This window comes from Ochotona princeps, chromosome 14, assembly GCF_030435755.1.
Source record: "Ochotona princeps isolate mOchPri1 chromosome 14, mOchPri1.hap1, whole genome shotgun sequence".
NCBI classification, from domain to species: domain Eukaryota; kingdom Metazoa; phylum Chordata; class Mammalia; order Lagomorpha; family Ochotonidae; genus Ochotona; species Ochotona princeps.
This window is the reverse complement of record NC_080845.1, coordinates 57,455,380-57,568,436: the sequence shown is the minus strand read 5'-3', so window position 1 is coordinate 57,568,436 and position 113,057 is coordinate 57,455,380. Positions and strand designations below refer to the sequence as shown.

General features: G+C 42.5%; 2 protein-coding genes across 4 annotated transcripts in view; both read right to left on the bottom strand.

The window, feature by feature from the left end:
• Positions 1–18,765: 18,765 nt before the first annotated feature.
• KIF27 (kinesin family member 27) lies at positions 18,766–101,125 on the bottom strand. Of its 3 annotated transcripts, none has more exons than XM_058672617.1 (18): positions 100,987–101,125; positions 91,092–91,476; positions 83,740–83,940; positions 78,424–79,379; positions 73,756–73,899; positions 70,791–70,997; positions 62,638–62,807; positions 62,069–62,172; positions 59,933–60,088; positions 57,837–58,042; positions 55,530–55,727; positions 46,625–46,735; positions 44,742–44,918; positions 36,036–36,251; positions 31,067–31,273; positions 28,260–28,458; positions 26,071–26,235; positions 18,766–19,336 (listed from the first exon to the last, which is right to left on the bottom strand). In XM_058672617.1, exons 2-18 carry the CDS (start codon positions 91,387–91,389, stop codon positions 18,852–18,854), a joined length of 4,200 nt encoding a protein of 1,399 aa, XP_058528600.1. In that variant the 5' UTR covers positions 91,390–91,476; positions 100,987–101,125; the 3' UTR covers positions 18,766–18,851. The 3 variants fall into 3 exon arrangements, with proteins under 3 accessions (XP_058528600.1, XP_058528599.1, XP_058528601.1); XM_058672616.1 differs by having other exon boundaries at positions 100,959–101,115; XM_058672618.1 differs by lacking the exon at positions 73,756–73,899 and having other exon boundaries at positions 100,959–101,115.
• A 7,685-nt stretch (positions 101,126–108,810) lies between these two features.
• QNG1 (Q-nucleotide N-glycosylase 1) overlaps positions 108,811–113,057 on the bottom strand; it is a 10,333-nt gene continuing 6,086 nt past the window's right edge. The window contains exon 4 of the mRNA XM_004581129.2: positions 108,811–109,045. Within this exon, the coding sequence (XP_004581186.2) occupies positions 108,813–109,045 (233 nt within the window). The 3' untranslated portion in view covers positions 108,811–108,812. The remainder of the gene's footprint in view (positions 109,046–113,057) is intronic.

The following is a 113,057-nucleotide window of genomic DNA, read 5'->3' as shown; positions in this document are numbered from 1 at the left end:
GCAACAGCCGAAGCTGAACCAACCCAAAGCCAGGAGCTTATTCCGGTTCTCCCACATGGGTGCAGGGTCCCAGGGCTTTGTGCTGTCCTCTACTGCTTTCCCAGGGCACAGGCAGAGAGCTGGATGGGAAGTGGAGCAGCTGGGACACTAACTGGCACCCATATGGGATCCCAGCGCATGCAAGGCGAGGACTTTAGCCACTAGGCTACTGTGCCAGGCCCCTATAATGTGCATTTTTAACGAATAACATAAGACCTAATGGTTAAATTTAAATGTGATGCATTGAGCACATTTTCCTCCATTTACTCCAGACACCTTAGTAAAATGAATAAAGAAAAGAAAAATCCCTAAAGACAAAAAGGGAAAGAGAGCCCTGTTGAAGGAGAATGTCAGTGAAACTTAAGGATGTGGAAGGCACATAGCTGAGTGGAAATTTGTCTGTCAGTGCTTAGAAAGTTAGTATTACCTTGCATGAACAGAATCTAAAATGAATCCAAATGAAAGGGAAAATGATGCAGGGAAATAAGTATTCTTTTCAAAATAAGAAACTCAGCATCTCTCTTAACTCTTGGGGTGGGCACTTGGCCCTTGGTTAGGATGCTTGGGATACCTGCCTGCCATTCACAGCGCCTAGGTTCCAGTCCTACCTTTGCATTCAGTTGCAGCTTCCTGCTCATGCAGTCCTTGGAAAGGTAGCAAGATGCTCAAATAGTTGGGCACCTGCCACCCATGCGAGAGATCTGAATTGAGTTCTGGGCTTCTAGCTTAAGCCTGGCCTAGGTCTGGCTGGTCTGGGCATTTGCAGAATAAACCAACAGATGGGAGATTCCCCAATATCCCTCTCCCCATTCTCCCTTCCTTCCCTGTGTGTTTCTGTCTCTGTGAGTCTCAAATAAAAAAAGAATTAATCGATTAGCTCCCAACTATACTTCTTAGGTAACTATTAGAGGGAGATACTATACTCAAATAAAATCATAAATCAAGAAGCAGAAAAAAGAATATGTTGGCTAGTACATAGGAGTTCCAATAAAAGAATGATAGGACCTTCTATGTGAAGGAGAAATAGTTCTTGGGATAGTGGTATAGGGCAGGCCTGTCCATTTTGATATGAGGTGGTGGAGGGTTGTAGAAGGAATGTCTCTCAGGGGGAAGAATGGAAATGATGGCTTATCTAATGCATTTGAACCTTATAAACAAAATTTCACAACTCTGCAGGACATTGTTGAGATGAAATGGTGAATTGGTATAGAGAAAACCAAGCAAGAAAGAATTGTAGGTCCCAGCACGGTAGCCTAATGGCTAAAGTCCTTGCCTCGAGTGTGCCAGGTTCTAATCCTGGCAGCCCTGCTTCCCATCCAACTCCCTGCTTGTGGCCTGGGAAAGCAGCAGAGGACGGCCCAAAGCCTTGGACACTGCACCCACATGGGAAACCCGGAAGAAGCTCCTGGCTCCTGGTTCCTGGCTTCAGATTGGTGCAGCTCCAGCCATTGCGGTAACTTGGAATGTGAATCATCAGACAGAAGATCTTCCTCTCTGTATATCTGACTTTCCAATAAAAAAAAAAATCTTTAAAAAAAGAGAGAAAGAATAATAAAAGCCATTGAAATCAAAATGCCTGTGGTAGAATAATTGATTAAGAATAGTTGTTGTCCATCCAGGAAAACAAAGATTATCCTCCCCCCCCCCCACTGATATCATACTTGGCATTGTGAATTACATTGGCCAATGAAATTGTAGCAGAGCTCAGTATGTCACCTGTGGGAAGAAGCCCTAAGGGCCAGCTCAGGGTTGCTGATCACTGCTGTTCAGACGGAGGCTGTTGTGGCGTCTGACGATTGAATCAAGACAAGGCGGTGAAGAAACACAGCTGACCTGCCATAGGATGTGGGGCAGGACAAAGAAGTCAACCCTTAATTAAGCCAAAACAGCAAGAAAGGGGCTGGAAGATAGCTGTGATCACTTGTTAATGTGGCATGATAAACTCTGACAGTAGTATTGTAAAATACTGTGGACACGGGGGCCAGTGTGTGAGTGTGTGACCTACTAGTTAAGATACCTGCATCCCATAAAGGAGTGCCAAGGTTTGAGTCCCGCCTTCACTGGTGATTCTACCTTCTGGCCAGTGCAAGTCCTGGGAAGCAGCCATGATGTCTGAAATAACTGGAGTCCTGTCAATCGTTTGGATCCCTGCACTAAGGGAGTTCAAGCCTCCTGGTTTTAGGTCCTTGTCCAGTCCAGCCATTGCAAGCATTTGGGAGGTAAAACAGCAGATGAAAATGCTCTCTGCCTCTCCAATGTATATATGTATCTACATATATAATGCATTAATGAATAATACATAACAATAAATACTGAACAATGTGCTGTTAAAAACACTGAAAAATTAATAGACAATGTAAAATGGTTTAAACTACAAAACTAAGGCCTGGTAGCGTTAAGCCATTTAGAATTGTGGATTGGCAGAATCCCTGTCTGAGAAGCAGATTTCAGAGCGACATCAAGAAAAACAGGGTCTCTTATTATTGCTATGAACTTGGCATTTGTTTGACTTTTAAGCCATATGTATTAATTCACTTTTGTGAAAGTAAAAATTACATTTATTTTAAGAAGATGAATAGGGATGGGTGTTTGATGAAGTGCTTGCATCCCGTGTCGGAAGGAATAGCTGAGTTGTAGTCACAGCCCCTCCCGATTCCAGCTTCCTGCTAATGTGGGGCCCAGGAAGCAGTGCTGGTGGCTGTAGTGTCGGTGCCACACGTGTGGGAGACCTGGACTGAGTTCCTGGCTCTTGGCTCCGCAGGGCCATCGTGGCCATTTGAGGAGTGAACCACTATAGAGGAGAGCTACCTGTCTGTCTCTCACTGTATTAGCCTCTCAAGGAAAAATAGTGATTTAGTAAGTAAAAAGAAAAATGAGAAAAAAAATCTTATTTTAAATTAAGCCAGTGTATAAAATAGTTATCTGACATTAATAATAAGATTGTAAGTAGGGGAAATTCTTGATTAGCACTTTCTACATAGCTTTCTAAAGAAAATTGAATAACTCGAGGCAAAAAAAATTGAATTTCTAAATTCTATACTTCACGATACAACAGAAGCTTGAATGTTGCTTTCCTAGTGTTTTCACTTAGCTGCCTCCTTCCCTTGCCCTCTCTACGGTGTCACTTATACTGTACTCTTTAAAAACTTTTTTAAGATTTATTTATTTTTATTGGAAAGTCAGATTTACAGAGAGAAGGCTAGACAGAAAGATTTTCTGTCTCCTGATTCACTCCCCAAGTGGCTGCAAAGGCTGGAGCTGAGCCAATCCAAAGCCAGGAACCAGGAGCTTCTTCTGGTTCTCCCACATGGGTGTAGGGTCCCAAGGCTTTGAGCCATCCTCGACTGCTTTCCCAGGTCATAGGCAAAGAGCTGGATGGGAAGTGAAAACAGCTGGGATACAAACCAGCACCCGTATGAGATCCTCATGTGTGCAAGGTGAGGACGTTAGCCACTAGGCTACCATGCTGGGCCCACTTATACTGTACTCTTAATATGAAGATAAATATTACAAGCTTGAATTTCAAAATGGCCCATATTATGAAATAATTGTTTGAGAACATATTTTCTGACATTAGATCAAAAAGAAGTGTTTTCTGCAGGAGCCTGGCATGATTAAAATGAATTTGTTATGTTGTGGGAATCATCTGTAATTTGTAACTAATTCGTTACACTTAGTGTCTTTTAAGGTTTATTTGCCTGAGAGAGACTGAGCTCTTCCATCCACAGGTTAATTCATCAGATGGCTGCAACAGACAGGTCTGGGCCCTGGTGAAATCAGGAACCAGGAATTCCACTGTGGGTCTCCCACCACAGGTGGCAGATACTCTGGGATCTGAGTCGTCATCTGCTGCCTCACAGACACATCAGCAGGGAACTGGGTAGGAAGTAGAGTAACAGGGCCTTCACCTGGTCATCTGCTACTGCATGCCCACATCCCACAGCGACCTAACGTGCTGTTTCACAATGCCCATCCCTCTTAAGGGTTTTTAACTTTCTTCTGGTGTTTCTGAGATCAGATACACTACTCGTGAGGAAAAAAGATTTGGGGCAATAAAAGTTCACGAGTCTAGTCACTGTATGACATGTAAGCTGGGAAAGCAGCCAGGTTCTCTATTCATAACCTTGGGATTTCTTAGTGTGGTCAAACTTCCCATCCTCCCATGTAACGCCCTTACATCTAGCATTAATTGTTTTAGTCATTCAGCACGTGGTTATGCCAAGCCTCCAAGGCACAAGGCCTGGTTAATGGTTTGCATTTCTGTGATAATACAATGATATGTCCCAATTCTTAGGATTTTTAATGGATTATTCGGTACTACGCCTTCTAGGGTCACATTATCTGTTAAGACAAGGGGAAGGGTTTACCCCTAAACGTTACATGCCCTTCCTCCAGACTCCCATGGCACCTTCTGCTTTTCCTAAAGCCATCATGTTTCTCTTCAGACATGAGCCTCATTAAAAACAGGAGCCTGGTTTGTTCTACCCATTAGTATATCCCTGTAAGTGCCATTGTCGCTGTTTGAATTCCAACGGTTGTTGAGTGAATGAACCCAAAAGTAACTGTGTTGTTGTTTGCCTTTGCTCTGCAAGCTGTATTCTCCTCTGTGGGTAGATCTATGGTTTATTAAACCTTGCCCACAGGCTGCACCTGGCAAAATAGCCTAGCAGGGAGAGGTTTGTTGTATAACTGTCTTTGTCACCACCGTTCATCTTCATGTTATGTAACACTGAAGAAGAATATACTCACATACAGAACCAGTGAGTGGAAATTGTCTCTACATTTTGAGATTGATTGATTTATTTGAAATTCAGGATTATATAAAGGAAGAGAGAGGGAAAGAGAGAGAGAGAGAGAGAAAATCTTTTGTCTGCTGGTTCACTTTGCAAAATGGCTACAATGGTTGGTGTTGGATCAGATGGAAGTCAGGAGCCAGAACTTTCATCTAAGTCTCCCATGTGGAAAGCAGGGACCCGGTACCTGGACCATCTGCTGCTGATTTCCATGAAGTGTTAGCAGGGAGCTGGATTGGAAATGAAGCATCCAGGACTCAAACCAAAGCCTGTTTGGAAAGTAAACCAGCAAATGGAAGATATCTTTCTCTGTTTCCCTCCCTTAGACTTATACCATGTATTAAAGTTAATTCAAATGGACCCAAATGTAAGAATTTGCATTATAAAATGGGGGAAGTCATTTGGCCTAGCGATTAAGGCACTTGTGTCCCACATTCTGTGTTCTTGGGCTTTATCCCTGCTCTGGCTCCTGAGTCCAACTCCCTGCTAACGCACACTGGGGCGGCTGTGATGGCTCAGTAACTGGGAACCTACTGCCCAGCCCTGGCCCAGCAGTAGCTGTCGGGGGTTTTTGATTCAGAGTGAACCAGTGGATAAGAGTTTGCCCTTTGTCTCTCTACCGCTCAAACCAAAATTTAAAAGTGAACCACAAACAAAACAATAAATACAAAAAAAGGAAAAAAAAGCGAACCACAAATCTTTTAGAAGAAAACATAGATGTAAATCTGCATTATTGTGGATTAGGCAGTGGTTTCTTAGATATGAAAAACTTGGACAACCAAAGAAGACTGATAAATTGGACATCCTCAAAATTAAAAATTGGACTCAGAGAGTGTTGCAACAGTGCAGGCTGGGATATGTGCGTCCCGTATTACAGTCCCTGGTGTGCAGGCTCTGCTCCTAAACACCCTGCAAGACAGACAGTGATGGCCAGATTGCTTGTGTCCCTGGTATCCACGTGGGAGACTCAGGTCTTGTTATTTATTCTCCTAGCCTTAGGCTGGTCAAGCACCAGCTGTTGTGGGCATCTGGGAAATGAACTGGTAGATGGAATATCTCTTTCTCTCCCATTTCTCTGTCTTTCAAATAAAATGAAAACAAAAAAAGAGATGATTTTTAAAAAATTTTATTATGGGCCCAGCAGCGTGGCCTAGCGAATAAAGTCCTCACCTTGAACGCATCGGGATCCCATACGGGCGCCGGTTCTAATCCCAGCAGCTCCACTTCCCATCCAGCTCCCTGCTTGTGGCCTGGGAAAGCAGTTGAGGACGGCCCAATGCATTGGGACCCTGCACCCGTGTGGGAGACCTGGAAGAGGTTCCTGGTTCCCAGCTTCGGATCGACGCAGCACCGGCCGTTGCAGTCACTTGGGGAGTGAATCATCAGATGGAAGATCTTCCTCTCTGTCTCTCCTCCTCTCTGTATATCTGACTTTGTAATAAAATAATAAAATCTTTAAAAAAATTTTTTTTATTATAAAGGCAGAGTGAAAGTGAGAGAGAGAAAATCTTCCAGCTGTTGATTTACTCCCCAGATGGTCACAGCTGAGTCAGGCAGAAACCAGAAGTTAGGAGCTTCTTCTGTATCTCCCACATGGATGCAGGGGCCCAAGTACTTGGGCAATCCTCTGCTGTTTTCTTATGTAGCAGGAAGCTACATCAGAAGTGGAACATCTGGGACTACAACTGTACCCACATAGGATGCTGGTGCTGCAGGCAATGACTTAACGTGCCATGGCACGATGCCAACCCTGAAAACAGGTAATTTTTAAAACAACTATAGGGGCTGTCATTTGTAGTATGATGGGTAAAGTCATAGCCTACGGGATGCCAGCATCCCATATGGGAGCTGGTTCACATCCCAGCTGTTCCACATCTGATACAGGACCCTGTTCATGGTCTGAGAAAGGCAGAATATGGTCAAGGATTTGGGTCCCTGCTACTCATATAGGAAACCTGGTTGAAACTCCTGGCTTGGGCCTGGCCCGGTGCTGACTTGGGGGCCATCTGGGGGAGTGAATGAACAGATGTAAGACTCTTTCTCTCCCTCTGAAACTGACTTTTAACGTAAATACGTATTTTTTAAAACTATAAAAATATATGCTAAGTGATGAAATTGGACACGTTTATTTTCCATTTTCCTTGATAGACCTCTCAGGGTGTGATCAGCAGGACACTGGATGGAAGGGACAGAGTCAGGCTCAAGTCAGCCAGATGTACTGTGGCCATCACAACTAGTGGCAACCTCTGCACAAAGTACCTGCCCAAGGAAGTATATATTTTTCTTAAATCTTAATTTTTAAGAAATAAAAGCTTCCATAATATAAACAGCACTATCAAGAAAGTAAAAAGACAAACCAGAGAATGGGAGAAATATTTGCAAATCATGTATCTGATAAGAAATGTATATCTAGAATATGTGAAGAACTGTTAAAATTATGATAGGGACCTACTGGGATAGCCTAGTGATTGAATGCATCCTTGCATCCAGCAGGATCCCCTTCCCACCCCCTGCTTGTGGCCTGGGAAAGTAGTTGAGAACGGCCCAAAGCCTTGGGACCCTGCACCCACATGGGAGACCCAGAAGAGGCCCCTGGGCCCCTGGCTCCTGACTTCTAGCTTCAGATTGGCTCAGTTCTGGCTGTTGTGGACACTTGGGGAGTGAACCAGCAGATGGAACATCTTTTTTTCTGTCTCTCCTTTCTCTGTAGATCTTACTTTCCAATAAAAAAAAAAAAAAAAAAGCCTAGGAAAGGACAAAATGGACAGAAGGGTCAGGCTGTTGGTCTAAACGTGAAAACATTCACATCCCCAATTGGAGTGTCGGGGGTGAGTCCCAGTTCTACTTCTCATTCCCCCTTCCTGTGAATGTCCATCCTGGGAGGCAGCAGGTGAGCTCACGTGGTTTAGTCCTTGCCATCCACATGGGAGACGCAGATTGCATTCCTGGCTGCTAGCTTCAACCTGGCCCAGCTGGAATTTGGGGAGTAAACCAGTGGATGGGCACTCTCTCTCCAATAAATAGTAAGTTTTTAAAATGGCAAAGTACTTGGGAAAAGTCTTCTCCAAAGAAGATACAGAGGCAGCAGCCAAAATCACATAAAAAAAAGCACTCCACGGCATTAGATACTGTGAAAAAGTCATTCAAAACCGTAATAAGATGCTACTTCACATCTACTAGAATGACCAAAATGAAGGACAGGACCCAGTGTGGTAGCCTAGCGGCTAAAGTCCTCGCCTTGCCAGGATCCCATATGGCCGCCGGTTCTAGTCCCGGCAGCCCCACTTCTCATCCAGCTCCCTGCTTGTGGCCTGGGAAAGCAGTGGAGGATGGCACAAAGCCTTGGCACCTTGCACTCACGTGGGAGATCCCAAGGAGGCTCCGGGCTCCTGGCTTCAGATGGGCTCAGCTCCTGCTGTTGCACCCACGTGGGAGACATGGAAGAGGCTCTTGGCTCCTGGCTTCAGATCAGCACAGCTTCGGCCATTGCAGCCGCTTGAGGAGTGGATCAACGGACAGAAGATATTTCTCTCTGTCTCTCCTCCTCTCCATATATCTGACTTTCTAATAAAAATAAATCATACAAAAGGAAAGGGGAGGACAATAACAAATTCTGATAAAGATCTGGGAAGACTGGAACCCTCATGTGCTTCACCTAGGGATATGACAATGGTGCAGCTGCAGTGGGAAAGATTGGCATTCCCTCCAAAAATCAAGAGTATAATTATTTTATGACCTAGAAATTCTACTAGACACATAACTATGTTCACAGAAAAATTTGTTTACAATGCTCATGGCATTTTATAGCACAATTATTCATAATGGCCAGAAAGTGAAAACGCCCATGAATTCATGAGTGTAAATGGTGAGGCCTTTGAATTTTTCCAAATACAAGTTTCTGTTTTAAATGAATCCCATCAGCTTAACAATTTTAAGAATTAAGTGTGCTTCTAAACTTAGAATAAATCATAAGCAATTGTATATGATCTTAAAGCAGTAGTTCTAGTGCAGTATCCTGTTTGCAAAAGGGGGCAAAATAGTCACTGCTCATCCCAACCCATCAAAACTGGGTGGATGTGATTTCAGTGTTTAGATAAAATTTTTGATATTTCCCCCATTTAAATTGACCTTATTTATTTATTTGAGAGAAGAGAGATTCCCATTGTCCAGCTCACTTCCCAAATACAGGCAGCAATCCAGGCTGGATCAGGCCAAAGCCGGAGCCTAGAACTCCGTTTGGGTCCCATGTGGTGGCAGGGACCAAGTAAGTGAACCATCACCTTCCTCCCAGGGTGCCCGATAGCAGGAAGTTGCAATTAAGGGCAGAGACAGGGCTTGAACCCAGGTACTCTGAGATGGAAGCATCCCAGGTGAGAGCAAAGCTGGGGCGCAGGCACCTGCCCTGGTATTTGCCCCTTTGAGCACAGGAACGTCAACTGAAAAGCATTCTCATTAGTGAGTTTGTGCCTAGTTTTTAACAGTTGTATGCATGTTTAACCTCAGAAACCTTTCCTTCTGAAAAAGCACCCCTAAGTTCCCCATTGCTTTGCTCTGTTCTCTCCCTAATACTTGTCAATGGAAGGAAGTGCTTTGAGGAATGAAGTTTTCCGTTCTATCTGAAAAAAAATTTTTTTTTGACAGAAAGCAAGAAATATGCTTAAACACTAAAAATCATAGAAATGTGATTTTGTTATTTTTTCCACAAAATAAATAACTTCGGCTGCTGGCTTCTTTTTGAAGTTCAGTATTCTTTCCATGTGAGAACTAAGCCCCGATGGTCCTGGTCCTGAAGGGTGTTTTAGTTTTCTGTGACCTAGCCAATTAAAATTGCACCAGAAGTCAGGACCTTACATCTAGTTTCCTTTCCTGTGAGAGATAATAATGTTTGAACCTCATCTTAGAAAGAGTACCTCAGTCCCATGAATGTAGCAGTTTCAGGGAAAGTGTTAGTATACTTGCTTCTTTCTGATTGGTTCACAGTCCTAAAGAACACTTCCAAGTGCAGAGTCCATGACCCTAAAGTCCTAGCTTTCTCTTTGATAATTTGGCTATTCAGGTCTTGCATGCTTTCATCTATATATAGGCCAATATCTGTTAACACTGGCAGATATTGCCCACTAATGGGTTGGGCTTCCCTCTGAATGGGTATGCGGGCAAACCCATCATGGTAATGTCAAATTGAATTTCAGTATATTACTTGACTAAGAGTATCAAATGCCAGATGAAGACTAACTTTGCTGTTATACATGTGAAAATAATTTTTAAAATCTTTGTTTCACAGTGTCCTTGGTGCAGTTAAGTTTAAAATACTTGTGATTAACAAGTGGGAACAGTTCATAGTTTTAAGCGTTGATTTTCTAGCCAGGGTTCAGTAACTCAAATGTAATTGTTTCTAATCAAAGAAAAAATAGCCAAAAGAGGTGACAGAACTACTTGTCAAAACATATTCTTCCACTCATAAACCAAAGAAACAGTTCTTATGCCTATAAAAATAGATTCAGCAAGTGTTTAAAACATTTTCTTAAAAATAGGATCCATATATAACTTCTCAGAGAATACTTATTTATATTGTTGATAACAGATATGACTAAAGCTTCAAGAATCATATTGCTTAGAAAAATTTTTCTTTTTTTTAAAGATTTATTTTATTTTTATTACAAAGTCAGATATACAGAGAGGAGGAGAGACAGAGAGGAAGATCTTCCATCCGATGATTCACTCCCCAAGTGAGCCAGAACGGCCGGTGCGCGCCGATCCGAAGCCAGGAACCAGGAACCAGGAACCTCTTCTGGGTCTCCCATGTGGTGCAGAGTCCCAAGGCTTTGGGCCGTCCTCCTCTGTTTTCCCAGGCCACAAGCAGGGAGCTGGATGGGAAGTGGAGCCGCCGGGATTAGAACCGGCACCCATATGGGATCCTGGTGCGTTCAAGGTGAGGACTTGAGCGGCTAGGCCACGCTGCTGGGCCCTAGAAAATGTTTTTCTATAATAAGCAACCACAGATGCACCAAAGGAGTTACCCAATATTGACAGCCAACCTTGTTGAAATCTTTCAAATTCTAAAGTACTTTCAGTTTTTTTTTGATATAACAACACTATTACCACATGAAAAAAGTAACAATTTCTCATGTAATTTTCTCAAATTATCTCTTTGAATTGCATATTGTTTTGAAAGATTAAGTTTTAATGAAGATTTTTAAAGATTTATTTTTATTGGAAAGGTAGATTTATGCAGACAAGGAGAGATACAGAGAAACATCTTCTAGCCACTGGTTTACTACCCAAATGGCCACAATGGCTGGAGCTGAGCTAATTAGAACCCAGGAGCTATGAGCTTCCTCCAGGTCTCCCACATGGGCACAGGATCTCAAGGCCTTGGGCTGCCCTTGACTGCTTTTCCAGGCTACAAGCAGGAGCTGGATGGGAAGTGGAGCAGCTGGGATTAGAACTGGCACCCATATGGGATCCTGACTCATGCAAGGCGAGGATTTAGCTACGATGCTACCACAAAGGCCCTATTTGTTTTTTAAAGGAAAATCTTGCATGATGATTTGATGTATTGTATTAGTAAGATTATAACTTGGGCCATTCATGTCTTAACAACTGGTAAAACACCTAAAGCTCCCTGGAAATTATCCAGTGAAACAGACAGGTCCAGTCCTTAACGGGAACAATTCAGTTGCTGTCCAACACTACCCTTCCGTCAAGCAGGCCAGGGCTTTTCAAAAGGAGATTGACCATTCAGTATAGAAATGCTTTGCCCTGATTCCAACCTTACAATCCAGGAAAAAAAAAAAAAAAAGGTCATGCCAAAACGTAATGACAAAGCTTTGACATTTTTAAAATTTATTTATTTTTATTGGAAAGGCAGATAGACAAAGAGGAAGATCTTCTGTCCAATGGTTCACTTCCCAAGCAGCCACAATGGCTAGAGCTGAGCAAATCCAAAGCCAGGAGCCAGGAGCCAGGAGCCTCTTCTGGGTCTCCCATGTGGGTGTAGGGTCCCATCCTCAACTGCCTTCCCAGGCCACAAGCAGGGAGCTGGAAGGGAAGTAGGGCCGCTGGGATTAGAACCAATGCCCATATGGGATCTTGGCACGTGCAAGGCAAGGACTTTAGTCGCTATGCTATTACACTGGGCCCAAAGCTTTGACAACTTTAATACCCATAAATCAAGAAAAGTATAAACTAATCAAATCCAGACAACTCCTCACTCCTTTTCCTATCTATAGGGAAGGGCAGTTATGTGTCACTGAAGGCGACAGAACAAAGGCGGGGCAGTAACTACTGGTTTGTAATCATCCACAGAGTCTTGTATCCACAGACTCTTCAGCAGAAAGACTTAAAACAGTATCTAACAGAGAAAAAAATTAAGTTAACATGTTTGAGATGGTATTATTTTAGGAAAGATTAAATCCTGTTATTTTTGCCTGGGATCACGTTTGTTTTTGCACACTGTTCCTAGTGTCTCAATGCTAAGTCCCTAACCCTAACAGCCTGCTGTGGTTGCTGTTGGAGTTGACCCAAGCTCCCAGTCTGCATTCCAGTCTAGCCAGGATGGGTTCTTTTCTTGTAGGTAGTCCAAGGAAAAGGTATCAGTATGAAAACCAGGATTTCTCTTTTCAAATGGCAAATTCAGTACTATGTGGGGTTAGGGATGAGCGAAGATGAAATGAAAATTTCAGTCCTATTACCAGAGGAATAAATTATTTGATACAGGTTCTTTGAAAATATTTTAATTCTATGTTCATCTGTGGAGCACTTTCAAATAAAACTCTCTCTCCTGTTACCTCACTCTTCCACCTCGCAGTCATCTGTCTCCAGGCAGTTTGATTACTAACTCACTGTGGAAGGTGAAGAGCAGGCAAGCATATTTCTGTATTTGTTGTTGAGAATGTGTATGTGTGTGTGTAGGAAGTGTTCAAGAAGTGATTCTTTTTGATACTTAAGACTGAATAAATTCTGCCAATATTTCTTATTTTGAACTTCAAAATTATGCTGTTTTGTTTATACCATAATAAGCTTTACACCATAATAAGCTTGAAGACACAATGACATACAACTAGCTTACGAATATCTTACGGCATCAAAATGTGACAGACTGGATTAAAGCTGCTGCTTGTGATGCTGGCATCCCACACTGAAGTGGTGATTTGAGCCCCAGCCGCTCCACTTCCCATTCAGCTCCTTGCTAATGCATGTAGAAGGGCAGTGCATGGAGCCCTGCCACCCAATGGGGAGGCTGGGCTGGAGTCTGGCTGTTGTGGCCCTTTGCGGAGTGAACCAGCTGACAGATCTGTCTCTCTGTCCTTCCCTGTCACTCTGCCTTTCAGATAAATAAATACAGCTTTTAAAATAAAACTGTTTCTTTTGTTACACTTCAATTATGCCTATATTAACTGGCAAATGGAATTCTGAATTTCAAACAATCATTAAGTATGTATTTATATGTTGTAGTTTTGTCTTTGGGCATATAAGAATCTTTCAAATTATGATAAAGTTCATGAGGTTGTTCTACTTTTCAAGCACAAAGACAACTCAATGGAACTGTATGTTGCAATTACCCAGTAGGAGGTACCACAAAGTTTCATCTGTTTCATAATGAAATATCCTGACATCTCAGAACTATCAACACCACTCAGGTAACACCCTCTGAACACACTTCCCCACATCCGGGTCTCTGAGGCATCGTCAAAGGACTGTCCCCACCCTCCGGTGCTGATGCAGTTTGGCAGCAAGGAAAACCCCTTCCCCTTCCCCCATCGAGGACACAGGAGGAAAAAAATTGAAATATTTGTCCTACCCACCTTCATGCCTAGATCCTCCCCACCCTAATCAGGGACTCACGTGTGTACATCCACCTCAACTACGTAAACAATATTAAAAATGAAGTTCCAATGAAATGGAGAGGACTGTAGCCATGAGTGACTTTCTACTTAAACCTTCAGATATTGGTAAGATTATGTTTTAAAGTCTCATATTAGCCCAAAGAAATTACTTAAACTTCAAACCATGCTATATTTAATGTTCAGAAACTCATGTTGACCAAAGAACTGAACCGCACTAAAAGCTTTGATATTATAATTGATCCTAGGTCTTGGTGTAAGATTTTTTTTCCATTTAAGTCACCTATTCTCCAATAATGCTCTCATTATTTTATTGGCCTAGACTAATATAAATAAGGCAATAAGTAATGGCATTATTGTCCATGTTGCTGAAAATTCTATGTATTTTGCTGGTTTCTTGGATGTTAAGTTCATTTAAAAAGAACTGGAAAAAAAAAAGTAAACAACTGAGGGACCAAAACAAAACAAAAATTAAAGTACAAAAGCACTTGTGGTCTCACCACCCATGGTTCCCAAATGTTAACAGATTTCTCCAGCTCTGTTATCTGGAACATTCTGGAGTTGAGGTCAGAACGAATAAGTGGCAGACGCAAATAGTTTTTTCTCTTTAATACTCTGTTGTAAATGGAAGAAAAAAGAACACGATGAACAGAAAAGTGACAATGTATTTTAATATACATGCAAAAAGGCAAACAATCACAAAAAGGTCTAGACTAAGGAAAGTGTGTGAAAAGTATTAGTATATAGAAAATAATTACCCAATTTTTCCTTTCCTTTATGAGTACACTGACTTGATTGGAATGAGCATAAATTCACTTCCAGAATTATTATTTAGAACATTGTTTACTTATGTATTTGCATGTATGAATAAAATATATAACAGCATATAAAAGATGCATGTCTTTTTGTCAAAGATTATTTGGCTGTATCTGTGTGGGTTTCCTGCTGGCGTTTCTATTCTGCTCCATTGGTCTTCCTCTCTATCTTTGTGCCAGTACCACGCTGTTTTGATAACCACTGCCCTATAGTATGTCCAGAGGTCCGGAACTGTGATTCCCCCTGCTAACTTCCTGTTCTTCAGGATGGTTCTAGCTATCCGTGGTTTTTTGTGCTTCCAGATGAACTTTTGGATCATTGTTTCCAGTTCCATGAAGAATGTTTTGGGCAATTTGATTGGGATTGCGTTGAATGTATATATTGCTTTTGGCAGTATAGACATTTTAATGATATTGATTTTACCTATCCAGGAGCATGGGATGTTACTCCATCTTTTGAGGTCTTGTTCAATGTCTTTTTTAAGTAGTTTGTAGTTTTCTTCGAATAAGTCTCCTACATTTTTGGTTAGATTTATTCCCAGATATTTCATACTTTTCTCTGTTATTTTGAATGGTATCTTGCTGGTTAAGTCTTTTTCCATCTTGGGGCTGTTTGCATACACTATGGCTGTTGATTTTTGTTCATTAATTTTGTACCCTGCCACTCTACCAAACTCTCGTACAAGTTCTAGCAGTCTCTGTATTGAGTCTCTTGAACGACAATCCAGGCAAATGGGAAGGTCTGTTCAATAAATGCTGTTGGGACAACTGGTTAATAGCCTGCAGAAACAAAAAAATAGATCCACATCTCTCACCATACACTAAGATCAGATCTAAATGGATAACAGATCTAAACCTACATCCAGAAACCTTCAAACTTTTGGAAGAAAATGTTGGAAACACACTGGAACACTTAGGGGTAGGCCCTCACTTCCTAAAAAAGACTCCAAATGCAGTAGAAATCGAGACCAAAATAAACAATTGGGACCTCATCAAACTAAGAAGTTTCTGTACAGCTAGAGAAACAATCAACAAAGTAAAAAGGCAACCCACAGAATGGGAGAAGATCTTTGCACACGACATAGGTGATAGAGGGCTGATCTCCAGAATATACAAAGAGCTACAAAACAACCAAAATGTCAAAACAAACAAGCCACTCAAGAAATGGGCATGGGAAATGGGCAAACACTTCACAAAGGAACAAACCCAAATGGCAAATAAACATATGAAAAAATGCTCAAGTTCCCTGGCAATAAGGGAAATCCAAATTAAAACATCAATGAGGTACCACCTAACGCCAGTAAGACTGGCCCACATGAATAAAAGCACCAACAACACTTGTTGGCGAGGTTGCGGGGAAAAGGGATCCCTACTCCACTGCTGGTGGGGCTGCAGGCTGGTACAGCCTCTATGGAAATCAGTATGGAGAATATTCAAACAACTCAAATTCAACATACCGTATGATCCAGCAATAGCACTCCTAGGAATATATCCAGAACAATTGTTTTATGAGAAACCAACATGCACTCCTATGCTCATAGCAGCACAATCAGTAATTGCAAAAACATGGAAACAACCAAAATGCCCATCAACAGAGGATTGGATAAGAAAGCTATGGTTCATCTACTCCATGGAATACTACTCAGCTATTAAAAAAAACAAAATGCAGTTCTTTGTGGCCAAATGGGCCAAACTGGAAACCATAATGCTAAGGGAAATGAGCCAATCCCAAAAGGTTAAATACCACATGTTTGCCTTAATTTAAGATGATATGATGTTATGTATAACATGTTATGTTTTGAATGTTATATGTTGTGTATAAACTAAGATTGAAGTATAGGTGAGGTGGTCACAGAAGGTGGCTGGGAACTCGCATTTACTTTTAACATGTTGGTTACTCATTACTATGTCAATTAATTCCATAATGATGTAAATTTTTGCTGATGGTATGATGGAGCTTTCAATTGACTGGGATAATACTCTGCTGGCTCTGTCTTCAGACCAGAGAGGGTATACCTAAGAAGACGTTGAACTTGACTGGACAATAAGATGCTGGACTCTATGTTTGGTATACGCTTGCAATGGGGGAATCTCAACTGAACTTGAGCTGTGGTTATGCAACAAGGTGGAGGAATCCACCATGGTGGGAGGGTTTGGGCAGGGGTGGGAGAACCCAAGTACCTATGTAACTGTGTCACATAATACAATGTAATTACTGAAGTTAAATAATAAAAACAAAACAAAACAAAACAAAAAACAAACAAACAAAAAAAAGATGCATGTTTAACCAAAGGAAAAGACATGCCTTTGTTACTTAAAAAAATTAACTCACATATGCATAATAAAATCAAATCACTTTTGGTTTGATATAAATAATAAGTGGTATACTTTTTTGTTAGCCTTTTACCATGATATATACCCACATATCTCTGTGTATACGTTAGTAAATTAGAATGTGTACAAAGCAAAGGCAAAAATAAGGAAGACTAGCTGAAAACTACAGTCTGACTTTAAGTAGTCATTGCTGAACAGAAAATTTCCAAGTAAGTTTGTAAATTAGTTGTTTGAAACTTACGAAGCAGTTACTGATTGGGCTTAAATTATGAACTGCTCATTTCTTGGTAAATCACAGAATACTTAATCCAAGATTTAAATGAACTTTAGTGCCATGCTTAAGAGGTAAGCTAACCACCTGTTCAGAAGTTCTTGTTTTAATTTCTTTTCCTAGAGGAACTGCTTTTAAATGGGACCAAGGAACTCCAAGGAGCTGTAAGGGCTAGTCACTAGGTAAAGGAAGCCGTAAGCCTACACACAGGATGCCAGTTTGGGACTTAGGTGGGATGGTCAGGATTAACAGCAGCAGGACAAGTCTACGGCAGCATCAGGTAAGAGCAAATCCTATCAGCCAGGCAGTGGGTGCCTCTAAGTCACAGGGCAACCATAGGTCAGAGTGGCTGTCCTACTGCCCCAACTAAAGCAACAATTCATTTGAAGATAAAAATTCTGATTTGCAGGTGAAAATTTGGAAATACAAAAATAATAAAAATAATACCTCAAATTATTATAATGGCATGTTTGCCATGACTGAAAAATATGATAAAGTACAAACTACATTTGGCAGTACAACTGTTTAGTTCTGAATTCTAAATATTACATAGTAGTAAGATTTTGATAAAACAAATTTGAAGGAATATTTTAGCAAGAATATCATTTATTATAGCCAGGCCTACCTACCTATCTGCAAAACCTGACGAAGCAGGCTGCAGAAAAAACATCTCAGACTCAAGTGCGTTAGATTCCTAGGCTGGACCTTCACCCTGGCACGTGCACTCTATGTGACCAGACACGTCACAGCCTGTGCTCCTGCCCCTGCCCAGTCGGACTGCTTTAGTGTTCTGTCAGGATTTCCCTGATCCACAGAGCTGCAGCCAGTTCTCTCACGAGCAGCACCATAGCTTGTGAGCCATGCTCAAAACAAATGCAGTGGGTAACTTTCCTTCTGATACAAACAATATTATTTAGCTGGGTTTGAAAAACACAAACAGTATATTTCCTTTCTGCCTTGTGGCAAACGATTTTGGTTGCCAGGTTAGAGCTGGCAGTCAGACCTGTTTGGAGGAAACAGGAATGAGAATCACCTTGCTTTGCAGATGCGTAAGGCAGAGGGATCACATGTCCCGGCTGAGTCTCCGACTTGATTCTCAATCTGGTCACAGGCTGTCATGTTCTTACAGCGCTTTTCTCTACTCATTCTACGCTGTGCAAGTTTTCATTTAGCAATTACCAGTAGTTAATGGGATTTTAAATGAGCTGCTGTTAACAAATGGTAAATGAATATAATGCTTCTGTTTGTGCTAGCTGAAGGTTAGTGCTAATAAACTTCAGTTTTTTATTTTTTAAAAATTACAGTATATATTAGGATAATAATATAATTAGATATTATAAAATGTGAATGTTTTGTATATAAAATATTTTAATATTGTATTAAATATTGTATTTAATATTATAATATTGTATATAAAATAACATTTTATAATATACATTTGGTGGATCTTTTAGCCTGTTATTAGTTTTGTTCTTTAAATATACCTGGAAGTAATTTTAGACGTATTTATAAGTGGAAGTATTTAAAGGTTACCGAGTGTTGAGAAACATGTATTTGGTTATTATGAAAATGCAAATTAAAACTTCCCAAATATACTATAGAAAAAATACATATCTATAGTACAGAAAAGGAACAAAAACGCCTTCCTCCCCTTTTTTTAAATCCTGAGGTAAGAGCTAGTAAGCTTGAACTTTAATTTTAGCAGGTTAGAACAAGGAATCTTTTAGCATATCTAAAAATTAAAAGGGTTAAATGCCTAAGTTTTTAAGTCACTGGATTTCCTGGCCACTTCAATGGAGTCCGCCGTCATCGACCTGACCCCAACTGCAAGAGCAGAGCGCCGTAGGGACAGTTCCAGTGCTGAAATCTGACGTAATTCTTTGCGACACAGTTTTATGGGTGTGACACCATGTAGCTGTCCTGTGTTTCCTACTGGTTGAATCTGGGAGCACTGTCGACTGTGAGGTTTTGTAAAGTGATTTTCATCCATTTCTGTCTTATGCTCCTCACTCCCTTGCCCACTTGGAGGTGCTAGAGAGCTACACATGGGAAGTAACTCCCGGCCTTCTTCCTCAACTTTCTGAGGAGTTGGTGGTGGTCTCAGGCTGCTTGCAGAGCTGTCTGCTTGTCTCTCTCTCCCACTACAGGTCATCTTCTCAGTTCTGGATGCCCACTTTAATTCCTCTGAAACCATGCTCACTGCTGCTTCGGGATTCTCAGCTCTGTCTCCAGCGTTGTAATCTAAAATCCCCAAACCAGACAATTAGAGATTAGTTCCTCAGAATCAGTAATTTTAACCATAACATCCTAAAATAACTTCATTGTTATCACTTAACAGAATGTTTTTCAGGTTTGTTTTGCTAAATGATTTATTTCAGGCAAATATGTGACTATGAATTATTTCACATGTAGGCATTATGTAACTCAGGACTTTAATTATGGAATAAGTCTTATAGGAATTTTGATGCTTCCTGAAGACACAGGAATGCTGTGGGTGTCTGGTGCTTTCCCACACCCGCGCCCTACTGGGCTTGCTGTTGGTGAAGTCCAAACCCTGGCCAGATGCAGCTAGCCCTGGAGAACCCTGCCTGGACACCACCTCTCCTGAGGAACCCACGGCAATTGGCATCATGTGCATGAACACGTGGTATTGTTGGGCACTACCAAAATGGCAGGGTCCTGCTGTCCAGGTGGATGCTGGGTGGGCACTGCCACTTGTGCAATCAACTTGGAGGTGAGAGCATACTGCCTCCGTGGGGGAGCCCAGCTGGAATGAGTGATTTGAGGAAGAGATCAAGGCCTGAGATTCTGAAATCGTAGATTATCTGATGGCTTTTAGGAAATCCATGACTGAATGACAAATGAAGCCCAGTTTAACATATGTTGCTATATGTTTAGTGCACTTCCAGTCTTGTGAGGACAGTTTAAAACAGATTGTACATCGGAAGCTGCCAAGCCAAATGTGACCCATCATAGTAACAGCAGCTGGGGCAGAGCTGCCACTGCTCATTTAGCTTCCCTGGATCCAGTAGGCATTCTGGTTTGTACCTCTTGGTTTAAAACATGTGGATTTTATAGTTTTAAAAAAAAATCCTATGGGCCTGGTGCGATAACCTAGTGGCTAAATCCTTGCCTTACATGCCCAGGATCCCATATGGGTGTCAGTTTGTGTCCTATCTGCCCCACTTCCCATCCAGCTCCCTGCTTGTGGCCTGGGAAAGCAGTGGAGGACAGACCAAAGCCTTGGGACCCTGTACCTGCATGGGAGACCTGGAAGAAGCTCCTGGCTCCTGGTTTCCGATTGCAGCCACTTGAGTAATAAAGCAGAGGACCAAAGATTTTTCTCTCTCTCTCTTTGTGTATTTGCCTTTCCAATAAAAACAAATAAATCTTTAAAAAAATTCTCCATGAAGCAAAACACCTGAACCAGCAAAGGACATAGCTCCTCATGTGGAACTAAAGGGAATACAAAGTTGGCCACAGACTGTTGCAATTATTAGTCATCAGAAGGCTTGTGAAATTCCTGCTGTCCATGTCTGGAGAAGAAAGCAGACATCTTTTTTGGTGGGTTTTTTTTTTTTTTTTTGAAGATTTACTTTTACTGGAAAGTCAAATTTACAGAGAGAAGGAGATGCAGAAAGGTCTTCCATCTGCTGGTTCACTTCCCAAGTGGCCACAAAGGCTAGAGCTGAGCTGATTTAAAACCAGCCAGGAGCTTCTTCTGGGTCTCCCATGTGGATGCAGGGTCCCAAGGCTTTAGGCCATCCTCCACTGCACTCCCAGACCATAAGCAGGGAGCCAGATGGAAGTAGAGCAGCAGGGACATGAACCGGGGGGGGGAGCCCATCTGAGATCCCTGCAGTGAGGATCTAGCCACTAGGGAGGTTATTACGCCAAGCCCCAACACCTTACTTTTTTTTTTTTAATTATTTATTATTTAACTTCAGTAATTACATTGTATTATGTGACACAATTACATAGGTACTTGGGTTCTCCCCACCCCTCCCCAAACCCTCCCACCATGGTGGATTCCTCCACCTTGTTGCATAACCACAGCTCAAGTTCAGTTGAGATTCCCCCATTGCAAGCGTATACCAAACCTAGAGTCCAGCATCTTATTGTCCAGTCAAGTTCAACGTCTTCTTAGGTATACCCTCTCTGGTGTGAAGACAGAGCCAGCAGAGTATCATCCCCGTCAATTCCAACATCTTACTTTAACCACCCTAGAGGTCGCCACATGGAGATCCCCAGTGGACATCACAATATTCACCAAAACCCCCTGATTCTTCACAACAGAAAGTTTCTCTCTTCTGGAATTTTATTTGAATAAAGTAAATAAATTAGAAAAAGATTAGTTTGTTCAAAGTTTCATAGTTTTACAAAAAGAAACAGTTGAGTTTTACCCCAGATCTTCTGAACCCAGTATCCTCACATAGTTTTGTAGTAAGTTTTGTGTAAGTGGACACAAGGAAAATTTTGAATATTTGAGTGAGCAAATAGAGACTGTCTATTTAAGCGGAGTTAAAATTTACTTATTTGAGAGACAGAGCCCCTTCTCCATTTTCTAGTACACACTCTACACGTCAGCAATGGCCACCACCGGGTCAGTTTAAAGCCAGGAGCTAAGAGCTCACTCCAGATTTTCCATGTGGCAGCAGGGACCAGATTACTTGAGCCATCATCCGATGCCTTTTACGGACTACACTGGTATGAGGCAGGGTTCACGTGGAGCCTGGTACTAAACCTAGAATTCTAACATGCAAGCAATGCAGATGTCCTCCTTGTTCTTTTAACTGCTGGGCGATGACTGTCTTCCTAAACTCATTTTATTCTTTATGAAGTAGTTTATAAAGTACCCTTTGAAGTATAGTGAAAATATGAAAGGAACTAGGTAAAAATCTAAGAAAGGTTATTGGGGATGTTTTTCCTGTATTTAAGAGTTTCTATAATGACTGTAAGGATTTTCAAAATGTCCATAGAAATGAATATTATGAAAAGACCATAGTCAATATTTTTGCACCAAAATAAACCAACCTTTTTATAAAAAAAAAAGTGTATTTATTAGAAAGTAGAGCAACACGAGATAGGGAGACTCACTACCCAAATGGCCACAAGTCAGGTCTGATGCAGGGGTCAGTAATTTCATCTGGGTCTCCCACATGGGTGTTAGGGACCCAGTTACACAGGCTATCCTCTGGTGCTCTCTCAGGACCATTAGTAGGGAACTGCATCAGAAGCAGAGTAGTTGATACTCTTAATTCTGGGGTGCAGGCATTACAGGTGGTAGCCCAACCCACTGTACCACACTAACCCTTTAACTTATCATTCACTTGTTGTTGCTTCATTCCTTTTAGCTAAGATCAAGTGTAATGCAATTTTCCCATAAACTTTATGAAGTATCCTTGTAAATTCCTTCTTACATCCAATTTTTGAAAGTATTTAAAATGTTTCTAAGTAAAACAGCAAGTTAACTGAAGTAATATATATATATTTTTTGGCAGGAAAGGCACTTTTATTTACTCATCAGATTTTTTTTTAATAATCTTACTTAACTGATTAGGGTACAAAGGGTCAAGGGCTACAGGGTGAAAGTGGGTAAGACCATTTTCAACACTGTAATCAACACTAGACTTCCTAGAAAAATTGGTCAGATAGGTATGATCCTCGTATTATTTTAATAATCCTCCAAGATCTTTCCCATCCAGCTCCCTGCTTGTGGCCTGGGAGGGTAGTCAAGGACAGCTTGAAGCCTTGGAACCCTGCACCCAAGTGGGAAACCCAGAAGAGGCTCAGTGCTCCTGGCTTCGGATCAGCTCAGCTCCAGCCGTTGCGACCACTTGTGAATCGTCAGATGGAAGATCTTCCTCTCTGTCTCTCCTCCTCACTGTATATCTGACTTTGCAATAAAAATAAAGCTTTAAAAAAAATGAGACAGTTGCAAATTCCTATCTGCTGGTTTACCCGCCAGATGCCTAGAATGGCTGGGGCTGGACTAGGCCGGAACCAGAACTGGGAACTCAACCCAGGTTTTCCATTTGGTGCATGGAGAAAACCAATTCCTTGAGCCACCACCAGTGCTTCTGAAGGATCTACATTAGTATTAAGCTAGAACCAGGCATCAAAAATCCAGGTATTTTGATGTGGGTGTCTTTTTTTTTTTTTTTAAAGATTTATTTATTTTATTACAGTCAGATACACAGAGAGGAGGAGAGACAGAGAGGAAGATCTTCCATCCGATGATTCACTCCCCAAGTGAGCCGCAACGGCCGGTGCGTGCCGATCCGAAGCTGGGAACCAGGAACCTCTTCTGGGTCTCCCACATGGGTGCAGGGTCCCAATGCATTGGGCCGTCCTCGACTGCTTTCCCAGGCCACAAGCAGGGAGCTGGATGGGAAGTGGAGCTGCCGGGATTAGAACCGGTGCCCATATGGGATCCCGATGCATTTAAGGCGAGGACTTTAGCCACTAGGCCACGCTGCTGGGCCCTGATGTGGGTGTCTTAACTGTAAGATGAAATTCCTGCTCCTTGGGGCCAGTGCTGTGGCTTGACACGCTAATCCTCTCCCTGCTAGCACCAGCATTCCCATATGGGCACCGGTTCATGTCCCAGTTATCCTACTTCACATCTACCTTCCTGAACTCCGCACCCACATGGCAGACCAGGAAGAAACTTCTGGCTCTTGGCTACTGACTCCTGCTTCAGACTGACTTAATTTGGCCATTGCAGCTATCTGAGGAGTGAACCAGTGGATGGAAGATGATCTTTTTCAGTCTCTCCTTCTCTCTATAAATGTTTCTAAATAAATGAATTAAATACATCTTTAAAAAATCCCTACTCCTTGAAAGTGGATTTTTTTTTAGGTTTATTTGTTTAAAAGAGTGACAGAGAGGGAGAGACAGAGATCTTTAATCCAACAGATGGAGAGTGAACCAACAGATGGAAGATCTTTCTCTGTCCCCACTTCTCTCGATAAATCAGTCTTTCCAGTAAAATAAATCATTTTTTAAAGCTAAAATAGTCTTAAGTATATTGATCTTTATTTTTTTCAAGTGCTATTTCAAGTAGAAGTTTTAGCTGTATATTTCAGGCAAATTTCATATAAATGTTTGAGTTGTATTAGTAACGCTTTATGCATTACTATAATGGAAATTATTAAAGATTTACAAAAAGAAGGCAAATTTTTATCTGCTGGTTTACTCCCCAAATGGCTCCAATGGCTGGAGGGTGGAATCCTGAGCTTCTCCTGTCTCCCACCTGGGTGCTGGGGCCTAATGACTTGGCCATCCTTCACTTTTCCCCCTTAAGCAGCCATAAGCAGGAAGCTGGATCATAAGTGCAGCAGCAAGACTCAAACCATGTGGGATGTTGGCACCGCAGGCTGAGGCCTAACCTGCTTAACACCATGTGCAGGTCCTCACACTGAGAACTGCTGTTAGGTTTCTTTGGTAAGAGATGTAAGTTTATGTTGTGCCTCCATCATGAGATAACTTTGACACTTGAATGCTGGACCAGGAATCAGAAGAGGAAAGACTTTTAGAATGTGTTCTATTTAGTGTTCTGTTCATGAGAGGCTAGGCCTTCCTGCACCATATGGCTTCATCTATAAATAAAGTTAGCAGTGTGGGCATTTAGGGGCTGCAGTGATGACATCACACGCCACACTGCGGTGCCTGGCTTTCAGCCTTACTGTCACTTCCTCCAGCTTCCTGCTACTGCACACAGGGAAGCAGCACATACTGGCTCAAGTGACTGGATCCCTGCCAGCTACACAGGAGACCTGGACAGAGGCTCCAGCCCAGCCCAGCCCTAGCTGTCATGGGTATTCCAATGGATGGAAGATCACTCAATTAAACAAAAATAAAATAGGAATCAAAAATAAGGTTAGCAGACACCAGTCTACCCTGAGTTTGAGGGCTTAGTATCTGTGAAAATACCTATAATTGATAAATACAATGTAGCATTAGAATTGCTTTTTTAAAGCATTATTGTATTTTAAATTTTTTAAAAGTGTTAATTCTCCTAATCATACTCAGCATATGTCAATTATACAATTGGCATACAATTAAAAATTTTTAAATTATATTTAAATTAAAATTTTAAGATAATATTTAAAATATCTAATATATTAAATATATCTTGTATAATATATCAGACATTAAATATCACATATTATATAACATTACATATTATATTAATGTTTAAAATATTTAATATATATTAAATATTATATATTGTTATATATTATATATTCATATTTAATATATGGTCTCTTTATATATTATGTCTCCAATTTTAAGCAGTTTCCTTCAGAGGTACAAAATGGATGTTTATAGAAGTTTTTAAAGCCAGCTTTTCATAAACTATACTTCTCTAAAGGAAGATTACTTCCTTTATATAAACTATATTATTTTAGAAATGCTAATTTTTAATTAGTTTTCCTAAAGAGGGTAAATTTTAATAATAGAAAAATACTACCTTTATGGCACTTCTAACTTTTGCGAAGTTTTTGACATGTTTTATTTCATTTAGGAATGTGCCAATTCTATGTACCTAAAACAAATAATTCAGGAGAACATCTTTATCTCAACAATGAACATTATTATTTATTACTTTCCAGAGATAATGATATGAAGAGACCTTAGAAATATATATACTTTGATCTTTACTGTACATCTTTTTAATAATAAAAAGTTTAGTTTATCATAAAACTGGAAACCGTCAGCTATGTTACATTATAGAATTTAAAAATTAAGCAGTTATGAACTGCAAAGGCTCCTGGAACAGGACAGATAATAAGACTATTTCCTTGGCATATATACATTTATTATTCATTTACTTATGTGGTTTTGTCTTAAGAGAAAAAAAAGGAAAAATGTCGAAGTCAGTCAACCAAAAATATTACACTACTAATCAGCAATGATTTCACCAAAAGCTAGACAACCAGTGTGTGTGACAAGTGAACTCAAAGTCTTACTTTCCAGTGGTGCCAGCTGCCGTCGAACTGCTTCTCCTACCAGTTCTTTCAGTTTCTTCTTAAGATCTCTGCTAGTTTTCTTATAGAAATAGAGATCTTTTTCCAACTGCTGGATTTTATCCTCGTATGTTTTTAAAGTTTCCATAATGCCTTCTCCACCTTGCTCTATAAAATAGAAACTTACATGTAAAATCAACAGAGGATTCAAAATTATGGCTTAACAGGTAAAAGGGTCAGAAATATGTCCTTTGCATCTGTTACCCGAGTGCAATGGTTTTCAGCTACAATTTGGAATCTTCTACCTGTGCTATCTTTCAAAGCAATGAGTCCTTAGCCACCTTTTCTATCCTGCCCCCTACCGACCACCAGCTTTGCATGATGCCCAGGCCTTTCTGCTAGACTTCAAGTTCTGATGCTTGGGGCTCTATCCATCTGCTGCATTATACCTGATTTAATTTATAACAGTAGCTGGACTACGTGGAAATTCATAAGCCTAGCATTTAAAGGTACAAGAAATATATAGTCCAAAACCCCACAAAAACAAAATCTTTAGACTAGAAAAACTAAGTCACAAAGGAAAGCACCATGGATAAAAAGGAGGAATCAGAACTGGTAAAGCTCTAGTTTAGGCCACAATACAACAGCTTCCAATTAATATTTACAGATGTCTAATACTGTCCCCACTTGGTTATGTTTTAGAACCAATAACTGAAAAAGATGTGGCTCCCAAACTCACACTGGACTTAGATCCCTAAGTCCTGAGTGTTCAGGAGGCAGGCCCACTGGGAGGTCCTCACGGGGGACATGCTCTCAGAAGGATGTTGTTGTTAAGGGCTGGGCCTGTGTGATCCTCCCTCTGCATGTGCTACACCATGGCATCCTCGGACCTCACCAGAAGGTGGCCAGCTCATGAGGCCACCTGATCTCGGACTCTGAACCTGCAAAACAGCCAAAATAAGCATCCTTCCTTCATGAGTAGCTTGTTTAGTGACAAAAATCTCACTAATAACACTGACCTTCAGAAAATACTTCATACTTAACCTTCTACTAGCATCGCTATAAAATGGTCCTACTATGGGCCCAGCAGCGTGGCCTAGCAGCTAAAGTCCTCGCCTTGAGAACCCCGGGATCCCGTGTGGCCGCTGGTTCTGATCCCGGCGGCTCCGCTTCCCATCCAGCTCCCTGCTTGTGGCCTGGGGGGCGGTTGAGGACGGCCCAAAGCCTTGGGACACTGCGCCTGCGTGGGAGACCCGGAAGAGGTTCCAGATTCCCAGCATCGGATCGGCGCGCACCGGCCGTTGCGGCTCAATTGGGGAGTGAATCATCGGATGGAAGATCTTCCTCTCTGTCTCTCCTCCTCTCTGTATATCTGACTTTCCAATAAAAAATAAATAAATCTTTAAAAAAAAATATGTGAATACCCTAATAGTAAAGACAGCTCTCCCAGTATATGGTAACCAAAACATGTAAAGAAACTCTCTCTCTATTACACACACACACACACACACACACACACACAAAGCCTGAATAAATATTTATGGAAAATGGTTAATAAAGTATATTTATCTTGGAGCAAAATTTTTGAAAATCCATGCATATTAGGGATCTTCAAAAAGTTCACAGAAAATGCATATCAGGAAAAAACTATGCACGGATTCAAGAAACTTTTTGAATGTTTATGATCAGCTGCTTGAAAGAGCACCAGAGAAAGAGGGAGTGAAAGAGAAAGAGACAGAGGAAGACCTCTGATCTGCTGGTTTACTACCCAAATGTCCACAACAAACAGGGCTGGGCCAGGCTGAAGCCAGGAACATGAAACTCCAACTGGGTCTCCAACATGGGTGGCAGGGATCCAAGGACGTCAGTCACCATGTGCTCCTTCCTGGTGCTGCATTAGCAGGAAAGTGGATTGGAAATAAAGGAGCTGGTATTCAAACTGACACTCCACTATGGGGTGCAGGCATTCCAAACAGCCGCTTAAATTATTGGACCATATCAAACTTTACTGCACACTCAAAAAGAATTTTTTTTTTGCACCCAGGCAAACATTTTTAAATTCCGTTTTGCCGTGAACTTGCTGAAGTACCCTTGTACATCTTAGGCTTTTACATGATCAGATCCTCTCCTGTCCCTTCCACAATCCCCTACCTACGCAGTACCTTTGCTTAACTGATTAAAAGGGCAGTTACCTTTGAAGTGATGTAACAACAGCTGCATCTTTTGCTCATGTTCTTTTTGTTGTAGGGTTAATCTCCGATCACATTGCAATTTTAGGTATTCCAGTGCAGACTCCAACTCACGAACCATATTATCCCGTTCCAGAACCTTCATTTTAATCTCTTCATTCTCTAACTGTTGTTTTCGCTCAGCTTCTCGCAAACTAACCACCTACAAATACAAATTTTTGACCTTTTAAGTGTGTCTAGTAACCTAAAATAATACATTGATTTACTTAGGCTATGTACAAATGATTTTTCTTACTTTCTCAAATAGGTGGGTATTTCAGAATGTTCATGGAAAATGGAATTAATAGATTTTTAATTAATTTTTGGAATTAACAGATTTTTTGAATCAAAAAAGTTTTGAGTCTAAAACTTTGAGACCCATACATAATTCTGTAAAACTATGCATTTCATGAACCTTTTGAAGAACCCTCATATAGATGGAATAAAATTTTCTTACACAAAATTTTTCAGGTTTTTTGTTTTGTTTTGTTTTTAAAAACTGTATGAGAAAGTCAGAGACAGACACAGATCGTCTGTCCACTGCCTCACTCCCCAGGGCTCCCAACAGCCAAATCTGGGTGGGCCAAAACAGGAGCCTGGAATATGATCCATCCTGTAATGAGACCAGGGCCCAAGAACTTCAGTTGTCACCTGCTATATCTCAGGGTGTGCATTAGAAGGGCCAGGACACCAACACAGGCATTCTCAAAGGGGATGCATAAATTTATCTTTTAATTTCACTTTTGCCAAATGTTCTGAAGTGCTCTTGTCTAAGTGATTCCTGCAAGGTATTGGATCCAAAGGCAATGCTTAGGACCTATTCACATAATAACCTCATAGCCATTTGAATTTGTTGTGATTCAGATTTTCTTTCTTTTTTTTTTTTTTTCATATAAATGGCAGGGACTTGAATACTTGGGCCATCATTCACTATCATTTAGGGTCCACTAACAGAAATCTGGCAGAGTATTAGCACAGACTTGAAAATGAGTGTCCCAAGCAGCTGCTTAACCCACTGCAGCACACATTGCCCAGCAACACTTTCCTTTCCCATACAATGTTGTTCAATAAGCAGTCCTCCATGATTTCTTAGATGTGTTTGTTGTAGTTTACATTTTATATTGCTATAACTCTATTTCTCTATACTAACTGGATTTTGAGCTGCTAACAACTCTTTGTAACATCTAGATAATTCTCAGTTTCAGCTCCAAAATGGGTATTAGAAGTGACACTTTAAAAACTATAAGCATAGTTCAGTTTCAAATCATGTATATTAATCTAATAATATTCTTTACAGAAAACAACTAACTTCCAAAGAATTCTCAGGGACAAAGGATTCACCAGTCTTGCCAAGGCATCTTGTGGTAAGAGCCCTTGCTTTAAAGGTACCACAGGAGTCATCCAAGGCAGGGGCAATACTTCTCCATTTTCCTTTCCTGCAGATACCTGCAACAGGATACACTGTCACCAGCTTATTGCTGATAGCGGTCAACCAAGAGGTGACTGCTGGAAATATTTTCATCTATGTTTTATAGGTTTAGAAAATTTATTTAAGGTATCAAAGGTCTTGAAAAATGTCAGGAAAATATGTATTATGAAAAATCTTCATGAATTTCAAAATTTGTCCCATCAAAATAAATGATCTTTTAATTCAACTTTTCCACAAACTTTCTGTAGTACCCTCATATCCTATAAGGAAAAGACATTTGATAGTAAACAAGTTAAGTGAACCAAGTTTTAGAGAAAAGATGAGTTATCAGTAAATATCACTGTTATGAAACAGGTGTCAAATTCATATAAAATTTTAATCAGCTTAAACACATTCAGGTTAGAAAAATCTCTTGTTGTCTTTCCCATTGATGTGCCATTTCACCTGCTCAGCTCACCATGATGATGACCATGTAGTATTCCTAAATTCTAACACAAATGAAGGCAGGGAATCAGAACTTAAACAGCCCTTGATTTGTCATGAATACTGCCTGCATGGCAACATCCAAAACTAGAAACATCCAGGAAGTAATAAGGAATCTAATTTAAATTCCTTGGTGCGTAAAATTATATTCAAAGGTCTTCTATTGCAAGGCCCTCCAACTTTTTATAAAAGTTCATTTGAACAGCAGCATGACAGACAGAATGATCCATCTGCTAGTTCTCTCTCCAAAATATTGATTACAGCTGGAGCCTATACAAGGCCAAAGCCAGTCACTAGGAGCTCAGTTCAGGACCTCAGTGTGGTTGACAGGCACCCACACATTGAGCAGTTCATCTGCCTCTGAGGGTGCACATCAGACAGAAGTGAAGTGAGGACTGAACTTCTAGCTGCTGGTAAGTGAAGGTTTCCCGGGTGGCAGTTTAACATGTTGTGCCAACCACAACAACCACATCCTATGGCCCTCCACCTTAAAGTCAGGCCCACATATTTGCATAATCACAAAACTTTCGTAAGATTACATTAGTATTACAAAGAGACAAGCTGCTTAAATTGTAGCTACATAATCACTCCTTTAGCCTTTTGACTTATTAAAAAATAAATATAGGCAATACAGTAGTTCTCATGGTAAAATGGAATTTAGAAGTTTATTTTGGCACAAAAAAACCCCTGAAATCCACAAACAGCTTTTTTTTTCCATGAACTTTTTGGAGGCCCCTTGTAGGCACAGATTTCTAAAACCTTGTGGCAAAGTAAACTTATCTTTAAATTCTATTTCCCATGAACTATTTGAAGTTTCCTTGTATAAGCATCTTGATTACTCTAAATAAGGAAAACAAACCTTATTGAAATATCTGAAAAGAATAGCTCTAGTTTCAGCAGGATTCAAGCAAACTAGCCTTTCCAAGACATTCGCTTCACTGTGGGAGAGGTTTCGGATTGATGCTCTGAGTGAGTTCTGTCGACTCTGGATACTTTCATTCTTGTATTCAATTGCAGCTTCCAAAGCTTCAATCTCTTCTTCAAGTTGGAAAAGAAAATGTTCTTCCTAGATACAATTCAAAAGAAACCACTCATTTTAAATGAAACAGTAAAAGTTGAAATTTGTCATATACTCAGATTATACTTAATGGTATTTCAGTCTAAAGGACACTGCTATTTGATCAAATTTTAGGAAAATAATGTTTGAGTGCTTGCTGTACTATATAAACACATATGATCACTGAATCCTCCCAACAAAAATAAAATGAAAGCAGTAGACATTTGGTGAGGTTCTGTAATGTTCTAAGGACATACAGCAGGTGTTCATCACTGAATCTGAGGAATATACTCCAAGCCTCAGCCAGGCCTCAGCTCCTGGGGTAGCAGTGCTGTCAGCCTGCTTTCCTCCTGACACCCTGGAGTGCGTATTCCAGGTCAGTAACACAACTCCTGAGATCCAGGGGTCCCCTGCTGTCCCCTGCAAAGATCTGTGAGACAAACTGGAAAATGTTCATTATATAAAAAAAATGTATATGTGGATTCCAAAATTGTCTGAAAAGAAATTGTACCAAAATAAATTTCTCTTTTAATCCAATTTTCCATGAACTTTTGAACCATGCTTATATATTGCTAACAGGAATAGAAGGAAAATTTTACTAAATTATTAAGAACCAGTCACCCAGGGGCAGTGTTGTGGTACAGCCTGTTTTAGATGCCCCATGGGATGCCTACATCCGCATCAGGGTGCTGGTTCAAGTCCCTATTCCACTTGTGACTCAGTTTCCTGCTAACTCACCTGGAAGGCAACAGATGATGGTCCCTGCCATTCAAGCTGGAGAAGTGCTTGGAGTTCTGGCCCTGGCTTTACTATGATCCAATCCTAGCTCTTGTGGGTATCTGGGGAATGAATACTGCAATGGAAGATCTATCTTCCCTGTTACTCTGACTTTCCAATAAATTAAAAATCTCTTAAAAGAAGTGTTATTCACAAAAAAAGAGAAAGAAACAGTAATCTGAGGAGTCTCCAGAGAAAGCCACAGTATGACAGCAAAAAAAAAAAAAAAAAAAAAAAGCAATGAGGCTCAAGAACATCAAATATTTCATAAGATTCCTATGAAATGTTAGTAGGAAAAGACATTAAAAATGGTGGAAGCATTTTTTTTTCATATAATAGAGATTTCCTTTATAAGAAAAAACAAAAACAAAAACAAAAAAACAACCCTGAATCCCTGCTCGAAAACCTGTCAGTTTTTTCAACTACCCTAATTTAGGTTGTTTACGGGATCCAAATCTAAAAGGAATGACTTCAGACTGGTGAGGTCTGGATATACGTTTCTGTACACCTATGCCAGCTGTGGAGCTTGCCTAAATTTATGGTTCCTCAAACTGTCTTCCAATCCTGTTTTTCTGTTACTGACCACAGAACCTGTCATATAGCTTGCACCCAGTGTCTTTTGAGCAAGTTAATGAAGGAAGAGGTGAAAAAATAAAAGTATGATCAAAAAAGTTTATGGGAACATTCAATTATAGATAAGCTTATTTTAGTGTAAAAACTTCTTGAAATTTATGTAGTTTTTTATCATAATAGATTATTTCCATGAACTTCCTAATGACACTTTGTTTTTTCATATATTGTTGGTAATGTGAGTGCATTTCTTTGCACTCTTCCTCCCCAGGCATCTGAAATGAAAATAATGAGAATAACGAATTTACATTTAATCTAAGGAATAAAGTGACTTCCAGAGCTCAGGGAACTGGTATGTAATGTAATAACGTATTCTAGTGAGAGAACACATAAACTTATTTTTATAAATCACTATGAAATCTTAAAGAGCCATCTTGAAAAATGCTCAACCGTTTTATTTCTCTGTGTAATTACTGTCAGGAATCTGAGGATTTGATAATTGTTCCAAAGGGGACAAAATGACATTCATTTTTTTAAAGGAAAAAAAGCCTTAAGTACTGAAAGGTACTGAGGTGGATAACTGAAAGGAACCACAAAATAAAAGTGAATTATCAAAAAAATACTTAACCTTTGAATTTATATGATTATTCTATTTTACCAAAACTAGTGTGAAAAGCTTTACTGCCAACTGTTCAGTGTAAATTTAGTGTCCACAGTCATGGAAGTACTGAGATGTGACTTCCTAACATCTCACCTGCTGCAGCGAAGCTACCACATTTAACAGTATGTGGTTGGTTACCTGACATCTTAGTAACAGGTGTAAGCTGACAGAAGACATGGTCATGGGAAACTTTCCAGGATGAAAAATTTGCCCAAGCACAAACCACAGATGATCAAGAATTGGCTATGCTTTATCAAGGAGTCCTGGTTTTCAAAGTACTGTGTACAAAGGAGCTTGATAAAATTTAAATTTTGATTGAATGGGCCTAGGTGAGACCTAAAAATATCTGCATTTCTCATGTGATGTTTGTAGAAAATTGTTGGGTAATCCTTTCTTAGTGTAAAATCTTTTTATCACCTCCCATAAACCAATATTATTAGGGAAAATATGATTTATTGCGAAAGAGAAATATAATTCTAAAATGAATATCAAAATAACCAATCCACCCAGTTTTTACTGCTGTCCTGTGTCACTTCAGAATCCCACGTCTCTGATCTGTTGCTACTGACTCATCTCCTGGGGTATATTAATCTGGACTTTCAGACAGTCGGATGCTCAGAGGCTGCTTAACAACACTGAGACCAACCAACCACGTGGACAGGTACACAGAAGATCATGTGACTGAATGGAACCCCAAGAGGTGCAGGAGGGCCATCATTCTCTCCAACAATCCACTGTAGCTGCTAAATAAGTGTATCATATGCTGTCTTACAGTTGCCACCAATCCATACATAGTGGGTTTTTTTTCTTAAATGTTTTTCATTCTTTTTATCGTTTTTGTTCTTATTTTTTTTTTACTTTTCATGATTCATTCCCATAGGCTCAGGGATTTCCCCTTCCACCCTCTTGCTCCCCTTTCCCTCCCCCACTCCTGGTTTTCTCCTATATTATTACAATAGTGTAGTCCTTCAAGAACAGAAGTCCGTCATTCTGCTATTTAAGTGTATCATGACATTGTAGGTATAGATAAAAAAAAGTCCACTATTCTACTGTCAAGATACATTTAACGGTCTCACTGGGAGTCTGAAGAAGAGGAAGACATGAGGGGGGAAGTTACAGATATACATTAATTCAATCCTCAAATTCCCATTACAGTAGGGATCAGGCTAGGCAGAAGCTGGGAACTGAGAATTCAAGCCAGGTCTCCTCCATGAATGGTAGGGACACAACGACTCGGTCACCACCTGCTGCCTACCAGAAGCCACATTAGCAGGAAGCTTGAGCCCAGCTGAGTTCAGGAACTCCCACATAGGGCACTAGCATCCTAACTAGTGCCTTAACTGTTAGGCCAGATGTCCACAATCAACCCCACCACAATGTTCATGAAATATAATCCTAAATGTTTCTTGACAATAATGTTTCCTATCTTTCTGGAATCATACTTTGCTCATTCCTGTCTCCACACCTTATTCAACAGTATTCTACCTAAAATGACCTTCTTGTTTTTGTAATCTAGCTCAAGGTTCCACTTCACCTCAGCTGCATTGATGAACTGTCCTCCAATCACTGTGCTGCTTTGCATAAATAATGTGATACGATAGCTTTATTACATTATGTATAACTTACTTTTTTATACTTTTAGGATTTAGAGTTTACTAGCTTTCTTTTCTCAGCTTGTGAATATCCCAAGGGAAGGATAATACAATACTTTTAAAATTTCTTCTATAGGGCTTACCAGCAGTCCTGAAAAGGAAGAGTACCTCCAGTACCTAAAGTTTCATGTACATGGGCTCTTCTGCCTTACCATCTACAAGCCTGGGGCTCCAATTTCTGAGAGCAGCCTGACTTTATGATCTTCAGCACCAACCACCCTATCCGAGTTACATTACAGAGCAGAGTGGGAAAGGTATATAATGTCCTTCAATGCCACTATCCTTTCTCCTATTCTCAACTAACCCCCGAATGTCCTCTGACTTGATCCAATATAAAACATTACAAGAGTCAGCAAGGTGAGTGATTTTTAGCTATTTATCTTCTTTCAGCTATTTTCCCTTTCTTTGGGAAGGGCTGGGAAATAAACAATAAATATTTGCAGAGAAAATTCAGGCTCAAAAGATTCAAAAGGTACAGGTCCCATTAACAACTGAGCTTAAAAAAGACAAAGTCTGGGACAATCTGAGCGCCAACAAACGAATCATTTTTTACACATGGTTAAAAAAAAACACTGAGAAGAGGAGCCATATGTTTTCCTAAATGAAAACTGTAGCTGAGAAGTATTTTACAAAAATTTGAATTTTGTGCCTTTTACTTGGCTGCAGTGTGGAACATGATCTCAAACGATGAGTCTTTCTCAATCAAGGTTTCATGGAAAGAATGAACCCTTCATGCCCTGGGAGTCACTGTCTGTAACAGACTGCTAAGGCAGGTGGTGCCCTCCTGGAAGAGCTGAGAACTCGACATCATTCTGTGCTCTGTGATTTCAGTCGAGCGACCCCAGCCAGGTTCAGCTAACTCCTCCCAATACCTTGCAAGGCTCAAAGAGGCCATGACCAAGGACCACCATGTGAGCATGTCTCAGTCCTTGGTCAGATCAGGTTTATGGTGCTAAAGAGGTGCCAAGTGAACTCATTACATCTGACAAAGTCTCAAGGAAACGAAGTTGAGCAGATTTATCACTTTATGGTTATGTGACAGAGACCGAGGACATCACCCAAGAGAATCATCGTCGTACAGCACCTCCAGTTCCAAGGAGTACTGACTTACTTCGGGTGATAACGTGCGACCGCTTTGAAGTTTTTCATCCACACTGTCTCTTCGTTTCTGGAGCTGATCTTTTTCTTTCTGCAGGGCTTGCACTTGTTCTAAAATCTTTACTTTGTCTTCAGCTGTGCTGCCCTGGAGCTGTATACTCTTTTCAGATAACTCTTCATCCAGCAAGTCTAGGCGAGTTGATATTTTCAAACTATCTGTGTTTAAGGCCTATGGAGACAAAACCCACCAGAGAACCCAAAACAGTTACTAGAAAACCAGACTGCACATAAACTGGAGAAAACTGCATGGATATGTTTTTAGTTTCATATTAATGTTTTCTCTTATGAGTTTTTTTAGGGAGGAGAGGATTTTTACTTTCAAAAAGGTTTAATGGTATTTTTCTAAAAAGTGGATTCAAACTTTGAATTTACTACCAAGAATTGGTTTTGGTAGTTTTGGAAAGCAGAATTTTTGGTTTTTATATTTTCTAAACTGAATTTTAAAATTTGTTACACTATAGAATTATATTACAATTTCCTAGAGGTTGAAATTTGTTGGGTTTAAACATGTAAGTAGTTTGTTTAAACATTCAATTTTTTACTTTAATTTTGGTTAGAAAACACGGCAAGATTAATGGAAACACTCATTATGGCCTAACTTAAGAAAAATTATACTACATTTTTGTGACTTCAATTATAGACAGCCATAATAGAAATGTACAGAGTGACATAAGGTTTGTGGTTTTTAGAAGAGCACTCTGTGTCCCAGCTGTTCATCTCAGGCCCCGTCCCAGAAACAGCCTCCTGTCTTGCTGTTTCTTTTTGATGTTATGATACATGTTTGAAAATAACACTATCAATTTTAGATACCATCCATTAAATGGGTGAGATAGGGCCCGGTGGCATGGCCCAGTGGCTAAAGTCCTCGCTTTGAACGCGCCAGGATCCCATATGGGCGCCGGTTCTAATCCTAGCAGCTCCACTTCCCATCCAGCTCCCTGCTTGTGGCCTGGGAAAGCAGTCAAGGGCAGCCCAAAGCATTGGGACACTGCACCCGCATGGGAGACCTGGTTCTCGGCTTCGGATCGGCACAGCACCGGCCGTTGCAGCTCACTTGGGGAGTGAATCATTGGACGGAAGATCTTCCTCTCTGTCTCTCCTCCTCTCTGTATATCTGACTTTGTAATAAAAATAAATAAATCTTAAAAAAAAAATGGGTGAGATAAGGATTCAGCCCTCTTGTATCTTCTCTACTTCATTCTTGCAGTATGTTCATTACAGTTTTTAGTTAAATCAGTGTGCATTTATATTACCATCATTTTATAGTGACTTTGTGACTCCTCCAAGCTCAACTGTAGCCCCAGGTTCCATATTCTGTGGATTCAACCAACTGCAGATTGAAAATATTCATACAAAAATACTGTAGCTTTGCTCATCATTCCCCAAATAATACCACATAACTATTTCTATAGCATTTACACTAAGTTAGGTATTTAAAGTAATCTAATTTATGTGGGAGGGTTGTGTATGTTACATGAAAATAGTGTCATTTAATTTACAGGACTTGCACATCCATAGAATATGGTATCCTTGTGTTCCTGGAGCTAATCAACTGTGGCTACAGAGGGACCAATCTGTTGTGCATTTATCTGAAACCCCTTTTTTTGTATGTTTTTATAAACTCTCCAGAAGCACAAAATTCCTCTCAACATTTTTCCCACTTATTAATCCCTTATTTTGGGAAACATTCATCTGGCTTAATCTGCCTGCTCTAAATTGGTTGTCCAGGAATTTCTTTTTGGTATTTCCTGGGAATTTCCAGGTTGGGTCATGTTTTCAGCATCATCTGTCTTTTTATAATTTATGCCCTTATGAAGCGCACCTTCTTACAATAGTTTTTTAAAGTCAGCCTTGACTGAATATAATTTTTCAAACCTTAAAATGTCCTAATTTCTACTTTCAAATCTGATTGTTTGGCTAAGAATGGAATTACTGCTTGGAAGCCACTTTCCTCATGAGTTTGAAGATTGCTGCAGGTCTTTTAACTAGCTCATTCCCCCAAATGTGTCTAACAGGTAGGGCTGGACCAGACTGAAGCCAGGAGCCTGGAACTTAGCCTCCCAAGTTGAGGACAGAAATGCAAGTACTTGAACCATTACCTGCTGTCTCCTAGGGCGTGCATTAGCAGGAAGGCAGCTCAGGTACCCCAAGAAGCATCCAAACTCAGGCGCCAAACAGTTGCTCCAAGTTCTTTTATACTTTTTTTTTTATATATATTTATTATTTAACTTCAGTAATTACATTGTATTATGTGACACAATTACATAGATACTTGGGTTCTCCCCACCCCTCCCCAAACCCTCCCACCATGGTGGATTCCTCCACCTTGTTGCATAACCACAGCTCAAGTTCAGTTGAGATTCCCCCATTGCAAGCGTATACCAAACCTAGAGTCCAGCATCTTATTGTCCAGTCAAGTCCAACGGCTTCTTAGGTATACCCTCTCTGGTCTGAAGACAGAGCCAGCAGAGCATCATCCCAGTCAATTTTTTAATGCTTATTTGAAAGGCAGAACTACAGACAGATGGGAAGACAAACAGAAATCTTCCATCTGTTAGTTCACTTCCCATATAGCTGCATCAGTCAGAGTAGGGCCTGGCTAAGGAGCCAGGAACTCCATATGGAACTCCCAAATACATAAAAGGATGCAAGCACTTGGGCCATCCTGTGCTACCTGCTGCCCTTCCAGACACATTTGCAGGGAACTAAGCTGGAAGTAGAGTAGCCAAGATTTGAACCATCACCCGCATGGGATGCTGCCAATGCAGTCAGTGGCTTACCTTACTATTTTGCAATGCTGGCCCCAAGTCTTTTAACTTTTAATAAAAAAAATTAAGACGTTCAATTCCATTTTGATTCTTTAGACTGACAAGTGACTAGTGTTTTTCTGTCTAAAAGTTTTCAAGGTCTTCATTTTTTTTTTTTCCTTCAGTGACTTAACTTTCATAACATGCTTTGAGATACTCATTCCACTGGCTTCTCGGTGGGACCACTTCAATCTCGTATCATCAGGTTAAGCAAAAGTTTTCTATGATGTCCCAGATAATCTCCTGTCTTTTCTTTTTGCTTATCTTTCTTCAATTCCTATTACTTGTTAGCTGGGCTTCCTGGATTTATATGCCAATTAAAAATTCTTGGCTACTTTCATTAACTTTTACTGAGTCTGGAAGATTTAACATTATCATCTAAACCTTTTCATTTCCATAGGTTTCTTCATATACTTAACAACCTATATTTCTTTTTTTTTTTTAAAGATTTATTTTTATTACAGTCAGATATACAGAGAGGAGGAGAGACAGAGAGGAAGATCTTCTGTCCGATGATTCACTCCCCAAGTGAGCGCAATGGCCGGTGCGTGCCGATCCGATGCCGGGAACCTGGAACCTCTTCCGGGTCTACCACGCGGGTGGCAGGGTCCCAATGCATTGGGCCGTCCTCAACTGCTTTCCCAGGCCACAAGCAGGGAGCTGGATGGGAAGTGGAGCTGCCGGGATTAGAACCGGCGCCCATATGGGATCCCGGGGTGTTCAAGGCGAGGACTTTAGCTCCTAGGCCACGCCGCCGGGCCCTATATTTCTTGTTTTATGGGTAGATATTATCTTTTACTATCATGAACTAAATAAATTTTTAGGTTTTTTTTTTAATGTTTTTTTCATCATGTTGCTCTTCCTCTTCTTTCTCAGGTTCTTTCTTCCATTTGTTTTTAGTCATTACCACTGATGGTCTCTGTCTTTAAGAGAGGTGCATTCCTGAAATGTCCATCATATGTTATTCGGGAACTTAAAAGCTGATAAACTGTCATTGGATACCTGCAGAATCCCAACTATATATTTTTGTTTTTTTTTTTTCAGGGACTGTTTCAGCAAATCAAAAAGCCACCTACCACTAGGAAATATAAATCTGAATGACAGTATTTTGAGATCTAAGCAGGGGTTAGGAAATGGATGTCTCAATTCATACAGAGATGTTTGTTGCTGGTTAGTATCTGGACTCACTCCAACCCTCTGCCACACTGAATTCAATCTACAAAAAAGAAATGATCTCTTACCAGAGTGAGAAAATGAGAACTTCCTGACTATGCCCTATTTCCATTCTCATACCTCACTTCTGCCTTCTGGAAAATCTTGATACTTACATCTGAATATTTTGATGTTTTAGGTAAATTATACCTTACTATAACTGTTTTTAAAAGATATATTGGGCCTGGCATGGCAGCCTAGTGGCTAGGGTCCTCACCTTGCATGTGCTGAGATCCCATATGGATGCTGGTTCATATCCCAGCTGCTCCACTTCCCTGCTTATGGTGGTCTGGGAAAGCAGTCAAGGATGGCCCAAACCTTTGGGACACTGCACTTGTGTGGGAGACCCGGGATTGCTTCAGCACCAGCCACTGCAGCCACTTGGGGAGTGAACTAGTGGATGGATCTTTCTGTCTCTCCTTCTCTCTGTAAATCTGATTTTCCAATAAAAAATACATAGGTATATATATATATGTGTACTTACTTGAAAAGCATCTACAGGGAGAGGGCAAGACACAGAGATCTTCCATCTGCAGATTCACTCCCTAAATGGCAGAAATGATGCTGGCTGAGTCAGGCTGAAGCCAGGAGCCAAGGGCTTCTTCAGGGTCTCTCATGTGTGTTCAGGGGCCCAAGTGCTTGGACTGTCCTCTGCTGTATTTCCAGGCACATTAACAGAGAGCTAGATTGGAAGTGGAACAGCTGGGTCTCGAACCAGCACCCACCTGAGGTGCCAGAATGGCAGTGGCAGTTTAATCTACTACACTGAAGTGCGGCCCCTAAAGCTGTTATTTTTAAAAATAGGAAAGAAGCTAAAAATGTGACTCTCATTTGTGTGTCTGTCATTTGGACTGCAGCTTCTGTTCTGATTAGTAACCTCTCATCTACTTCATATCCTTGCTAGAAAAAAAGCTAGTAAAAAAACCCATTTTGCTTTGTTTTGATTTTAGTTGTAGTTTTCTGAAAGGCAGAGAGATGCACACAGACAGAGAGAGAGCTCCTATGTGCTGGGTCACTCCCCAGATGCCCACCATGGTTGGGGTTTGGGCTGGGCCAGCCTGAAGCCAGGAGCTGGGAACCCAAACCAGGTCTCCTGTGTGGATGGTAGAAACCCAAATATGTGAGCCATCATTTGTTGATCCAAGAGTTCACATTAGCAGGATACTGGATCTGAAGTGGAGCTGAGACTCAAAACTCAGGTGCTCTAACGTGGCATGTGGATACCCCACCTGGAGCTGAACTGCCAGAACAAACATCCACTCCACAGAAGATGTAGGTAGTCTTGTCTTTTGTTATTTCCTCTGCCGTATTTTTCCTTTTTGAGAGCTTATAACTTAAAAAAGAACTTAGATGAGATATAATTTGTATCTCATACAACTCACCTATTTAAAGTACATAATTCAGAGGCTTATTTTAATGTATTCATAGTTATGCAACCATCACCATAGTCAATTTTAGGACATTTTCATCACTTCTCAAAAAGAAGGTCTAATTAGCAGTCATTTCATTTCTTCCCCAAGCCTCCACCAGCTCTATTCTACTTTATGTCTACAGAAGTGTGCATTACGCACATCTCATGGAAATGCTCTTCTACAATGGTGACCTACTGTGACTGGCTTCTTTCACTTAATGTATGTTCTTAAAGTTTATCCATGTTGTAACATCAGTCAGTGCTTCATTTCTTGCTGTTGCCAAACAATATTCTTTTGTATAGCTAGACCAGAGTTTTATCCGTTCAAATAAGTTGATACACACTTTGTTGTTTACATTGTTTAGCTGTGGTTAAGAATATTTGTATTCAGTTTTTTGTGTAGGAACTGCTGAGTTACATAGTCTCTCCATGGATAGCGTTTTGAGGAACTGCAAGATGGTTATCCAGAACAACTGCTCCATTTTGTATAAAGGTTCCAATTTCCCCACCCACTCATCCATACTACGACTTATTTGTTTTTCCAATTGTAGACACTGGAAAAGGTATCAAGTTTTACTTTATATATGTTCTTCTTTAAAAGATTTATTTTTATTGGAAAGGCGGGTATACAGAGAGGAGAGACAGAGAGAAAGATCTTCCCTCCAATGATTCACTCCCCAAGTGAGCACAACGGCCGGTACTCGCCGATCCAGAGCCAGGAGCCAGGAACTTACTTCCAGGTCTCCCACACGGGTACAGGGTCCCAAGGCTTTGGGCCATCCTCAACTGCTTTCCCAGGCCACAAGCGGGGAGCTGGATGGGAAGCAGGGCTGCTGGGATTAGAACCAGCACCCATATGGGATCCCGGCGCGTTCAAGGTGAGGACTTTAACCACTATGCTATCGCGCTGGGCCCCTTTTATACGTTTTAATTTGCATTTCCCTGATGGTTAACGTTGTTGAGCATTTTTTGGCAAGGTCATTACTGCTTATCGTACAAGTTCATTGATGAGATCTCTTCTCAGGTCCTATGCCCATTTTAAAATTGAGTTGTGTTTTATTATTGAGTTGTACAAATTTTTATATAATCTAGATACAATTTTCTTTACCCAATACATGATTTGCAAATATCTCTGCCATTCTATGAGTTGTCTTCCCTTTCTTGATGGTGTCTTTTTCATGATAAATGTTTTAACGGATCGTTTGTTTGCTTTGCTATTTGTGCTTTAGTTTAAAAAATCAAGGAACTCACTATTCAGTCTAACATCACACAAGAGTTTAATCTATGTATTCTTCTGAAAGTTGCACAGTCTCAGCTCCTCCATACAGGCCCAAGTTCCAGTTTCAGTTAAATGTGTGTATGGTGTGAAAATAAGAGTATTTCTTAATTGTAATTTTAGCAGGATAATTTGCATGTGTTCAGCCCATCATGTTTCTTATCTAAAATGTATTTCATCAAGGCTTACATTTTTGATACACGGAAAAGATGGAATATTTTTATGCCTTTTATTTAGCAAAGAACTCAGCAGGATAATAGCCACTCTTATGTGTTTTATTAAAATAATTTCGAAGAATCATTTTTGTTTTGACCTACTGTGGTTTTCATTTATTTGTACCCCTGCTTATCTCAGCATGTTCTATTACATCTCACCATAAACAGAAAATTACTTTTTTCATTTATTTTTCTTTATCATGAAAAACATTTCAGGGGAAAGATTTTCCTGTCATTTTTTTGTATGTCCCCTTTTTCCCTTTCTTTTCTTCGTATGGAACACAGCATTAAGGTCTAAGTAGTTTAAATTTCTTAATCTCCTTTCTTGTCATTTACTTATTTTGAAAAACAGCTCTCACAACTTGACCCTGATGGCCACTTGTAGCAGTATAGCCACAAGGCCTGCTGGAAAGACCACCCCTCACAGTGTGTCCCCTGGACTGGTGGGAAATGATGCTTGGGGATGGCCTGGGACACAAGGACAGAGCTAAGTGTAAGGTCCTCAGTCCCGCCTGTGTCACTGATGTGGACACATTGTAACACATCACCAGAAACCAAGATGCTGCAAGTGCAGATGCTGCCTGAAAGGCAGGTTTCAGCTAGCAGGAGGTCACGGATCCTTTGCCTGTCCCATCACTGACCTCAAGACCCAAGGCCAGCTGCCCCATCTTCCTCAAGTCTGGGGCAAGCCAGCTTCACTGTGAGGATACTGTAGGTGAAAATAAGTACATAGAGGCAAACAAAAAAATCCCAGCCGTTTGAGTCCCTCCATAATCATTTCTTGTAAAATGAAAGCAAACTCCTTCATAAAACTGCTTCTTCAACTAGTTTGTAAATGTCAAAACTTAGAGAGGTCCAGTGTTTTGTGATAAGAAGCCTCTGTCCCATGTAAGGGGACCTGGATTTGATTCCTGGCCCTGGCTCCTAAATCTGGCATTTGTGCTCATGGAAATCCTGGGCGGTGGCAGCAATGGCCCAGTCAGGTTCTTTCTATTCATGGAGAGACCTAGATTACAATCTAAACTCTTGGCTACAGTTCTGGCCTAGGCCCAACTGTTACAGGCATTTGGGGGAACAAACTCTCTTACTCTCATCTTGCTGCCTCTCACATTAAAAAAAAATAATAAATTGAAATTCTCCAAGAAAAACTTTTGTTAAGTTTCCCAAGTCTTTATAATTTAAAAATGAAGCAAATCTTCACTGCACAAAAATTTTTATAGGATCACTGCAAACTCTGAATTTTGGGCAACAGTTGGATAGATTTCAAGTATATTTTTCCAACTTACCAGTGTTTACTATAAAGCATCAGATGGTAGAATTTATTTAAATATATACCAAAGTGATTAACAGTGGTTGAGAAGAAGAAAAATGGGCAGTTATTGCTTAGTGGTTACAATTTTTTTGTTTGCAGTAATAAAGATTTGGAAATATGCAGAATTATACAGTGGTGATACTGTGAAACACTGTAAATACAATTAATGCCAGTGAATTGTGTATTTAAAAAAAGGTCAAAAGGCAAAATTTTATGATCTATGTATTTTATAAAATATACTTAACAGAACATTATAAGCATTTTACTTCTAAATTGCTATAGATTTTAGTGATAGACTTAATAATAGCTATAATATGCAAAATACTGTGAAAGTAAAGTTTTCTTTTGGTTTCTAACTTGATATCTTGATTTCCCTCCCAGGCAAAAATGCTTGAACCCAAACAAAGCGCATAGTAAACAGAATACCTGGCTAGATCGTAACTTCTTACTCTCCAGGTGGCTTTTCTCCTGCAACAGGGCCTCCTTCTTGGAAACGATGGCCTCCCTCTTGTTTAAATCTTCTTCCAGTTCCTCCAGTTCTTGCCGTTGGTGTAGAACTTTCTCTACTTCTTCATCTAACCACTTCTTTTGCTCATCCAATTTCTACATTAAAATTGCAAAGAGATGGTATCACTTATCTTCAGTCATAAAACTTACATGTGGCAATATAATTTAAGGTTGGCTGAAAACCCATAATGAACATTCCAAAACTATCAGTGAGAGTAACTCCCATACCTGTCTGAAACCCCAGGAAGTAGTTTCTGGTTACTGTGCTGCTGTTTATAAAGGATTCAAATTTGTTCTCCAATTTGGTTAAAGAATCTGGGGTCTTTTAAGCTATCAAAGAATGGCAATTTCCTTATGCTGGAAATCACAGCTCCTTCCTCTGTGTGGAAGTGCTTACATCCATCCACAGTGGTACTTGTCACAGTACCAGTCACTGTTCCACTCGTCCATTTCTTCAACTGCAGCTCCCTGACTGACTGCAGGCCTGTACTTTACCTCTCTAGCTACAGTGCCTGGCATACTGCCTGACCCACAGATGTCACTGAATAAAATGTTAAGTAAATGAATGCCCAGTGCAGGTAACTAGCAAAGTGACTATATGACAAAGCATAGTGAAAGACATGGATGATGGAGCATGGGAAGAAACCCAATCTGTACTGCACTATCTTATCAATTTCAATTAATTGTAGACTACCCAGATCTAGAAAATTCCCAACACAGGCATCTTAGTACTCTGTTGAATTATGGATACTTAGAAAAGTACAAATATGAACAGCAGTGGTATCCATCCAAGAAGCACTCATTGAAGTGGACAATTTATGAAGCAATGACACCAAGACAAATGGAAAACAAATCAACATTTTCCAGGACTTCACAGATAAAAATAGTTCCTAGAATCTATGTAAAGACAATGAGACAGCAAATATGTGTGAGAAAAAAAGAGCGCAGGCAAAGAAGGTGAGAGATATTTCTGTCCAGACAGGGAGAGTCTGATCCCACAAGTGCTGTTACATCCAACTAACAGTGACAGGAAGAGCAACAATTGATGCAGTCTTGTTACATCTGTAGAACACCAACAGGAAGCCCTACGAAGTGTAGTAATGGACTCAATGAATTCAAATGTGTACCACAAACTTCCTCACATGTCACTGGGACTGGACAGATAAATGAGAGCTTTTGTAAGCTCCACTGCAACAGCAGAACCCCCATAGCTGTGATTACTGAAGACACTTCCAGACTGAAAGCATAAATGGGGGAAATACTTCCATGTCCTCAATGTCAGCTTATTAAAATTTACTATATAATATTTAGGGGGGAATTTTTCAAGATGCATGCTTTTGATTTTAGTGTGATTTTAAGTGCAGCATTTTTCTCACAATTTTAAATTTCATTAAATTTGAAATTAGCTTATGGATCATAAATGTTAATTTTTAAAAGTTGGCTCTTTAATATATACAGTGCCTAGCCAATTTGGTTCTGTTTGAATGTAGAGCTCTGGTTTACAGAAATACAACTCTGTGAGACTAATCCAGTATGTATGTGCGATAGATGTCAGCGAGGGAACACGAAAATATTCTACCACATACACATACCTCTACTTGTACTGAAACAATAATATGGAAAATTTCTAGAAGAAACAATTTTAATGAAATTTTCAGAAGAAATATTAGAAAGTTTACACTTAAGTGACAAAAAAAAATCTGATTTCAAGGATTCCTACACAATCAACTACTGCTTTTACTTCTCTTTCAACAATCAGCAAATTGAAGAGAAGCCAGAAACACTACACGGGATGGACAAACCTGGAGCTGCTCTACACTTCCACACGAGCCTTGGATCCTTTGCGGGTTATATGCATCAGGGTCTTCAGTTTTCAGTGTTAGATCCTCCTGTTCAGCTCTGAACTGAAGTTCCTATGGAAAGAGAGATTGAAAACATCTCCTCACTTCACTACCCTCTATCACTGCATATGCAGGCAGGCATTTTTCTTAATTGCAACAAGAGAAAATTAGTAGCTGAAGGTTGGGACTAATAATGCTAGCTCCCACTGAGGCAAGACAAGCTAACTGCAACAAAATGAGGTTTCACTGATAAAACTAAGCATTTTATTCTCATTCTTTCTTGTGTTAAAAATTATCTTGACAGAGATAATGGTCTGTAATTTACAAACGTGCTTTTTCTCTTCTGCTCTTTTTAGCTCGTTACCTTCATAGTTAAGCCTACCCAACACACCCATCTACTATGGATATGTTAGAAATTACAATAGAAATGCAAAAAGAAAAGTAATTGAGGACTAAATTACAACCATGAACTAGAGATTCGGAAGCATGAGGAATTAATGGTTAGCACATATAATGAAGCCCACATTTACACATAATATAACTGAGATGGGTGTAGAAAGTTTATTTATTCTATAGTACACCAGTCTTCCTTACTAGTGCTCAAAAATGGGAGTTCTAGCCAAGTAAGAGATCGTGGTCCTGTTGGAGAGTCTCTTCAAATTCTGCAGTTTCCATCAATGTCTTGTGACTCAAAGAGGCCCGACGCCCATGGCACTCCCTGGGAGTCCAGAGGATCGGCTGCGGTCTACACCAAAGCTTGGCAAGAGCCAGGAACCCGAGCAGGCCACCTGCATGGTAATTATGCCATGATGAAGAAGTACAGAAATCCAGTGTTTAAATACCTCATAATAAACTTGATTTTGCTTTTTTGTTTCGTCTTTTTACTAATTCATGTTTTACAAAATTATTGGGCTGTGACCAATTTTTTCTAATAAAATAATCCATTTCAGGATATTTCAGAAGCACCAATAAATAAAGTAAAAGGATGGGTCCGGTGCAGTGGCCTAACAGCTAAAGTCCTCCCCTTTAATGCCCCAGGATCCCATATGGGTGGCGGTTCTAATCCCAGCAGCTCCACTTCCCATCCAGCTCCCTGCTTGTGGCCTGGGAAAGCAGTCAAGGACGATCCAAAGCCTTGGGACCCTGCACGCATGTGGGAGACCCGGAAGAGGTTCCTGGCTCCTGGCTTCGGATCAGCACAGTACTGGCTGTTGCGCTCACAGTGAGTCATCTGACGGAAGATCTTCCTCTCTGTCTCTCCTCCTCTCTGTATATCTGACTTTGTAATAAAAATTAAAATAATAAAAAATATTTTTTTTTAAAAAAAAGAAAAGTAAAAGGAAAGCCTAGCACTTTCCAACCTTGGGAATAGCAGAAAGAAACAACTCTGCATCCTGGTTGTTCTCCCTCTGCGATGGGTAAAGCAACCAGGGCACAGCGGGTCCTAACCCAATCAGCAGAGAGCAAAGGCCCTACACCACAGTGGGATTTCCTGACGCACTGGTATCAAAGAGATCTGCTTAGGACACAAAGACAAACTGGATTCCTCGGTCTGCTGCTGCGGCGATCCTCACTTGAGAGCTCAATACTAGCTGTAGGGAACAGAACCCCATAATTGAGGGGAAGGACAGCGCTCTAGGCTAACAAGCTAGAGAAAAGACCTGGTAGCCTCAACAGGGACACGGAAAGCCAGTGGGAGATGAAGCCAGAATGCCTCTATCCTCTAAGCTGGAAGCAAAACCAACCTGGGAGCTATTCCAGCCATGGGTTTCAATATCAAGAACCAAGAGTCCAGGCAGTATGTGGTGGGCAAGGGACAGCAGGTTCCAGCCAGCTCATAGCTCAACTCCCTGGGTTGGAATAAAGGAAAGTTATGCACTCAGCCACTGCATACACTGGCTGCCACTTTGGGGAGGCAAGCTCAAGAAAGAAGGTGCTAAGAGTATGGGCAGTCTTACTAAGAGACATGAGAAGCAGGAAATGGAAATGTTTACTCAAGAAATATTGAGGGCCCGGCTCAATAGCGTAGTGGTTAAAGGTCCTCGCCTTGTACACGTCAGGATCCCATATGGGCGCCGATTCTAGTCCTGGCTGCTCCACTTCCCATCCAGCACCCTGCTCGTGGCCTGGGAAAGCAGTCGAGGACAGCCCAAAGCTTTGGGACCCTGCACCCGCGTGGGAGACCTGGAAGAAGCTCCTGGTTCCTGGCTCTGGATTAGCTCAGCTCTGGCTGTTGCGGCCACTTGGGGAGTGAATCATCGGATGGAAGATCTTCCTCTCTGTATATTTGCCTTTCCAATAAAAATAAATAATCTTCTTAAAAAAAGAAAAACAGAAAGGAGCTTTAGCTAGCTTCCACCATACATATTTCCAACATGGACAGTGGTGAAAAGGGCCTCTCACGAGGCAGACTGGTGTGCTACAGAATACAATTTGTTTTTTTTTAAAGATTTATTTATTTGTATTACAAAGTCAGATATACAGAGAGGAGGAGAGACAGAGAGGAAGATCTTCCGTCTAATGATTCACTCCCCAAGTGAGCACAACGGCCAGTGCTGTGCCGATCCAAAACTGGGAACCAGCAATCTCTTCCGGGTCTCCCATGCGGGTGCAGGGTCCCAAAGCTTTGGGCCGTCCTTGACTGCTTTCCCAGGCCACAAGCAGGAGCTGGATGGGAAGTGGAGTTGCCGGGATTAGAACCGGCACCCATATGAGATCCCGGCGCGTTCAAGGAGAGGACTTTAGCTGCTAGGCCACGCTGCCGGACCCAGAATAAAATTTCTACACCCATCTTAGCCATATTATGAGTAAATTTGGACTTCATTATATCTGCCAACCATTAATTCTTCATGTTTCCACAGCTTTAGTTCATGGTTGTAATTTAGTGTCCAGCAACTTCAGAATGCTGAGATAAAGCCACTTTGAAGGAACCTTACACTTGGAGCTGACTCGTTGTCCTCATATACAGTAAGTCTAATTCCCCCTTTCACATGTTGCTTCAGAAATGACTGCCTTCTTATTATATTGTAATCCCCATTATAAGATTAAAATAACTATACTTCACTACCTAATTTAACCTTCATAATAATACCATGAGACAAGATTATTATGGACTCCATGTGTAGGTAAGGAAATGCATGCTCTAGGAAGAAAGGCCAAGATCACCACCACCACCCCAAATTTTGGAAGTTCCCAGGCTTTTCTTTAAAATGTTCTCATGTGGGCCTGGTGCGATGGCTCAGTGGCTAAATCCTCTCCATGTATGTGCTGAGAACCCATATGGTGCCAGTTTGTGTCCCAGCTGCTCCTCTTCCCATCTGGCTCCCTGCCGTGGCCTGGGAAAGCAGTAGAAAATGACCCAAAGCCTTGGGACCTTGCGCCTGTGTGGGAGATCCAGAAGAGGCTCCTGGCTCCTCACATCAGCTCAGTTCAGCTCTGGCCTTTGTAGCCACTTGGGGAGTGATCCAGTGAACAGAAGATCTTTGTCTCTCCTTCTCTGTAAAAATGTACTGTTCCAAAAAAATTAAATCTTTAAAAAATTTTATAATACACCTCAGTCAAGAACTGCTGCTTGAAAAAAAAAAAAAGGAAGAATTGCTGTTGAAAGACAATGTATACAGAAATCATAGAGTTCTCTGGAACTGGTGTAGTCAAATAGAAAATGGACAAATAGGACCCAGCATAGTGGCCTAGTGGCTAAAGTCTTCGCCTTGAATGCACTGGGATCCTATGTGGGAGCCAGTTCTAATCCCGGCAGCTCCACTTCCCATCCAGCTCCCTGCTTGTGGCCTGGGAAAGCAGTCGAGGACGGCCCAAAGCCTTGGGCCCTGCACCCGCGTGGGAGACCTGGAGGAAGCTCCTGGCTCCTGGCTTCGGATCGGCGCAGCATCGGCTATTGTGGCCACCTGAGGAGTGAGTCATCGGACGGAAGATCATCCTTTCTGTTCTCCTCCTCTCTCTGTATATCTGACTGTGATAAAAATAAATCTTTAAAAAGAAAAGAAAGAAAATGGACAAATAGGAATGTTAGAAAGCTAGCTCCAAAACAAGGACATGATATCCTTTAGGACTGCGACCAACATTATCTGTTTTTATATGTGGTAGAAACATCAGTATATTTAGGAGGTAGTCTGTTTCTTTTCCTGGAAAACCTGCTATCCCATAAATGGATCATTTCACTAGAATTGGAGATGTGCTTTAAAGAAACCAAATACCTTGGAGTAGAATGGAAAAAATCTATATTACACCGTTGCATTTCAGCAGGAAATGCTCTCTGCATTTTTGTTTTTTTTTCCATCAGCATGAATTTAGAATGCTATGTCTTGGTTTAAGTCATGGCCTAGGAGACATGAGGAGCTGGAACCCAAAGACCCCAAAACAGACAAGCCAGCCCTCTCCTCACGTCTGTGAAAGGACTGGAACAGACTATGTTATTCATGTAAATGGAAATTAGGCAAATTCAAGATTTCTGGAAGGGGATGGGAACTATGGTGCAGCCGGTTAAGCTGCCCCTTATGATGCTGGCATCCCATACTGGAGTGCCAGCGGTCTGCTCTGCTTCGCATGCAGTTCTGCCGATGTGCCTGGAAAGCAGGGGAGACCAAGATGGCTTTCCAGGCTCCTGCCTTTGGCCTGGCCTAGCCCAGCCCATTGTGGATGTTTGGAGCACGAACTGTAATAGAAGATCTCTTCCTCGCTTTGTTACTCTTTCAAATACAATAAATAAATGGTACATTGATGAGTTCATTGGATGTAAGTGATGTGAGAGAGGACAGAGTCAATCAAGAATCCTAAATGTCTAGCTTTCCTAACTGAAAGTGGTTGATTTGTAAGGCGCGTTGGTGAGTGGCATTTTCTCTCCCAAGAAGGCAGCACTGATGGAGATGAAGTAAAAAAGATCAGAGTTCATTTATAATACTTTATGAATCTGCTGATGCTTGGAAATATGAACCTGAAGTTCAAAAGACAGATCTGGGATTAAAGATTAAATTTTGAGTTATCAGAGTTTAACTGCATTCATGAAAAAGATGAGGTCCTCTAGGACAGAGTGTAGAAGACGCCTTAGTCAGAGCCATGAGGAAGTCCCACATTTAAAGGACTGATGCACAGTAGGATGACTAGCAAACGCAAGCACTGAGCAAGGAGCGGGCAGCCAGCCTAACAGTTAACATGCCTGCATTCCACACTAGAGTGCCCGGGCTCCTGGGCAGTTTCTGCGTCCTCAAGGCTCAGTGGTGATGGCTTTAGCAGCTGGGTTCCAGCCATCCATATGGGGGACCTGCATTGTACACCCAGCCCACAGTTTTAGCTGCAGCCCAGCCCCAGCTGTACGAACATCTGGGAGTAAACCAGCAGATGGGGCATTTTTTTTCTGTCTGCCTAATAAACAAATAAATACATAAAATGGTTTTTAAAAAGGAAAAAATAATGAGTGTATAATATCACAAAGGCAAAGGGGAATATCAAAATACATGGAGTGGTGAACCGTGCTGGGTCCAGCCAAGTGTTGTCATAGGGACTTTAGTGACCTAGAAGGACACCAGTCTCCTGGTTTGGACCTGAGCCCACAGCAGGCTGACTCAAGCATTTGAAAAGTAAACCAGATAACGGAGGACTTCTCTCTTTCTCTCCTCCTCCCTCCTCTTGCTGGTACTCTTAAATAGATCTTAAAAGTGGACAAAGGATTGGAACAGTCATTTCTCCAGAGAAGATACACAGACAGTTCAAAAGCACTTGAAAAGATGTTCAACATCAGAACGACTCAATTGGCCAACTGGATAATCCTCCCCATGCAAGTGCTGGGGTCCCATATGGGCTACTCCGTTTCCCATCCAGCTTTCTGCAGGCGGCCTGGGAAAGTAGTGGAAAATCACCCGGGACCCTGAACCTACATGGGAGATCTGAAAGAGGCTCCTGGATCCCAGCTTCAAATCAGCTCAGCTCCAGCCACCACACCAATTTGGAAGTAAACCAACAGATGGAAGAGCTTTCTGTCTGTCTCCCTCTCTGCAGATCTGCCTTTCCAATAAAAATAAATAAATCTTTTAAAAAAACAAAAGATGCAGGCCCAGCACCATGGCCTAGAGGCTAAAGTCCTCACCTTGAATGCCCCGGGATCCCATGTGGGCGCCGGTTCTAATCCTGGCTGCCCCACTTCCCATCCAGCTCCCTGCCTGTGGCCTGGGAAAGCAGTCAAGGATGGCCCAAGGCCCTGGGACTTTGCACCTGTATGGGAGATCTGGAAAAGACTCCTGGCTCCTGGTTTTGGATTGGTGCTACTCCAGATGTTGCAGCCATTGGTGAGTGAATCAGTGGATGGAAGATCTTCCTTTCTGCCTCTCCTCCTCTCTGTATATCTTGACTTTGCAATAAAAATAAATAAATCGTTAAAAACAAAACAAAACAAAAAAACAACAAAAGATGCTTAACATCAATATTCATTAGGGAAATACAAATCAAAATCACAGCATCACTTCATGCCTCCTTGGCTGGCTATAATAAAAAAATAACAAATGTTGATTAAAAAAATAGGGAGAAATGAGATTTGTACATTGTGAGTAGGAATGTAAAATGCAGGTGCGATGGAAAACAGCCAGCAGGTCCTTAAGAAGCTAAACAAAGAGTTACTGTAGGATCCAAAAATCCCACTCCTAGGTATGCATTGAAGGGAACTGAAAACGGGACTTCTACAATTATTGATATGCCAGTGTTCATTTAGTATTATTCACAATAACCAAAAGGTTAGAAATAACCCAAACATCCCCTGGCAGGTATAACAATCCATAAAATATGGTCTAGCTATACAAGAGAAAATTATTTGGCTATAAGATGGGATGGAGTTCTGATACAAGTTATATAACATGGATGAACCATAGAAACATAAATGAAATGTCATGCACAGTACAAACCTACATGAAATATCCAGAAAATATATCTAGGAAATTCAGAGAGCTAAAAGGCAGATTAGAAGTTATTAGAAACTGAAGGAAGGAAAGAATGGAGAGTTATGGTTTAATAATTACACAGTTCTGTTCGGAATGATAAAAAGTGTTTTCGAAATAGTGGCAATGGTTGCATAACATTCTAAATGTAATTAATAGCAGTGAACTATACACTTTTTACATTTTTTTTTAAGATTTATTTATTTTTATCACAAAGTCAGATATACAGAGAGGAGGAGAGACAGAGAGGAAGATCTTCCGTCCGATGTTTCACTCCCCAAGTGAGCGCAACGGCCGGTGCTGCGCCGATTCGAAGCCGGGAACCAGGAACCTCTTCCGGGTCTCCCACACGGGTGCAGAGTCCCAGTGCCCTAAAGAATTATTTTTTAAAAATTGTTGCATTTTGTGTACCATGTATACAACTCACCCACATAAATTGTATAATTCCATAGGGCTTGCTGTAGTACATTTTTCTAAATTATAGTTATATATATAACATTAAACATCATTTTAGCTATTTAAAGTGCATAGTTCGGGTCCGGCGGCATGGCCAAGTGGCTAAAGTCCTTGCCTTGAATGCCCCGGGATCCCATATGGGCGCCGGTTCTAATCCTGGCAGCTCCACCTCCCATCCAGCTCCCTGCTTGTGGCCTGGGAAAGCAGTTGAGGACGGCCCAAAGCTTTGGGACGCTGCACCCGCGTGGGAGACCTGCAAGAGGTTGCTGGCTCCCGGCTTCGGATTGGCGCAGCACCGGCCTTTGCGCTCACTTGGGGAGTGAATCATCGGACGGAAGATCTTCCTCTCTGTCTCTCCTCCTCTCTGTATATCTGAGTTTGTGATGAAAATAAATAAATCTTTAAAAAAATTCCTTAAGTTTCCTTCCATCAGTACATTCTGTGATTTTTTTTATAAAGGTCTGAAAATAAGTTATACATACAATGTTAAAAATCTAGCAAATCTGGGCAGGGCTGATAATGAAGCTGGCAAAGTATGTGTGGGGTCTGTGGCAGACCATAATTCTGTACCCACCTCTTAATTTTGCTGTGAACCCAAAACAGCTCTAAAAAAATAGCATTCACTTTAATGAAAAAAAACCTACGAAATTTCAAATTATATTCCAAGCCTTGGGTTGTGTTTAACATTTCAATGAAATAGAACCTGATACATGGTATCAGACAAGTGGGCATTATTCTCTTCTTTTTCAAAGAAGCCTCGTAAGACAGGTATGATTAAAATAGACATGAGACAGCTGAATAGTAATCTACAGCCATTTTAAGGTGTATAGAACCCGTTTGTATATAAACTAATAATTGAAATGTCAATGTAGAAGTCACAGGATGTGGTTCCGAACTTGCATTCTTTTTTTTTCTCTTTTAACATTTTGATCAAGACCATTTTAAATAATGGAATCAGAGAAGGCAAGTGATTTCCTCAGTCAATCTCTCAGCAGAAACTGAGAACTAGCGTTTAGACTTAGCTCCTCTAGAGTGTAATCAGCTCTGTGGAACTACTGGACTGAAATGGTAGCATTTCACCTGCTATCGCTCTCCCTGTAGCCACATGGACAATGCACATCAAAGCACTTTGAAAACTTGAAACCCTATTCCAGTAAGGGAAATTATTTAGGAATGCAGCTTTATAAATTGTTTTTGACAGCCCCAACTAAAGCTAAGATACTACTAAGAGAGATTTCATCATTGCACCTTCTTTTATGAAGTCAGAGCCTTCAACACACTACTCAGAATTCAGTAAATGGGTTTTACTATGGAGATGCATGGAGCTTTAAAGGTGAGTTAGGAAAGCAGTGAAGGGCAGGTCAAGGACAGACACTTCACAAGCCAGCTGAATCACGCCCTTGGCTTCATTAGCTGTGAGCTGTTTAACACATTGCATTATATTTAGCAGGAATGTATGACAGTATTACTTTGATTTTTTGTTGATCCCGCTTAATTTCTGCATCCAGTTGCTTCCTTTTTTCACTTTCTTCTCGAAGTGTTTTCTGCAGTTGTACCTTCTGATATTTCATGTGATCTATATTCTGCTCTAGTTCATTAGCACGTTTTGCAGTCTGGAGCGACAGTGATGCCAGTTTCTTACTGTCCTGATGCTTCTTCTGTAAGACCTGAGAGCACAGGGAATGGTTCAAAATGAAGAACTGCATCTCTCATGTTCTGAGCTAAACAAAATAAATCTTTCTGTCCAGTGGAATATATTTTTGACAGGTTCCAAAGAACTATTTGCTTTTCTATATTTCTAATTTTACAGTTGGGGAAACCATCATAATTTTCAGCACACGCGGGATCGCATCCTCCTGATATGTAGCCTGGAAGGCAGCGGGAGACTGTCAAGTGCATGAGTCCCTGCACTTACAGGAAAGGCCTGACTGAATTCCCGGCTACCTGCTTCAGGAGAGGAGTGAGCCAATGGGTAGGAGCTTTCTCTTTCTCTCTCTCAAAAAAAAAAAAAAAGTTTTTAAATTAAAAAATTTATAGATACACATGATTTTAAAAAATGAGTAAAAATCTGAAATTGTATATGAAGGGATTTTTCTCTAAGACCCCTAACTTCCTTGTCCTTCTTTTGAAAAGAAAATTACCAATTTATTAAATTTTTCAGGAATAACTTATACATATGCATTCAAATAGCCCTGGATATATTTTATATAAACTAGCCTTCCCTTTTTTTCTGCTTATTTAACAAGTCTTTCCAAATCAATTTGTTCTGTGTGACTGCATAATAACAATACAGTATGTTCTGGTTCCCAATCTCTAAGTTAAAATTGTCACAATTGACTATCATTTTCCTTGAGAGTGACCAACTGTTAAAATGATTACTTTAACACACAAAATTATATACATAATTAAAACCTGTCAGTATTTTCAAATACTAATACAGAGTAAACATTGATATTATTGAAATAATAGAACAATTCCCTCTCAATAAATACTCTGAATAAATTAACCACAATTCAACTCTACCTACAATCTGAAACAATACATCTTCACAAAGTGAAAGCAGTAGATTACGAGATAAAAAGAACTAGAGAAAGCATTCTAAAAATTCATTTTGTAGGCTGGCTTTGTGGCACAGCACTGCCTACGACACCAGCTTTGCACATAGGTGTCGGTTTGTGTTCCAGCTACTCTACTCTGATCCAGCTCTCTGCTAACAGCCTGGGAAAAGCAGCAGAAGATGGCCAAAGTGCTTGGGCCTCTGACAGCCAGGAGAGACCCACATGAAACTTCTGGCTTCAGCTTGGCTTAGCCCCGGACATTGTTGCCAACTGGAAAGTGAATCACTGGATGCAAGATCTGTCTCTCTTCCTCTTCCTCTATAACTTTGGCTTTCAGTAAAACAATTTTTTCTTAAAGAAAATGACTAACCAAACACTGTTACTGATCCCCAAAGCAGCTGGATATGGATTCCTCGAGTATTTCTGATAAAAATAGAATCTTAACTGTGGCTATTTACTTCTGAAGTTATAAACAAATGCCGGTATTAGAAACTGAAGAATTAGCATGTTATTTGAATCCAGTCAGTAAAGTTTCAGAAAACTGTCTGAAATAGTTGCCAATTGTTGAGTGTCTAGAAAGCGGTAATATTACTTAACGGTTCTGTCCTGCAGAAAAGAACCCTATTTCTTGTAGTTGTCTTTATCTCTTACCATGTAGTTTTTAATACTAAGATTAAAATAATATACTTCTTGAATGAAGAGCTATACTGTCCCGATTGGAAAATACATATGTAAAGGGCCCAGTGCGGTAGTCTAGAGGCTCAAGTCTTCACCTTGAACGTGCTGGGATCCTAGATGGGCACTAGTTCATGTCATGGCTGCCCCGCTTCCCATCCAGCTCCCTGCTTGTGGCCTGGGAAAGCAGTCAAGGGCGGCCCAAATCCTTGGGACCCTGCACCTGCATGGGAGACCTGGAAAAGACTCCTGGCTCCTGGTTTTAGATTGGTGCAGCTCTGGATGTTGTGGCTGCTCGGGGAGTGAATCATTGGAGGGAAGATCTTCCTTTCTGCCTCTCCTCCTCTCTGTATATCTTGATTTTGCAATAAAAAAAAAATCTTTAAAAAAAAGAGAAGAAAATGCATATATAAACCAATCAGCACACTGGAAGATTTACCATCCAGAATCCCTTGCTGGTAAAAGCTGAATCCTTGTTTCCTAGCTCAGTAGGAGCATCCTCAAAAGCCAAGATTCTTAAATTCTCCATTACATTAAATTTACCCGGACTCTCAGCTTGGCAGCATCCATCTTCTTGCGGAATTCTTTCTGTAATTTCACCTTCAAAGCAATATCAGACAGATCTTTGCTTTCCAGCTCCTGTAGCTGCTTTTCTGTTTCAGTCAGTTCCACTTTAGCCTGTTCAGCTTCATGCTCTAGTTCTGTTACTTTCAGAGAATACTGTTTGCTTACAGACTTGGCATCATTTCCTTCAGCATAATAATAATAAAATAGAAAAATTATAAATTAAGTTTAAAAAATTAAAATGTCAAAATATAAAACTGCTCTATTCTAAGAATCTAAATACTGTAACGCAAGCATTTAAGACACATGACTAAAACCTGGGTGCCAAAGAGGAAGGGAAAGCAGCATGGAGAAAATATCATGTTCTTAGAACTATATCTAAAAAAACAATCATATTTAAAACTCATGGGCCTGGCATGGAAGCCCAGTGAGTAAAGTCCTAGTCTTGCATGTGTCCGGATCCTATATGGGTGCCAGTTTGTGTCCTGGCGCTCCACTTCCCATCCAGCTCCCTGCTTGTGGCCTGGGAAAACAGTCAAGCATGGCCCAAAGCCTTGGGACTCTGCACCTGCATGGGAGACCTGGAAGAGGTTCCTGGCTCAGCCTTGCCCAATGCTGGCTGTTGTAGCCATCTAGGGAGTGAACCAATCTCTTGTATCTCCTTCTCTAACTCTGTTTTATATATATAAAAATACATAAACATGATATGTATATATGTTACATATATTCATATCCACATAAATAACATATTATATACTCATATATATTATATATATTATTTTTAAGAAAAAAAAAGACTAACACAAAACACCTGAATTGTCCCCAAACACAGCATGCCATCCACTGTCTCCATGACTGGTCCTCTCTGGTACCAGTCAGTCTTCTCATCTTTGATGTTTCGTGAGGCATTTCTGAACTTCTGCAGCTGCAGCTAGGTTTTACTGGTATCAATTCCAGTTTAGAAGGACACTGAGAATGTCCTCTTTCCCAGCACATGGTTTCCTGCCACTCATAATCTGTCTCCTGAAATCCTGTTTATGTATTATGAAAGTGTTCAAGATAACCAAAAAAATTAGTAACATCACCCTCATCACACAGGTTCAAGAATCAAGATTTTGTTTACTCTGGTTAAATATCATGAAGTAATTCCAGCTCTCTTGTCATCTCAGTGTGCATACTTCAACAAGCGTCAGTGTAAAACAGGAACATAACCAAAAAGGCATTAGTGCAACTCTCTCCCAAACTCAACTCTCAAATTCAAAATGAAGTATCTGAGTTCACTGCTGCTAAGATGACATACAACATCCATGTCACTAGGAATGAATGAAAGGCTGGGACGGGCAGCTCAGGACACCAAGAGTGCAGGACAGAGAGAGGCAGCTGGACCGTGATTACAGCCTTGAGCTTCAGGAAGAAACAGTCTTTCCTTCAGTTTTCCCAGAATGAGACCACGGAGTGTTTCTTTTTTGTTTTTATAGGAATTGGGGAAATGAAGTGCAGTATTTGTTTTTCCCTCAGTTCTTTACTGATTTTCTAATCCTCTGAATACATTTGGAGGAAAACCAGGAAAATCTGAGCTGCCTTTTTGGCCATCCCAGTGTAAACTGAGGATGCAGCGAGGTGGCATGTCGCACATGGGACACACACACGATGAAGGAGAGCTCAGAGCATGCGCCACCTGAACCGCTCATGAACAAACCCTGAACATCTGTGGAGAGATCAAATTATCTGCATCTAAAATACAAAGGTTAGAATTAATGTTCAATATGAACTACGACAGAGATATCATAATTGAAATAGGAAAACGAGTTAGAAAAAGTACACATAGTAGTTGTTTTAAAATGCCCCCCCCCAAATTAAGCATCATAGTTTCAACACAACACACAGTTCACCTTGGTTAGAACAATTCATACGTAGAATTTCAGCATAAATGATGTTAATAACCAATCTCTACCTACTGGCCTCACAGTATCCCTTGTTACACCTAACACAAAGCATTGTCCCAAGTTACCACATCCAAAGCAACTTTAGATGCCTTTTTCCTCGTACAGGCGTGGCTCAAAGCACACAATTACCTGTTTTTATTAATTCCTTAATCAGATCTTCCTTCATCTTGATGTTAATTGTAAGTTCTCTCATTTTTTGCTTGGCTTCATTAAGTATAAGTTCTGAATTCTTTAATTTTTGCATATTTGATTCTTGACTCTCCTGGAGACATTCAATCTTTAAATCTTTAAGATAAAAGGAACAAAACTATCTGCTCATAAAATAGTCTAAAATTGTAGAGTCAAAACAGAAAAGCAGACACAAAAGCAATTTAAAATTACAGGAAAACGCTAAACTAGGAGGACAAGAAAATACAGAAACAAACACACAGCAGTCGGGATTTTATCTTTAATCCTTACAAAGAGAGTTAATTTTTTGCTAAATATTATAAGATTAGGCTCTTAAAGAGATACTATTTTCTTTTTTAAAAAAGGTTTATTTTTATTGGAAAGGCAGATTTACAAAGAGAAAAAGATACAGAGAAAAAGGACTTCCACCCACTGGTTCACTCCCCAAGCAGCTGCAATGGCCAGGACTGAGCCAATCTGAAGCCAGGAGCCAGGAGTTTGTTCTGGGTCTCCCATGTGGGTGCAGGGTTCCAAAGCCTTGGGCCGTCCTTCTCTGCTTTCCCAGGCCACAGGCAGGGCCCTGTTCTCTATTTTCTCTATTTATCTTCATAGTGTAATTTATATTGTCTATACTCTTTACCTTTTATGGGATCACCACTCATACCTAGAGAGATGAATTAAAATCTTGCACTACAGGGCCTGGTGCTGTGGCCTTGTGGCTGAATCCTTGCCTCACACCCACCAGGATCCCATATGGGCACTGGCTTGTGTCTGGCCCCTCAACTTCCCTTCTAGCTCCCTGCTTGTGACTTGGGAAAGCAGTGAAGGATGGCCCAAAGCCATGGGATTCTGCACCCACATGGGAGACACAGAAGAAACTGCTGGCTCCTGGCTCCGGATCAGCTCAGTTCTAGCTGTTGATGCCACTTGGGGAGTAAACCAGCAGACAGAAGAAAATCCTTCTCTCTCTATTGCCTTCTGTAAATCTGTTTTTCACAGAAATGAATCTAGAAAAAAATTCTTGTATTACACAATAATTTTTCAATGTAATATACACGTGTGCGTATGTACGTGTGTGTGTGTGTGTGTGTGTAAACTTACGAGTCAAAGAGACAGACTAAGAGGTCCCATCTGCTGGCTTACTCTCCAAATGCCAGTGAAAGCCATGGTTGGGCTGGCCAGGAACTCAATCAGGTGTTATACTTGGGTGGCACAAACACAATCAAGACTCAGTATTGGCATGAAGCCAGACTCAGCAGCCAGCTGCGACATCATTGGGGTGGAGGCATCTTAATCAACAGGATCAGAGCCAGCATGGCAGTTCAACAAGCTAAACCTCTAAGTCCCCAACATCCCATACAGGAGCCAATTCGTGTCCCAGCTGCTCCACTTCCCACCCAGCTTCCTGCTTGTGGCCTGGGAAACAGCAGTAAATGGCTTACGTGCCCGGGACCCTCATTTGTGTGGGAGACCTGGGAGAGACTCCTGGCTTTAGATCAGCTCAGCTCTAGTCGATGTGGCCATTTGGGTAGTGAACCAGCAGGTGGAAGATCTCTCTCCCTGTCTCTCCTTCTCTCTGTAAATATGCCTTTCACGTAAAAATAAGTAATTAAAAAAAATCATTAGGCTCCATATAAATGTTTTTGATACACAAATTGACACATAAAACTTCCTATCAACTGTATACTAACATGTCCCAGACACTAATAGAGTAACTGGGCTTTATTGCTAAACACACCATGATCAGTAGTCAGGTGTGCCAGTGAACTAGCGGACACTTTATAAATTGCTTATGAGGCATTTTTAAATAATCCAGAATATAAAGCCACTCAGGGCTGAATATAAAAATCTCTGTTAGAAGAAAATTAGCCTTTATCTCTATCTCCCACTGTTGACTGGTACAAAAACTCCTTTATTAAGGAGTGAAAAAGATGAAAAATGGGAGGAAGGACAGGAAACCGAGAGGAAGTAATACCCGTCTGGGAGCTATTCCTAACAAGTCGTAGTCTTTAACTATTAGATGCTTTGCAAAGATCACGAGGAAGGTGGCAAGTGTCCTACAATCAATAGCTCTAAGTTATCTGAGAGTCTACATACCTTTATCTTCCAAATTTGATTTTTGTGTTTCATTCTGAGTATCATTCAGTTCAACAAGAGAGCAAAGAGAGCCTGTTTTTTTAATCCATGTGCGACTTCTGCATCTAAAAAAAAAAGATCAAGATCAAAGATTACTTGTCTGTTAGCATTTCTAATGTGTAATTCAATCAGGGTCACAAAAACTGATAGTATTGTTTAAAAATTACCAATTATGTTAAATGGAATTTTACCAATATTTTTCAAAAAAAAAAAGCTGCCCCACCCAATAGTGACTCCAGTACAAAATTTAGTATGTTTACTGCCACCATGAAAACAGAATCCGGAAATCCTAAAACTTCCCTCTCCTTGTATAATGTAGTAACTGTGAAAGTTCCAAAAGCAAAATTATTTTTCAACCTTAAGATTGGTGACCTTTAGCTCAAACACTATTTTCATAACACATTAGTTGACTACCTAAGAGCAAAACCTACCTACTCTGAAAATGGACTAACAATACTTGAGTGAAAACCTACATCGTCTCTATTTACGGTATCATATAATTGTTTATTAAATTAGTCTGTTTTACACACCTAATTCCAGATTTCTCTTGGCCTTCTGATTCTTCATCATCACTGTTATCAGAAAATTGGCAATGGAGCACTTCATCTTGTTCTTCTATGTGTCCCAACAGTATCTGACTTCGTGTTCGAAATCCAGCGAATACTCGATCCAGAGAGTCCGCAGGAGGACTTGTGTAGATCTTGTAGGTGATTCCCCAAACCAACAATAAAAAAAGTGATTTTAAAAATGTCCACCTTTATCTTATTACTCGATTAACAAAACAGAGAGCTCACATCTACCAGTCTATTCCTCCTCAAAGTCCTCAATGCTTCTGGACTGAGGGTTGAAATTGGGAACTGCAGAGTCTTCCTAGTCTCTCACAGGGGCAGCAGGGGCCCAGTTAGTCCCAGCATCGCCGTTACTACCCAACATCTTCATTAGCAGGAAGTTCAAGTCAGGAGCAGGAGCAAGGGATCAACTCCAGACACTCCAACATGGGCCACAGGCATCTTAACTTCTAGGCTCTCCCCCCCGACCAAATATTTTTTTAAATTTTTTTATTATTTATCATATTTTATTTTTTATTAATTACATTGCATTATGTGGCACATTTTTATATGCACTGGGATTCCCCCCACCCCTCCCCAAGCCCTCCCCCCACGGTGGATTGCTCTACCTTATTGCATTTCCACAGTTCAAATTCAGTTGAGATACTTTCATTAGAGGTATTTACCAAGCATACAGTCCAACATCCTATTGTCCTGGTAAGTTCAATGGTTTCTTGTGAGACCATCTCTGGTCTGAAGGTAGAGCTGGCAGAGTATCAACCCAATCAATTAAAAGCCCCAACATAATATTTACAACCAATTACAACATTATGGCATTAATTGACATGGTATTGATTAACCAATATGTTAATAGGAAAATGCAGGTTCTCAACCACAACCTGTGACCTCTTCATAGACATTTCCATTTTGCCGACCAAATATTTTTAAAAGGTTATCAGATGGGTATTCTTTTTTTTTTAAAGATTTATTCATTTTATTACAGCCAGATATACACAGAGGAGGAGAGACAGAGAGGAAGATCTTCCGTCCAATGATTCACTCCCCAAGTGATTCACTCCCCAAGTGAGCCGCAACGGGCCGGTGCGCTCCGATCCGATGCCAGGAACCTGGAACTTCTTCTGGGTCTTCCACACGGGTGCAGTGTCCCACTGCATTGGGCCGACCTCGACTGCTTTCCCAGGCCACAAGCAGGGAGCTGGATGGGAAGTGGAGCTGCTGGGATTAGAACCGGCGCCCGCTGCCGGGCCCCAGATGGGTATTCTTAAAACAGTCAATCATTGAAAATATGCTCCCCTGCGGACAGGAGGAGGCTTGTATCCCAACCCTGAAGACTCCCAGTTCCTCACCAAGGACTATCAGTATGAGCACCGAGGACTACATCCCTACTGCCAAGGAGACCACGGGGAAATGGAGTGCCTTTGGAGGCCAAGAACCCTGAGGTCACCCACCCCCATTTGGATCTACCACATGGGATGGAAGAAGCCCAAATCCTGCCTTGCAGGATCCAAGGTCATCAGAATGACAACCAGGAGCAATGAGCAGTCTGCAGAAACAGAAGAACAGTAAACGTCCTTCGGGACTAGGGACAGGAGCTTTCTCTGGTCCTTGCCTGGTTCTGATTTTGGGCCCCCACCCTCTCTCATAATGACCAACAGGATCGCTCCAGAAACCCCTCAAAACACACAAACAAGCAAACAAACAAACAAACAAACAAAAAACCTAGCATAGATAGTCAGAGAACAAGAAGGAATGCTTAGAAACAGACAGGAAACGGTCAGCGGGGATGCACTTATAACCCACTGGGTGGGACACAAAGATTAGTTACTCCTCACTGCGGTATGGAAGATCTCTCTTCACACCCCTCCTAAAACTGTTCACCTAAACTGTTGACATATGTCTTGTTAGAGTTATAGAGTTAGACTACCTGAAAAACAGCCAGGTTCAGCAAAATCATGCTTCAACGCTATGAACTGCTAAATACTAAAATTAAAATAGACATGAGATAGCTGAATAGTAATTTATAGCCATTTTAAGGTCTATAGCACCCAGTTGTATATAAACTAATAACTGAAATGTCAATGTAGAAGTCACATGATGTGGTTCAGAACTTGCATTCTTTTTTTTTCTCTTTTAACATATTGGTTACTCAATACCATGTCAACTAATTCCATAACGTTATAAATTGTTACTGATGTTATGTCGGGGCTTTTAATTGATTGGAATGATACTCTGCCAGCTCCACCTTCAGACCAGACATGGTCTCCCCAAGAAACCGTTGAACTTATCTGGACAATAAGATGCTGGACTTTATGCTTGGTAGATGCTTGCAATGAAAGAATCCCAACTGAATTTGAACTGTGGTAATGCAACAAGGTGGAGGAATCACCCATGGGGGGTTGGGGGATGGGTGGGGGGGGAATCCCAGTGCCTATAAAACTGTGTCACATAATGCAATGTAATCAATAATAATAAAAAAAATTAAAAAAAGAAAATATGCTCCCCTGAAAAAGCCAAAATTAATTACACAGTACTATTATGCCTCATAGACAAATACTTCTTTCAGAACCTACCCAGCTCTCTTCTAGGAAGTTCTTCAATTATAGTTCACAAAAAAATGGTATTCAAAAACAAAACCAAACAGAGGCATGGAAAACATCCCAGTTCTCAAGCATAATGTAGGCAACCCCAGTCAATGTGTTCACCTCTCAGTCTGTTCAAGACACTCGGAGAACTAAGGTTTGTCTCCCACCTAGTCCCCATCATACCACGGAAGAGACCTAAAGCCATTCGCACTCCCTCTCCTGGGGCAAAACAGTCCCAGATGTATTTACTCACACTTTACATGTGGTAGTGCAGCTGAATTAATAATACCACAGAATATATAAACATTTTGGGCCACTCTTAGAACCTTAGATATTAAATCAAATATGTACTTAATGACCTTGAACAACAAGAAGCTAAAAGTTGCCTTTACAGGAGCACACAATTATTCTGGCCAGTAAGATGCCTATGTCCCACATCAGAGCGGCTGGGTTCAAGTCCTGGATCCAGCTCCCAATGCCAGCTTTCTGACAGTGCAGACAATGGGGAGCAGCAGAAACGGCTCAAGTAACCGAGTCTCCACGGGAAGGCCTGCTGCTGACTCTCAGCTTTGACACACAGTACAGCGCTAACTGCTGCATGCATTTTGGGGAGTTAACCAGCCACTGGGAGAGCTCTCTAACAATTTTTCTTTTTTTTAAATTTAAGTCAAGTTTTAGTGAAACTAAACGTATGCTTAGGTTTCTTAAAATACAGTTTCTGAGATTTTTGAAGACACCTTGTTAATGAAATATATGCATCACACGATGTTAAAGATCCAATTAGCTGGCAACTTGTCTCTTGTGTATCTCCTCCCCAAAAAAGCCCTACACGGTACTGAGATCTTATATCCGATTTTTGAGTCTCCACTGTTGGTCATCTAGTTAGACCATGTGTCACATCAATACCAGATTGGAAAGTGGCAGGGTAAAGTTTTCCAGCTGGGCTCCCAATTCTAGAGCATGGGGTGTGAAAAGGGAGAGGAATTCTTTATACAAGAACCAACCAAAAAACTATGAGTAGGCTATACTGTGGTAGAGCAAGTTAAGCCACCACTTACAATGATGTCATCTCGTGTTGGAGCACCTATTCAAGTCCTCGCTGCTCCATGTCCTGCTAATGCACATGGGAAAGCAACAGATAATAGCCCAAATACTTGGCCTCCTGCCAACTACACTGGAGACCTGGGAGTTTCTAGCTCGTGGCTTTGGCTGGCCTAAATTGGGTATTACAGGCATTTCAGGAAATGAACTAGTAGTAAATGGAATGATGGAAGACTGATTTCTTTCTCTCTCCCTTCGCTGTCATTCTATTAAATACATCTTTTTTCTTTTATCTTCTTTTAAGCACAAGCATATATCTAAAAAGCACAATACCCTAGTATGGCAATTGTGATAGTTTGTCATGTCAGGGTTTAGGCATTACTTCAAAAGCAAATGAAGCCTTTTCTTTGGAGTTGAACTTTGTTCAGTTTAATAATAAACACCAAGTGAGGTCTGTTACAAGAAACACTTGCTAATTTACACTGGTGAGAACCATGCAGTAAGTAACATTCTTGAACAGTCATTTCAACCCAATATAATGGCTGTTCGCCTCTTGCAAAAGGCTTGCAAAAGCTTCTATGACTCAACTTCTTCCTTTGGAAGTGCTGGGTTCTACCTCAACTACTTCTGCATTTGCAGCTTACCACCAGGGATATCTTAGCATCTTCCAATAGTACTCAAACAAACAATCCTGATCATAATACAAATACTAAAAAATAGATTAGTAATCTAGCTGAGGAATATCTGTCTAAAAGACAATTTTTAAGTTCTAGCCATTTTCCCTTAGAATTGCATAGTCACAATTTGGGAAAGAAAATACTGGAAAGGTTACACAGTTCAATCAGCTCGTGTTTCTACCCTCTACAAGAGTGCAAATTATCATCTAGCCCCTGCACCCCCAGATTTGCTTTGACAGTCCTCAGAAGTTCTGGGGACTCACAAGACATTTTTGGCAATTCTCATTAGCAATTCCTCCTTTGTATTATCTTAGTGCTTCCTCCCACTGATCCTAACTTAATTTATTTTTTTAAAGATTTATTTATTTATTTGTATTGAAACGTCATATTTACAGAGAGAAGGAGAGACAGAGCAAAAGATACTGCATTCGCTGGTTCACTCCCCAAGTGGCTGCAATGGCTGGAGCTGAGCTGATTTGAAGCTAGAAGCTAGGAACCTCTTCCAGGTGTCCCATGCCAGTACAGGGTCCCAAGGCTTTGGGCTGTCCTCTACTACTTTCCCAGACCACAAGCAGGGAGTTGGATGGGAAGCAGAGCGGCCAGGACACAACCCGGCGCCCACATGGGATTCTGGCACATACAACGTGAGGACTTTAACCACTAGACTACCACGCAGGCCCTGATCCTAACTTTTAAAGACAATATCTATCAATAATAATAATAAGTTTTCAAATATTTGAAGCCAGTCACGGCATTCCCTCTTACAGACTTCATCTGAAGCTATTTCAGATTTTCCCCAAGGCTCTTCACCAACTTGGTTGCTCTCGCAAAGTAATCTAGACTGAAAATGTTGTATTCCGATTTCATTACTATGCCATAAAATAGTCTCTTAATAATTCACTGGATTTTTAGCACATCGGTAGATTGCTAAAACTCTACATAACTCATTCATTATGACTGCAGCTTTCACATGACTAGTCTTGTAGGTCAAGTAAAAGTTCTGCAAAGGTTTAGGAGATGTGATTTCTAATTTCCCTGCTTCTTGCTCTACAGGAAGAAGCTGTGTGTCAGCACAGTGCCTGCTCAACGCCCAGCAGACAAATCCCTCCGCCCTTCTTCACCATGGGTACTCCTGTGTGCAAGGAAGCGGCTGAGAACCAAAATGAAGCAGGTGACCATGTTGTGAGGAAAACATGGCCTTCACGTGAAAGACAAAAACGGAAGAGGCTGTTAACCCCTAAGTGTGGAGTGTTGCACAGGAATTCTATGACTCAACACAATTCTAAGTCATTTAGTAAAAGATAAAATAATGTACAATTATTTTGATCTTTTTCAATTTGCAAAATTATAGAAAGTTTAAAAAGTATATCATCTAAAAAAAAAAGGCATGGGTGGATGAGAGGTGGGGAAAAAAGTATACCACTAAGAACATTTTGGTTGATTTTCTTAGTAGATAATCATTTCAAGAACAGAAAGTGGTATTTTTAAGCTATTTTATTTCTTATTCGCTACAGTTCATCAAATCTAAAATGCTATCAATTGTAAGACACACCATTATTTTTTATCACTGAGAAAAAGCCATCAATTATGATAAAATGTGAGGAAAAATGTGTCAGTTTGGGCCCAAAGTGGTAGCCTACCAGCTAAAGTCCTTGCCTTGAATTTGCCAGGATCCCATTTGGTTCTAATCCCAGCAGCCCTGCTTCCCATCCAGCTCCCTGCTTGTGGCCTGGGAAAGCAGTCGAGAACGTCCTAAAGCCTTGGGACTCTGCACCCATCTGGGAGACCTGGAAGAAGCTCCTGGCTCCTGGCTTCAGATTGGTGCAGCTCTGACCATTGTGGCCACTTGGGGAGTGAATCATCAGACAGAAGATCTTCCTCTATGTGTATCTGACTTTCTGATAAAAATAAATCTTTTTTTAAAAAATGTGTCAGTCTTACAATCAGTGTAACAGAACAGACTTCTATCAGCATTTTGGCATAGAATTAAACCTAAGTGGGCCCAGGGCTGTGGCCTAGTGGCTAAGGTCCTCACTTTGAACGCCCCGGGATCCCATATGGGCGCTGGTTCTAATCCCAGCTGCTCCACTTCCCATCCAGCTCCCTGCTTGTGGCCTGGGAAAGCAGTCGAGGACGGCCCAAAGCTTTGGGACCCTGCACCTGCATGGGAGACCTGGAGGATGGTCCTGGTTCCTGCGTCCGGATCGGCACAGCACCGCCTGTTGTGGCTCACTTGGGGAGTGAATCATCGGATGGACGAACTTCCTCTCTGTCTCTCCTTCTCTCTGTATATCTGACTTTGTAATAAAAATAAATAAATATTTTAAAAAAAAGAATTAAACCTAAGTAATGAGTGAACCACCTTTTTAATAATTCTTTCCAAAGTACCTTTTAAGTGTGCATAACGTAGATTTGTGGCTTTAATTATACTCATAATGCTGAAAAAGCAGAATTCTATGTTTTATCTCTGTAAGTTTAAATCAAAATGTGGATTTGTAATCCATCAGGTGTTTGTGGTAGGAATTGGGACAACTGAGTTTTTTCCTCCTTTTCCTTTAATCTTATTAACATTTTTCTTTTATTTATGTGCACACTACTTAGTTTACAGGCAGTTTCTTTCAAAATTCTGCATAGGTCACATCCTATTATTCCATTTTGGTATTTGATTGTTCATATAAGAGTTACCAAAATATAATTTAAATATCCAACAGTAGGGAAGTATGTGAGAAAAAAATCAACAAATCAATTAACAATTAAATCAAACCTATAAAGTTATTATGTGTTTTAGCTATGACAAATAATATTCTTTATATATATACTTTAAAAATAAAAGTTTTTGTTCTTTTTCTCCAATATGTATAGAGCATATAATAAAGAAAAGCAAGCTTCTACTGTAATTGATCTCAAAAGTGATGAAAGCGTAGAAACAAGGATGGTACCCGCTCTGCCTCCTCCACGCTGTGGCACTGAAGCCTGGGACACGTGTTGAGGCCAGTGCGCTGGGCACTGTCCTCACAGAACCTCATAGAACCTCACAGAACCCTCCACACAGCCCGCCATGTTACCCCGTCCTTACAGATACTGTTTGACGCTGCTCATAGACAACTTGACTGTCATATTTCTTAGCCCTCTGCAACCACCATGTAGATTCCACATCATTTCCCTTCATAAAACTGGTGAATAGAGCCCAAAATTCCGGGCAACTCTTCCCTTGCAGACCCAACCTGTTATGGCAGCAAGTTTCTCCTTTTCAATAAATCGTGCATTGCTATTTACTGTCCAAAAAAGGGAAAAAAAATTCAAGAGCCTACTAGCTCTCCTCTTTCATAGCAGAGATTCGATAATTTTTCAAGAGAAATATGAGTATGCTTACATTTATCACCCAATATGTTAGATAAAAATTAAAACATTTTCATGTGCTTTTTTATAAACTTTCCCATATATCTTTATTACATCAACTTGCAAGACTGAATGATATCATTTTAAAAATAAGACCAAATAAGTGAAGATAAACACTCCAATTGAATAGTTACAGAAATTTCAAAATATCAAACTTAGTCATGTCTGAAAATATAATGGCAAATCACAGCTTTTTCCGTGATGAAGTGTGGACATCATTTTGATTCAAATATTGCTTCTAAGTAATTATGCAATATCTTGTTTTTTTTTTACAGAAAAGAAGCATGTTTAAAAGAAAGTATATATAGAAAATCCTGTAAAACCAAACAAAAATACTGAGACTATATGCATGCAATTGGATATTCTATATATTTTAAATCTCAAAACGTAAAAAAGATTAATGGCTGGACTTTACCTTCCTGGCATCTTGTCTTGAGGGAATATAAATACAATGCCCCAAGCGAGTATCAAATGGCACGGTATGTGGTCTCCTTTCTGGGATCCTGGCATCAGGCCCATCTCCACAATTTTCCTTAGCTGAGGAAGTCATTGACAGGTTAAGTTTTGTTAGTTCTTCACTCAGCTGATCCACAAGAAGTTGCTGCTCTATTATTTTTTCATTCTTTGCAGAAGAGAAACGAGAATTTGGAAAACATTACACATATAGATTGATATTAAAATTTTAATTTTACACTGACCAAATCACAACTACCTTAACAACAAAGTTAAACACCATTTATCCAAAGACCAGCCTCTTTGTGTTCCCAAGTTAGCAGGACTGTGCTGAGAGGCAACACATTTGTAATAGCAGCAGCACAAGCCCAGGCAAAAAGGCCAAATACTCAGGCAATGCCGCACCCACCATGACTGGCTGCTCTGCCAACCAACAGCGCTTCTCATTAGCTGTCTTTATAAAACTGTCAACTTTGAGTTAAACTGAAGAAAAGAGACAAGAAAGCAGAAAAGTGGAGTAAGAACTTCAGGTAGTAAAGGCCGCAGCAAAGTTAGACAAAGGATGCATGGTAACAGATGTGGTCAAGTGAGCCTTTACTCCAAAGAAAAGCAAGCACAAAGCTCAGAGACAGAATTCAGCCACCTGGTAGTTGCAATGTTTACAGCATTTTCAATCAGAAAAGCTCTACAATAGTCTTTGTTTTATAAGCACAAAGTTATATAAACAAAAAATGTAATTCTTCATAATTCGCATGTGCTATATCAAAATAGAAAAAATTTCCGGATCTCTCACAATGGCTATTGGTTAATCTTCCCTTTGCAAGCGCTGCTATTCCAAATGGGTGCAGGTTGGTGTCCCTGCCACTCCACTTCCCATCCAGCTCCCTGCTTGTGGCCTGGGAAAGTACAGCAGGAAGGCCCAAAGCCTTGGGACCCTGTACCCGCGTGGAAGGCCCCGAAGAAGCTCCTGGCTCCAGGCTTTGGATTGCCTCAGCACTGGCTGTTGTGGCCACTTGGGGAGTGAGCCAATAGATAGAACATCTTTCTTTCTGTCTCTCCTCCTCTCTGTATATCTGACTTTGCAATAAAATAAGTAAATCTTATTAAAAAAATAACAAACACTTGAGGTGGTGAGAACACACATCAAATGAAAACAGACTGGGTTAACCTACTAAAGAGACTTTATATCAATTTATGACATACCAGTTCAACTCTCAGACACAAATCCGAAAGAAACATCGACAACATGTGTAAAAAAAATACACAAAAACAAGCCCCCCACCACACATACACACAGACATACATGCATTACTATTTCAATCAAAGAACCAGATACTGAATACATATTAACTATGTAAAACTTCCAAAAACCAAACTTTAGCGGTTAAGGATTAATCCAGAGATGGTAAAATAGTAAGAGAAGCAAGGAAATGACCAAAGCCACTCAAGTCAGGGGAGCAGCTTTTTCTGAGGGGAGGACAGGGATTAGAAGGAGGCACGGCAGACTTCTGGGGACTGGCTTTCGACCTTTGATCTAGGTAGGCATGGTTACCCAGCTGTACTCCCATCCGTAAATAATTGAACAGTACATCTGGGTTTGTATACATTTTAGTTAATGTTTTGAACTTACTGCACAACTAGAACTGTTATGAAGAGGAAAAAATATCAAAATCAAAATCCAACATGTGCTAGATCAGATTATTTCTTTTTTTTTTTTAAGATTTATTTATTTTTATTGGAAAGTCAGATATACAGAGAGGAGGAGAGACAGAAAGGTCTTCCGATCGATGATTCACTCCCCAAGCGAGTGCAACGGCCAGTGCTGTTCCGAACCGAAGCCGGGATCCAGGAACTTCCTTCCAAGTTTCCCATGCAGGTGCAAGGTCCCAAGGCTTTGGGTCATCCTCGACTGTTTTCCCAGGCCACAAGCAGGAAGCTGGATGGGAAGTGGAGCTGCCGGGATTAGAACCGGCGCCCATATGGGATCCCAGGGCGTTCAAGGTGAGGCCCTTAGCCTCTAGGCCACGCTGCCGGGCCCAGGATCAGATTATTTCATTCCTCTTTGATAGGAAGTTCAAAGTCTGAGATGACATTAACTATTCAGGGATGGGAGAAATCAGTCAGGGAGTATATTTATTATACCACGTTGTTCTGCATGCATATCCATGTTAATTATAGGCAAGCTTAGGGAATTAGACAAACCTGACCGAAGTAAAAAGCAAAGCACACGGCCCAGTGTGGTAGCCTAGTGGCTAAGGTCCTACCCTTGCATGCACTGGAATTTCATATGGGCGCTGGTTCTAATCCCAGCTGTTCCGCTTCCAATCCAACTCCCTGCTTGTAGCCTGGGAAAACAGGCCTTGGGACTCTGCATCTGCGTGGGTGACCTAGAAGAGCATTCAGGCTCCTGGCTTAGGATTAGCACAGCTCTGGCCATTGTGGTCACTTGGGGAGTGAATCAACAGACGAAAGAGCTTCCTCTCTCTCTTTCCTCCTCTCTGTATATATGACTTTCCAATAAAAAACACATCTTAAAAAATAGCAAAGCACACATGGGGTAAAAGGATAACAAATTTAAAAGTTTAAGCTGTTTGCTTACTTTCCAACTCAACAATGTTGTATTGCACAGAACTTTGGCAAACAACAGAGGGGAGAAAGTTTGGAAAAATAACCGAAACACAATGTTCAAATTCCTGGGAATTATCTTCATATCTGTGAAACAGAAAACAAGCTAACAATAAAAATGTTTTGCTTTTAAGCTGATTTAGGGGGGAGAACTAAAATAATTTTTTCAAGAACCTATGTTCTGAATTCTTCAACTAAAACACTTTGTGGAAGCATTTCTATTCATATTTGAAGATGCTATCCTGTTTAATTAGGTACCATTTAATTCAATTTACAGAGATAGATACATCAAGAAACCCTACCTGCAATCTATTTACTTTTTGTGCTTCTTTCAAAGATACAACATGTCCTTGGTTTTCCTGGACCATCATCTGCACTTGATTCTTTAGGTCCTTCACTTCAAGCTCCTTCTGATTAAAGACAACTTCGTCAGCAGCAAGTGCACACTAGGAGGGAAAGAAGGTGCAGGTAATACCCACACAGAAAAACTAAGCAGAGTCCACGTACCACCACACAAACAGCTATCTCATGAGAGCTTGCTGGTGTCTCGTATTTTTTTAGCATTTTCATTTTCAGGTTTTTCTGGCTTCTTTCTAAGAAGGAATTAATTACCATAAAGACATAAATGCCTTCTTGATTTTTTTATTTTGTCTAAATGAAAATCTGAGTTACTAAGGTTATTATTTTTTAAAGATTTGTTTATTTTGGGGGCTTGGCATGATGGCCTAGTGACTAAATCCTCACCTTGTACGCACCGGGATCCCATTATGGGTGCTGGTTTGTATCCCAAATGCGCCACTTCCCATCCACCTCCCCATTTATGGCCTGCGAAGCAGTAGAGGATGGCCCAGGGCCCTGGCCCCTGCACCAGTGTGGGAGATTCAAAGAAGCTGCTGGCTTCAGATTGGCTCAGCTGTGGCCATTCGGGGAGTGAATCACTGGGTACAAGATCATTCTTCTGCCTCAACTCTCTGTAATTCTGCCTTTTCAATAAAAATCAAATTTTAAAAAAATTTTTTAGAAGATTTTTGTTTTGGGGCCTGGCGGCATGGCCTAGCGGCTAAAGTCCTCGCCTTGAACGCCCTGGGATCTCATATGGGCGCCAGTTCTAATCCCAGCTGCTCCACTTCCCATCCAGCTCCCTGCTTGTGGCCTAGGAAAGCAGTTGAGGATGGCCCAAAGCTTTGGGACCCTGCACCCGCATGGGAGACCCAGAAGAGGTTCCAGGTTCCCGGCTTCGGATCGGCGCACACCGGCCCGTTGCAGCTCACTTGGGGAGTGAATCATCGGACGGAAGATCTTCCTCTCTGTCTCTCCTCCTCTCTGTATATCTGACTTTGTAATAAAATAAATACATCTTACAAAAATTTTTTTGTTGGTTGTTTGTTTTGGAAAGCAGGGAGCTGGATGGAAAGTGGAGCAGCCAGGACACACACTGTCATGTGATGCCAGAGCTTGCAAGCACAGGATTAGCCAGTTGAGTCACCACGCCAACACCGCAAGTTACTGAGATCCTACAAACTGATGTTTGTAAGTTTGTGAGAATTGTCCTAAGATTTATTTATTTACTAATGTATTTATATATCTGAAAAGCAGAGAGACACAGGGCTCTCATCTGCTACTGTCAGCAACAGATGAAGCTGAGCTGGGCTGAAGCCAGGAGCTGGAAACTCAATCCGGGTCTCCCATGAGGGTGCCAGAACCAGGTATCAAACACAGGTACTCTGATACAGGATGTAAGCATTGTTAACCAGTGTCTTAACTGCTAGGCTAAATGCCCACCCAGCAAGTGGGCCACCCTTGTTTCCTCTGCATGGGCTGCTTAAATCACAAAAGAAGCAGAAAGCACATGCATCAAGATCCTTCTTACATTGTGATACAACCATCAAAGCAGCATGACTCAGTATTCTAGACAATATGTGCCGTAGGTGAAGTCACTACCCAAGGCACTGGCATCCCATATGGGAACCAAGTTCAAACCCCAGCTGCTCTACTTCTGACCTAGCCTCCTGCTAATGAGTGTGGGAAAGGAGTAGAGGATGGCTCAGCTGCTTGATACCCGGTACCCCCGTGGGAGACCCCAGAGCTGCTGCTGGCTCCTGGCTCCAGCTCCAGCCACCGCAGTCATTTGGGGGTGAACCAGCAGATGGATGCTTGCCCTTTTTCCCTCTCTCTCTCCCTTTTCATTGTAACTCTGCCTCCCAAATAAATGTCTTTTTAAAATAATAATAATAGTGATAAAATATGTCAATAGATGACATCTTTATTCTATGGGCAACTAATTATGTGAGAAACTTAAATTACACTCAGATTCTGAATATTTGTTTTATATTATATTATATACTTGCTTTATAACAGTTTCATCTAATATCTATGTTATAGTTTTCTATATATTATCTCCACATACTCGTCCTGTGCTCCAATTTTGTATAAATAAAGCAAGTACATTCCTTAAGATTTATTTATGAAAGTATGCAGTGTTTCAGTAATTTACTAGAGGTGAAAATCCAAGGTTAGAACACTGGCAGTTTCTAGAAAGAAGACGCTAACTTCACAATGACATTTACTTTCCTAGCAATACTTCAGCTATTACGCCATCTCTGAAGAGCCTTTCATCTTATCTTGGGCAAGCATTCTTACCGCCCACCACCAGAACGAGGGCAACCCTTTTAGCTGCCACTGTTGCACATCCTGGGCACAGAGGAGGAAGACACTGGAGGGCATTGTCAGAGGATGACTGCTGTGCCGCCAGACAGGCACCGCTCTCACCTTCACAAGACTGTTACTGCTTCCATCTTACAGATGAGGAGAGGGAAGCACAGAGAGGTGAAGGGTTTGCCTCAGGTCCAGGAGTTAGTGAGCAGGATTTAAATCCTGGGACTTTTGAACCCAAGTTTTTAACTATTATGGCCCTCTGCCCCACAGAAGAAAAAAGAAAGGAAATGTGAAAAACCATTTTTTAAGAGACATAGGAGATTATCTTCTCACAAGATTCTAGACAAGTGAATCCATTTCAAATCATTTTAATGCTTATTTATTTTTATATATGAGAGGAAAAGACAAATGAATCTATCGCCTGTTGGTTCACTCCCTAAAGGCTGCACACAGCCAGGGCTGGGCCGTGCTGAGGTCAGAAGCCACAACCCCCTCAGGGTCTCCCTCATGAGCAACAGGGACCCCAAGCACTTGAGCCATCATCTCCTGCTGCCTCCCTGGCTGGGCATGAGCAGAAAGTCAGATGCAGAGTGAACATGGGACATGAACCCCAGGATTTCAACACGGGATTCAGGCACCCTAAGAAGAAGCTCCGGCTGTTACAATACAATGCCTGGCTTCACTTATGACAAACTGAAAACACTGTTATGTCTGCCATTTTAAGATTTTTAATATTCATGAGCATTTTCAAAGTTCTGACATGTCTTGCAACAAAAATTTTTTTTTTCTTTCTGCAATCTAGCATTTCTCCCAAATAATCTTATGTGGACACTCTTTTTCAAGACCATCTAAGAGACCACATCTGAGGACTGGTGTGTCGGCTCAACCAGCTAAACCTCCACCTCCAAGTGCCGGCATCCTCCAAGGGCATAGGGTTGTGTCCTGGCTGCTCCACTTCCTATCCAGCTCCCTGTTTGTGACCTTGGAAAGCAGCAGATGATGGCCCATAGTCTTGGGACCCTATACCCATGTGGGAGATCTGGAGGGGGGCCCTGGTTCCTGGCTTCAGGTCTGTTCACCTCTGGCCATTGTGGCCATTTGCGAGTGAACCTGCGGATGCAAGCTCCTTCTCTCTCTTCCTCTTTCCCTCTCTCTGTGAATCTGCCATTCCAACAAAAATATTTAAACAGGGAGAATGAGAGAGAAAGACCATGATCTATAAAAAGCTCAGCAAGATTGAAGATTCAGTTTCCAACCAGTAGAAGAGTAGTTACTACTCACCCAACTCCAAGTAGTGGGTTTTCTGAGCTTCCAATGTCAACTATCTTAGAAGCATGAAGAAAAAGTATTTTCTATATACACTCCAAAATTCAAGTTACCAATTACTTACACTTCCTGCACCATCACGTCTTAAACTAAGAAATGAACAAATAGGGTAGTTGTTACCTTTAAAAAAAAAAGTCATAATTTTAAAAGGAATACCTTAACGCTTATATTTGAATATTCAACTGTTAGTAACAGACCAGTGGTTCTCACAGTTGGCTCCACAGAGACCCTCAGACTCTTTCATGGTGTCTGTGTCAAAGCCAGGGGCATTAATAATGTCACATGCACAGCTCTGCTCCAGATCCCAGCTTGCTGCTAACGCAACCCTGACAGGCAGCAGGTGGCAGCTCCCGCACATGGACCCCTGCCCCTCTGGTGGGAGATGCAAGCCCGAGCTTCAGTCTGGCCGCTTCTGCTACTGGGAGCATTTGGGGAATGAAAGAGCAGAGCTCTGTCTCTCTCTGCCCTTCATATTAAATGAAATTTAAACAAACAACAAAAAATGCTAAATGCAAGTGTTTGTTATGAAAAAAAATTCTGATCTCAGCATGTGTAATATACATATACATACATAGTTATATTCCTAAAACATTGCCAAAGACATTGATTTGCTTGCTTTTCAATCTATAAATTCAAAATATACGATTTTGTTTTTTCCTTTCAAAAACCACTGAGCCATACAGGTAGAAAAACTGAGGAAATAATAATATAATTTTGTTTCTGAAAATGTAGTTCTTATCATTCCCTAAAGTGGCTTCCAGCTCTGTTTGGTTCTATTAAATAAATACAACAAATTACAATACATTTTAACCAAAGGGAGGAAAAGGAGGTGCCAAGAAAGGGATGACTTGTCAGGAGGAAGCAACAAGAATACAGAGGGCAGAAAGAAGCAGAGAAAGGTGTGCTGACACACAACCCTGTTAAAAACCTTCCTGCCCAGATACATTCAGGCTGTAACGCAGTCACACGTAAAAGTGATGTCTACAGACCTGGCATTTCTTCAGCTCTCTCTTCAGCTGCAGAACGGAAACATGCTGGGGTCCTTCCTCCAGATTTGCAAGGCCTCTGTTTCCCCGGAGCGAGGCGAGGACAGCCTTCCTCATTTCCTGGGTTGTATTAAACCACTCCTGCAGTTTGTGCTGCTGCTTTTGGCTTAGTCTGACATTTTTTAAGTCCACCAGGAAGGTGAAGGCTTCGTCTATACAGTTTTGGTAGCCCAGACATTCTCCTTGTAACTGAGCCACTTGCTCCTCAAGGAAACAGATCCGATTTTTATCAGGAGTCCCTTCCCGATGGATTGGGCCTGTCTGGCTGATCCCAGCCTGCTGGCTCTGCAGAGCTTCTCGAAGCAGCTTAATCTCAAATTCCATCTCATCCATCCGGTCTGACTCAGGGCTAAAGTTCAGGGTGGGCTTGTTTCTAATATTCCGTGCTCTATTGGCGTATTTGAGAGAATTTAAGGACTCATCAAAATCCAAAGAGGAAGGGCTAACACACGTGATCATGACAGTCTTGGCACTGCCTCCCAAGGAATCTTTCAGGAGCCGGGTGATCTTAGCATCCCTATATGGGATGTGTGAACTCTTCCTGCGTGGGTCCCCTAGGGCGCTTATCACGTTCCCCAAAGCCAACAGCCCACTGTTGATCTGAATGGATTCTTTGAACCGTTCACCAGTGTTGCCCGTTTTGGTTACTCTCTCGGATCCAGCCAAATCCACAAAATGGAACTTTGAAACAACAGGTCGATTGGGATACCATGATCCGTCTTCGGCTGCCTCCACGTTTTTCTCCACTTGACAAATGCTGATTGTGAAAATGGCATGTGATCTGCTGGAGTGCTCGTTCATTTGTGTGGAGCCTGTATGTCTGGATGCATTCCCCATCTTCAAAAGACTCAGAACTTCATCTGCACTCTCCACAGGGCACTCCTTGGCCCCGACAATCACTTAAAACAGCAAAGGCAAGTTTTTTAAACCAGGTTGGCATCAAAAGACAGGATGGTTAAGTAAACCACAACAGTTATTTGCTAAACAGCCTGGCCAAGATAATCTTTTAAGACCCCCAACAGCATTTCAAATAATAGTACCATCACCAACATAATATTTAAAATGTTAAACATTGCCCAAAGAAGCGAATTCTAAAAAAAAATTTTCAAGAAGCTAATTTTCATAGCACTCATTTTGATGGTTAAACTCTAAAAGATGAACTTTAAAAAAAACTAGGTTCCTTAAAACAAAAGAAAAACTTCAGTATTTTGATTTGTAATTATTAATTACTTAATGTAAAAGAAAATAGATTATAAAGTATATAACTTGGGGCCAGTGTTGTGGTAGAATGAGTAAAGCCATCATCTGCATGCTCGCATCCCGGAGAGGTGCCAGTTCAAGTCCTAGCTGCTCCACTTCCAATCCCACTGCCTATTAATGCACCTAAGAAAACAGTGGAAGATGGCCTAGGTCCTCGGGCATCTGCACCCACGTGGGAGACCCAGAAGCAGCTCTATCTCCTGGCTTTGGATCAGCCCCACTCTGTCTGGCGTGGCCATTCTGAGGAGTGACCAATGGATGGAGATCTTTCTAACTTTCACTCCCTCTGTAACACTGCCTTTCAAGTAAATTAAAAAAAAAATTCATTTAAAAAAAGAATCAAACTCAAAATTAATTAGCAGCAGTTTTCCTAAGTTCACTTTCTTGCGGAGCCAGCACCCTGACACAGCGCGCTAAGCCTCCTCCTGTGGCATCGGCAGCCCATATGGACAGTGGTTTGCCTCCTGGCGGCTCCAGCTCCAATCTAGCTCTCTGCTAATCCTAGGAAAACAGCAAAAGATGGACCAAGTGGTTGGGTCCCTGCACCCACATGGGAGCCCCAAAAGAAGCTCTGGCATTGGACCAGTCCAACTCTAGCCACTGCAACCAGTTGGAGAGTGAACCAGCAGATAAAAGATCTCTGTCTCCTTCTCTCTCCATATCTCTGCTTTTTAAATTAAAAAAGAAGAAGAAAGAAAAAGAAAATCAGGGGCCTGGTGCAGTAGCCTAGTGGCTCAAGTCCTCACCTTGTACGTGCTGGGATCCCATATGGGCACCGGTTCGTATCCCAGCTGCTCCACTTCCCTTCCAGCTCCCTGCTTGTGGCCTAGAAGGGCAGTGGAGGATGGCTCATGGCCTTGGTACCCTGTACCCGCTTAGGAGACCCAGAGGAGGCTCCTGGCTCCAGGGTTCAGATTGGCTCAGCTCTGCAAATCATTACCACTTACAGAGTGAACCAGTGGATGGAAGATCTTTCCATATTCCCTTCTCTCTGTAAATCTTTCAATAAAAAAAATAAATCTTTAAAAAATTCCAAATAATTAAATTTCTCCATTGTTTTATTAATATTAAATCACTCTTGGGCCCAGCAGAGTAGCCTAGTGGCTAAAGTCCTCGCCTTGCACAGGCTGGGATCCCATATAGGTGCTGGTTCCAATCCAGGCAGCCCTGCTTCCCATCCAGCTCCCTGACTATGGCCTAGGAAAGCAGTAGAGAATTGCCCAAAACCTTGGGACCCTCCACCCGTGTGGGAGACCCGAAGGGGCTCCTGGATCCTGGTTTCAGCTCCAGCCATTGTGGCCACTTGGGGAGTGAATCATCGGACAAAAGAGCTTCTCTGTCTCTCCTCCTCTCTGTATATCGGACTTTGCAATAAAATACGTCCTTTAAAAAAATTATATGCTACAAGACAGAAAAACTCGAAGCATTAGTCTGAATTCTATCTGGAAAAAAAATAAACCCAGATTGAATTAACAAATGAAACTAGAAATGGCCATATTCACTTCCTTTCTAACAAACAATAAAAACCAATTTCTTCAAACCAGCAGGAATTACAGGAATACTAAGGACAAGGCTACTAGAAGACAAATCTCACCAGCCCCATGGTGGGCTGCCATCTGACTTTTCCAACTGCTGAGAATTCCCCTACGGGAGCTACTCCCGGGACAGGCTCCAGCACTGTCCCACTGGGTGCTTTGCAGAGGAGGGGCATGGCTTAGGACAGGCATGGCAATGTTGCTAATAATTAAAACTTGGAAACTGCCTAACTGTCCGTCCAATGACAAAATATTAAATTACTGTAACACATCATTCATTGCTATAGTACTATAAAGAATCATGAGTTTGAAAAATGTGTAATGAAAAAGCTCGCATTCAATATAAGAACAAAATATAAAACTATAGGCAAAGTTGCAAGTATGTTATTTTTAAAAGTATGTGTTACAGAACAATAAATCTGGAAAGAAAACACCCCAAGGAAAGACAGGAGGGTGGAAGAGGTAGAACTATATTATGAAAAATTCAAAGTTAAATTTTAAAAAGAGAAGAATACCTCAAAATTACTATTTCTAGAAGCAGACATTAAATCTAGCAGCTAGGGGTCCAATGTGGTAGCCTAGTGGCTAAAGTCCTCGTCTCGCACGTGTTGGAATCCCATATGGGTGCAGTTCTAATCCCGGTGGTGCTGCTTCCCATCCAGCTCCCTGCTTGTCGCCTGGGAAAGCAGTCGAGGATGGACCAAAGCCTTGGGACCCTGCACCCATTCGGGAGACCTGGAAGAAGCTCCTGGCTCCTGGCTTCGGATTGGCTCAGCTCTGGCCGTTGCAATCAATTGGGGAGTGAATCAGCAGATGAAAGATCTTCCTTTCTGATCTCCTTTCTGTGTGTCTGACTTTCTGATTAAAAAAATAAATAAATAAATCTTTAAAAAATCTAGCAGTTAGCATGCCATGTCATGTGTGGGTTTGCTGTTCAGTTCCATCTCTGACCTCAGCTTGCTGCTAACGAGGGCCCTGGGCGTTAATGGGCGAAGGCACAAGGCACCGAGCCCCTCTGCCTGGGAGCGAGCCCGGCTTCAGTCCCCAGGTTCCAGCAGGGCTGCCATCTGGGGTCTCGAGCAGCAGATGAGAGTACATCGTATTTGCACATGCCTTCTCTCACACACAAATGAGTATTTTTAAATTGATAGTTCTGGGTTCTAGCGTTAAAAGTTATCTTTACCTTTCTTCTTTACACTTTCCTGTTTTCAAAATATTCAACGAGGGATCAGTTCTAAAAGCAAAGGAGTAGAATTTGTTCTTTAGAATACTTGCATTTGGGGGCCCGGCGGCATGGCCAAGCGGCTAAAGTCCTCGCCTTGAAAGCTCTGGGATCCCATATGGGCGCCAGTTCTAATCCCGGCAGCTCCACTTCCCATCCAGCTCCCTGCTTGTGGCCTGGGAAAGCAGTCGAGGACGGCCCAATGCTTTGGGACCCTGCACCCGCGTGGGAGACTTGGAAGAGGTTCCTGGTTCCCGGCATCAGATCGGCGCACCGGCCCATTGCGGCTCACTTGGGGAGTGAAACATCGGATGGAAGATCTTCCTCTCTGTCTCTCCTCCTCTCTGTATATCCGGCTTTCCAATAACAATAAATCTTTAAAAAAAAAAAAAAAAGAATACTTGGATTTGGGACCAGAGCTGTGGCACAGCAAGGAGAGCTGCCACTTGGTACCCGGGTATCCCATACAGGAGCCAGTTCACGCCCCGGTTGCTCCATTTCTGATGCAGCTTCTGGCTGGTGACCTGAACAAAGCAGGGGATGTCCCCAGCGTCTAGGTCCCTGCACCTATGTGGGTGACGCGGCTGAAGCTCCTGGCCCATGGCTTTCGCCTGACCAAGTCCTGGCCATTATGGCCAACTGGAAAGTGAATCAGAAAAGACAAAACACCTCTCTCTTCTCTTTCTCTCTCTGTAACTCAATTAAAAAAAATCTGCATTTGGCTCCCATTTTGACTTCCATTTGCAAACAGATGGGTCTTATTAGTTCATGAGATTAGCAGGTTGCTAGCACAGGAAATCAGACCTCAGCACGACAAAGGGCAGGTAAATGTTAACATGGAGAAGCAGAAATATAAACTCCACAACAAAAAAGGATGAAAAGGGGGAGCTGGGAAAAATCAGAGAGGAGGAGCGTGGAGTTCTCAGCCAACTTAGACGAAGACCTAGAAGCAAAGACACCACTGACCTCAGGACAACGCTCAGAGCGGAAAACAAACAGCCTTGAGTAGTTTCACCTAAGCAGGGCAATAGAGACCCACAGTGTGAATTACAAATGAGTTCAGCTTCCCAACTAGTCCAAACTCCTGCTTTTTCATCTCAATAACCTAACTGAGATTGATACTCAATAAACTATTCCATGTAAAAGTAAAAACACATTTTCTTTAAAAAATTTTTTTGGAGTGTATCTAAAACGGCATGGGTCTGTCCCCAGTGAAGGTGATCAACGCAGAGGCAGCTTCACCTGTATTTCCCTTCTCGTCCTCCCGGATGTGAAGGTCCTTCATAGAGGTCTCCAATTCGAGCAGATCTCTCAGGTCTTCCTTGTAGACTTCAATATAGGACACTTTGATATCGAAGTCAATGCCAGGATTTTCAGAAACGGTTTGAAATATTTCTTGGATAGCTCGAGGAATGATGCCCTTCTGACCCTCCACAACCGAGGCTGAAATTTTAGAAAAAAGCACATCTGGAACTATCTTTTTTCTTTATGAAAAACTACAACCCAAAACTTACAATTAATGAATGTATTCTATATTCTATTATACATTTTAAAATCACAATAAGATTCATTGGTAAAAATGTATGGTATGTATCCCCTAAGAATTTATTTACACTTTCATGGAAAAAATGCGTTATTTCATACATTGCCATGTGCAGGCACTATTCAAGGACCCCGAGAATTACCAGTGAATAAAACAGGGGGAAACAAATCCATTTCCCATTGATACATTACTGAGGAGAGACAGCCACAAACCAGAATAGTAAGAGCGCTGTACGGTGCGCTCAAAGGTGCTCAGTGTGCCTGAAGACTAAAGGAGGGCAGCACAGCAGGGCAGGACGTGGGGGCTGCAGGCTGAGCAGGTGTGCTCAACTTCCGCAAGAACGGCGGCGCAGTGGACAGCATGCAGAGGCTGGCCTGTGAGTACGGGCCGTGGGCCACCCGGCCAATGGGGAAGAGCCAGGCAGAGACTGAACCGATGCGATCCATCAACAAGGAGGCAAGGGCAGAATGACAGAATGGTGACATGAGCCACAGCAAGGAAGTCCTTATGGAAAGACTATACACTCAAGGGAGTTATTTTTTTTTCAATCCTTTAATTTTAAAATGTGTGTATGTCTGTGTACGTATGTGCATGAGAGAGAGAGAGAGAGAGAGAGAGACTTTCCATCTACTAATGCAAAGGCCACAGCAGCCCACACAGGGCACGCTGAAGTTGATGTGGGTCTCCTGCAAGTGGCAAGGACTCGAGCACTTGAGCCATCATCTGCCGCATTTCCGGGATGCACATGAACAGGAAGCTGGATCCAAAGCAGAGTGGCAGCCTGGGACTCAAAGCAAGCACTGCAATAGGGAGAGTGAGGGACGGCCTCTCGAGTGGTGATTAAAGCTGGTTTGCCAAATGCCTTTCCCAGGGTTTTATTTTGAGTGAGATAAGAGCCACTAAAGCAGAGCAATAACTTACTCTTAACAGAGGTTTTAAAAGGCCACTGTCACTGCTATATTTTATAGTATGACACGGGGAGCCCACTTAGGAGGCTGGCACAGGGCAGCAGAGGAAGCCCAGGACAGGGGCTAACGCCATGACGGCAGCTGCATCTGCATTTGCTCTGCAGGAGCGTCATTATGATTTCCTGATATTTTGGATGCAGGATATGAGAGAAAAGGATGAGTCCTGGATGACCCAAAAGGTTTTTTTTTTGGTGGGGGGGGAGGAGGTGCCACTGCAGCTGCCATCAACTGACAGAGGAAGACTGGATGATATGCTGATTTGAGAGTAAATAGCAAAAATTCAGTTTTTAACTTAACAGGTCTGAAACGTCTATTAGGCATTCATTAGACTGAACAGGTGGTTGGATCTACGGCTTCTGAGTTCACACCAGGAGCTGGAAGTAGCAGGCAAAAAATTAGAAATCAGCTAAGTCACGGGCCTGGGTGAGATCACCAAGGAAAAAAGCAGAATCGTGAAAGATCACCAAGGGGCTGAACGGGAGTGTAGCAGGTGAGCCTCTTCTCCACAAGGCTGCCGGTTCGTGTCCTGGCTGCTCCACTTCCCATCCAGCTCCCTGCTTATGGCCAGGGAAAGCAGCAAAGGATCAAATGTAACGCACATTGTTACATGTGAATTTTTATCACTAAAAATATATACTCTGCAGCTTAAAGTTTTAAGTATAGTTCTAAAATAAACTAAATATACTGCAATCAGAAGTATGAAACAAAGATGTCTACAACCAAATGATATAGATGAAAGTATATCTACATAGGTTTAACACAAAAATTAAACATTAAAGGAAGCAAAATACAACTGAAGGCTTCTTGAATGCAACAGGCCTACGTCTCAACAGCAAACTCTCAAGCACGTAGCTATAGTAGAAAAGCCCAGCTCAACATCGAAGATCAGACAACGGGGGGGAGCAGAGGCCATGTCATCTGACACATACTTCACCTTTCCAGTTCACTGTGTTGCCGCTTCTTAAATTCTAGATTCAAGGATATGGCACTTGGCCCATACAAAATTCTTATACCGAGGGTCGCCCCCTGCTCAAATTCACCCCATTCCTCAGGACTTCACTGAAGTCCCCAGTACGAGGAGGAGCCACTGTGATGTTTTACATGTTTATCCAGTGTTGGAGATTTTAGACAACATGTTGCTTCTGAAGCAGAGAAAGTGCTAAGAGGGTATGAAAACCTCAAAAACAACCAATGTGTTTCACAATCCTTTATGGGAAGGTCAGGTGAATGCCAATCAGTGCAGTGCAATTCCTCTACCATGGCAAGACACCTCTTTAAAAAAGGCTCTGGTATCAGGGTTCTTCTGTTCTGAGATTTGGGGTGCGGGGTGGAGGGAGACGGGAATGGTGCAGAGGTTGTGAGTAGCAATGGACGAAAGAGGGCAGAGAGGCAAGCCAGAGTGTGTCGGTGACACAGGCCTTGTGCACAGGAGCGGTGCAGAGGGGCAGCCCAGGCACAGCCCTCGGCCCAGGCTCAGCACGGGGCCATAGCTGCACCGCCACGCTCCATCGTCAGCCCAGTTTTTATAGCCTGGAATGGCATGAGGGAACATTTATGCCCCACCTTGCTTCAAGAGCGAGTTAAAGCAGCTTTATAAAAATCTATACAAGGATCGCTTCTCGGCCTTTTGGCTAAGATCAAGTGTAAAATCTATACAAGGAGGGGCCAGTGCTATAGCCTAACAGGTTAAGTGACCTTCTGCCATGTGGCAGCCCATGCGCATGCCAGAAAGTCTGGAATGCTCCATTTCCAACCCTGTCCTTGCTAAAGTACCTGGGAAAGCAGCAGATTACGGCCCAGTGCCTGGGCCCAGCTCCCATGTAAGAGAACCAGCAGATCTGGAGGAAGCTCCAGACTTGTGGCTCCTGCATGGTCCAGCCTGGGCCATCGCAGCCACTGGGAGAGCAGCACATGCGAGATCTCTCCGTCCTTTAATCTCTGTGTAACTAATCTTTCTCTCTCCCTCTCTCACCATCTACATAAATAACTTTCACACAAATACATTTAAAATAATGATGATAATGTTCTGACAGATGCTGTGACATGTTAGGTGAGAAAGCAGGAAACAGGATAAACATTACATAATTCTTCCATAAAGCAGTGGGAGCAGGCAATTCTCAGAGACAGAAAATTAGAAGTTACCAGGAGGTTCACGGGGAGAAGTTGTGGCTTAATGAGTACACAGCTTCTGTCTGGGTAATGAAAACTTCTGGAAACAATGGTGACAATTACACTAATACAGAAAACAGATTTGATGTCATAGACCAGTGCACGCAAAGCACTAAAGTGGTATATTTCATGCCACATATATTTATGAGTGTATTTACCACACAATTTTTTTTATTGGAAACTCAGATATACAGAGCGGAGGAAAGACAGGGAGGGAGATCTTTCGTCCGCTGATTCACTCCCCAACTGACCGCAATGGCCAGAGCTGAACCAATTCGAAGCCAGGAGCCAGGAGCTTCTTCCTGGTCTCCCGTATGGGTGCAGGGTCCCAAGGCTTTGGTCCGTCATCGACTGCTTTTCCAGGCCATAAGTAGAGAGCTGGATGGGAAGCAGGACCCCTGGGATTAGAACTGGCACCCTTATGGGATCCCAGCGCGTGTAAGGCAAGGACTTTAGCAGCTATCCTACTGCGCCAGGCCCCACAAAATTTTTAAATAACAAAAAAGGTGTAAAAGATAAAGACAAAATTTAAAATAAATGGAGAGATAAGAGTAACCAAGTCATTGCAAACAGTTTAGGAAACCTGCCTACCATATTTAGCACTGTTTCATGGAAAATACATGCCAAGAAACAAAGGTTGGTTTACAAATAAACCTTAAAAACAACCTGCTTTCAAGCTGAAGGTTACCAAAGTTTAGATTTTTGGTAAAAACCATCCTAAAAATGTGAAAATCTATGAACTTGGATGGCTGCCTTCCATTTATTTTTATAATGCAACACTGCCATCATGTGGCTGGTAAAAGAAGTGGCAGGTCTGTTCCAAAGTTTTTCAAGAACTAGCCAATAGAAAGTACCTAAACTATTTTCAAACTATAGCATAAACTACTGAACTCCCTACTTCAATAGAAAACAAAGCACAAGAATTTTTTTAAAAAGTACTAAAAAGCAAAATTTCAACTAATATTGGTAATAAACGTTAATATGTATTGTGCTAAACTACATACCACATTTGCAATATTACACTTATGTTCCTAAAATAAATTACTTCTGAGAAAACTTATTTTATACCTAACCAGCTGTTATTTACTCATTATCTGTTAAAGACTGCACAGGTCTTTTAAAAAGCCCATGCTCTGTATAGGGTGGTAAGTCTGAACTTAGGAAAAGCAAGACAATGACCATAGAGATTTTCATTGTGTCACAATGACTGGCACAGTACCCTAAATATGTAAGTGCTCAGGAGCTGGCACAGTGGCACAGCAAGCTAATGCTCTGCAACACCAGCATCCCATATGGTCGCTGGTTCAAGTCCCAGCTGCTCCACTTCAGATCCAGCTCCCTGCTTGTGACCTGGGACAGCAGAAAATGGCCTAAGTCCTTGGCTCTGGCCGCTACGATAGCCATGTGGGGAGTGAACCAGCAGATGCACGACCTCTCTCTAATTCTGCCTTTCAAATAAAAATAAATAAGTCTTTCTTTAAAGCTTCTCTGAGTGCTTAATAAATATTTACTGGAGAAGGGGTTGCTTCAACATTATTTACATGGTCAATAACCAAAGAGCAAATCAGGGATTCGGGGCTGGTATACCACAGAGAAAATCTAGACATCAAAAATACACTAATTTCATTAATACACCAGGAAATAAAGGCAGTTTCAAAAAATTCTAACTTCACCTGTCAGATGGGGAAAGTTTTTGAAACTGTATTATCAGTGACTTTGATATACAGCCCTTCCCGAAGGGAGCGTTGGGGTCCACTGTCTGCATTATGCATGACACCTGCAACTTCGCCAAGTCAGAGAGAGAGACAGAGAGACAAAAAGATTTTTCATTTGCTGGTTCATTCCTCAAACGCTCCCCACAGCTGGGGCAGAACCAGGCTGAAGGCAGAAGCCTGTAACTTGATCTGAGTCTCCCAAGCACCTGTGCCACCCATCACCCGCTGCCTCCTAGGGCTTGCACCTGCAGGGAGCTGGACTGGAAAAGGAGGCAAGATTCAAGTCCAGTCACTCCGGCAAAGGGATGTATCTCTGGAGTGGCTCTGCCACAATGCCTACCCCTCCATCTGCATTCTAAACGTACATACCCTGAGGCAGGCATTGTGGTGCTGTAGGCTTAGGCACTGCGTGGAGGGTCTGCATGCCACCCATGCCGGAGTGCCTGAGACCTCTGCTTCTGATCCAGCTTCCTGCTCATGCAAACCCTGGGAGGCAGCACTGATGGCCCGGGAACCCAGGCCTCTGCCACCCACGTGAGACGCACAGGCAGTGCCTGGAAGCTGGTTTCCAACCGGGCCAGTCCAGTCATTTGGGGAATGAATCAGTGGATAGACAATCTCTTCTGTATCTCCCTCTCTCCCTCTGGTCACTGTGCCTTTCAAAGAAATTTATCGATCAAACCGTTAAACAAATGTTTATACACCGTGGTTCAACAAATCCACCTCTGGGAATCTAATCTATAGAAATATTCTCCAGGATCTAAAAGCTCCATGTGTTGAATTTAATCACCCTGGGGAGGTATTTAGAGGGTAGAAATATAATCTGACTGGTGTTTAGAGGTGAAACCTTTGAAAGGTGATTAAGATTAGATAAAGTCAGGAGAATGGAGCCTGGTAATTGAATTCTGGTGGCTTTGCCAGATGGACAGAGGTAAGTTCCCCTGAGTGTGAGCGCATGCATACACACACACACACACACACACACACACACACGTCCTGCCATGTGATGATTCCCTGTACACTTCAGAACTCTGCTTTTCAAATAATAAATAAATTTTTAAAAAACATTTTGGGACAATAAACATTTAATAATTTTTCCCCTACAGAATTAAACTGTATTCATAGCTTAATAAAACAGTATGACTTGTAATAATTAACTCACCAAGGTCTGAACATTTCATAACTCCTATTAGTATAAACCACTTACTGGGTCTTTAAGATCATAAAATGTATGACAATCAAAAACACAAACTACAATCAGAAACTGCAACTGTTCAGAAAAATCACAACTTCTACTAGAAAAACTGACCTAATTTTATTATGAAACTTGGAAATAATCTAGTGCATGCGATCCCCCAGTTTTGTAAAAGCGTGATTTCTAAGAACTGGGAAGTGCTTCCCCACAGCCTCTGGGCTCCCCCCGCTTCCGCCATCCCCCACCCCACACATACCATGAGAGAAGCTTGTCAAACACACCTAACATGTGAGAAGATTGAAAACGAAAGAATACTGACATCCACAGCACAGGGAATCTTCACCAAAATTCAGGGATGCTTATTTTCAACAATCAGAAATTTGATGCTGACAGCAAAAACGGCCAGTAGAGACTCCCACCAGCAGAGCACCTGCCTCCCAGTCCTGACCCCAGCACCAGCCACCCCACTGAACACTTCCTCCTCTCTCGGGAGGCAGATGACTCGCAAGGTTCCCTTCAGCCCTTCAGGAACTCCTGTGAGCCCACCTTTTCCACACTATTATTACAAGCAGGAAAAAAAAAAAAAAAGAAAACATGTCTCAGATATTCAGCACTTGAAACAGAAATGTAGCTTTTCAAAGAAGACACTTTAAATCACACAACAAATTTCTCCTAGTGTGCCAAAATTCTGTTATAGGATGTTTAACGGTTATAACCAGCATGCTGAAGGATTCAAAACCTGGCTAAGCTAACTCACTTATTTTAAATTCTAAAAGTCTAAATAACAAGGGCTGAACACTGAACACTGTATTAAATTTGTTTCCCAAAAAAATTTTCATAAACTTGATTTAATAAATTTCACCATTTACAAACGAATCTTTGAAAGATGACAATCTTCTAATGACCTTATTTATTCCTTCATTATTCAATCAATATGCTAAGCACCTAGGGTGTATCAGATATTGTCACACACAAGTTTCTTTGAAAGAGTGTGAGAATCTTACCAACGTGGCCTCCTCCAATGGTGTAAGTCTTCCCAGACCCAGTTTGTCCATAGGCAAAAACCGTTGCGTTATAGCCCTCAATCAGTGACACCACCAGGGGCTTTATACACGTATTATATACTTCATCTTGAGTGGAATTCTTGCCAAAAACAAAATCAAAAGTAAAGACTCGATCTCTCCCAATGATAATTTGCTGGGTGTTCGGGATAACTCTCACACACACTTGATGATTACGAAGAACTTCTTTGCAAAGCAGAGGTCTAATTCTTACAGCAACTTTCACTGGTATTTCTTCCATGGCAGCTTAGATTGTACTAAACAGGTTACCTACTTAATGTTCAGTATCTAGTGTGAGAAAAATCCATTGTATGTAAGATCTGGACTCCTGTGTATTAAAAGAAAAAAACTTAATTAGCAATTCCACCTATTCTGATAAACTAATCATCTTCTAATGCAAACTCAATTAGTATATGCATTATTCTCATATAGTTACAAAGAACAAATATGCCTTGTAGAATACATCAACCTATAGATGAAATAACATGTCTACATTTGCTTCACAATAACCTGGGAGGCACAAGTCGGTCAACGATGAAGCAAGGTGGCAAGTACATAAAGTCCAAACATGCCTTTATGTCCACAGCAGTAATGTTTCCCAGTTCTGCTAATCTAAATGTTGAATAACCAGAGAACCAGAAAATAAAATCAAGGAAATAAGAATTGCATTTATGTGTTAAAAGCAAATGTTTACACTAGATCTATTTTTTTTTATTATTTCATTTTAAGACAGTTTCATAGGCTCTGGGGTTTCCCCAACCCCTCCTCCCATATTGAATTCCTCCATATTGTTACAATAGTACAGATCATAACCAGCCATGATTCCTTCAAGGTGGGTCTGGACCATGCAGAGAGTCCAGCATCTTATTTTCCAGATAAATTCAACAGTTTCATTGGGAGGACCATCCTTGGTCTGAAAGTAGAGCTGGCAGAATATCATCCCCTCCAATGAGATGCCACTACACAACTTCAACAACAGGAAGAAACATGGAAATTAACAGCATCATGAAGCTAATTAACATGGTATTGAGTGACCAATATATTAGGCAATGCCTTAACCACATCCTGTTACTACTTCCTTGACATCTCAATTTTAGTTTATACACACCTGGCTACTATAAACCTAAAAACGTTTATAGGGTGCTATTCAGTTGTCTCGTGTCTATTTTCATTTTTATATTTAGCAGCTTATAGAATTCAAGTGTGATTTTTACTGAACTTCGTGAATTTTAGGATGGTCTAAACAGGCTTGTAACTCTAACAAGCCATATTTTAACGGTTGAGGAGTAGAACAATTTTAGGAGGGGTGTGCGGAGAAATCTTCAACATCTCAGTGAGGAGTAACTGATCTTTGTGTCCTACGTATCTGGGAATCCAAGCTGACTGTTTCCTGTCTGTTCTAAGCTTTCCTTATTAGTCTCTGTCTGTCTATCTGATCTAATTTTGGGGCTCCTGAGTGACCCAGGTGGTCACTGCAAGAGAGAGTGGGGAGCCAAAGTTGGAACTAAGTAAGGACCAGAGAAAGCTCCCCTCCGGAGTCCCGAAGGAAGTTTACTGTTCTTCTGTTTCTGAAGACTGTTCAGGGCTCCTGGCTGTTGTTGCAATGACATTAGCTCCCGTGAGGAAGGATCTGGGCTTCTTCCATCTTATGTGGGAGATCCGATAGGGAATGGTTCACCTCAGAGTTCTCGGCCTATGAAGGCACTCCACTTCTCTGTGTAGATCTATTTTTTTTTTCAACATGTATGAGGCCATGGGTGCCACAAATATAGCAGACACATATAGTTAAGAAAACACCTCGCTTTGAGCAGGCAGAAATGACAGCACAGTACTGAACAGCTATAGGGTAGTCCAAATCCTGCTGAATTTCAGAGCTGTTTATGGAAAAACAGCACCTCCTCTTGTTATAACTTTAGGAACAAATCCATGAAAACGTTTCAAGGGTTTCTACAAATCAATATAAATTTCAAAACAACAACAAAATTGCTTTTTCTATTCCTCATGTTATATTGTACTCATTTCTGAAGACTGTTGATTAAACTTATAACTTCCTTATCATAAATACCCTGAAAAAAAATAAGAAAATAATATATTTTAGAATGGCATTAAAAAGAGCAACAAATTAAACAAAAGATAGAAAACTTATACTCTAAAAACTATGAAACATGTTTAAAGAATTCAAAACTAAGATCTAAAGAAATAAAAATCCTATGTTCATAACTTTCGACAAAATCCAACATCACTTCCTACTAAAAACCCTAATCAAGGTAGGCATAGATGGAAAAATCCACAACATAATTAAAGCCATATATGAAAAACCCAACGCCAGCATCATACTGAATGGAGAAAAGCTGGAACCCTTCCCATTGAGATCTGGAACAAGACAGGGATGTCCACTTTCTCCACTACTATTCAACATAGTCCTAGAGGTACTCGCTGAGGCCATAAGACAAGAAAAAGAAATCAGAGGAATCCAAATGGGAAACGAAGAAGTTAAACTCTCACTATACGCAGATGATATGATTCTTTATGTAGAAGAGCCAAGAGACTCAATACAGAGACTGTTAGAACTTGTACGAGAGTTTGGTAGAGTGGCAGGGTACAAAATTAATGAACAAAAATCAACAGCCATAGTGTATGCAAACAGCCCCAAGATGGAAAAAGACTTAACCAGCAAGATACCATTCAAAATAACAGAGAAAAGTATGAAATATCTGGGAATAAATCTAACCAAAAATGTAGAAGACTTATTTGAAGAAAACTACAAACCACTTAAAAAAGAAATTGAACAAGACCTCAAAAGATGGAGTAACATCCCATGCTCCTGGATAGGTAAAATCAATATCATTAAAATGTCTATACTGCCAAAAGCAATATATACATTCAACGCAATCCCAATCAAATTGCCCAAAACATTCTTCATGGAACTGGAAACAATGATCCAAAGGTTCATCTGGAAGCACAAAAAACCACGGATAGCTAGAACTATCCTGAAGAACAGGAAGTTAGCAGGGGGAATCACAGTTCCGGACCTCTGGACATACTATAGGGCAGTGGTTATCAAAACAGCGTGGTACTGGCACAAAGATAGAGAGGAAGATCAATGGAGCAGAATAGAAACGCCAGAAGGAAACCCACACAGATACAGCCAAATAATCTTTGACAAAAAGACAAACGACAATCCAGGCAAATGGGAAGGTCTGTTCAATAAATGCTGTTGGGACAACTGGTTGATAGCCTGCAGAAACAAAAAAATAGATCCACATCTCTCACCATACACTAAGATCAGATCTAAATGGATAACAGATCTAAACCTACATCCAGAAACCCTCAAACTTTTGGAAGAAAATGTTGGAAACACACTGGAACACTTAGGGGTAGGCCCTCACTTCCTAAAAAAGACTCCAGATGCAGTAGAAATTAAGACCAAAATAAACAATTGGGACCTCATCAAACTAAGAAGCTTCTGTACAGCTAGAGAAACAATCAACAAAGTAAAAAGGCAACCCACAGAATGGGAGAAGATCTTCGCACACGACATAGGTGATAGAGGGCTGATCTCCAGAATATACAAAGAGCTACAAAACAACCAAAATGTCAAAACAAACAAGCCACTCAAGAAATGGGCACGGGAAATGGGCAAACACTTCACAAAGGAACAAACCCAAATGGCAAATAAGCATATGAAAAAATGCTCAAGTTCCCTGGCAATAAGGGAAATCCAAATTAAAACATCAATGAGGTACCACCTAACGCCAGTAAGACTGGCCCACATGAATAAAAGCACCAACGACACTTGTTGGCGAGGTTGCGGGGAAAAGGGAACCCTACTCCACTGCTGGTGGGGCTGCAGGCTGGTACAGCCTCTATGGAAATCAGTATGGAGAATATTCAAACAACTCAAATTCAACATACCGTATGATCCAGCAATTGCACTCCTAGGAATATATCCAGAACACTTGTTCTATGAGAAACCAACATGCACTCCTATGTTCATAGCAGCACAATCAGTAATTGCAAAAACATGGAAACAACCAAAATGCCCATCAACAGAGGATTGGATAAGAAAGCTATGGTTCATCTACTCCATGGAATACTACTCAGCTATTAAAAAAAACAAAATGCAGTTCTTTGTGGCCAAATGGGCCAAACTGGAAACCATCATGCTAAGGGAAATGAGCCAATCCCAAAAGGTTAAATACCACATGTTTGCCTTGATTTAAGATGATATGATGTTATGTATAACATGTTATGTTTTGAATGTTATATGTTGTGTATAAACTAAAATTGAAGTATAGGTGAGGTGGTCACAGAAGGTGGCTGGGAACTCGCATTTACTTTTAACATATTGGTTACTCATTACTATGTCAATTAATTCCATAATGATGTAAATTTTTGCTGATGGTATGTTGGAGCTTTCAATTGACTGGGATGATACTCTGCTGGCTCTGTCTTCAGACCAGAGAGGGTATACCTAAGAAGCCGTTGAACTTGACGGGACAGTAAGATACTGGACTCTATGTTTGGTATATGCTTGCAATGGGGAAATCTCAACTGAACTTGAGCTGTGGTTATGCAACAAGGTGGAGGAATCCACCATGGTGGGAGGGTTTGGGGAGGGGTGGGGAGAACCCAAGTATCTATGTAACTGTGTCACATAATACAATGTAATTACTGAAGTTAAATAATAAATAATTTAAAAAAAATAAAAAAAAATAAAAAGAAATAAAAATCCTATGTTCATAACTTTGAGACCTAATGGTTAAGATGTTAGGGTCAGTTCCATGGCATAGCCACAGGAAGCTAAACCTCCACCGAGGCACTGATATCCCATGTGGGCACCACTTCCAGTCCCAATTACTCTACTTCTGCCTGGCCTGTCCCTGGCTGTTGTAGCAATCTGGGAAATAAACCAGCAGACAGAAACTGTCTCCTCACCCCTGAGCCGTGTAGATCTGCTTCTAACACAACAACAAAAAGATACACACACAAATAAATAGTCAACAAGCCCGTGAAAAGATTCTGCTTCATTAGCTGCCAGGAAAATGCAAAACCGCTCTACATCCACATGCAACCAACATGATCAACACGGCAAGTGTAGTGGTGCAGAGTAAGTCGCATCCTTCGTGAGACCATAAAATAGCACAGCCACTTTGGAAAACAGACTGGCAGCTACTTCAAAAGTTAAACACAGCTACCATTTGGTTCAGCAAATCCACTGAAAAGAAAAATGAAAACATATTTGTATAAAAACTCGTACACAAATGCTCACATTTTTGGTAGGACAAAGTTTATACCACATGGAAGCCTTTTTTAAAAAAGTGTTAACCAGTACTCCAGCTGCAGGCAACCGCCTAGGTTTTCTTGTACCTAGGCAAGTGTTAACAGTCCCAGGAGAAAAGCAGCCAAGGCTGGCCTGGTTAATGTGAAATTTGTGTTAACTATACCATTATGCCAGCATAGTTGCCTATTCTTTAAAAAAAAAAAAAAGATATATAGGGAAGGCAGGAATGCCAGGCTGGGACATGACACCCCAGCTGCCAGGCAGGGGGGCTGCAGACTGCTTGGGGAAGGGGGTTTCAGGACATGTTGGAGCAGCTGAGCGCATGCTTGACAGCATAAACATGACTTCTTGGATCTTTCACAGACCAGGTCACTGCACTTGCAGGCAGGTGAGGGAGCCGAGACGGGGTGGTTTGGGGGGACTCTGGAGGGAATGCCTAGGTCAGGCCAAGGCACCCATGGTCACAGGAAACCTGGCCTGAGCTAAGCAATTAGACTGTCAGGGCTGGGAGAAGGCCAGGAAGGGCCAGGCTGCAGCACCCACCAGCACGTGCAAGCAATGGGACTAGGAGCAGACTATGCCAAGCAGGGCCACTGTCCCCGCTGGCACGTGTGAGATCTGGGCCTGGGAACAGGCCTACATGGTAACTTGGGGAACTCCTCTGTTGGCCACACCTCCCACTGGGAGGCACAATAGCCCAGTCTGGGGGCAGTCTGACAAGACTGGGCTACAGCATTTGTGTGAGCCAGACTGAAGCACCCAATGGCATGCAGGAGAACCAGAATAAGGTGCGGACCGCACCCACTGGGGCTGGGCTGAGATGCCCATTGGAACTGCCAGTGGGCCATGCCTGGATGGGTCGAAGCACCTGCCAGTGTGTGCAAGATCTGGGACTGGGAATGGGACTGGCAGGGGAACTTGGGGAACTCCCTTGCTAGTGTGCAGCTTTCACTGGTGGGTGTGAGAGCTGGGGCTGGGGGTAGATGGACTGGCAAGACTGCAGAACCTGTCACCTGGGTTTGGGGACAGGCTGGACTGGGCTAGGCTCCAGCACCAAGAGCTGGAGTAGGTGTGGCACAGGCCGGGCTGGGCTGTAGCACCCACCTCTCAAGAGCCAGAACTGGTACAGACTGGTAAGACTGGGCCACAGTGCCCACCAGTGTGTGCAAGAGCTGGCCATGTCAGGCTGAGCCACAGCATCTGCTTGCATATGCAACATCTGGGACTGGCTGAAAGCCTGGCAGGGGGACTTAAGAAACTCCCTCCTAGAACACAGCTCCTGCTGGTGAACATGAGCTGGGGCTGTGGGTGGGCCTGGATGGTCAGGGCAGCAGTGCCCACTGGCATATGTGTGGGCTGGGTCTGAAGGTGGGCTGACATAAGCTGTGGCACCTACAGCATGCATGAGAGCCAGGCAGGATTACGGGAGGACCAGACTAGGCTGCAGGACATGCCGGCACAGGCAGGAATCAGGACTAGGAATGGGCCTGGTGGAGGTTCTGGGTGGTCACTCCAATTAGTCTGTGTCACCCACTGACGTGCATGAAGACCAGGCCTGTGTCAGGCTGGGCTGGGCTGGAGTAGGCCATCAGTTCATGTGAGAGATGGGTTTGGAGTCAGAACTGACCAGGCAGCAGCAGCCACAGCTATGTGCATTGGCGGGGCAGGTGATACACTGAACTTGACCCTGCACTGGCTGGCATACAAGAGTCAAATCTGAGGTCATCACAGGCAAGGTTTCTTGGGGCACGCCCAAACCCCAGCCACAGGGACAATCACAATAAATGTGATCCAGCCTTAGAGTGCACGTGTCACAACTGGGCCTCCTCAGTTGCTGATGCCTGTGCAGTGGACAGCATGCCCAGAAGCACACAGGGGACATGACAGCCCGCTCATCTAGGCCAGCAGAGGATGCTGAGTGCCTCATCAGAGGATAGAAAACAGAACAGGTTGAACCACTCTCCTGGCCAAGCTCTGCAACATGTTTCTGCACTAAGGTAGACTTGGTCAGCCAGTAGACCTTGGGAAGATTTTTCTCAACTCCAGTGTGAAGCTGTCGATGTCTTAGGACTATCAAAACTATTCAAGTGAACCTGAAGCCACAGCTCAGTGGCTAAACTCCTCGCCTTGTATGCGCCAGGATCCCATATGCCTGCTGGTTTGTGTCCCAACTACTCACTTCCCAACCAGCTCCTGACTGTGGCCTGGGAAAGCAGTAGAGGATGGATCCTGCACCATGTCGGAGACCTGGAGAAGGCTCCTGGTTCCTGGTTTTGGATCAGCTTAGCTCCTGGCCATTCTGGCCATTTGGGAAGTGAACCAGAGGAGAGAAGATATTTCTCTCTGTATCTCCTTCTCTCCGTGTATCTGCCACCTTTCCAAAAAAAAAAAAAAAAAAAAAAAAAAAATTATGGAACAGTCTCTTCCCCACATCGGGGTATCTAGGGCATCATCAGTTGACAGGTTCCCGTCCCTGAACTTGGCAGCAAGGAGTGGTCTCCTCTCCTTCCCCCCTGTGGAAACATTTGTCCTCCCCACCTAATTGGGGGCCCACATGGTCATGCACCTCTCCCAACTACATAAACATATAAAATAAAATTTAAAAGTAACAAATAATATGAAGATGTTTAAAGGCAGATGATGTAAAAATGAAAACCTTGAGATGAGGCTACTACGCCTTTGGAGAAACTGAATCAGGAACCCTATCATTAAGTAACCTAGTTGACTACTGGACCAACAATAACATTCCAAGTTGGACTGGATGCGGAAATGTTACCAACAACAGTTAAAGTGTCTGTACTTTGCGTTGAAATTTTCTGAGAGTATCAAATGAAGGCCAATGGTAACAACACAAACCACTTGCATCATGTTGTAAAGAGCACACTGAGACTCAAACACATCAGGTCCCTTGGGCTGTAAAATCCCAGGACAGTCAACAAACCAGACACGATGGCGGCCCAAACACAGACAGACACGTAACCCTGGCACTAACATGATACACTATGCCTGGTAAGTCCTTCCTTGGATCCCAAAGGACTCGGCAGTCATTAGCTACTGGAAACTTTATTGTAGACTGAAGGATGCTGTGAGTTGATTCTTCCAAGCGTCTCTGAACACTAAGCACTGGGAGTTTTCTATCAGATTAGTTGGCTTCATTTTGTCACGTGAGCACACTGCAGTCATTATGTATAGTAAACCAAATCTGGCTGATTCCAACAAAATTTTTAATTAAGAAAAAATGGCGCCCAGCACCATAGCCTAGCAGCTAAGGTCCTCACTTTATACATACCAGGAACCCATTCGGGTGCAGGTTCTAATCCTGGCAGTCCCAGTTCCCATCCAGCTCCCTGCTTGTGGCCTGGGAAAGCAGTCAAGGATGGTCCAAGCCTTGGGACCCTGCACCCGCACATGGCAGACCCAGAGGAGACTCTGGGCTCCTGGCTTCAAATCAGAACAGCTCCAGCTGCAACAGCAGCTTCAGGAGTGAATCATCAGATGGAAGATCTTCCTCTCTGTCTCTTCTCTCTGTGCAACTGACCTTCCAATAAAAATAAATACATCTTTCAAAAAATACGGAAATGCAACTGAGATATTGTCACGTCCTTGGTTTATGTAACAGGAACACCTAGAACTATTCTGGCTCTGAAAGGGACTGAAACTCACCTATTCTAATTTTTAAATACCGGCAAATTTTTAAAATTTTAATTAAATTTAAAATTTTTAAAATTTTTAATTAAATTTAAATACCGGCAAATTTTTAAAATTTGCATCACTTACACTTTTTTCCGACTAATCAGGCACCTGAAGCCTATCTTACGTCTCTAGCACAAGTCTTCTCAAAAGTCAGCATCTAGTTGGCTGGGAACAGATATGTGTATTTAAAAGGTTGACAACAAGTGAGCAGAAAGAACTGTTTGCGGCCCCTACGCCAGGTGATTCACAGGTGATGGCGGTCGGCCTGCACGGGCGCCATCCGGTGCCCCTCGTCTAAACCTTGTGGCTCGTTAATAAATAAGGAGAAACCCCCAGCAGATCGACAGGGGATCGCGTAAGGACCTCAGAAATGCCCTCCAGAGCTTAGAGAAGAAATGGAGCGAAGAAGAGAAAGTAAAGTTTTTATAAACAACGTTACGCGTAAGGCGTTTCAAAGAAGGCACGAGCTTGCTCTGTCCAGCATCACCTGCCTCCGAGGTGCTCTCGCATTTCCGCCGCACTTGCACGCACCAGTTCCCACCTGTACCACGGGAAACGGGGCCTGCGACAAAAACAAGCCCCCAGGGACGATGCGGGCCTCACAGAGACCCAGCACCGAGGCTGCCTCGAGGGCCCGTTCCCCCGGCTCTGGGGCACCCCACTCGGGCTCCGGCCCCGAAGCCCCTCCTCAGCCTAGCCAGCGCCCCAACCGCCCTCCGAGGCCGCCCGCCGCGGCTCCGACGTCCGACGGCAGGTCGGGGACCGGGGCGCCGCAGGCCCGAGGGCCAGCTCAGGGGGCTCCGCGGTCAGCACGGCGACCCACGTCCCCGCACCTCCCAGGCCGGCCCACCGCTCACTGACCGGCTGGCGAAAACTCGGTCTCTGGCGGCGAGCGCAGGACTCCGCGGTTTCACTCTGCCGCGCCGCCGCCGCTCGCGCCTTTTGTTGTCGCGCGTTCTCCAGGCAACCGGCGAAGCCCGCGGCGCAACTCGCTGCCTCCGCGCAGCCGCGTCCTGGCCCCGCCCCGAGCCCCGCGAACCCCGCCCACCCTAGACTCCGCCCCGCCCCGGCCGCGCCCCGCCCACCCGGCTCCACCCCGAGCCCCGCCCCCGAGCCCCGCGAACCCCGCCCACCCTAGACTCCGCCCCGCCCCGGCCGCGCCCCGCCCACCCGGCTCCACCCCGAGCTGCCCAGGGCCCGCCCCTGAGCCGCCCACGCCCCTCTCATCCAGACCCGCCCCCGAGCCCCCTGAGCCCCGCCCCGAACCGCCCCCGCGCCGCTCACCCACCTGACCCCGCCGCTAGCCGTCCGCGCCCCGCCCACCTAGCCCCGCCCCGGGGCCTCCCGCGCCCCGCCCACCCGCCTGGCCCCGCCCCCACTAGCTGCCCCGCCCTGCCAGCCACCGCCCCAAGTCCAGCCCCTAAGTCTCACCCCGCTTTGCCGCGTCCCGCAGTCCCATGCTCCGCCCCGAGTCTCACCTGCCCCTCTCGGGTCTCGGCCCTGAGCCTCTCCCCGTCTCTGGGTGGAAAAGTCTCAAGCACGTGCCTCTGAACTTTCTGCAAACCACAGGTTTCTCCTCCCAACGTGGGGACACGGGCTGCCGCTTCCCAGGGTGCTGAGCTTAAGCAGATTTCCAGGGATTCCCAAAATAAAAATGACTATCCCGCCACATTTCAACAGTTTGGCTGCCAAAACAGTTCAGTTATTGACACAGAATTTAGGTAACATAAAATGAACTATTGTCAACTTCACATTCATGACATTATGCAGTCATCACTATGTGTGTCTGTCCCTAAAAGAAAATCCCCAAAGCAGCTAGTACTCTCCCTGCAGCTCCCCTATCCTCTCAGCCCCTGCCAACCACAAACACCTGCCGCCTCTGTGGATCTACTTATCCCGGGTATTTCGTCTTTACGGCAGCACATGGGGCAACACTGGTGCCTGGTTTCTATTGCTTAGTGTTTTGGGGGGGTACACTTAGGTTACTGCATCTCTTGGCACTTTTAATTCCTTTCTATAGGGGAATACTATTCCACTGCATTGATATGCCACACATTTTGCCCACCATTCATTATTTCAAGGGCATTTGGGATATTTTAGGCTAAACTGAATATTGCTGCTATTAACATTTTTGTACAACTATTTGAGTGTCTTTAGTTTTTTGGGGCATAGACATAGTAGTGAAATTGATGCATCATATGGTAATTTTATGTTTAATTTTTCCAATTTATTTTTTTACAGATTTCATTTTTGTTGGAAAGGGAGATTTACAGAGAGGAGGAGAGACAGAGAAAGATCTTCCATCCACTGGTTCACTTCCCAATTGGCCACAATGGCTAGAGTTCAGCCATTCCGAAGCCAGGAGCCAGGAACTTCTTGCAGGTCTCCCATGTGGGTACAGGGTCCCAAGGCTTTGGGCCGTCCTTGACTGCTTTCCCAGGCCACAAATAGGGAGCTGGATGGGAAGCTGAACAGCCAGGGTAAGAACCAGCACCCATATTGGATGGCAGAGCTTGAAGGGGAGGATTGGCCAGTTGAGCCATTGTGCCTATTTAGTTTTTTAAGAAATGATTATTTAGTTATTTAAAAACAGGCTGGTGCTGTGGTGTAGCAAATTAAGCCTCCACTTGTGGCACCCACATCCCATACGTGCTCCAGTCTGAGACCCGGAAGCCCCACTTATCTTTTTTGTAAGATTTATTTTTATTGCAAAATCAGATATATATAGACAGACAGCAGGAGAGACAAAGAGGAAGATCTTCCATCTGATGATTCACTGCCCAAATTATCGCAATGGCCGGTGCTGTGCCAATCCGAAGCCGGGAACCTGGAACCTCTTCCGGGTCTCCCACGTGGTACAGGGTCCCAAAGCTTTGGGCTGTCCTCAACTGCTTTCCCAGGCACAAGCAGGGAGCTGGATGGGAAGTGGAGCTGCTGGGATTAGAACCGGCACCCATATGGGATCCCAGCACATTGAAGGCGAGGACTTCAGCCACTAGGCCATGCCGCCGGGCCCTGGATTGTGATTTTCTATTCTTTGCATCTCATGCTCTTGTAAAACCATAACAATGATCAACAATTGTTTACCAATAGACCCTTCGTAGATCTCCAGGCAAATTGTAATTTGCTACAGTTTCTATAGTTCTTTTTGAGATTTTAAACTTTTTTTTTTTTATTGGAAAGTCAGATATACAGAGAGGAGGAGGAGAGACAGAGAGGAAGATCTTCCATCCGATGATTCACTCCCCAAGTGACCACAATGGCTGGAGCTGAGCCAATCCAAAGCCAGGAGCAAGGAACCTCTTTCAGGCTTCCTGTGTGGGTGCAGGGTCCCAATGCTTTGAGCCCTCCTTGCCTGCTTTCCCAGACCACAAGCAGGGAGCTGGATGGGAAGTGGGGTTGCTAGGATTAGAACTGGCACCTATACAGGATCCCAGAGCGTTCAAGGCGAGGATTTTAGCCGCTAGGCCACTGCGCTATGCCCTCTTTTTTTTTTTTTTTTTTTAAGGATTTATTTTGTTTTTATTGGAAAGTCAGATATACAGAGAGGAGGAGAGACAGAAAGGAAGATCTTCCGTCTGTTGATTCACTTACCAAGCGGTGGCCACAACAGCCAAAGCTGAGCCAATCCGAAGCCAGGAGCTCTTCCAGGTCTCCCACATGGGTGCAGGGTCCCAAGGATTTGGGCCATCCTAGATTGCTTCCCCAGGCGACAAGTAGGGAGCTGGATGGGAAGCAGGACTGCCGGGACTAGAACCGGCGCCCATATGGGATCCTGGTGCGTTCCAGGCGAGGCCTTTAGCCACTAGGCCACCATGCTGGGCCTGAGATTTCAAACTTTTCTTTCATCCAAAGCAAAACTTGAAGTCTGAAGAAAAAAATTAATTAATTGTTGTTGCACTTTTAGAACCATGTTGGGATCAGAATGGTGGTATAGCAAACTAATCCTCTGCTTGCAGTGCCAGCATCCCATATGGGAAAAGGTTTGAGTCCTGGGTGCCCACATCTGACTCAGCTTTCTGATCACAAGCTGGGAAAGCAGCAGTGAATGGCCCAAGCCCTTGGGCCCTTGCACCCAAGTGTGAGACCCAAAAGAAGCTCCTAGCTCCTGGTTTTGGAAAGGCCCAGCTCTAGTCATTGCAGCTATTTGGGAGTGATCCAGTGAATTGAAAATCTCCTCTTTCCTTCTGTTTCCCTTTTTCTTTCTGTAACTCTTTCAAGCAAAATAAAAATAAATATGGGGGCTAGTGTAATGATTCAATTGGCTAATCCTCCACCTACAAGCACTAGCATCTCATATGGGCACGGCTTCATGTCCTAACTGCTCTACTTCCCATCCAGCTCCCTGCTTATGGCCTGGGAAAGCAGCAGAGGATGGCCCAAAGCCTTGGGACCCCATACTCACATCAGAGACCCAGAAGACATTCCTTCTCCCAGCTTCTCATCAGCTCAGCTCCGGCCATTGCAGCTTTTGAGTGAAACAGTGGATGGCTTTCTCTCCCTCTCTGTAACTCTGACATCCAAGTAAAAGAATAAATTACTATTTAAAAAAAGAACCACATTGCACATTGGAACTGTGAATTAAAAGATCAGACCTGCCTGCTAACATATCAATAAATAATAGCAACAATTTAGGTTAAGAATACCCACAGGCTCCATAAAAGTTCACAGAAGCCACACCTCTTGAGGGGCAGCAGTGGTCAGCAAACGCCTAACAGCCTGGCAATGGAATGTTTTCCCATGACCAGAAATTGGTTTCTTGAGTCCAAAGTTAAATAGCATGCTCACCAGCAGGAGCTGCAGCCCAACAGAGGAGTGCCCACAGTTGCCCTACCAGGAACACTCCCAGCCCTGGATCTTGCATCTGCTAAAGGGGCACTACAGTCCAGCCTGGCATAACTAGCACCCCCAGTCCCAACATTTGCTATCCAGTGCTGCAACCTAGCCCAGCTGGCCTGTCTTCAGACCACTGTGTCTCCAGTCCCACCTCTCATGCTCACCAGCAGAAGTCTTCAAGTTCCCCTACCAACCCTTCTCCCAACCCTGAGTCTTGCACATGCCAGCGGGTTGCTGCAGCCCAGTCTTAGAATGCCCACCCCCAGCTCTCATGTGAACTGGCGGGTATTATGGCCTGACCTGCACCATATCCTGGTTCTTTCTTGTGCCAGTGTGTGTTGTGGACTTTCCAAGTCCAGACCTGGTCCCAGACCTGGCTCACACATATGCGAATGGGTGTTGCAGTGCAGCCTGGTCTAGCCTACTCCCAGATCTGACTCTCCTGCTAAGCAGCAGGAGCTACAGCCTAGCAAGGAAGCCTCCAAGTTTCACTACCAGGCCTGCTCCCAGCCTGTCTGGCCTGCACCCATTCTGGCTCTTGCTGGTGGGTGCTACAGCCCACCCCAGCCAGGCCCATCCTCAGACTCAGCTTTCACATGAACTGGCAGGTGCTGAGGCCTAGCCCAGCCTGACCCACACCCATTCTGGCTCTCACAAGCACCACTGAGTGCTGGAACTTCGCCTAGTCTGGCCTGCCCCCAAATCCAGCCCACGTGCATGTCAATGGGCGCTGCAGTGTTCTCCAGACCAGTCTGCCCCCAATCCCAGCTTTCTCACTCACTAGTGCAAGCTGTACCTGGCAGGGGAGTCCCCAAACTTTCCCTATCAGGCCCATTCCCAGCCCTGGATTTTGTGAGTGCTGGCAGGTGCTGCAACCCAGATTGGCATGGCCCATTTACAGTCTCAGCTCTCGCTGGCTATGCCCAGCAGGATGTAACACAGCCCACACCTTGTCCTTGCTTTCCAGTATGCCAGTGGGTACTACAACCTGGCCCAGACAAGGCTGCCCCCAGACTCAGCCCGCGCAAATGCTGGCAAGTGCTGGAGCCTTGCCTGCCCTGCCCCGCCCCCAGCCCTGGCTCTTGCGCTCCCCAGCAGGAGCTGTGGCTCGGCAGTTGCTTTACTTTTCCATGGCTGAACAACAAATCATCCCATAACTCAGTGACTTAAAAGATATTTCTTACATCATAATTTCTTATATCACAGGAATCTGGATTCTCTTGACTTTTTTTCTCTGACTTTGCTGGGTTCTCTGACTCAGAGCTTTCACAAGACCGCAACAGCATGATCCCTCTTGTGTCACATGACTGTCAGCAACGGTGACAATGAACTCAGTGTACACTCTCAGTTCCTTGAGAGTTGTTGGACTTCAGGACTCAGATCCTTGCTGGCTGTTGACCAGAGGCTGCCTTACAATTCCTCCCTATAACTCCTTCACAGGTGTCTCTCTCAAGCACACAGGAGGAGTCAAGACAAGAAAAGTCACAAGACAGAAGCCAGTCGTAGAATTTGATTATGCCAGGGCATCTCAAAATCTTTGCGATATTCTGCTCACAAGAAGCAAGATAGAGGGTCCTACCTACATTCGGGGAAAGGGATTACCCGAGCGTGTGAACTCTAGGAGGCAGGTGCTTCCTACACCAGATTACATTATAGTGTGAAAATCAGGAGGCAGGGCCCGGCGGGACAGTCTAGTGGCTAAAGTCCTTGCTTTGCATGCACCAGGACCCCATATGGGCGTTGATTCCTGCCCAGCTGCTGCACTTCCTATTCAGTTCGTGGCCTGGGAAAGCAGTCAAGAACGGCCCAAAGCCTTGAGACCGTGCACCCACATGGGAGACCCAGAAGAAGCTCCTGGCTTCGGACTAGCTCAGCTCCAGCCGTTGCGGCCTCTTGGGGAGTGAACCGTAGCATGGAAGATCTTCCTCTCTGTCTCTCCTCCTCTCTGTATATCTGACTTTCCAATAAAAATCAACAAATCTTTAAAAAAAAAAAAAAGTACTATTTAAATTCTCTGAGCCTATAAAAAATATGTACTGGTGGTAAAAAAAAAAAAAAGCTCTTGTTTCTCAACATCCATGCAATCCCTTTTCATAGTTTAGAGGGTATCCACGCCAATGACAGAGTTGGCTTGTAGTTTGCTACCCTCGTTAGTAGGTAACTGTGGTCATATGACAAAGCACTGGTCAATGAAGAGGAAACAAAAATACGATAGGTCTTACAGACTTTATGGCCAACTCTTTGTATTCATTAACTTGATTGCTTCCTCAATCCTACTGCCTGTGTCAGAACACCGAATTCCTGGGTCAGGAGTCAAGCTGTAGAGAGAGTGGCTTAGAAGAAAAGACAGTTGGGTGGGAGCACTACACAGCCGGCCAACTTCCCACCCAGTCACAGGCTCCCAGAACCAGATTCTAGACTCACTACAAAGGATGGGTTAACCAGCACACGAACCACTCACACTGCCTCAGATCCACTTGCACTGAGGATGGGGTCACCTTTCTGAGTCAGTTACCAATGCTTGTGTAGGTGGTGCACGACTCCAGCAGCCTCCATTCACGTGCATTCAATCCATTGCTAGGACTATTATGATAAATGCCCAGCAGATGGCAGTAAAGTCCTTGGGGAAAGGCTACATTTCCCTGATACACAGTCACCGAGAGCAGAAAAGTCAAGTGCAGACGATTTTTTCTTATAAATTCACGAGCGCTGCCTATGAAACTGTGTCACATAATGCAATGTAATTAATTAAAAAAAAAGAACCTCAAAAAAAATTCACGAGCGCTGATCTGTAGATATAACCAACTGAAGATCAGAAAAGTTCTTGTTTGAACATGAATATATTTTTTTCTTGTCATCAATCCTTAAAAACAATACAGTCCAACAAATACTTGCAATTACTTTGCATTAGGTGTTACAATGATCTGTACAGAGGCCAGTATTGCGGCATAGCAGGTGGAGGTTCCATCTGTGACCCAGCACCCCATTTAGGGTTTTGGCTGCTTTACCCTTTTTTTTTTTTTTTTGAGGGATTTAATTATTTTTATTGGAAAGGCAGATTTACGGAGAGAAGAAGAGACAAAGAAAAAATGATTTTCCATCCACTGATTTACTCCTCAAGTGGTCACAGCGACTGGAACTGAGCTGATCTGAGGCCAGGAGCCAGGAGCCAATGACCCTATGGCCATTCTCCACTGCTTTTCTTAGGCCACAAGCAGGGAGCTGGATGGGAAGTGGGGCAGCTGGAACATGAACTGGTGCCCGTATGGGATCCTTGTACATGCAAAGTGAGGATTTAGCTACTAGGCCATTGTGTAGGGCCCAAATAAATCAAATATTATCACTGAAGACTATGGCATGATTAGATGTAAGAAAAAGGAGATACAAAGAAGATACGAAAATTTCTTCACCAGTTCTGTCAACTGTATTACCACGAAAAAAGAAAGACACAGCCAAGCTTAAAGTAGACAAAGGACAAAGTGGTGAATACAGAGGATATGCTGGGAACAACACCTATAAAGTGAGGGTGAGCAGTCCATTTTCTGGTTCTTGTCATTTTTACCACCTCTCTCAGATATTAAAGCAAAGCTGTAGAAATGACTATATGTTAGAAAAATGCAGACGTTTTCAGGCCTGGTGTGGTAGCATAGTGGCTAAAGTCTTCCCTGGGATCCCATATGGCCACCGGTTCACGTCCCAGCTGCTCCATTTCCCATCCAACTTCCTGCTTGAGATATGGGACAGAAGATCTTTCTCTGTCTCTCCTTCTCTCTGTAAATCTGACTTTCCAATAAAAATAAATCTTTAAAAAAAACGAAGGCATTTTCTTGGTGTGCGTTTCTGCTTGCGAGTCAATAATACATGCAGCGTGTACGATGGAATGGGATTGCTTGCATATCCTCCCTGTGCTCACGGGCATAGTCCCACAAGTAATAATCCAGGAGGACGGAATTGATCTCGCCTTGAGGTTTTTCACTGTTTTTGTCAATAAGCTCCAGAAGGCAATCCCGGATGAGTTCAACACACCAAAGTGAGCACCCTCGGATCTCCACCTCTTCCTGGTCCCCATACGAAAGCATTTCTCCTGCAAAGGGGAAAAACAGAGTAAGCAGTACTAGTTTTGGTAGCAAAACCTACTCAGACTTCAACTGTCGCACAACACACAGTACTTAAATACTACTCATGTTAAAACTGTAATCAGGAGTTGGTGTTGTGTAGTGAGTAAAGCCGCTACCTGAGATGCCTGCCTTTCGCAGGGGTGGTGATTCGTGTCCTTATTGCTCTATTTCCAGTCCTACCTCGTACTAATGGCCTGGGAAAAGCGGTGGAAGATGATCCAGGCATTTGGGTCCCTGCTACCCAGGTGGGAGACCTGGATGGAGCTCCGGGCTCCTGGCTTCAGCCTGGTCCCGCACTAGAACTGTGGCCATCTGGGGAGTGAGCCAGTACATTTACGATCTCTCTTCCTTTCTCTCTCTCTCTCTCTCTCTGTAACTGACTTCAAAATAAATGTCCAAAAAAATCCCAAACCTGTAATCCTCAGCTTGTACTGTTTATTTACATCATTCCTCACTCAGGTACCGAATTACACAGGACAGGGGACACGGCTGCCTTGCTTGTCTCAGCACTGTCAGGACCTCGTGGAGCATCTTACATGCATTAAGTCACCGGTAAATGTTTGCTAAGTGAATATGTGCTAATCACAAATTTAAAAATAGGACAGTAGGACTGACATGGTGCCACAGTGTGTTAAGATGCTCCACTTCCTATCCAGTTTCCCGCTGAAGTGCCTGGGAAAGTGGATAAGGACCGCCCAGGTACTTGAGTGCCTGGAACTCATATGGGAAGCCAGAGTGAAGCTCCTGGCTCCGGGTTTTGGCCTGGCCCAGAACTGGCTGCTGCAATCATTTAGGGGATCTCTATCTCTATCGCTCTGCCATTCAAATAAATAAATTTTTCAAAAATAAATAAAAATGAAAGAGTATCCTTATTAAATCACTGAAAAGAAGGGATGTAAAAGTGAATTTGATCTTAAATAAAATTATTACAAATGTGAGTGACTCCTGGGGATCCAGCCAACAGTGCCTCCGTTCCTCACTGCGGGCAATGCACACTGTTTTGGGGATATCCCAGGTGCAGCAGGCAGAATCCAGGAAATCAAAATCGTTAATCTGAGCAAGGAAAACCTTGATCACTCTTTGCTGTTTTTACAGATTAATTATTTGAAAGGTAAAAAGAGAACAGGAAACATAGAGATATCTTTCTGTTCACTCCCCAGTGCCTGCAACAGCCGGCTCAAGGCCTGGCACCTGGAACTCCATCTGATCTCACATGATTAGTAGTTAACCAAGTACTTGGGCTATTTTCCACTGCCCTCATAATGCATTACCAGGAAGTTGGACTGGGCATAACAAGAACCAGGATCTGGGCCCGGCGGCGTGGCCTAGCGGCTGAATTCCTCACCTTGAACACATTGGGATCCCATATGGGCGCCGGTTCTAATCCCAGCAGCTCCACTTCCCATCCAGCTCCCTGCTTGTGGCCTGGGAAAGCAGTCAAGGATGGCCCAAAGCTTTGGGACCCTGCACCTGCGTGGGAGACCTGGAGGAGGTTCCTGGCTCCTGGCTTCGGCCGTTGCGGCTCACTTGTGGAGTGAATCATCGGACGGAAGATCTTCCTCTCTGTCTCTCCTCCTCTCTGTATATCTGACTTTGCAATAAAATAAATAAATCTTAAAAAAAAAGAAAAAAAAAAAAGAAACAGGATCTGAGCCAGCACTGCAATATGGGTGCCAGCAACGTAAGCTGCGGCTTCCAGGATACTTCGGTGGGCTCTGCCTGAAATGGAGCAGAGAGCTCACCTAAGGCCCTGGTCTGTTCAGTCCCCATGCTGCGGTTTATCGGATCCCACAATGTGGACACTGAGGCTACAGCCAGTGGAGTTCACCAACAGCAAATGCAGCAGTCAGACACCAACTGGTGTAAGACACAGACTGTGTGCTCGCCTCTAAAGGTGGTATATTTCCCTATTTTCACAGAAGCCAGTTAGTCTAATTTTTATATGGAATGTACTAATTTTTTTTTCTCTTGTTGGTTAATGTTAGTTTGGGAGGCAGTAACAGAGAGCACCCATACACTGGCTTACTCCCTAAATTCCTATAATTACTGGCACCAGGCCAAGTTGATCCCAGAAGCTGGTAACTCAATCCAGATTTCCCACAGGGCTAGCAAGGGCCCAGCTAGCTGAGCCATCACCCTCTGCCATCAGGGTGTACATTACTAGGAAGCGGGAAACTCGAAATAGGAGCCTACACAGAACTTACGCCCAAGTCTGCCAATGTAGAACATGGCCATCACAAATAGCATCTTAATTCCTGGACCAAATACTTTTCTCTGAATGTGATTTTTCTTTTTAGCATGCACTTATTTTTATTGGAAAGTCAGATTTACAGCAAGGAAAAACAGAGAAAGATCTTCCACCCACTGACTCACTCCCCAGGTAGCTGCAAAAACCAAAGCTGAGCCAATCTGAAGCCAAGAGCCAGGAGCCTCTTATGGGTCTCCCACACAGGTGCAGGATCTCAAGGCTCTGGGCCGTCCTTAACTGCTTTCCCAGGCCACAAGCAGGGAGCTGGATGGGAAGTGGAAGCAGCTGGGACACGAATCGATGCCCATTTGGGATCCCATGCATACACGGTGAGGATTTAACCACTCAGGCCAGCGCACAGGGACCTAACTCTAATTTTCAAATGACACAAACTAATTTAAAAAGCACTTAAAGCTCTGTTCATGCCCAACAAAACATATCTGCAAACTGTATCGGATCCCTCATCACAGCCCGCATCCTTTGCACAGAGCTTCACAGAACTCAAGAGGCCCTACGATCCATACAGGCATAGGGAGAAAGATCCAGCCGGGTTGTTTCCACTCTTCCCTGGACTCTAAGCTGTGACACTTACACTCTCCAACCAGCGCCCTTGTGGGCTGAGACACAGATCAGCGAGGCAGACAGGAACACCAATACTAACAGCCTGCCCTAGATGCCAGCACACAAAGCTAAGCCTTCCCTTCCCTTCCCTTCTCACAGGCATCTGGTTTCACAGCAGCAGGGACAAGTGCTGTAAAAACTCCCAGAGGCCAGTTTCAAGCTGCAGCAAGCTAAGCTGTGAAGTGTTGGCATCCCATGTGGACGCTGATCCAGCTCCCTAGTAACGTGCTTGGGAAAGCAGCAGAGGATGGGTTAAGTGTGTGGGCCCTTACTAGCCGGAGAGGACACCTGGAAAACTCCTGGATCCTAGCTTTGGTCTGGTCAAGCCTCAGCCGCTGCAGTCATGTGGGGAGTGAACCAGTAGACGGGCTCCTGGGATCCATGTGGGAAACCTGGATGGTGCTCCCCGCTCCTGGCTTCAGCCTGGTCTGGCTCTGGTTGTTAGGGGTTTAGGGGCATAACCCCGAAAATGGAAGATACCGCTCCCTCCATCACACTGCCTTTCAAATAACTTTTTTAAAAGGAAAGAAAGAGAAAAAAAGATAAAGGAAGGGAGGGAGGGAAAGAGGAAAGAGATAAAGATGAAATGAAGGGAGGGAGAGAGGAAGGAAGATGTGGAAAATTCTGTGCTCGAGAGTTCCAGCTGCTCTCTAGCCGAACGCTCTGAACACCACACCTGACGCCGCGCAGTGGTACATGTTCAGTTAGCACAGATGCAGCTTTCGCTGCTATCAGGCTCTGAAATTAGAATAGCCGAATAGCACGAGTTTCTATACTATTCGTATGCCACAGTCTAGGCAACAAATATTGCTCTTTTCAAAAGCAAAGGAACAACACAAAAAATTAGAATAGATAGAGAACAACAAGAAAAGTTTGGAACCAGACAGGAAACGGTCAGCGGGGACTCACAAATACCTTATTAGGTAGGACACGAAAATAAGTTACTCCTCACTGGGGTATGTATTGAAGATTTCTCTGCACATCCCTCCTAAAACTGTTCTGTGCCTCAACTGTTGACATATGCCTTGTTAAAGTTATAAGCCAGTTCGGACTATGCTAAAACCTGCCAAGTTCAGTAAAAATTATGCTTCAATACAATAAACTGCTAA

What these genes read in the sequence shown, in the direction of transcription:
- KIF27 (XM_058672617.1), bottom strand. Translation starts at nt 91,389, where the DNA reads ATGGAAGAAATACCAGTGAAAGTTGCTGTAAGAATTAGACCTCTGCTT. An exon ending in CTGCCAAGCTGAGAGTCCGG is followed by an intron (nt 55,728 to 57,836) that starts GTAAATTTAATG and finishes CTGTGCTCTCAG; the next exon opens with GTCTTACAGAAGAAGCATCA. An exon ending in GTCGCACGTTATCACCCGAA is followed by an intron (nt 31,274 to 36,035) that starts GTAAGTCAGTAC and finishes AATTGTATCTAG; the next exon opens with GAAGAACATTTTCTTTTCCA.